Source organism: Sceloporus occidentalis, unplaced genomic scaffold, assembly GCF_023333645.1.
Source record: "Sceloporus occidentalis isolate IW3139 unplaced genomic scaffold, rSceOcc1.0.p SCAF_300, whole genome shotgun sequence".
In the NCBI taxonomy this organism is placed as follows: Eukaryota; Metazoa; Chordata; class Lepidosauria; order Squamata; family Phrynosomatidae; genus Sceloporus; species Sceloporus occidentalis.
This window is the reverse complement of record NW_028317280.1, coordinates 274093-395988: the sequence shown is the minus strand read 5'-3', so window position 1 is coordinate 395988 and position 121896 is coordinate 274093. Positions and strand designations below refer to the sequence as shown.

General features: G+C 38.6%; 1 protein-coding gene and 40 non-coding genes across 41 annotated transcripts; 1 reads left to right on the top strand and 40 right to left on the bottom strand.

Annotated features, from left to right (window-relative positions):
• Positions 1-1577: 1577 nt before the first annotated feature.
• Positions 1578-1650, bottom strand: TRNAA-AGC (transfer RNA alanine (anticodon AGC)). The gene has a single exon. It is a non-coding gene; the product is annotated as a tRNA-Ala (tRNA).
• Positions 1651-4299: 2649 nt separating this feature from the next.
• Positions 4300-4372, bottom strand: TRNAA-AGC (transfer RNA alanine (anticodon AGC)). The gene has a single exon. It is a non-coding gene; the product is annotated as a tRNA-Ala (tRNA).
• A 1157-nt stretch (positions 4373-5529) lies between these two features.
• On the bottom strand, positions 5530-5602 carry TRNAA-UGC (transfer RNA alanine (anticodon UGC)). The gene has a single exon. It is a non-coding gene; the product is annotated as a tRNA-Ala (tRNA).
• Positions 5603-7393: 1791 nt separating this feature from the next.
• TRNAA-AGC (transfer RNA alanine (anticodon AGC)) lies at positions 7394-7466 on the bottom strand. The gene has a single exon. It is a non-coding gene; the product is annotated as a tRNA-Ala (tRNA).
• A 236-nt stretch (positions 7467-7702) lies between these two features.
• Positions 7703-7775, bottom strand: TRNAA-GGC (transfer RNA alanine (anticodon GGC)). The gene has a single exon. It is a non-coding gene; the product is annotated as a tRNA-Ala (tRNA).
• Positions 7776-10498: 2723 nt separating this feature from the next.
• TRNAA-AGC (transfer RNA alanine (anticodon AGC)) lies at positions 10499-10571 on the bottom strand. Its single transcript has one exon. It is a non-coding gene; the product is annotated as a tRNA-Ala (tRNA).
• A 1155-nt stretch (positions 10572-11726) lies between these two features.
• TRNAA-UGC (transfer RNA alanine (anticodon UGC)) lies at positions 11727-11799 on the bottom strand. Its single transcript has one exon. It is a non-coding gene; the product is annotated as a tRNA-Ala (tRNA).
• Positions 11800-13590: 1791 nt separating this feature from the next.
• Positions 13591-13663, bottom strand: TRNAA-AGC (transfer RNA alanine (anticodon AGC)). The gene has a single exon. It is a non-coding gene; the product is annotated as a tRNA-Ala (tRNA).
• Positions 13664-14818: 1155 nt separating this feature from the next.
• On the bottom strand, positions 14819-14891 carry TRNAA-UGC (transfer RNA alanine (anticodon UGC)). The gene has a single exon. It is a non-coding gene; the product is annotated as a tRNA-Ala (tRNA).
• Positions 14892-16968: 2077 nt separating this feature from the next.
• TRNAA-UGC (transfer RNA alanine (anticodon UGC)) lies at positions 16969-17041 on the bottom strand. The gene has a single exon. It is a non-coding gene; the product is annotated as a tRNA-Ala (tRNA).
• A 1791-nt stretch (positions 17042-18832) lies between these two features.
• TRNAA-AGC (transfer RNA alanine (anticodon AGC)) lies at positions 18833-18905 on the bottom strand. Its single transcript has one exon. It is a non-coding gene; the product is annotated as a tRNA-Ala (tRNA).
• A 2708-nt stretch (positions 18906-21613) lies between these two features.
• TRNAA-AGC (transfer RNA alanine (anticodon AGC)) lies at positions 21614-21686 on the bottom strand. Its single transcript has one exon. It is a non-coding gene; the product is annotated as a tRNA-Ala (tRNA).
• Positions 21687-22209: 523 nt separating this feature from the next.
• On the bottom strand, positions 22210-22282 carry TRNAA-UGC (transfer RNA alanine (anticodon UGC)). The gene has a single exon. It is a non-coding gene; the product is annotated as a tRNA-Ala (tRNA).
• Positions 22283-25458: 3176 nt separating this feature from the next.
• On the bottom strand, positions 25459-25531 carry TRNAA-UGC (transfer RNA alanine (anticodon UGC)). The gene has a single exon. It is a non-coding gene; the product is annotated as a tRNA-Ala (tRNA).
• A 2078-nt stretch (positions 25532-27609) lies between these two features.
• Positions 27610-27682, bottom strand: TRNAA-UGC (transfer RNA alanine (anticodon UGC)). The gene has a single exon. It is a non-coding gene; the product is annotated as a tRNA-Ala (tRNA).
• A 1791-nt stretch (positions 27683-29473) lies between these two features.
• Positions 29474-29546, bottom strand: TRNAA-AGC (transfer RNA alanine (anticodon AGC)). The gene has a single exon. It is a non-coding gene; the product is annotated as a tRNA-Ala (tRNA).
• An 808-nt stretch (positions 29547-30354) lies between these two features.
• TRNAA-UGC (transfer RNA alanine (anticodon UGC)) lies at positions 30355-30427 on the bottom strand. Its single transcript has one exon. It is a non-coding gene; the product is annotated as a tRNA-Ala (tRNA).
• A 1827-nt stretch (positions 30428-32254) lies between these two features.
• Positions 32255-32327, bottom strand: TRNAA-AGC (transfer RNA alanine (anticodon AGC)). The gene has a single exon. It is a non-coding gene; the product is annotated as a tRNA-Ala (tRNA).
• Positions 32328-32850: 523 nt separating this feature from the next.
• TRNAA-UGC (transfer RNA alanine (anticodon UGC)) lies at positions 32851-32923 on the bottom strand. The gene has a single exon. It is a non-coding gene; the product is annotated as a tRNA-Ala (tRNA).
• A 3176-nt stretch (positions 32924-36099) lies between these two features.
• Positions 36100-36172, bottom strand: TRNAA-UGC (transfer RNA alanine (anticodon UGC)). Its single transcript has one exon. It is a non-coding gene; the product is annotated as a tRNA-Ala (tRNA).
• Positions 36173-38250: 2078 nt separating this feature from the next.
• TRNAA-UGC (transfer RNA alanine (anticodon UGC)) lies at positions 38251-38323 on the bottom strand. Its single transcript has one exon. It is a non-coding gene; the product is annotated as a tRNA-Ala (tRNA).
• Positions 38324-40114: 1791 nt separating this feature from the next.
• TRNAA-AGC (transfer RNA alanine (anticodon AGC)) lies at positions 40115-40187 on the bottom strand. Its single transcript has one exon. It is a non-coding gene; the product is annotated as a tRNA-Ala (tRNA).
• A 3304-nt stretch (positions 40188-43491) lies between these two features.
• Positions 43492-43564, bottom strand: TRNAA-UGC (transfer RNA alanine (anticodon UGC)). Its single transcript has one exon. It is a non-coding gene; the product is annotated as a tRNA-Ala (tRNA).
• Positions 43565-46751: 3187 nt separating this feature from the next.
• TRNAA-UGC (transfer RNA alanine (anticodon UGC)) lies at positions 46752-46824 on the bottom strand. The gene has a single exon. It is a non-coding gene; the product is annotated as a tRNA-Ala (tRNA).
• Positions 46825-49536: 2712 nt separating this feature from the next.
• TRNAA-UGC (transfer RNA alanine (anticodon UGC)) lies at positions 49537-49609 on the bottom strand. Its single transcript has one exon. It is a non-coding gene; the product is annotated as a tRNA-Ala (tRNA).
• Positions 49610-51566: 1957 nt separating this feature from the next.
• Positions 51567-51639, bottom strand: TRNAA-AGC (transfer RNA alanine (anticodon AGC)). The gene has a single exon. It is a non-coding gene; the product is annotated as a tRNA-Ala (tRNA).
• Positions 51640-52160: 521 nt separating this feature from the next.
• TRNAA-AGC (transfer RNA alanine (anticodon AGC)) lies at positions 52161-52233 on the bottom strand. Its single transcript has one exon. It is a non-coding gene; the product is annotated as a tRNA-Ala (tRNA).
• A 2712-nt stretch (positions 52234-54945) lies between these two features.
• Positions 54946-55018, bottom strand: TRNAA-UGC (transfer RNA alanine (anticodon UGC)). Its single transcript has one exon. It is a non-coding gene; the product is annotated as a tRNA-Ala (tRNA).
• Positions 55019-56975: 1957 nt separating this feature from the next.
• On the bottom strand, positions 56976-57048 carry TRNAA-AGC (transfer RNA alanine (anticodon AGC)). Its single transcript has one exon. It is a non-coding gene; the product is annotated as a tRNA-Ala (tRNA).
• A 1157-nt stretch (positions 57049-58205) lies between these two features.
• Positions 58206-58278, bottom strand: TRNAA-UGC (transfer RNA alanine (anticodon UGC)). Its single transcript has one exon. It is a non-coding gene; the product is annotated as a tRNA-Ala (tRNA).
• Positions 58279-60008: 1730 nt separating this feature from the next.
• On the bottom strand, positions 60009-60081 carry TRNAA-AGC (transfer RNA alanine (anticodon AGC)). Its single transcript has one exon. It is a non-coding gene; the product is annotated as a tRNA-Ala (tRNA).
• Positions 60082-61238: 1157 nt separating this feature from the next.
• On the bottom strand, positions 61239-61311 carry TRNAA-UGC (transfer RNA alanine (anticodon UGC)). The gene has a single exon. It is a non-coding gene; the product is annotated as a tRNA-Ala (tRNA).
• A 6190-nt stretch (positions 61312-67501) lies between these two features.
• TRNAA-AGC (transfer RNA alanine (anticodon AGC)) lies at positions 67502-67574 on the bottom strand. The gene has a single exon. It is a non-coding gene; the product is annotated as a tRNA-Ala (tRNA).
• A 2672-nt stretch (positions 67575-70246) lies between these two features.
• TRNAA-AGC (transfer RNA alanine (anticodon AGC)) lies at positions 70247-70319 on the bottom strand. The gene has a single exon. It is a non-coding gene; the product is annotated as a tRNA-Ala (tRNA).
• An 807-nt stretch (positions 70320-71126) lies between these two features.
• Positions 71127-71199, bottom strand: TRNAA-UGC (transfer RNA alanine (anticodon UGC)). The gene has a single exon. It is a non-coding gene; the product is annotated as a tRNA-Ala (tRNA).
• A 2480-nt stretch (positions 71200-73679) lies between these two features.
• On the bottom strand, positions 73680-73752 carry TRNAA-UGC (transfer RNA alanine (anticodon UGC)). Its single transcript has one exon. It is a non-coding gene; the product is annotated as a tRNA-Ala (tRNA).
• A 2517-nt stretch (positions 73753-76269) lies between these two features.
• TRNAA-UGC (transfer RNA alanine (anticodon UGC)) lies at positions 76270-76342 on the bottom strand. The gene has a single exon. It is a non-coding gene; the product is annotated as a tRNA-Ala (tRNA).
• Positions 76343-79291: 2949 nt separating this feature from the next.
• TRNAA-UGC (transfer RNA alanine (anticodon UGC)) lies at positions 79292-79364 on the bottom strand. Its single transcript has one exon. It is a non-coding gene; the product is annotated as a tRNA-Ala (tRNA).
• Positions 79365-82076: 2712 nt separating this feature from the next.
• On the bottom strand, positions 82077-82149 carry TRNAA-UGC (transfer RNA alanine (anticodon UGC)). The gene has a single exon. It is a non-coding gene; the product is annotated as a tRNA-Ala (tRNA).
• Positions 82150-99881: 17732 nt separating this feature from the next.
• On the bottom strand, positions 99882-99954 carry TRNAA-AGC (transfer RNA alanine (anticodon AGC)). Its single transcript has one exon. It is a non-coding gene; the product is annotated as a tRNA-Ala (tRNA).
• A 177-nt stretch (positions 99955-100131) lies between these two features.
• On the top strand, positions 100132-103678 carry LOC149275036 (ubiquitin-conjugating enzyme E2 variant 2). Its single transcript, XM_089504945.1, has 4 exons — positions 100132-100147; positions 102665-102813; positions 103078-103203; positions 103532-103678. Exons 1-4 carry the CDS (start codon positions 100132-100134, stop codon positions 103676-103678), a joined length of 438 nt encoding a protein of 145 aa, XP_089361071.1.
• The last annotated feature ends 18218 nt before the right edge of the window (positions 103679-121896 follow it).

The following is a 121896-nucleotide window of genomic DNA, read 5'->3' as shown; positions in this document are numbered from 1 at the left end:
TATGATGTTACCATGATGATGTCATCATGAACCCATTATGATGTCGTCATGATGATGTCATCATGAACCCATTATGATGTCGTCATGATGATGTCATCATGAACCCATTATGATGTCGTCATGATGTCATCATGAACCCATTATGATTATGTCATCATGAACCCTTTATGATGTCGTCATGATAATGTCATGATGAACCCATTATGATGTTGTCATGATGACGTCATCATGAACCCATTATGATGTTGTCATGATGATGTCATCATGAACCCATTATGATGTCATCATGATGTCATCATGAACCCATTATGATGATGTCATCATGAACCTATTATGATGGTTTCATGATGATGTCATCATGAACCCATTATGATGTTGTCGTGATGATGTCACCATGAACCCATTATGATGTCATCATGATGATGTCATCATGAACCCATTATGATGTCATCATGATGTCATCATGAACCCATTATGATGATGTCATCATGAACCTATTATGATGGTTTCATGATGATGTCATCATGAACCCATTATGATGTCGTCGTCATGATGTCACCATGTACCCATTATGATGATGTCATCATGAACACATTGTGATGTCATCATGATGATGTCATCATAAACCCATTATGATGTTGTCATGATGATGTCATCATGAACCCATTATGATGTTGCCATGATGATGTCATCATGAACCCATTATGATGTCATCATGATGATGTCATCATGAACCCATTATGATGTCGTCATGATGATGTCATCATGAACCCTTTATGATGTCGTCATGATAATGTCATCATGAACCCATTATGATGTTGTCATGATGATGTCATTATGAACCCATTATGATGATGTCATTATGAACCCATTGTGATGATGTCACCACGAACCCATTATGATGTCGTCATGATGATGTCATCATGAACTAATTATGATGTCGTCATGATGATGTCATCATGAACCCATTATTATGTCATCATGCACCCATTATGATGTCATCATGACGATGTCATCATGAACCCATTATGATGACGTCATGATGATGTCATCATGAACCCATTACGATGACATCATGATGATGTCTTCATTAACCCATTACGATGACATCATGATGATGTCATCATTAACCCATTATGATGATGTCATCATGAACCCATTATGATGTTGTCATGATGATATCATCATGAACCCATTATGATGTCGTCATGATGATGTCATCATGAACCCATTGTGATGATGTCATCATGAACCCATTGTGATGTCATCATGATGATGTCATCATGAACCCATTGTGATGTCATCATGATGCTAGCGCTCTACTATTTGAGCTAATTCCCCTACATAACTTTCTACCTTTTAGGTGAAACAGGGAAACAGTGTATTTGCTGCAAGTAATGTACTGATGGGCTTGCTGCATGTACTGCTCTAATTACACATGAAACCAAGAAAACACTTGAAAAGCACATGAAAAATCTGTGGAAAAGCATAAGGTCTATATAGTTTGTTTCCCTCCAATTTATTGCCAGCGTTAAGCACAAAATTATTGAAAATTTATAAAGTATAAATAAAGTAACTGGAGAATGCAGGCATCGATCCTGCTACCTCTCGCATGCTAAGCGAGCGCTCTACCATTTGAGCTAATTCCCCTTGATATTGTCCCTTGTTTTAGGAGAAACAGGGAAACAGTGTATTTGCTGCAAGTAATGTACTGATGTGCTTGCTGCATGTACTGCTCTAATTACACATGAAACCAAGAAAACACTTGAAAAGCACATGAAAAATCTGTGGAAAATCATGAGGTCTATATAGTTTGTTTCCCTCCAATTTATTGCCAGCGTTAAGCACAAAATTATTGAAAATGTATAAAGTATAAATAATGTAACTGGAGAATGCAGGCATCGATCCCGCTACCTCTCGCATGCCAAGCGAGCACTCTACCATTTGAGCTAATTCCCCTTGATAGTGTCCCTTGTTTTAGGTGAAACATGGAAACAGTGTATTTGCTGCATGTAATGTACTGATGGGCTTGCTGAAACCAAGAAAACACTTGAAAAGCACATGAAAAATCTGTGGAAAAGCATAAGGTCTATATAGTTTGTTTCCCTCCAATTTATTGCCAGCGTTAAGCACAAAATTATTGAAAATTTATAAAGTATAAATAAAGTAACTGGAGAATGCAGGCATCGATCCGGCTACCTCTCGCATGCTAAGCGAGCACTCTACCATTTGAGCTAATTCCCCTTGATGCTAAGTGGGCACTCTACCATTTGAGCTAATTCTCCTACATACCTTTCTTCTTTTTAGGTTAAACAGGGAAACAGTGTATTTGCTGCAAGTAATGGACTGATGGGCTTGCTGAAACCAAGAAAACACTTGAAAAGCACATGAAAAATCTGTGGGAAAGCATAAGGTCTATATAGTTTGTTTCCCTCCAATTTATTGCCAGCGTTAAGCACAACATTATTGAAAATGTATAAAGTATAAATAATTAACTGGAGAATGTGGGCATTGATCCCGCTGCCTCTCGCATGCAAAGCGAGCGCTCTACCATTTGAGCTAATTCCCCTACATAACTTTCTACCTTTTAGTTGAAACTGGGAAACAGTGTATTTGCTGCAAGAAATGTACTGATGGGCTTGCTGCATGTACTGCTCTAATTACACATGAAACCAAGAAAACACTTGAAAAGCACATGAAAAATCTGTGGGAAAGCATAAGGTCATCATGATGACCATTGTGATGATGTCATCATGATGATGTCATCATGAACCCATTATGATGTCGCCATGATGATGTCATCATAAACCCACTATGATGATGTCATCATGAACACATTGTGATGTCATCATGATGATGTCATCATAAACCCATTATGATGTCGTCATCATGAACCCATTATGATGTCGTCATCATGAACCCATTATGATGTCGTCATCATGAAACCATTATGATGTTACCATGATGATGTCATCATGAACCCATTATGATGTCGTCATGATGATGTCATCATGAACCCATTATGATGTTGTCATGATGATGTCATCATGAACCCATTATGATGTCGTCATGATGTCATCATGAACCCATTATGATTATGTCATCATGAACCCTTTATGATGTCGTCATGATAATGTCATCATGAACCCATTATGATGTTGTCATGATGATGTCATCATGAACCCATTATGATGTTGTCATGATGATGTCATCATGAACCCATTATGATGTCATCATGATGTCATCATGAACCCATTATGATGTCGTCGTCATGATGTCACCATGTACCCATTATGATGATGTCATCATGAACACATTGTGATGTCATCATGATGATGTCATCATAAACCCATTATGATGTTGTCATGATGATGTCATCATGAACCCATTATGATGTTGCCATGATGATGTCATCATGAACCCATTATGATGTCATCATGATGATGTCATCATGAACCCATTATGATGTCGTCATGATGATGTCATCATGAACCCTTTATGATGTCGTCATGATAATGTCATCATGAACCCATTATGATGTTGTCATGATGATGTCATTATGAACCCATTATGATGATGTCATTATGAACCCATTGTGATGATGTCACCACGAACCCATTATGATGTCGTCATGATGATGTCATCATGAACTAATTATGATGTCGTCATGATGATGTCATCATGAACCCATTATTATGTCATCATGCACCCATTATGATGTCATCATGACGATGTCATCATGAACCCATTATGATGACGTCATGATGATGTCATCATGAACCCATTACGATGACATCATGATGATGTCTTCATTAACCCATTACGATGACATCATGATGATGTCATCATTAACCCATTATGATGATGTCATCATGAACCCATTATGATGTTGTCATGATGATATCATCATGAACCCATTATGATGTCGTCATGATGATGTCATCATGAACCCATTGTGATGATGTCATCATGAACCCATTGTGATGTCATCATGATGATGTCATCATGAACCCATTGTGATGTCATCATGATGCTAGCGCTCTACTATTTGAGCTAATTCCCCTACATAACTTTCTACCTTTTAGGTGAAACAGGGAAACAGTGTATTTGCTGCAAGTAATGTACTGATGGGCTTGCTGCATGTACTGCTCTAATTACACATGAAACCAAGAAAACACTTGAAAAGCACATGAAAAATCTGTGGAAAAGCATAAGGTCTATATAGTTTGTTTCCCTCCAATTTATTGCCAGCGTTAAGCACAAAATTATTGAAAATTTATAAAGTATAAATAAAGTAACTGGAGAATGCAGGCATCGATCCTGCTGCCTCTCGCATGCTAAGCGAGCGCTCTACCATTTGAGCTAATTCCCCTTGATAGTGTCCCTTGTTTTAGGAGAAACAGGGAAACAGTGTATTTGCTGCAAGTAATGTACTGATGTGCTTGCTGCATGTACTGCTCTAATTACACATGAAACCAAGAAAACACTTGAAAAGCACATGAAAAATCTGTGGAAAATCATGAGGTCTATATAGTTTGTTTCCCTCCAATTTATTGCCAGCGTTAAGCACAAAATTATTGAAAATGTATAAAGTATAAATAATGTAACTGGAGAATGCAGGCATCGATCCTGCTACCTCTCGCATGCCAAGCGAGCACTCTACCATTTGAGCTAATTCCCCTTGATAGTGTCCCTTGTTTTAGGTGAAACATGGAAACAGTGTATTTGCTGCATGTAATGTACTGATGGGCTTGCTGAAACCAAGAAAACACTTGAAAAGCACATGAAAAATCTGTGGAAAAGCATAAGGTCTATATAGTTTGTTTCCCTCCAATTTATTGCCAGCGTTAAGCACAAAATTATTGAAAATTTATAAAGTATAAATAAAGTAACTGGAGAATGCAGGCATCGATCCGGCTACCTCTCGCATGCTAAGCGAGCACTCTACCATTTGAGCTAATTCCCCTTGATGCTAAGTGGGCACTCTACCATTTGAGCTAATTCTCCTACATACCTTTCTTCTTTTTAGGTTAAACAGGGAAACAGTGTATTTGCTGCAAGTAATGGACTGATGGCTTGCTGCATGTACTGCTCTAATTACACATGAAACCAAGAAAACACTTGAAAAGCACATGAAAAATCTGTGGAAAAGCATAAGGTCTATATAGTTGGTTTCCCTCCAATTTATTGCCAGCGTTAAGCACAAAATTATTGAAAATTTATAAAGTATAGATAAAGTAACTGCAGAATGCAGGCATCGATCCCGCTACCTCTCGCATGCTAGGCGAGCACTCTACCATCCGAGCTAATTCCCCTTGATAGTGGTGTCCCTTGTTTTAGGTGAAACAGGGAAACAGTGTATTTGCTGCATGTAATGTACTGATGGGCTTGCTGAAACCAAGAAAACACTTGAAAAGCACATGAAAAATCTGTGGGAAAGCATAAGGTCTATATAGTTTGTTTCCCTCCAATTTATTGCCAGCGTTAAGCACAACATTATTGAAAATGTATAAAGTATAAATAATTAACTGGAGAATGCGGGCATTGATCCCGCTGCCTCTCGCATGCAAAGCGAGCGCTCTACCATTTGAGCTAATTCCCCTACATAACTTTCTACCTTTTAGTTGAAACTGGGAAACAGTGTATTTGCTGCAAGAAATGTACTGATGGGCTTGCTGCATGTACTGCTCTAATTACACATGAAACCAAGAAAACACTTGAAAAGCACATGAAAAATCTGTGGGAAAGCATAAGGTCATCATGATGACCATTGTGATGATGTCATCATGATGATGTCATCATGAACCCATTATGATGTCGCCATGATGATGTCATCATAAACCCACTATGATGATGTCATCATGAACACATTGTGATGTCATCATGATGATGTCATCATAAACCCATTATGATGTCGTCATCATGAACCCATTATGATGTCGTCATCATGAACCCATTATGATGTCGTCATCATGAAACCATTATGATGTTACCATGATGATGTCATCATGAACCCATTATGATGTCGTCATGATGATGTCATCATGAACCCATTATGATGTCGTCATGATGATGTCATCATGAACCCATTATGATGTCGTCATGATGTCATCATGAACCCATTATGATTATGTCATCATGAACCCTTTATGATGTCGTCATGATAATGTCATGATGAACCCATTATGATGTTGTCATGATGACGTCATCATGAACCCATTATGATGTTGTCATGATGATGTCATCATGAACCCATTATGATGTCATCATGATGTCATCATGAACCCATTATGATGATGTCATCATGAACCTATTATGATGGTTTCATGATGATGTCATCATGAACCCATTATGATGTCGTCGTGATGATGTCACCATGAACCCATTATGATGATGTCATCATGAACACATTGTGATGTCATCATGATGATGTCATCATAAACCCATTATGATGTTGTCATGATGATGTCATCATGAACCCATTATGATGTTGCCATGATGATGTCATCATGAACCCATTATGATGTCATCATGATGATGTCATCATGAACCCATTATGATGTCGTCATGATGATGTCATCATGAACCCTTTATGATGTCGTCATGATAATGTCATCATGAACCCATTATGATGTTGTCATGATGATGTCATTATGAACCCATTATGATGATGTCATTATGAACCCATTGTGATGATGTCACCACGAACCCATTATGATGTCGTCATGATGATGTCATCATGAACTAATTATGATGTCGTCATGATGATGTCATCATGAACCCATTATTATGTCATCATGCACCCATTATGATGTCATCATGACGATGTCATCATGAACCCATTATGATGACGTCATGATGATGTCATCATGAACCCATTACGATGACATCATGATGATGTCTTCATTAACCCATTACGATGACATCATGATGATGTCATCATTAACCCATTATGATGATGTCATCATGAACCCATTATGATGTTGTCATGATGATATCATCATGAACCCATTGTGATGTCGTCATGATGATGTCATCATGAACCCATTGTGATGATGTCATCATGAACCCATTGTGATGTCATCATGATGATGTCATCATGAACCCATTGTGATGTCATCATGATGCTAGCGCTCTACTATTTGAGCTAATTCCCCTACATAACTTTCTACCTTTTAGGTGAAACAGGGAAACAGTGTATTTGCTGCAAGTAATGTACTGATGGGCTTGCTGCATGTACTGCTCTAATTACACATGAAACCAAGAAAACACTTGAAAAGCACATGAAAAATCTGTGGAAAAGCATAAGGTCTATATAGTTTGTTTCCCTCCAATTTATTGCCAGCGTTAAGCACAAAATTATTGAAAATTTATAAAGTATAAATAAAGTAACTGGAGAATGCAGGCATCGATCCTGCTACCTCTCGCATGCTAAGCGAGCGCTCTACCATTTGAGCTAATTCCCCTTGATAGTGTCCCTTGTTTTAGGAGAAACAGGGAAACAGTGTATTTGCTGCAAGTAATGTACTGATGTGCTTGCTGCATGTACTGCTCTAATTACACATGAAACCAAGAAAACACTTGAAAAGCACATGAAAAATCTGTGGAAAATCATGAGGTCTATATAGTTTGTTTCCCTCCAATTTATTGCCAGCGTTAAGCACAAAATTATTGAAAATGTATAAAGTATAAATAATGTAACTGGAGAATGCAGGTATCGATCCTGCTACCTCTCGCATGCCAAGCGAGCACTCTACCATTTGAGCTAATTCCCCTTGATAGTGTCCCTTGTTTTAGGTGAAACATGGAAACAGTGTATTTGCTGCATGTAATGTACTGATGGGCTTGCTGAAACCAAGAAAACACTTGAAAAGCACATGAAAAATCTGTGGAAAAGCATAAGGTCTATATAGTTTGTTTCCCTCCAATTTATTGCCAGCGTTAAGCACAAAATTATTGAAAATTTATAAAGTATAAATAAAGTAACTGGAGAATGCAGGCATCGATCCGGCTACCTCTCGCATGCTAAGCGAGCACTCTACCATTTGAGCTAATTCCCCTTGATGCTAAGTGGGCACTCTACCATTTGAGCTAATTCTCCTACATACCTTTCTTCTTTTTAGGTTAAACAGGGAAACAGTGTATTTGCTGCAAGTAATGGACTGATGGCTTGCTGCATGTACTGCTCTAATTACACATGAAACCAAGAAAACACTTGAAAAGCACATGAAAAATCTGTGGAAAAGCATAAGGTCTATATAGTTGGTTTCCCTCCAATTTATTGCCAGCGTTAAGCACAAAATTATTGAAAATTTATAAAGTATAGATAAAGTATAGATAAAGTAACTGCAGAATGCAGGCATCGATCCCGCTACCTCTCGCATGCTAGGCGAGCACTCTACCATCCGAGCTAATTCCCCTTGATAGTGGTGTCCCTTGTTTTAGGTGAAACAGGGAAACAGTGTATTTGCTGCATGTAATGTACTGATGGGCTTGCTGAAACCAAGAAAACACTTGAAAAGCACATGAAAAATCTGTGGGAAAGCATAAGGTCTATATAGTTTGTTTCCCTCCAATTTATTGCCAGCGTTAAGCACAACATTATTGAAAATGTATAAAGTATAAATAATTAACTGGAGAATGCGGGCATTGATCCTGCTGCCTCTCGCATGCAAAGCGAGCGCTCTACCATTTGAGCTAATTCCCCTACATAACTTTCTACCTTTTAGTTGAAACTGGGAAACAGTGTATTTGCTGCAAGAAATGTACTGATGGGCTTGCTGCATGTACTGCTCTAATTACACATGAAACCAAGAAAACACTTGAAAAGCACATGAAAAATCTGTGGGAAAGCATAAGGTCATCATGATGACCATTGTGATGATGTCATCATGATGATGTCATCATGAACCCATTATGATGTCGCCGTGATGATGTCATCATAAACCCACTATGATGATGTCATCATGAACACATTGTGATGTCATCATGATGATGTCATCATAAACCCATTATGATGTCGTCATCATGAACCCATTATGATGTCGTCATCATGAACCCATTATGATGTCGTCATCATGAAACCATTATGATGTTACCATGATGATGTCATCATGAACCCATTATGATGTCGTCATGATGATGTCATCATGAACCCATTATGATGTCGTCATGATGATGTCATCATGAACCCATTATGATGTCGTCATGATGTCATCATGAACCCATTATGATTATGTCATCATGAACCCTTTATGATGTCGTCATGATAATGTCATGATGAACCCATTATGATGTTGTCATGATGACGTCATCATGAACCCATTATGATGTTGTCATGATGATGTCATCATGAACCCATTATGATGTCATCATGATGTCATCATGAACCCATTATGATGATGTCATCATGAACCTATTATGATGGTTTCATGATGATGTCATCATGAACCCATTATGATGTCGTCGTGATGATGTCACCATGAACCCATTATGATGATGTCATCATGAACACATTGTGATGTCATCATGATGATGTCATCATAAACCCATTATGATGTTGTCATGATGATGTCATCATGAACCCATTATGATGTTGCCATGATGATGTCATCATGAACCCATTATGATGTCATCATGATGATGTCATCATGAACCCATTATGATGTCGTCATGATGATGTCATCATGAACCCTTTATGATGTCGTCATGATAATGTCATCATGAACCCATTATGATGTTGTCATGATGATGTCATTATGAACCCATTATGATGATGTCATTATGAACCCATTGTGATGATGTCACCACGAACCCATTATGATGTGGTCATGATGATGTCATCATGAACTAATTATGATGTCGTCATGATGATGTCATCATGAACCCATTATTATGTCATCATGCACCCATTATGATGTCATCATGACGATGTCATCATGAACCCATTATGATGACGTCATGATGATGTCATCATGAACCCATTACGATGACATCATGATGATGTCTTCATTAACCCATTACGATGACATCATGATGATGTCATCATTAACCCATTATGATGATGTCATCATGAACCCATTATGATGTTGTCATGATGATAGCATCATGAACCCATTATGATGTCGTCATGATGATGTCATCATGAACCCATTGTGATGATGTCATCATGAACCCATTGTGATGTCATCATGATGATGTCATCATGAACCCATTGTGATGTCATCATGATGCTAGCGCTCTACTATTTGAGCTAATTCCCCTACATAACTTTCTACCTTTTAGGTGAAACAGGGAAACAGTGTATTTGCTGCAAGTAATGTACTGATGGGCTTGCTGCATGTACTGCTCTAATTACACATGAAACCAAGAAAACACTTGAAAAGCACATGAAAAATCTGTGGAAAAGCATAAGGTCTATATAGTTTGATTCCCTCCAATTTATTGCCAGCGTTAAGCACAAAACTATTGAAAATTTATAAAGTATAAATAAAGTAACTGGAGAATGCAGGCATCGATCCTGCTACCTCTCGCATGCTAAGCGAGCGCTCTACCATTTGAGCTAATTCCCCTTGATAGTGTCACTTGTTTTAGGAGAAACAGGGAAACAGTGTATTTGCTGCAAGTAATGTACTGATGTGCTTGCTGCATGTACTGCTCTAATTACACATGAAACCAAGAAAACACTTGAAAAGCACATGAAAAATCTGTGGAAAATCATAAGGTCTATATAGTTTGATTCCCTCCAATTTATTGCCAGCGTTAAGCACAAAATTATTGAAAATGTATAAAGTATAAATAATGTAACTGGAGAACGCAGGCATCGATCCTGCTACCACTCGCATGCTAAGCGAGCACTCTACCATTTGAGCTAATTCCCCTTGACAGTGTTTCTTGTTTTAGGTGAAACATGGAAACAGTGTATTTGCTGCATGTAATGTACTGATGGGCTTGCTGAAACCAAGAAAACACTTGAAAAGCACATGAAAAATCTGTGGAAAAGCATAAGGTCTATATAGTTTGTTTCCCTCCAATTTATTGCCAGCGTTAAGCACAAAATTATTGAAAATTTATAAAGTATAAATAAAGTAACTGGAGAATGCAGGCATCGATCCGGCTACCTCTCGCATGCTGAGCGAGCACTCTACCATTTGAGCTAATTCCCCTTGATGCTAAGCGAGCACTCTACCATTTGAGCTAATTCTCCTACATACCTTTCTTCTTTTTAGGTTAAACAGGGAAACTGTATTTGCTGCAAGTAATGCACTGATGGCTTGCTGCATGTACTGCTCTAATTACACATGAAACCAAGAAAACACTTGAAAAGCACATGAAAAATCTGTGGAAAAGCATAAGGTCTATATAGTTGGTTTCCCTCCAATTTATTGCCAGCGTTAAGCACAAAATTATTGAAAATTTATAAAGTATAGATAAAGTAACTGGAGAATGCAGGCATCGATCCCGCTACCTATCGCATGCTAAGCGAGCACTCTACCATCCGAGCTAATTCCCCTTGATAGTGGTGTCCCTTGTTTTAGGTGAAACAGGGAAACAGTGTATTTGCTGCATGTAATGTACTGATGGGCTTGCTGAAACCAAGAAAACACTTGAAAAGCACATGAAAAATCTGTGGGAAAGCATAAGGTCTATATAGTTTGTTTCCCTCCAATTTATTGCCAGCGTTAAGCACAACATTATTGAAAATGTATAAAGTATAAATAATTAACTGGAGAATGCGGGCATTGATCCCGCTGCCTCTCGCATGCAAAGCGAGCGCTCTACCATTTGAGCTAATTCCCCTACATAACTTGCTACGTTTTAGTTGAAACTGGGAAACAGTGTATTTGCTGCAAGAAATGTACTGATGGGCTTGCTGCATGTACTGCTCTAATTACACATGAAACCAAGAAAACACTTGAAAAGCACATGAAAAATCTGTGGGAAAGCATAAGGTCATCATGATGACCATTGTGATGATGTCATCATGATGATGTCATCATGAACCCATTATGATGTCGCCGTGATGATGTCATCATAAACCCACTATGATGATGTCATCATGAACACATTGTGATGTCATCATGATGATGTCATCATAAACCCATTATGATGTCGTCATCATGAACCCATTATGATGTCGTCATCATGAACCCATTATGATGTCGTCATCATGAAACCATTATGATGTTACCATGATGATGTCATCATGAACCCATTATGATGTCGTCATGATGATGTCATCATGAACCCATTATGATGTCGTCATGATGATGTCATCATGAACCCATTATGATGTCGTCATGATGTCATCATGAACCCATTATGATTATGTCATCATGAACCCTTTATGATGTCGTCATGATAATGTCATGATGAACCCATTATGATGTTGTCATGATGACGTCATCATGAACCCATTATGATGTTGTCATGATGATGTCATCATGAACCCATTATGATGTCATCATGATGTCATCATGAACCCATTATGATGATGTCATCATGAACCTATTATGATGGTTTCATGATGATGTCATCATGAACCCATTATGATGTTGTCGTGATGATGTCACCATGAACCCATTATGATGATGTCATCATGAACACATTGTGATGTCATCATGATGATGTCATCATAAACCCATTATGATGTTGTCATGATGATGTCATCATGAACCCATTATGATGTTGCCATGATGATGTCATCATGAACCCATTATGATGTCATCATGATGATGTCATCATGAACCCATTATGATGTCGTCATGATGATGTCATCATGAACCCTTTATGATGTCGTCATGATAATGTCATCATGAACCCATTATGATGTTGTCATGATGATGTCATTATGAACCCATTATGATGATGTCATTATGAACCCATTGTGATGATGTCACCACGAACCCATTATGATGTGGTCATGATGATGTCATCATGAACTAATTATGATGTCGTCATGATGATGTCATCATGAACCCATTATTATGTCATCATGCACCCATTATGATGTCATCATGACGATGTCATCATGAACCCATTATGATGACGTCATGATGATGTCATCATGAACCCATTACGATGACATCATGATGATGTCTTCATTAACCCATTACGATGACATCATGATGATGTCATCATTAACCCATTATGATGATGTCATCATGAACCCATTATGATGTTGTCATGATGATATCATCATGAACCCATTATGATGTCGTCATGATGATGTCATCATGAACCCATTGTGATGATGTCATCATGAACCCATTGTGATGTCATCATGATGATGTCATCATGAACCCATTGTGATGTCATCATGATGCTAGCGCTCTACTATTTGAGCTAATTCCCCTACATAACTTTCTACCTTTTAGGTGAAACAGGGAAACAGTGTATTTGCTGCAAGTAATGTACTGATGGGCTTGCTGCATGTACTGCTCTAATTACACATGAAACCAAGAAAACACTTGAAAAGCACATGAAAAATCTGTGGAAAAGCATAAGGTCTATATAGTTTGTTTCCCTCCAATTTATTGCCAGCGTTAAGCACAAAACTATTGAAAATTTATAAAGTATAAATAAAGTAACTGGAGAATGCAGGCATCGATCCTGCTACCTCTCGCATGCTAAGCGAGCGCTCTACCATTTGAGCTAATTCCCCTTGATAGTGTCACTTGTTTTAGGAGAAACAGGGAAACAGTGTATTTGCTGCAAGTAATGTACTGATGTGCTTGCTGCATGTACTGCTCTAATTACACATGAAACCAAGAAAACACTTGAAAAGCACATGAAAAATCTGTGGAAAATCATAAGGTCTATATAGTTTGATTCCCTCCAATTTATTGCCAGCGTTAAGCACAAAATTATTGAAAATGTATAAAGTATAAATAATGTAACTGGAGAACGCAGGCATCGATCCTGCTACCACTCGCATGCTAAGCGAGCACTCTACCATTTGAGCTAATTCCCCTTGACAGTGTCCCTTGTTTTAGGTGAAACATGGAAACAGTGTATTTGCTGCATGTAATGTACTGATGGGCTTGCTGAAACCAAGAAAACACTTGAAAAGCACATGAAAAATCTGTGGAAAAGCATAAGGTCTATATAGTTTGTTTCCCTCCAATTTATTGCCAGCGTTAAGCACAAAATTATTGAAAATTTATAAAGTATAAATAAAGTAACTGGAGAATGCAGGCATCGATCCGGCTACCTCTCGCATGCTGAGCGAGCACTCTACCATTTGAGCTAATTCCCCTTGATGCTAAGCGAGCACTCTACCATTTGAGCTAATTCTCCTACATACCTTTCTTCTTTTTAGGTTAAACAGGGAAACTGTATTTGCTGCAAGTAATGCACTGATGGCTTGCTGCATGTACTGCTCTAATTACACATGAAACCAAGAAAACACTTGAAAAGCACATGAAAAATCTGTGGAAAAGCATAAGGTCTATATAGTTGGTTTCCCTCCAATTTATTGCCAGCGTTAAGCACAAAATTATTGAAAATTTATAAAGTATAGATAAAGTAACTGGAGAATGCAGGAATCGATCCCGCTACCTATCGCATGCTAAGCGAGCACTCTACCATCCGAGCTAATTCCCCTTGATAGTGGTGTCCCTTGTTTTAGGTGAAACAGGGAAACAGTGTATTTGCTGCATGTAATGTACTGATGGGCTTGCTGAAACCAAGAAAACACTTGAAAAGCACATGAAAAATCTGTGGGAAAGCATAAGGTCTATATAGTTTGTTTCCCTCCAATTTATTGCCAGCGTTAAGCACAACATTATTGAAAATGTATAAAGTATAAATAATTAACTGGAGAATGCGGGCATTGATCCCGCTGCCTCTCGCATGCAAAGCGAGCGCTCTACCATTTGAGCTAATTCCCCTACATGACTTGCTACCTTTTAGTTGAAACTGGGAAACAGTGTATTTGCTGCAAGAAATGTACTGATGGGCTTGCTGCATGTACTGCTCTAATTACACATGAAACCAAGAAAACACTTGAAAAGCACATGAAAAATCTGTGGGAAAGCATAAGGTCATCATGATGACCATTGTGATGATGTCATCATGATGATGTCATCATGAACCCATTATGATGTCCCGTGATGATGTCATCATAAACCCACTATGATGATGTCATCATGAACACATTGTGATGTCATCATGATGATGTCATCATAAACCCATTATGATGTCGTCATCATGAACCCATTATGATGTCGTCATCATGAACCCATTATGATGTCATCATCATGAAACCATTATGATGTTACCATGATGATGTCATCATGAACCCATTATGATGTCGTCATGATGATGTCATCATGAACCCATTATGATGTCGTCATGATGATGTCATCATGAACCCATTATGATGTCGTCATGATGTCATCATGAACCCATTATGATTATGTCATCATGAACCCTTTATGATGTCGTCATGATAATGTCATGATGAACCCATTATGATGTTGTCATGATGACGTCATCATGAACCCATTATGATGTTGTCATGATGATGTCATCATGAACCCATTATGATGTCATCATGATGTCATCATGAACCCATTATGATGATGTCATCATGAACCTATTATGATGGTTTCATGATGATGTCATCATGAACCCATTATGATGTCGTCGTGATGATGTCACCATGAACCCATTATGATGATGTCATCATGAACACATTGTGATGTCATCATGATGATGTCATCATAAACCCATTATGATGTTGTCATGATGATGTCATCATGAACCCATTATGATGTTGCCATGATGATGTCATCATGAACCCATTATGATGTCATCATGATGATGTCATCATGAACCCATTATGATGTCGTCATGATGATGTCATCATGAACCCTTTATGATGTCGTCATGATAATGTCATCATGAACCCATTATGATGTTGTCATGATGATGTCATTATGAACCCATTATGATGATGTCATTATGAACCCATTGTGATGATGTCACCACGAACCCATTATGATGTGGTCATGATGATGTCATCATGAACTAATTATGATGTCGTCATGATGATGTCATCATGAACCCATTATTATGTCATCATGCACCCATTATGATGTCATCATGACGATGTCATCATGAACCCATCATGATGACGTCATGATGATGTCATCATGAACCCATTACGATGACATCATGATGATGTCTTCATTAACCCATTACGATGACATCATGATGATGTCATCATTAACCCATTATGATGATGTCATCATGAACCCATTATGATGTTGTCATGATGATATCATCATGAACCCATTATGATGTCGTCATGATGATGTCATCATGAACCCATTGTGATGATGTCATCATGAACCCATTGTGATGTCATCATGATGATGTCATCATGAACCCATTGTGATGTCATCATGATGCTAGCGCTCTACTATTTGAGCTAATTCCCCTACATAACTTTCTACCTTTTAGGTGAAACAGGGAAACAGTGTATTTGCTGCAAGTAATGTACTGATGGGCTTGCTGCATGTACTGCTCTAATTACACATGAAACCAAGAAAACACTTGAAAAGCACATGAAAAATCTGTGGAAAAGCATAAGGTCTATATAGTTTGTTTCCCTCCAATTTATTGCCAGCGTTAAGCACAAAATTATTGAAAATTTATAAAGTATAAATAAGGTAACTGGAGAAGGCAGGCATCGATCCGGCTAGCTCTCGCATGCTGAGCGAGCACTCTACCATTTGAGCTAATTCCCCTTGATAGTGGTGTCCCTTGTTTTAGGTGAAACAGGGAAACAGTGTATTTGCTGCATGTAATGTACTGATGGGCTTGCTGAAACCAAGAAAACACTTGAAAAGCACATGAAAAATCTGTGGGAAAGCATAAGGTCTATATAGTTTGTTTCCCTCCAATTTATTGCCAGCGTTAAGCACAACATTATTGAAAATGTATAAAGTATAAATAATTAACTGGAGAATGCGGGCATTGATCCCGCTGCCTCTCGCATGCAAAGCGAGCGCTCTACCATTTGAGCTAATTCCCCTACATAACTTTCTACCTTTTAGTTGAAACTGGGAAACAGTGTATTTGCTGCAAGAAATGTACTGATGGGCTTGCTGCATGCACTGCTCTAATTACACATGAAACCAAGAAAACACTTGAAAAGCACATGAAAAATCTGTGGGAAAGCATAAGGTCATCATGATGACCATTGTGATGATGTCATCATGATGATGTCATCATGAACCCATTATGATGTCGCCATGATGATGTCATCATAAACCCACTATGATGATGTCATCATGAACACATTGTGATGTCATCATGATGATGTCATCATAAACCCATTATGATGTCGTCATCATGAACCCATTATGATGTCGTCATCATGAACCCATTATGATGTCGTCATCATGAAACCATTATGATGTTACCATGATGATGTCATCATGAACCCATTATGATGTCGTCATGATGATGTCATCATGAACCCATTATGATGTCGTCATGATGATGTCATCATGAACCCATTATGATGTCGTCATGATGTCATCATGAACCCATTATGATTATGTCATCACGAACCCTTTATGATGTCGTCATGATAATGTCATCATGAACCCATTATGATGTTGTCATGATGACGTCATCATGAACCCATTATGATGTTGTCATGATGATGTCATCATGAACCCATTATGATGTCATAATGATGTCATCATGAACCCATTATGATGATGTCATCATGAACCTATTATGATGGTTTCATGATGATGTCATCATGAACCCATTATGATGTCGTCGTGATGATGTCACCATGAACCCATTATGATGATGTCATCATGAACACATTGTGATGTCATCATGATGATGTCATCATAAACCCATTATGATGCTGTCATGATGATGTCATCATGAACCCATTATGATGTTGCCATGATGATGTCATCATGAACCCATTATGATGTCATCATGATGATGTCATCATGAACCCATTATGATGTCGTCATGATGATGTCATCATGAACCCTTTATGATGTCGTCATGATAATGTCATCATGAACCCATTATGATGTTGTCATGATGATGTCATTATGAACCCATTATGATGATGTCATTATGAACCCATTGTGATGATGTCACCACGAACCCATTATGATGTGGTCATGATGATGTCATCATGAACTAATTATGATGTCGTCATGATGATGTCATCATGAACCCATTATTATGTCATCATGCACCCATTATGATGTCATCATGACGATGTCATCATGAACCCATTATGATGACGTCATGATGATGTCATCATGAACCCATTACGATGACATCATGATGATGTCTTCATTAACCCATTACGATGACATCATGATGATGTCATCATTAACCCATTATGATGATGTCATCATGAACCCATTATGATGTTGTCATGATGATAGCATCATGAACCCATTGTGATGTCATCATGATGATGTCATCATGAACCCATTGTGATGATGTCATCATGAACCCATTGTGATGTCATCATGATGATGTCATCATGAACCCATTGTGATGTCATCATGATGCTAGCGCTCTACTATTTGAGCTAATTCCCCTACATAACTTTCTACCTTTTAGGTGAAACAGGGAAACAGTGTATTTGCTGCAAGTAATGTACTGATGGGCTTGCTGCATGTACTGCTCTAATTACACATGAAACCAAGAAAACACTTGAAAAGCACATGAAAAATCTGTGGAAAAGCATAAGGTCTATATAGTTTGTTTCCCTCCAATTTATTGCCAGCGTTAAGCACAAAATTATTGAAAATTTATAAAGTATAAATAAAGTAACTGGAGAATGCAGGCATCGATCCTGCTACCTCTCGCATGCTAAGCGAGTGCTCTACCATTTGAGCTAATTCCCCTTGATAGTGTCACTTGTTTTAGGAGAAACAGGGAAACAGTGTATTTGCTGCAAGTAATGTACTGATGTGCTTGCTGCATGTACTGCTCTAATTACACATGAAACCAAGAAAACACTTGAAAAGCACATGAAAAATCTGTGGAAAATCATAAGGTCTATATAGTTTGTTTCCCTCCAATTTATTGCCAGCGTTAAGCACAAAATTATTGAAAATGTATAAAGTATAAATAATGTAACTGGAGAATGCAGGCATCGATCCTGCTACCTCTCGCATGCTAAGCGAGCACTCTACCATTTGAGCTAATTCCCCTTGATAGTGTCCCTCGTTTTAGGTGAAACATGGAAACAGTGTATTTGCTGCATGTAATGTACTGATGGGCTTGCTGAAACCAAGAAAACACTTGAAAAGCACATGAAAAATCTGTGGAAAAGCATAAGGTCTATATAGTTTGTTTCCCTCCAATTTATTGCCAGCGTTAAGCACAAAATTATTGAAAATTTATAAAGTATAGATAAAGTAACTGGAGAATGCAGGCATCGATCCCGCTACCTATCGCATGCTAAGCGAGCACTCTACCATCCGAGCTAATTCCCCTTGATAGTGGTGTCCCTTGTTTTAGGTGAAACAGGGAAACAGTGTATTTGCTGCATGTAATGTACTGATGGGCTTGCTGAAACCAAGAAAACACTTGAAAAGCACATGAAAAATCTGTGGGAAAGCATAAGGTCTATATAGTTTGTTTCCCTCCAATTTATTGCCAGCGTTAAACACAACATTATTGAAAATGTATAAAGTATAAATAATTAACTGGAGAATGCGGGCATTGATCCCGCTGCCTCTCGCATGCAAAGCAAGCGCTCTATCATTTGAGCTAATTCCCCTACATAGCTTGCTACCTTTTAGTTGAAACTGGGAAACAGTGTATTTGCTGCAAGAAATGTACTGATGGGCTTGCTGCATGTACTGCTCTAATTACACATGAAACCAAGAAAACACTTGAAAAGCACATGAAAAATCTGTGGGAAAGCATAAGGTCATCATGATGACCATTGTGATGATGTCATCATGATGATGTCATCATGAACCCATTATGATGTCGCCATGATGATGTCATCATAAACCCACTATGATGATGTCATCATGAACACATTGTGATGTCATCATGATGATGTCATCATAAACCCATTATGATGTCGTCATCATGAACCCATTATGATGTCGTCATCATGAACCCATTATGATGTCGTCATCATGAAACCATTATGATGTTACCATGATGATGTCATCATGAACCCATTATGATGTCGTCATGATGATGTCATCATGAACCCATTATGATGTCGTCATGATGATGTCATCATGAACCCATTATGATGTCGTCATGATGTCATCATGAACCCATTATGATTATGTCATCATGAACCCTTTATGATGTCGTCATGATAATGTCATGATGAACCCATTATGATGTTGTCATGATGACGTCATCATGAACCCATTATGATGTTGTCATGATGATGTCATCATGAACCCATTATGATGTCATCATGATGTCATCATGAACCCATTATGATGATGTCATCATGAACCTATTATGATGGTTTCATGATGATGTCATCATGAACCCATTATGATGTCGTCGTGATGATGTCACCATGAACCCATTATGATGATGTCATCATGAACACATTGTGATGTCATCATGATGATGTCATCATAAACCCATTATGATGTTGTCATGATGATGTCATCATGAACCCATTATGATGTTGCCATGATGATGTCATCATGAACCCATTATGATGTCATCATGATGATGTCATCATGAACCCATTATGATGTCGTCATGATGATGTCATCATGAACCCATTATGATGTCGTCATGATGATGTCATCATGAACCCTTTATGATGTCGTCATGATAATGTCATCATGAACCCATTATGATGTTGTCATGATGATGTCATTATGAACCCATTATGATGATGTCATTATGAACCCATTGTGATGATGTCACCACGAACCCATTATGATGTGGTCATGATGATGTCATCATGAACTAATTATGATGTCGTCATGATGATGTCATCATGAACCCATTATTATGTCATCATGCACCCATTATGATGTCATCATGACGATGTCATCATGAACCCATCATGATGACGTCATGATGATGTCATCATGAACCCATTACGATGACATCATGATGATGTCTTCATTAACCCATTACGATGACATCATGATGATGTCATCATTAACCCATTATGATGATGTCATCATGAACCCATTATGATGTTGTCATGATGATATCATCATGAACCCATTATGATGTCGTCATGATGATGTCATCATGAACCCATTGTGATGATGTCATCATGAACCCATTGTGATGTCATCATGATGATGTCATCATGAACCCATTGTGATGTCATCATGATGCTAGCGCTCTACTATTTGAGCTAATTCCCCTACATAACTTTCTACCTTTTAGGTGAAACAGGGAAACAGTGTATTTGCTGCAAGTAATGTACTGATGGGCTTGCTGCATGTACTGCTCTAATTACACATGAAACCAAGAAAACACTTGAAAAGCACATGAAAAATCTGTGGAAAAGCATAAGGTCTATATAGTTTGTTTCCCTCCAATTTATTGCCAGCGTTAAGCACAAAATTATTGAAAATTTATAAAGTATAAATAAAGTAACTGGAGAATGCAGGCATCGATCCTGCTACCTCTCGCACGCTAAGCGAGCGCTCTACCATTTGAGCTAATTCCCCTTGATAGTGTCACTTGTTTTAGGAGAAACAGGGAAACAGTGTATTTGCTGCAAGTAATGTACTGATGTGCTTGCTGCATGTACTGCTCTAATTACACATGAAACCAAGAAAACACTTGAAAAGCACATGAAAAATCTGTGGAAAATCATAAGGTCTATATAGTTTGTTTCCCTCCAATTTATTGCCAGCGTTAAGCACAAAATTATTGAAAATGTATAAAGTATAAATAATGTAACTGGAGAATGCAGGCATCGATCCGGCTACCTCTCGCATGCTAAGCGAGCACTCTACCATTTGAGCTAATTCCCCTTGATAGTGGTGTCCCTTGTTTTAGGTTAAACAGGGAAACAGTGTATTTGCTGCATGTAATGTACTGATGGGCTTGCTGAAACCAAGAAAACACTTGAAAAGCACATGAAAAATCTGTGGGAAAGCATAAGGTCTATATAGTTTGTTACCCTCCAATTTATTGCCAGCGTTAAGCACAACATTATTGAAAATGTATAAAGTATAAATAATTAACTGGAGAATGCGGGCATTGATCCCGCTGCCTCTCGCATGCAAAGCGAGCGCTCTACCATTTGAGCTAATTCCCCTACATAACTGTCTACCTTTTAGTTGAAACTGGGAAACAGTGTATTTGCTGCAAGAAATGTACTGATGGGCTTGCTGCATGTACTGCTCTAATTACACATGAAACCAAGAAAACACTTGAAAAGCACATGAAAAATCTGTGGGAAAGCATAAGGTCATCATGATGACCATTGTGATGATGTCATCATGATGATGTCATCATGAACCCATTATGATGTCGCCATGATGATGTCATCATAAACCCACTATGATGATGTCATCATGAACACATTGTGATGTCATCATGATGATGTCATCATAAACCCATTATGATGTCGTCATCATGAACCCATTATGATGTCGTCATCATGAACCCATTATGATGTCGTCATCATGAAACCATTATGATGTTACCATGATGATGTCATCATGAACCCATTATGATGTCGTCATGATGATGTCATCATGAACCCATTATGATGTCGTCATGATGATGTCATCATGAACCCATTATGATGTCGTCATGATGTCATCATGAACCCATTATGATTATGTCATCATGAACCCTTTATGATGTCGTCATGATAATGTCATCATGAACCCATTATGATGTTGTCATGATGATGTCATCATGAACCCATTATGATGTTGTCATGATGATGTCATCATGAACCCATTATGATGTCATAATGATGTCATCATGAACCCATTATGATGATGTCATCATGAACCTATTATGATGGTTTCATGATGATGTCATCATGAACCCATTATGATGTCGTCGTGATGATGTCACCATGAACCCATTATGATGATGTCATCATGAACACATTGTGATGTCATCATGATGATGTCATCATAAACCCATTATGATGTTGTCATGATGATGTCATCATGAACCCATTATGATGTTGCCATGATGATGTCATCATGAACCCATTATGATGTCATCATGATGATGTCATCATGAACCCATTATGATGTCGTCATGATGATGTCATCATGAACCCTTTATGATGTCGTCATGATAATGTCATCATGAACCCATTATGATGTTGTCATGATGATGTCATTATGAACCCATTATGATGATGTCATTATGAACCCATTGTGATGATGTCACCACGAACCCATTATGATGTGGTCATGATGATGTCATCATGAACTAATTATGATGTCGTCATGATGATGTCATCATGAACCCATTATTATGTCATCATGCACCCATTATGATGTCATCATGACGATGTCATCATGAACCCATTATGATGACGTCATGATGATGTCATCATGAACCCATTACGATGACATCATGATGATGTCTTCATTAACCCATTACGATGACATCATGATGATGTCATCATTAACCCATTATGATGATGTCATCATGAACCCATTATGATGTTGTCATGATGATATCATCATGAACCCATTATTATGTCATCATGCACCCATTATGATGTCATCATGACGATGTCTTCATTAACCCATTACAATGACATCATGATGATGTCATCATTAACCCATTATGATGATGTCATCATGAACCCATTATGATGTTGTCATGATGATAGCATCATGAACCCATTATGATGTCGTCATGATGATGTCATCATGAACCCATTGTGATGATGTCATCATGAACCCATTGTGATGTCATCATGATGATGTCATCATGAACCCATTGTGATGTCATCATGATGCTAGCGCTCTACTATTTGAGCTAATTCCCCTACATAACTTTCTACCTTTTAGGTGAAACAGGGAAACAGTGTATTTGCTGCAAGTAATGTACTGATGGGCTTGCTGCATGTACTGCTCTAATTACACATGAAACCAAGAAAACACTTGAAAAGCACATGAAAAATCTGTGGAAAAGCATAAGGTCTATATAGTTTGTTTCCCTCCAATTTATTGCCAGCGTTAAGCACAAAATTATTGAAAATGTATAAAGTATAAATAAAGTAACTGGAGAATGCAGGCATCGATCCTGCTACTTCTTGCATGCTAAGCGAGCGCTCTACCATTTGAGCTAATTCCCCTTGATAGTGTCACTTGTTTTAGGAGAAACAGGGAAACAGTGTATTTGCTGCAAGTAATGTACTGATGTGCTTGCTGCATGTACTGCTCTAATTACACATGAAACCAAGAAAACACTTGAAAAGCACATGAAAAATCTGTGGAAAATCATAAGGTCTATATAGTTTGTTTCCCTCCAATTTATTGCCAGCGTTAAGCACAAAATTATTGAAAATGTATAAAGTATAAATAATGTAACTGGAGAATGCAGGCATCGATCCTGCTACCTCTCGCATGCTAAGCGAGCACTCTACCATTTGAGCTAATTCCCCTTGATAGTGTCCCTTGTTTTAGGTGAAACATGGAAACAGTGTATTTGCTGCATGTAATGTACTGATGGGCTTGCTGAAACCAAGAAAACACTTGAAAAGCACATGAAAAATCTGTGGAAAAGCATAAGGTCTATATAGTTTGTTTCCCTCCAATTTATTGCCAGCGTTAAGCACAAAATTATTGAAAATTTATAAAGTATAAATAAAGTAACTGGAGAATGCAGGCATCGATCCGGCTACCTCTCGCATGCTGAGCGAGTACTCTACCATTTGAGCTAATTCCCCTTGATGCTAAGCGAGCACTCTACCATTTGAGCTAATTCTCCTACATACCTTTCTTCTTTTTAGGTTAAACAGGGAAACAGTGTATTTGCTGCAAGTAATGCACTGATGGCTTGCTGCATGTACTGCTCTAATTACACATGAAACCAAGAAAACACTTGAAAAGCACATGAAAAATCTGTGGAAAAGCATAAGGTCTATATAGTTGGTTTCCCTCCAATTTATTGCCAGCGTTAAGCACAAAATTATTGAAAATTTATAAAGTATAGATAAAGTAACTGGAGAATGCAGGCATCGATCCCGCTACCTATCGCATGCTAAGCGAGCACTCTACCATCCGAGCTAATTCCCCTTGATAGTGGTGTCCCTTGTTTTAGGTGAAACAGGGAAACAGTGTATTTGCTGCATGTAATGTACTGATGGGCTTGCTGAAACCAAGAAAACACTTGAAAAGCACATGAAAAATCTGTGGGAAAGCATAAGGTCTATATAGTTTGTTTCCCTCCAATTTATTGCCAGCGTTAAGCACAACATTATTGAAAATGTATAAAGTATAAGTAATTAACTGGAGAATGCGGGCATTGATCCCGCTGCCTCTCGCATGCAAAGCGAGCGCTCTACCATTTGAGCTAATTCCCCTACATAACTTGCTACCTTTTAGTTGAAACTGGGAAACAGTGTATTTGCTGCAAGAAATGTACTGATGGGCTTGCTGCATGTACTGCTCTAATTACACATGAAACCAAGAAAACACTTGAAAAGCACATGAAAAATCTGTGGGAAAGCATAAGGTCATCATGATGACCATTGTGATGATGTCATCATGATGATGTCATCATGAACCCATTATGATGTCGCCGTGATGATGTCATCATAAACCCACTATGATGATGTCATCATGAACACATTGTGATGTCATCATGATGATGTCATCATAAACCCATTATGATGTCGTCATCATGAACCCATTATGATGTCGTCATCATGAACCCATTATGATGTCGTCATCATGAAACCATTATGATGTTACCATGATGATGTCATCATGAACCCATTATGATGTCGTCATGATGATGTCATCATGAACCCATTATGATGTCGTCATGATGATGTCATCATGAACCCATTATGATGTCGTCATGATGTCATCATGAACCCATTATGATTATGTCATCATGAACCCTTTATGATGTCGTCATGATAATGTCATGATGAACCCATTATGATGTTGTCATGATGACGTCATCATGAACCCATTATGATGTTGTCATGATGATGTCATCATGAACCCATTATGATGTCATCATGATGTCATCATGAACCCATTATGATGATGTCATCATGAACCTATTATGATGGTTTCATGATGATGTCATCATGAACCCATTATGATGTCGTCGTGATGATGTCACCATGAACCCATTATGATGATGTCATCATGAACACATTGTGATGTCATCATGATGATGTCATCATAAACCCATTATGATGTTGTCATGATGATGTCATCATGAACCCATTATGATGTTGCCATGATGATGTCATCATGAACCCATTATGATGTCATCATGATGATGTCATCATGAACCCATTATGATGTCGTCATGATGATGTCATCATGAACCCTTTATGATGTCGTCATGATAATGTCATCATGAACCCATTATGATGTTGTCATGATGATGTCATTATGAACCCATTATGATGATGTCATTATGAACCCATTGTGATGATGTCACCACGAACCCATTATGATGTGGTCATGATGATGTCATCATGAACTAATTATGATGTCGTCATGATGATGTCATCATGAACCCATTATTATGTCATCATGCACCCATTATGATGTCATCATGACGATGTCATCATGAACCCATCATGATGACGTCATGATGATGTCATCATGAACCCATTACGATGACATCATGATGATGTCTTCATTAACCCATTACGATGACATCATGATGATGTCATCATTAACCCATTATGATGATGTCATCATGAACCCATTATGATGTTGTCATGATGATATCATCATGAACCCATTATGATGTCGTCATGATGATGTCATCATGAACCCATTGTGATGATGTCATCATGAACCCATTGTGATGTCATCATGATGATGTCATCATGAACCCATTGTGATGTCATCATGATGCTAGCGCTCTACTATTTGAGCTAATTCCCCTACATAACTTTCTACCTTTTAGGTGAAACAGGGAAACAGTGTATTTGCTGCAAGTAATGTACTGATGGGCTTGCTGCATGTACTGCTCTAATTACACATGAAACCAAGAAAACACTTGAAAAGCACATGAAAAATCTGTGGAAAAGCATAAGGTCTATATAGTTTGTTTCCCTCCAATTTATTGCCAGCGTTAAGCACAAAATTATTGAAAATTTATAAAGTATAAATAAGGTAACTGGAGAAGGCAGGCATCGATCCGGCTAGCTCTCGCATGCTGAGCGAGCACTCTACCATTTGAGCTAATTCCCCTTGATAGTGGTGTCCCTTGTTTTAGGTGAAACAGGGAAACAGTGTATTTGCTGCATGTAATGTACTGATGGGCTTGCTGAAACCAAGAAAACACTTGAAAAGCACATGAAAAATCTGTGGGAAAGCATAAGGTCTATATAGTTTGTTTCCCTCCAATTTATTGCCAGCGTTAAGCACAACATTATTGAAAATGTATAAAGTATAAATAATTAACTGGAGAATGCGGGCATTGATCCCGCTGCCTCTCGCATGCAAAGCGAGCGCTCTACCATTTGAGCTAATTCCCCTACATAACTTTCTACCTTTTAGTTGAAACTGGGAAACAGTGTATTTGCTGCAAGAAATGTACTGATGGGCTTGCTGCATGCACTGCTCTAATTACACATGAAACCAAGAAAACACTTGAAAAGCACATGAAAAATCTGTGGGAAAGCATAAGGTCATCATGATGACCATTGTGATGATGTCATCATGATGATGTCATCATGAACCCATTATGATGTCGCCATGATGATGTCATCATAAACCCACTATGATGATGTCATCATGAACACATTGTGATGTCATCATGATGATGTCATCATAAACCCATTATGATGTCGTCATCATGAACCCATTATGATGTCGTCATCATGAACCCATTATGATGTCGTCATCATGAAACCATTATGATGTTACCATGATGATGTCATCATGAACCCATTATGATGTCGTCATGATGATGTCATCATGAACCCATTATGATGTCGTCATGATGATGTCATCATGAACCCATTATGATGTCGTCATGATGTCATCATGAACCCATTATGATTATGTCATCACGAACCCTTTATGATGTCGTCATGATAATGTCATCATGAACCCATTATGATGTTGTCATGATGACGTCATCATGAACCCATTATGATGTTGTCATGATGATGTCATCATGAACCCATTATGATGTCATAATGATGTCATCATGAACCCATTATGATGATGTCATCATGAACCTATTATGATGGTTTCATGATGATGTCATCATGAACCCATTATGATGTCGTCGTGATGATGTCACCATGAACCCATTATGATGATGTCATCATGAACACATTGTGATGTCATCATGATGATGTCATCATAAACCCATTATGATGCTGTCATGATGATGTCATCATGAACCCATTATGATGTTGCCATGATGATGTCATCATGAACCCATTATGATGTCATCATGATGATGTCATCATGAACCCATTATGATGTCGTCATGATGATGTCATCATGAACCCTTTATGATGTCGTCATGATAATGTCATCATGAACCCATTATGATGTTGTCATGATGATGTCATTATGAACCCATTATGATGATGTCATTATGAACCCATTGTGATGATGTCACCACGAACCCATTATGATGTGGTCATGATGATGTCATCATGAACTAATTATGATGTCGTCATGATGATGTCATCATGAACCCATTATTATGTCATCATGCACCCATTATGATGTCATCATGACGATGTCATCATGAACCCATTATGATGACGTCATGATGATGTCATCATGAACCCATTACGATGACATCATGATGATGTCTTCATTAACCCATTACGATGACATCATGATGATGTCATCATTAACCCATTATGATGATGTCATCATGAACCCATTATGATGTTGTCATGATGATAGCATCATGAACCCATTGTGATGTCATCATGATGATGTCATCATGAACCCATTGTGATGATGTCATCATGAACCCATTGTGATGTCATCATGATGATGTCATCATGAACCCATTGTGATGTCATCATGATGCTAGCGCTCTACTATTTGAGCTAATTCCCCTACATAACTTTCTACCTTTTAGGTGAAACAGGGAAACAGTGTATTTGCTGCAAGTAATGTACTGATGGGCTTGCTGCATGTACTGCTCTAATTACACATGAAACCAAGAAAACACTTGAAAAGCACATGAAAAATCTGTGGAAAAGCATAAGGTCTATATAGTTTGTTTCCCTCCAATTTATTGCCAGCGTTAAGCACAAAATTATTGAAAATTTATAAAGTATAAATAAAGTAACTGGAGAATGCAGGCATCGATCCTGCTACCTCTCGCATGCTAAGCGAGTGCTCTACCATTTGAGCTAATTCCCCTTGATAGTGTCACTTGTTTTAGGAGAAACAGGGAAACAGTGTATTTGCTGCAAGTAATGTACTGATGTGCTTGCTGCATGTACTGCTCTAATTACACATGAAACCAAGAAAACACTTGAAAAGCACATGAAAAATCTGTGGAAAATCATAAGGTCTATATAGTTTGTTTCCCTCCAATTTATTGCCAGCGTTAAGCACAAAATTATTGAAAATGTATAAAGTATAAATAATGTAACTGGAGAATGCAGGCATCGATCCTGCTACCTCTCGCATGCTAAGCGAGCACTCTACCATTTGAGCTAATTCCCCTTGATAGTGTCCCTCGTTTTAGGTGAAACATGGAAACAGTGTATTTGCTGCATGTAATGTACTGATGGGCTTGCTGAAACCAAGAAAACACTTGAAAAGCACATGAAAAATCTGTGGAAAAGCATAAGGTCTATATAGTTTGTTTCCCTCCAATTTATTGCCAGCGTTAAGCACAAAATTATTGAAAATTTATAAAGTATAGATAAAGTAACTGGAGAATGCAGGCATCGATCCCGCTACCTATCGCATGCTAAGCGAGCACTCTACCATCCGAGCTAATTCCCCTTGATAGTGGTGTCCCTTGTTTTAGGTGAAACAGGGAAACAGTGTATTTGCTGCATGTAATGTACTGATGGGCTTGCTGAAACCAAGAAAACACTTGAAAAGCACATGAAAAATCTGTGGGAAAGCATAAGGTCTATATAGTTTGTTTCCCTCCAATTTATTGCCAGCGTTAAGCACAACATTATTGAAAATGTATAAAGTATAAATAATTAACTGGAGAATGCGGGCATTGATCCCGCTGCCTCTCGCATGCAAAGCGAGCGCTCTACCATTTGAGCTAATTCCCCTACATAACTTTCTACCTTTTAGTTGAAACTGGGAAACAGTGTATTTGCTGCAAGAAATGTACTGATGGGCTTGCTGCATGCACTGCTCTAATTACACATGAAACCAAGAAAACACTTGAAAAGCACATGAAAAATCTGTGGGAAAGCATAAGGTCATCATGATGACCATTGTGATGATGTCATCATGATGATGTCATCATGAACCCATTATGATGTCGCCATGATGATGTCATCATAAACCCACTATGATGATGTCATCATGAACACATTGTGATGTCATCATGATGATGTCATCATAAACCCATTATGATGTCGTCATCATGAACCCATTATGATGTCGTCATCATGAACCCATTATGATGTCGTCATCATGAAACCATTATGATGTTACCATGATGATGTCATCATGAACCCATTATGATGTCGTCATGATGATGTCATCATGAACCCATTATGATGTCGTCATGATGATGTCATCATGAACCCATTATGATGTCGTCATGATGTCATCATGAACCCATTATGATTATGTCATCATGAACCCTTTATGATGTCGTCATGATAATGTCATGATGAACCCATTATGATGTTGTCATGATGACGTCATCATGAACCCATTATGATGTTGTCATGATGATGTCATCATGAACCCATTATGATGTCATCATGATGTCATCATGAACCCATTATGATGATGTCATCATGAACCTATTATGATGGTTTCATGATGATGTCATCATGAACCCATTATGATGTCGTCGTGATGATGTCACCATGAACCCATTATGATGATGTCATCATGAACACATTGTGATGTCATCATGATGATGTCATCATAAACCCATTATGATGTTGTCATGATGATGTCATCATGAACCCATTATGATGTTGCCATGATGATGTCATCATGAACCCATTATGATGTCATCATGATGATGTCATCATGAACCCATTATGATGTCGTCATGATGATGTCATCATGAACCCATTATGATGTCGTCATGATGATGTCATCATGAACCCTTTATGATGTCGTCATGATAATGTCATCATGAACCCATTATGATGTTGTCATGATGATGTCATTATGAACCCATTATGATGATGTCATTATGAACCCATTGTGATGATGTCACCACGAACCCATTATGATGTGGTCATGATGATGTCATCATGAACTAATTATGATGTCGTCATGATGATGTCATCATGAACCCATTATTATGTCATCATGCACCCATTATGATGTCATCATGACGATGTCATCATGAACCCATCATGATGACGTCATGATGATGTCATCATGAACCCATTACGATGACATCATGATGATGTCTTCATTAACCCATTACGATGACATCATGATGATGTCATCATTAACCCATTATGATGATGTCATCATGAACCCATTATGATGTTGTCATGATGATATCATCATGAACCCATTATGATGTCGTCATGATGATGTCATCATGAACCCATTGTGATGATGTCATCATGAACCCATTGTGATGTCATCATGATGATGTCATCATGAACCCATTGTGATGTCATCATGATGCTAGCGCTCTACTATTTGAGCTAATTCCCCTACATAACTTTCTACCTTTTAGGTGAAACAGGGAAACAGTGTATTTGCTGCAAGTAATGTACTGATGGGCTTGCTGCATGTACTGCTCTAATTACACATGAAACCAAGAAAACACTTGAAAAGCACATGAAAAATCTGTGGAAAAGCATAAGGTCTATATAGTTTGTTTCCCTCCAATTTATTGCCAGCGTTAAGCACAAAATTATTGAAAATTTATAAAGTATAAATAAAGTAACTGGAGAATGCAGGCATCGATCCTGCTACCTCTCGCACGCTAAGCGAGCGCTCTACCATTTGAGCTAATTCCCCTTGATAGTGTCACTTGTTTTAGGAGAAACAGGGAAACAGTGTATTTGCTGCAAGTAATGTACTGATGTGCTTGCTGCATGTACTGCTCTAATTACACATGAAACCAAGAAAACACTTGAAAAGCACATGAAAAATCTGTGGAAAATCATAAGGTCTATATAGTTTGTTTCCCTCCAATTTATTGCCAGCGTTAAGCACAAAATTATTGAAAATGTATAAAGTATAAATAATGTAACTGGAGAATGCAGGCATCGATCCGGCTACCTCTCGCATGCTAAGCGAGCACTCTACCATTTGAGCTAATTCCCCTTGATAGTGGTGTCCCTTGTTTTAGGTTAAACAGGGAAACAGTGTATTTGCTGCATGTAATGTACTGATGGGCTTGCTGAAACCAAGAAAACACTTGAAAAGCACATGAAAAATCTGTGGGAAAGCATAAGGTCTATATAGTTTGTTACCCTCCAATTTATTGCCAGCGTTAAGCACAACATTATTGAAAATGTATAAAGTATAAATAATTAACTGGAGAATGCGGGCATTGATCCCGCTGCCTCTCGCATGCAAAGCGAGCGCTCTACCATTTGAGCTAATTCCCCTACATAACTGTCTACCTTTTAGTTGAAACTGGGAAACAGTGTATTTGCTGCAAGAAATGTACTGATGGGCTTGCTGCATGTACTGCTCTAATTACACATGAAACCAAGAAAACACTTGAAAAGCACATGAAAAATCTGTGGGAAAGCATAAGGTCATCATGATGACCATTGTGATGATGTCATCATGATGATGTCATCATGAACCCATTATGATGTCGCCATGATGATGTCATCATAAACCCACTATGATGATGTCATCATGAACACATTGTGATGTCATCATGATGATGTCATCATAAACCCATTATGATGTCGTCATCATGAACCCATTATGATGTCGTCATCATGAACCCATTATGATGTCGTCATCATGAAACCATTATGATGTTACCATGATGATGTCATCATGAACCCATTATGATGTCGTCATGATGATGTCATCATGAACCCATTATGATGTCGTCATGATGATGTCATCATGAACCCATTATGATGTCGTCATGATGTCATCATGAACCCATTATGATTATGTCATCATGAACCCTTTATGATGTCGTCATGATAATGTCATCATGAACCCATTATGATGTTGTCATGATGATGTCATCATGAACCCATTATGATGTTGTCATGATGATGTCATCATGAACCCATTATGATGTCATAATGATGTCATCATGAACCCATTATGATGATGTCATCATGAACCTATTATGATGGTTTCATGATGATGTCATCATGAACCCATTATGATGTCGTCGTGATGATGTCACCATGAACCCATTATGATGATGTCATCATGAACACATTGTGATGTCATCATGATGATGTCATCATAAACCCATTATGATGTTGTCATGATGATGTCATCATGAACCCATTATGATGTTGCCATGATGATGTCATCATGAACCCATTATGATGTCATCATGATGATGTCATCATGAACCCATTATGATGTCGTCATGATGATGTCATCATGAACCCTTTATGATGTCGTCATGATAATGTCATCATGAACCCATTATGATGTTGTCATGATGATGTCATTATGAACCCATTATGATGATGTCATTATGAACCCATTGTGATGATGTCACCACGAACCCATTATGATGTGGTCATGATGATGTCATCATGAACTAATTATGATGTCGTCATGATGATGTCATCATGAACCCATTATTATGTCATCATGCACCCATTATGATGTCATCATGACGATGTCATCATGAACCCATTATGATGACGTCATGATGATGTCATCATGAACCCATTACGATGACATCATGATGATGTCTTCATTAACCCATTACGATGACATCATGATGATGTCATCATTAACCCATTATGATGATGTCATCATGAACCCATTATGATGTTGTCATGATGATATCATCATGAACCCATTATTATGTCATCATGCACCCATTATGATGTCATCATGACGATGTCTTCATTAACCCATTACAATGACATCATGATGATGTCATCATTAACCCATTATGATGATGTCATCATGAACCCATTATGATGTTGTCATGATGATAGCATCATGAACCCATTATGATGTCGTCATGATGATGTCATCATGAACCCATTGTGATGATGTCATCATGAACCCATTGTGATGTCATCATGATGATGTCATCATGAACCCATTGTGATGTCATCATGATGCTAGCGCTCTACTATTTGAGCTAATTCCCCTACATAACTTTCTACCTTTTAGGTGAAACAGGGAAACAGTGTATTTGCTGCAAGTAATGTACTGATGGGCTTGCTGCATGTACTGCTCTAATTACACATGAAACCAAGAAAACACTTGAAAAGCACATGAAAAATCTGTGGAAAAGCATAAGGTCTATATAGTTTGTTTCCCTCCAATTTATTGCCAGCGTTAAGCACAAAATTATTGAAAATGTATAAAGTATAAATAAAGTAACTGGAGAATGCAGGCATCGATCCTGCTACTTCTTGCATGCTAAGCGAGCGCTCTACCATTTGAGCTAATTCCCCTTGATAGTGTCACTTGTTTTAGGAGAAACAGGGAAACAGTGTATTTGCTGCAAGTAATGTACTGATGTGCTTGCTGCATGTACTGCTCTAATTACACATGAAACCAAGAAAACACTTGAAAAGCACATGAAAAATCTGTGGAAAATCATAAGGTCTATATAGTTTGTTTCCCTCCAATTTATTGCCAGCGTTAAGCACAAAATTATTGAAAATGTATAAAGTATAAATAATGTAACTGGAGAATGCAGGCATCGATCCTGCTACCTCTCGCATGCTAAGCGAGCACTCTACCATTTGAGCTAATTCCCCTTGATAGTGTCCCTTGTTTTAGGTGAAACATGGAAACAGTGTATTTGCTGCATGTAATGTACTGATGGGCTTGCTGAAACCAAGAAAACACTTGAAAAGCACATGAAAAATCTGTGGAAAAGCATAAGGTCTATATAGTTTGTTTCCCTCCAATTTATTGCCAGCGTTAAGCACAAAATTATTGAAAATTTATAAAGTATAAATAAAGTAACTGGAGAATGCAGGCATCGATCCGGCTACCTCTCGCATGCTGAGCGAGTACTCTACCATTTGAGCTAATTCCCCTTGATGCTAAGCGAGCACTCTACCATTTGAGCTAATTCTCCTACATACCTTTCTTCTTTTTAGGTTAAACAGGGAAACAGTGTATTTGCTGCAAGTAATGCACTGATGGCTTGCTGCATGTACTGCTCTAATTACACATGAAACCAAGAAAACACTTGAAAAGCACATGAAAAATCTGTGGAAAAGCATAAGGTCTATATAGTTGGTTTCCCTCCAATTTATTGCCAGCGTTAAGCACAAAATTATTGAAAATTTATAAAGTATAGATAAAGTAACTGGAGAATGCAGGCATCGATCCCGCTACCTATCGCATGCTAAGCGAGCACTCTACCATCCGAGCTAATTCCCCTTGATAGTGGTGTCCCTTGTTTTAGGTGAAACAGGGAAACAGTGTATTTGCTGCATGTAATGTACTGATGGGCTTGCTGAAACCAAGAAAACACTTGAAAAGCACATGAAAAATCTGTGGGAAAGCATAAGGTCTATATAGTTTGTTTCCCTCCAATTTATTGCCAGCGTTAAGCACAACATTATTGAAAATGTATAAAGTATAAGTAATTAACTGGAGAATGCGGGCATTGATCCCGCTGCCTCTCGCATGCAAAGCGAGCGCTCTACCATTTGAGCTAATTCCCCTACATAACTTGCTACCTTTTAGTTGAAACTGGGAAACAGTGTATTTGCTGCAAGAAATGTACTGATGGGCTTGCTGCATGTACTGCTCTAATTACACATGAAACCAAGAAAACACTTGAAAAGCACATGAAAAATCTGTGGGAAAGCATAAGGTCATCATGATGACCATTGTGATGATGTCATCATGATGATGTCATCATGAACCCATTATGATGTCGCCGTGATGATGTCATCATAAACCCACTATGATGATGTCATCATGAACACATTGTGATGTCATCATGATGATGTCATCATAAACCCATTATGATGTCGTCATCATGAACCCATTATGATGTCGTCATCATGAACCCATTATGATGTCGTCATCATGAAACCATTATGATGTTACCATGATGATGTCATCATGAACCCATTATGATGTCGTCATGATGATGTCATCATGAACCCATTATGATGTCGTCATGATGATGTCATCATGAACCCATTATGATGTCGTCATGATGTCATCATGAACCCATTATGATTATGTCATCATGAACCCTTTATGATGTCGTCATGATAATGTCATGATGAACCCATTATGATGTTGTCATGATGACGTCATCATGAACCCATTATGATGTTGTCATGATGATGTCATCATGAACCCATTATGATGTCATCATGATGTCATCATGAACCCATTATGATGATGTCATCATGAACCTATTATGATGGTTTCATGATGATGTCATCATGAACCCATTATGATGTCGTCGTGATGATGTCACCATGAACCCATTATGATGATGTCATCATGAACACATTGTGATGTCATCATGATGATGTCATCATAAACCCATTATGATGTTGTCATGATGATGTCATCATGAACCCATTATGATGTTGCCATGATGATGTCATCATGAACCCATTATGATGTCATCATGATGATGTCATCATGAACCCATTATGATGTCGTCATGATGATGTCATCATGAACCCTTTATGATGTCGTCATGATAATGTCATCATGAACCCATTATGATGTTGTCATGATGATGTCATTATGAACCCATTATGATGATGTCATTATGAACCCATTGTGATGATGTCACCACGAACCCATTATGATGTGGTCATGATGATGTCATCATGAACTAATTATGATGTCGTCATGATGATGTCATCATGAACCCATTATTATGTCATCATGCACCCATTATGATGTCATCATGACGATGTCATCATGAACCCATCATGATGACGTCATGATGATGTCATCATGAACCCATTACGATGACATCATGATGATGTCTTCATTAACCCATTACGATGACATCATGATGATGTCATCATTAACCCATTATGATGATGTCATCATGAACCCATTATGATGTTGTCATGATGATATCATCATGAACCCATTATGATGTCGTCATGATGATGTCATCATGAACCCATTGTGATGATGTCATCATGAACCCATTGTGATGTCATCATGATGATGTCATCATGAACCCATTGTGATGTCATCATGATGCTAGCGCTCTACTATTTGAGCTAATTCCCCTACATAACTTTCTACCTTTTAGGTGAAACAGGGAAACAGTGTATTTGCTGCAAGTAATGTACTGATGGGCTTGCTGCATGTACTGCTCTAATTACACATGAAACCAAGAAAACACTTGAAAAGCACATGAAAAATCTGTGGAAAAGCATAAGGTCTATATAGTTTGTTTCCCTCCAATTTATTGCCAGCGTTAAGCACAAAATTATTGAAAATTTATAAAGTATAAATAAGGTAACTGGAGAAGGCAGGCATCGATCCGGCTAGCTCTCGCATGCTGAGCGAGCACTCTACCATTTGAGCTAATTCCCCTTGATAGTGGTGTCCCTTGTTTTAGGTGAAACAGGGAAACAGTGTATTTGCTGCATGTAATGTACTGATGGGCTTGCTGAAACCAAGAAAACACTTGAAAAGCACATGAAAAATCTGTGGGAAAGCATAAGGTCTATATAGTTTGTTTCCCTCCAATTTATTGCCAGCGTTAAGCACAACATTATTGAAAATGTATAAAGTATAAATAATTAACTGGAGAATGCGGGCATTGATCCCGCTGCCTCTCGCATGCAAAGCGAGCGCTCTACCATTTGAGCTAATTCCCCTACATAACTTTCTACCTTTTAGTTGAAACTGGGAAACAGTGTATTTGCTGCAAGAAATGTACTGATGGGCTTGCTGCATGCACTGCTCTAATTACACATGAAACCAAGAAAACACTTGAAAAGCACATGAAAAATCTGTGGGAAAGCATAAGGTCATCATGATGACCATTGTGATGATGTCATCATGATGATGTCATCATGAACCCATTATGATGTCGCCATGATGATGTCATCATAAACCCACTATGATGATGTCATCATGAACACATTGTGATGTCATCATGATGATGTCATCATAAACCCATTATGATGTCGTCATCATGAACCCATTATGATGTCGTCATCATGAACCCATTATGATGTCGTCATCATGAAACCATTATGATGTTACCATGATGATGTCATCATGAACCCATTATGATGTCGTCATGATGATGTCATCATGAACCCATTATGATGTCGTCATGATGATGTCATCATGAACCCATTATGATGTCGTCATGATGTCATCATGAACCCATTATGATTATGTCATCACGAACCCTTTATGATGTCGTCATGATAATGTCATCATGAACCCATTATGATGTTGTCATGATGACGTCATCATGAACCCATTATGATGTTGTCATGATGATGTCATCATGAACCCATTATGATGTCATAATGATGTCATCATGAACCCATTATGATGATGTCATCATGAACCTATTATGATGGTTTCATGATGATGTCATCATGAACCCATTATGATGTCGTCGTGATGATGTCACCATGAACCCATTATGATGATGTCATCATGAACACATTGTGATGTCATCATGATGATGTCATCATAAACCCATTATGATGCTGTCATGATGATGTCATCATGAACCCATTATGATGTTGCCATGATGATGTCATCATGAACCCATTATGATGTCATCATGATGATGTCATCATGAACCCATTATGATGTCGTCATGATGATGTCATCATGAACCCTTTATGATGTCGTCATGATAATGTCATCATGAACCCATTATGATGTTGTCATGATGATGTCATTATGAACCCATTATGATGATGTCATTATGAACCCATTGTGATGATGTCACCACGAACCCATTATGATGTGGTCATGATGATGTCATCATGAACTAATTATGATGTCGTCATGATGATGTCATCATGAACCCATTATTATGTCATCATGCACCCATTATGATGTCATCATGACGATGTCATCATGAACCCATTATGATGATGTCATGATGATGTCATCATGAACCCATTACGATGACATCATGATGATGTCTTCATTAACCCATTACGATGACATCATGATGATGTCATCATTAACCCATTATGATGATGTCATCATGAACCCATTATGATGTTGTCATGATGATAGCATCATGAACCCATTGTGATGTCATCATGATGATGTCATCATGAACCCATTGTGATGATGTCATCATGAACCCATTGTGATGTCATCATGATGATGTCATCATGAACCCATTGTGATGTCATCATGATGCTAGCGCTCTACTATTTGAGCTAATTCCCCTACATAACTTTCTACCTTTTAGGTGAAACAGGGAAACAGTGTATTTGCTGCAAGTAATGTACTGATGGGCTTGCTGCATGTACTGCTCTAATTACACATGAAACCAAGAAAACACTTGAAAAGCACATGAAAAATCTGTGGAAAAGCATAAGGTCTATATAGTTTGTTTCCCTCCAATTTATTGCCAGCGTTAAGCACAAAATTATTGAAAATTTATAAAGTATAAATAAAGTAACTGGAGAATGCAGGCATCGATCCTGCTACCTCTCGCATGCTAAGCGAGCGCTCTACCATTTGAGCTAATTCCCCTTGATAGTGTCACTTGTTTTAGGAGAAACAGGGAAACAGTGTATTTGCTGCAAGTAATGTACTGATGTGCTTGCTGCATGTACTGCTCTAATTACACATGAAACCAAGAAAACACTTGAAAAGCACATGAAAAATCTGTGGAAAATCATAAGGTCTATATAGTTTGTTTCCCTCCAATTTATTGCCAGCGTTAAGCACAAAATTATTGAAAATGTATAAAGTATAAATAATGTAACTGGAGAATGCAGGCATCGATCCTGCTACCTCTCGCATGCTAAGTGAGCACTCTACCATTTGAGCTAATTCCCCTTGATAGTGTCCCTCGTTTTAGGTGAAACATGGAAACAGTGTATTTGCTGCATGTAATGTACTGATGGGCTTGCTGAAACCAAGAAAACACTTGAAAAGCACATGAAAAATCTGTGGAAAAGCATAAGGTCTATATAGTTTGTTTCCCTCCAATTTATTGCCAGCGTTAAGCACAAAATTATTGAAAATTTATAAAGTATAGATAAAGTAACTGGAGAATGCAGGCATCGATCCCGCGACCTATCGCATGCTAAGCGAGCACTCTACCATCCGAGCTAATTCCCCTTGATAGTGGTGTCCCTTGTTTTAGGTGAAACAGGGAAACAGTGTATTTGCTGCATGTAATGTACTGATGGGCTTGCTGAAACCAAGAAAACACTTGAAAAGCACATGAAAAATCTGTGGGAAAGCATAAGGTCTATATAGTTTGTTTCCCTCCAATTTATTGCCAGCGTTAAGCACAACATTATTGAAAATGTATAAAGTATAAATAATTAACTGGAGAATGCGGGCATTGATCCCGCTGCCTCTCGCATGCAAAGCAAGCGCTCTACCATTTGAGCTAATTCCCCTACATAGCTTGCTACCTTTTAGTTGAAACTGGGAAACAGTGTATTTGCTGCAAGAAATGTACTGATGGGCTTGCTGCATGTACTGCTCTAATTACACATGAAACCAAGAAAACACTTGAAAAGCACATGAAAAATCTGTGGGAAAGCATAAGGTCATCATGATGACCATTGTGATGATGTCATCATGATGATGTCATCATGAACCCATTATGATGTCGCCATGATGATGTCATCATAAACCCACTATGATGATGTCATCATGAACACATTGTGATGTCATCATGATGATGTCATCATAAACCCATTATGATGTCGTCATCATGAACCCATTATGATGTCGTCATCATGAACCCATTATGATGTCGTCATCATGAAACCATTATGATGTTACCATGATGATGTCATCATGAACCCATTATGATGTCGTCATGATGATGTCATCATGAACCCATTATGATGTCGTCATGATGATGTCATCATGAACCCATTATGATGTCGTCATGATGTCATCATGAACCCATTATGATTATGTCATCATGAACCCTTTATGATGTCGTCATGATAATGTCATGATGAACCCATTATGATGTTGTCATGATGACGTCATCATGAACCCATTATGATGTTGTCATGATGATGTCATCATGAACCCATTATGATGTCATCATGATGTCATCATGAACCCATTATGATGATGTCATCATGAACCTATTATGATGGTTTCATGATGATGTCATCATGAACCCATTATGATGTCGTCGTGATGATGTCACCATGAACCCATTATGATGATGTCATCATGAACACATTGTGATGTCATCATGATGATGTCATCATAAACCCATTATGATGTTGTCATGATGATGTCATCATGAACCCATTATGATGTTGCCATGATGATGTCATCATGAACCCATTATGATGTCATCATGATGATGTCATCATGAACCCATTATGATGTCGTCATGATGATGTCATCATGAACCCATTATGATGTCGTCATGATGATGTCATCATGAACCCTTTATGATGTCGTCATGATAATGTCATCATGAACCCATTATGATGTTGTCATGATGATGTCATTATGAACCCATTATGATGATGTCATTATGAACCCATTGTGATGATGTCACCACGAACCCATTATGATGTGGTCATGATGATGTCATCATGAACTAATTATGATGTCGTCATGATGATGTCATCATGAACCCATTATTATGTCATCATGCACCCATTATGATGTCATCATGACGATGTCATCATGAACCCATCATGATGACGTCATGATGATGTCATCATGAACCCATTACGATGACATCATGATGATGTCTTCATTAACCCATTACGATGACATCATGATGATGTCATCATTAACCCATTATGATGATGTCATCATGAACCCATTATGATGTTGTCATGATGATATCATCATGAACCCATTATGATGTCGTCATGATGATGTCATCATGAACCCATTGTGATGATGTCATCATGAACCCATTGTGATGTCATCATGATGATGTCATCATGAACCCATTGTGATGTCATCATGATGCTAGCGCTCTACTATTTGAGCTAATTCCCCTACATAACTTTCTACCTTTTAGGTGAAACAGGGAAACAGTGTATTTGCTGCAAGTAATGTACTGATGGGCTTGCTGCATGTACTGCTCTAATTACACATGAAACCAAGAAAACACTTGAAAAGCACATGAAAAATCTGTGGAAAAGCATAAGGTCTATATAGTTTGTTTCCCTCCAATTTATTGCCAGCGTTAAGCACAAAATGATTGAAAATTTATAAAGTATAAATAAAGTAACTGGAGAATGCAGGCATCGATCCTGCTACCTCGCGCACGCTAAGCGAGCGCTCTACCATTTGAGCTAATTCCCCTTGATAGTGTCACTTGTTTTAGGAGAAACAGGGAAACAGTGTATTTGCTGCAAGTAATGTACTGATGTGCTTGCTGCATGTACTGCTCTAATTACACATGAAACCAAGAAAACACTTGAAAAGCACATGAAAAATCTGTGGAAAATCATAAGGTCTATATAGTTTGTTTCCCTCCAATTTATTGCCAGCGTTAAGCACAAAATTATTGAAAATGTATAAAGTATAAATAATGTAACTGGAGAATGCAGGCATCGATCCGGCTACCTCTTGCATGCTAAGCGAGCACTCTACCATTTGAGCTAATTCCCCTTGATAGTGGTGTCCCTTGTTTTAGGTGAAACAGGGAAACAGTGTATTTGCTGCATGTAATGTACTGATGGGCTTGCTGAAACCAAGAAAACACTTGAAAAGCACATGAAAAATCTGTGGGAAAGCATAAGGTCTATATAGTTTGTTACCCTCCAATTTATTGCCAGCGTTAAGCACAACATTATTGAAAATGTATAAAGTATAAATAATTAACTGGAGAATGCGGGCATTGATCCCGCTGCCTCTCGCATGCAAAGCGAGCGCTCTACCATTTGAGCTAATTCCCCTACATAACTGTCTACCTTTTAGTTGAAACTGGGAAACAGTGTATTTGCTGCAAGAAATGTACTGATGGGCTTGCTGCATGTACTGCTCTAATTACACATGAAACCAAGAAAACACTTGAAAAGCACATGAAAAATCTGTGGGAAAGCATAAGGTCATCATGATGACCATTGTGATGATGTCATCATGATGATGTCATCATGAACCCATTATGATGTCGCCATGATGATGTCATCATAAACCCACTATGATGATGTCATCATGAACACATTGTGATGTCATCATGATGATGTCATCATAAACCCATTATGATGTCGTCATCATGAACCCATTATGATGTCGTCATCATGAACCCATTATGATGTCGTCATCATGAAACCATTATGATGTTACCATGATGATGTCATCATGAACCCATTATGATGTCGTCATGATGATGTCATCATGAACCCATTATGATGTCGTCATGATGATGTCATCATGAACCCATTATGATGTCGTCATGATGTCATCATGAACCCATTATGATTATGTCATCATGAACCCTTTATGATGTCGTCATGATAATGTCATCATGAACCCATTATGATGTTGTCATGATGATGTCATCATGAACCCATTATGATGTTGTCATGATGATGTCATCATGAACCCATTATGATGTCATAATGATGTCATCATGAACCCATTATGATGATGTCATCATGAACCTATTATGATGGTTTCATGATGATGTCATCATGAACCCATTATGATGTCGTCGTGATGATGTCACCATGAACCCATTATGATGATGTCATCATGAACACATTGTGATGTCATCATGATGATGTCATCATAAACCCATTATGATGTTGTCATGATGATGTCATCATGAACCCATTATGATGTTGCCATGATGATGTCATCATGAACCCATTATGATGTCATCATGATGATGTCATCATGAACCCATTATGATGTCGTCATGATGATGTCATCATGAACCCTTTATGATGTCGTCATGATAATGTCATCATGAACCCATTATGATGTTGTCATGATGATGTCATTATGAACCCATTATGATGATGTCATTATGAACCCATTGTGATGATGTCACCACGAACCCATTATGATGTGGTCATGATGATGTCATCATGAACTAATTATGATGTCGTCATGATGATGTCATCATGAACCCATTATTATGTCATCATGCACCCATTATGATGTCATCATGACGATGTCATCATGAACCCATTATGATGACGTCATGATGATGTCATCATGAACCCATTACGATGACATCATGATGATGTCTTCATTAACCCATTACGATGACATCATGATGATGTCATCATTAACCCATTATGATGATGTCATCATGAACCCATTATGATGTTGTCATGATGATATCATCATGAACCCATTATTATGTCATCATGCACCCATTATGATGTCATCATGACGATGTCTTCATTAACCCATTACAATGACATCATGATGATGTCATCATTAACCCATTATGATGATGTCATCATGAACCCATTATGATGTTGTCATGATGATAGCATCATGAACCCATTATGATGTCGTCATGATGATGTCATCATGAACCCATTGTGATGATGTCATCATGAACCCATTGTGATGTCATCATGATGATGTCATCATGAACCCATTGTGATGTCATCATGATGCTAGCGCTCTACTATTTGAGCTAATTCCCCTACATAACTTTCTACCTTTTAGGTGAAACAGGGAAACAGTGTATTTGCTGCAAGTAATGTACTGATGGGCTTGCTGCATGTACTGCTCTAATTACACATGAAACCAAGAAAACACTTGAAAAGCACATGAAAAATCTGTGGAAAAGCATAAGGTCTATATAGTTTGTTTCCCTCCAATTTATTGCCAGCGTTAAGCACAAAATTATTGAAAATGTATAAAGTATAAATAAAGTAACTGGAGAATGCAGGCATCGATCCTGCTACTTCTTGCATGCTAAGCGAGCGCTCTACCATTTGAGCTAATTCCCCTTGATAGTGTCACTTGTTTTAGGAGAAACAGGGAAACAGTGTATTTGCTGCAAGTAATGTACTGATGTGCTTGCTGCATGTACTGCTCTAATTACACATGAAACCAAGAAAACACTTGAAAAGCACATGAAAAATCTGTGGAAAATCATAAGGTCTATATAGTTTGTTTCCCTCCAATTTATTGCCAGCGTTAAGCACAAAATTATTGAAAATGTATAAAGTATAAATAATGTAACTGGAGAATGCAGGCATCGATCCTGCTACCTCTCGCATGCTAAGCGAGCACTCTACCATTTGAGCTAATTCCCCTTGATAGTGTCCCTTGTTTTAGGTGAAACATGGAAACAGTGTATTTGCTGCATGTAATGTACTGATGGGCTTGCTGAAACCAAGAAAACACTTGAAAAGCACATGAAAAATCTGTGGAAAAGCATAAGGTCTATATAGTTTGTTTCCCTCCAATTTATTGCCAGCGTTAAGCACAAAATTATTGAAAATTTATAAAGTATAAATAAAGTAACTGGAGAATGCAGGCATCGATCCGGCTACCTCTCGCATGCTGAGCGAGTACTCTACCATTTGAGCTAATTCCCCTTGATGCTAAGCGAGCACTCTACCATTTGAGCTAATTCTCCTACATACCTTTCTTCTTTTTAGGTTAAACAGGGAAACAGTGTATTTGCTGCAAGTAATGCACTGATGGCTTGCTGCATGTACTGCTCTAATTACACATGAAACCAAGAAAACACTTGAAAAGCACATGAAAAATCTGTGGAAAAGCATAAGGTCTATATAGTTGGTTTCCCTCCAATTTATTGCCAGCGTTAAGCACAAAATTATTGAAAATTTATAAAGTATAGATAAAGTATAGATAAAGTAACTGGAGAATGCAGGCATCGATCCCGCTACCTATCGCATGCTAAGCGAGCACTCTACCATCCGAGCTAATTCCCCTTGATAGTGGTGTCCCTTGTTTTAGGTGAAACAGGGAAACAGTGTATTTGCTGCATGTAATGTACTGATGGGCTTGCTGAAACCAAGAAAACACTTGAAAAGCACATGAAAAATCTGTGGGAAAGCATAAGGTCTATATAGTTTGTTTCCCTCCAATTTATTGCCAGCGTTAAGCACAACATTATTGAAAATGTATAAAGTATAAATAATTAACTGGAGAATGCGGGCATTGATCCCGCTGCCTCTCGCATGCAAAGCGAGCGCTCTACCATTTGAGCTAATTCCCCTACATAACTTTCTACCTTTTAGTTGAAACTGGGAAACAGTGTATTTGCTGCATGAAATGTACTGATGGGCTTGCTGCATGTACTGCTCTAATTACACATGAAACCAAGAAAACACTTGAAAAGCACATGAAAAATCTGTGGGAAAGCATAAGGTCATCATGATGACCATTGTGATGATGTCATCATGATGATGTCATCATGAACCCATTATGATGTCGCCATGATGATGTCATCATAAACCCACTATGATGATGTCATCATGAACACATTGTGATGTCATCATGATGATGTCATCATAAACCCATTATGATGTCGTCATCATGAACCCATTATGATGTCGTCATCATGAACCCATTATGATGTCGTCATCATGAAACCATTATGATGTTACCATGATGATGTCATCATGAACCCATTATGATGTCGTCATGATGATGTCATCATGAACCCATTATGATGTCGTCATGATGATGTCATCATGAACCCATTATGATGTCGTCATGATGTCATCATGAACCCATTATGATTATGTCATCATGAACCCTTTATGATGTCGTCATGATAATGTCATGATGAACCCATTATGATGTTGTCATGATGACGTCATCATGAACCCATTATGATGTTGTCATGATGATGTCATCATGAACCCATTATGATTTCATCATGATGTCATCATGAACCCATTATGATGATGTCATCATGAACCTATTATGATGGTTTCATGATGATGTCATCATGAACCCATTATGATGTCGTCGTGATGATGTCACCATGAACCCATTATGATGATGTCATCATGAACACATTGTGATGTCATCATGATGATGTCATCATAAACCCATTATGATGCTGTCATGATGATGTCATCATGAACCCATTATGATGTTGCCATGATGATGTCATCATGAACCCATTATGATGTCATCATGATGATGTCATCATGAACCCATTATGATGTCGTCATGATGATGTCATCATGAACCCTTTATGATGTCGTCATGATAATGTCATCATGAACCCATTATGATGTTGTCATGATGATGTCATTATGAACCCATTATGATGATGTCATTATGAACCCATTGTGATGATGTCACCACGAACCCATTATGATGTGGTCATGATGATGTCATCATGAACTAATTATGATGTCGTCATGATGATGTCATCATGAACCCATTATTATGTCATCATGCACCCATTATGATGTCATCATGACGATGTCATCATGAACCCATTATGATGACGTCATGATGATGTCATCATGAACCCATTACGATGACATCATGATGATGTCTTCATTAACCCATTACGATGACATCATGATGATGTCATCATTAACCCATTATGATGATGTCATCATGAACCCATTATGATGTTGTCATGATGATATCATCATGAACCCATTATGATGTCGTCATGATGATGTCATCATGAACCCATTGTGATGATGTCATCATGAACCCATTGTGATGTCATCATGATGATGTCATCATGAACCCATTGTGATGTCATCATGATGCTAGCGCTCTACTATTTGAGCTAATTCCCCTACATAACTTTCTACCTTTTAGGTGAAACAGGGAAACAGTGTATTTGCTGCAAGTAATGTACTGATGGGCTTGCTGCATGTACTGCTCTAATTACACATGAAACCAAGAAAACACTTGAAAAGCACATGAAAAATCTGTGGAAAAGCATAAGGTCTATATAGTTTGTTTCCCTCCAATTTATTGCCAGCGTTAAGCACAAAATTATTGAAAATTTATAAAGTATAAATAAAGTAACTGGAGAATGCAGGCATCGATCCTGCTACCTCTCGCATGCTAAGCGAGCACTCTACCATTTGAGCTAATTCCCCTTGATAGTGTCCCTTGTTTTAGGTGAAACATGGAAACAGTGTATTTGCTGCATGTAATGTACTGATGGGCTTGCTGAAACCAAGAAAACACTTGAAAAGCACATGAAAAATCTTTGGAAAAGCATAAGGTCTATATAGTTTGTTTCCCTCCAATTTATTGCCAGCGTTAAGCACAAAATTATTGAAAATTTATAAAGTATAAATAAAGTAACTGGAGAATGCAGGCATCGATCCGGCTACCTCTCGCATGCTAAGGGAGCACTCTACCATCTGAGCTAATTCCCCTTGATGCTAAGCGAGCACTCTACCATTTGAGCTAATTCTGCTACATACCTTTCTTCTTTTTAGGTTAAACAGGGAAACAGTGTATTTGCTGCAAGTAATGCACTGATGGCTTGCTGCATGTACTGCTCTAATTACACATGAAACCAAGAAAACACTTGAAAAGCACATGAAAAATCTGTGGAAAAGCATAAGGTCTATATAGTTGGTTTCCCTCCAATTTATTGCCAGCGTTAAGCACAAAATTATTGAAAATTTATAAAGTATAAATAAAGTAACTGGAGAATGCAGGCATCGATCCCGCTACCTCTCGCATGCTAAGCGAGCACTCTACCATCCGAGCTAATTCCCCTTGATAGTGGTGTCCCTTGTTTTAGGTGAAACAGGGAAACAGTGTATTTGCTGCATGTAATGTACTGATGGGCTTGCTGAAACCAAGAAAACACTTGAAAAGCACATGAAAAATCTGTGGGAAAGCATAAGGTCTATATAGTTTGTTTCCCTCCAATTTATTGCCAGCGTTAAGCACAACATTATTGAAAATGTATAAAGTATAAATAATTAACTGGAGAATGCGGGCATTGATCCCGCTGCCTCTCGCATGCAAAGCGAGCGCTCTACCATTTGAGCTAATTCCCCTACATAACTTTCTACCTTTTAGTTGAAACTGGGAAACAGTGTATTTGCTGCAAGAAATGTACTGATGGGCTTGCTGCATGTACTGCTCTAATTACACATGAAACCAAGAAAACACTTGAAAAGCACATGAAAAATCTGTGGGAAAGCATAAGGTCATCATGATGACCATTGTGATGATGTCATCATGATGATGTCATCATGAACCCATTATGATGTCGCCATGATGATGTCATCATAAACCCACTATGATGATGTCATCATGAACACATTGTGATGTCATCATGATGATGTCATCATAAACCCATTATGATGTCGTCATCATGAACCCATTATGATGTCGTCATCATGAACCCATTATGATGTCGTCATCATGAAACCATTATGATGTTACCATGATGATGTCATCATGAACCCATTATGATGTCGTCATGATGATGTCATCATGAACCCATTATGATGTCGTCATGATGATGTCATCATGAACCCATTATGATGTCGTCATGATGTCATCATGAACCCATTATGATTATGTCATCATGAACCCTTTATGATGTCGTCATGATAATGTCATGATGAACCCATTATGATGTTGTCATGATGACGTCATCATGAACCCATTATGATGTTGTCATGATGATGTCATCATGAACCCATTATGATGTCATCATGATGTCATCATGAACCCATTATGATGATGTCATCATGAACCTATTATGATGGTTTCATGATGATGTCATCATGAACCCATTATGATGTTGTCGTGATGATGTCACCATGAACCCATTATGATGTCATCATGATGATGTCATCATGAACCCATTATGATGTCATCATGATGTCATCATGAACCCATTATGATGATGTCATCATGAACCTATTATGATGGTTTCATGATGATGTCATCATGAACCCATTATGATGTCGTCATCATGATGTCACCATGTACCCATTATGATGATGTCATCATGAACACATTGTGATGTCATCATGATGATGTCATCATAAACCCATTATGATGTTGTCATGATGATGTCATCATGAACCCATTATGATGTTGCCATGATGATGTCATCATGAACCCATTATGATGTCATCATGATGATGTCATCATGAACCCATTATGATGTCGTCATGATGATGTCATCATGAACCCTTTATGATGTCGTCATGATAATGTCATCATGAACCCATTATGATGTTGTCATGATGATGTCATTATGAACCCATTATGATGATGTCATTATGAACCCATTGTGATGATGTCACCACGAACCCATTATGATGTCGTCATGATGATGTCATCATGAACTAATTATGATGTCGTCATGATGATGTCATCATGAACCCATTATTATGTCATCATGCACCCATTATGATGTCATCATGACGATGTCATCATGAACCCATTATGATGACGTCATGATGATGTCATCATGAACCCATTACGATGACATCATGATGATGTCTTCATTAACCCATTACGATGACATCATGATGATGTCATCATTAACCCATTATGATGATGTCATCATGAACCCATTATGATGTTGTCATGATGATATCATCATGAACCCATTATGATGTCGTCATGATGATGTCATCATGAACCCATTGTGATGATGTCATCATGAACCCATTGTGATGTCATCACGATGATGTCATCATGAACCCATTGTGATGTCATCATGATGCTAGCGCTCTACTATTTGAGCTAATTCCCCTACATAACTTTCTACCTTTTAGGTGAAACAGGGAAACAGTGTATTTGCTGCAAGTAATGTACTGATGGGCTTGCTGCATGTACTGCTCTAATTACACATGAAACCAAGAAAACACTTGAAAAGCACATGAAAAATCTGTGGAAAAGCATAAGGTCTATATAGTTTGTTTCCCTCCAATTTATTGCCAGCGTTAAGCACAAAATTATTGAAAATTTATAAAGTATAAATAAAGTAACTGGAGAATGCAGGCATCGATCCTGCTACCTCTCGCATGCTAAGCGAGCGCTCTACCATTTGAGCTAATTCCCCTTGATAGTGTCCCTTGTTTTAGGAGAAACAGGGAAACAGTGTATTTGCTGCAAGTAATGTACTGATGTGCTTGCTGCATGTACTGCTCTAATTACACATGAAACCAAGAAAACACTTGAAAAGCACATGAAAAATCTGTGGAAAATCATGAGGTCTATATAGTTTGTTTCCCTCCAATTTATTGCCAGCGTTAAGCACAAAATTATTGAAAATGTATAAAGTATAAATAATGTAACTGGAGAATGCAGGCATCGATCCTGCTACCTCTCGCATGCCAAGCGAGCACTCTACCATTTGAGCTAATTCCCCTTGATAGTGTCCCTTGTTTTAGGTGAAACATGGAAACAGTGTATTTGCTGCATGTAATGTACTGATGGGCTTGCTGAAACCAAGAAAACACTTGAAAAGCACATGAAAAATCTGTGGAAAAGCATAAGGTCTATATAGTTTGTTTCCCTCCAATTTATTGCCAGCGTTAAGCACAAAATTATTGAAAATTTATAAAGTATAAATAAAGTAACTGGAGAATGCGGGCATTGATCCCGCTGCCTCTCGCATGCTAAGCGAGCGCTCTACCATTTGAGCTAATTCCCCTACATAACTGTCTACCTTTTAGTTGAAACTGGGAAACAGTGTATTTGCTGCAAGAAATGTACTGATGGGCTTGCTGCATGTACTGCTCTAATTACACATGAAACCAAGAAAACACTTGAAAAGCACATGAAAAATCTGTGGGAAAGCATAAGGTCATCATGATGACCATTGTGATGATGTCATCATGATGATGTCATCATGAACCCATTATGATGTCGCCATGATGATGTCATCATAAACCCACTATGATGATGTCATCATGAACACATTATGATGTCATCATGATGATGTCATCATAAACCCATTATGATGTCGTCATCATGAACCCATTATGATGTCGTCATCATGAACCCATTATGATGTCGTCATCATGAAACCATTATGATGTTACCATGATGATGTCATCATGAACCCATTATGATGTCGTCATGATGATGTCATCATGAACCCATTATGATGTCGTCATGATGATGTCATCATGAACCCATTATGATGTCGTCATGATGTCATCATGAACCCATTATGATTATGTCATCATGAACCCTTTATGATGTCGTCATGATAATGTCATGATGAACCCATTATGATGTTGTCATGATGACGTCATCATGAACCCATTATGATGTTGTCATGATGATGTCATCATGAACCCATTATGATTTCATCATGATGTCATCATGAACCCATTATGATGATGTCATCATGAACCTATTATGATGGTTTCATGATGATGTCATCATGAACCCATTATGATGTCGTCGTGATGATGTCACCATGAACCCATTATGATGATGTCATCATGAACACATTGTGATGTCATCATGATGATGTCATCATAAACCCATTATGATGCTGTCATGATGATGTCATCATGAACCCATTATGATGTTGCCATGATGATGTCATCATGAACCCATTATGATGTCATCATGATGATGTCATCATGAACCCATTATGATGTCGTCATGATGATGTCATCATGAACCCTTTATGATGTCGTCATGATAATGTCATCATGAACCCATTATGATGTTGTCATGATGATGTCATTATGAACCCATTATGATGATGTCATTATGAACCCATTGTGATGATGTCACCACGAACCCATTATGATGTGGTCATGATGATGTCATCATGAACTAATTATGATGTCGTCATGATGATGTCATCATGAACCCATTATTATGTCATCATGCACCCATTATGATGTCATCATGACGATGTCATCATGAACCCATTATGATGACGTCATGATGATGTCATCATGAACCCATTACGATGACATCATGATGATGTCTTCATTAACCCATTACGATGACATCATGATGATGTCATCATTAACCCATTATGATGATGTCATCATGAACCCATTATGATGTTGTCATGATGATATCATCATGAACCCATTATGATGTCGTCATGATGATGTCATCATGAACCCATTGTGATGATGTCATCATGAACCCATTGTGATGTCATCATGATGATGTCATCATGAACCCATTGTGATGTCATCATGATGCTAGCGCTCTACTATTTGAGCTAATTCCCCTACATAACTTTCTACCTTTTAGGTGAAACAGGGAAACAGTGTATTTGCTGCAAGTAATGTACTGATGGGCTTGCTGCATGTACTGCTCTAATTACACATGAAACCAAGAAAACACTTGAAAAGCACATGAAAAATCTGTGGAAAAGCATAAGGTCTATATAGTTTGTTTCCCTCCAATTTATTGCCAGCGTTAAGCACAAAATTATTGAAAATTTATAAAGTATAAATAAAGTAACTGGAGAACGCAGGCATCGATCCTGCTACCTCTCGCATGCTAAGCGTGCACTCTACCATTTGAGCTAATTCCTCTTGATAGTGTCCCTTGTTTTAGGTGAAACATGGAAACAGTGTATTTGCTGCATGTAATGTACTGATGGGCTTGCTGAAACCAAGAAAACACTTGAAAAGCACATGAAAAATCTTTGGAAAAGCATAAGGTCTATATAGTTTGTTTCCCTCCAATTTATTGCCAGCGTTAAGCACAAAATTATTGAAAATTTATAAAGTATAAATAAAGTAACTGGAGAATGCAGGCATCGATCCGGCTACCTCTCGCATGCTAAGGGAGCACTCTACCATCTGAGCTAATTCCCCTTGATGCTAAGCGAGCACTCTACCATTTGAGCTAATTCTGCTACATACCTTTCTTCTTTTTAGGTTAAACAGGGAAACAGTGTATTTGCTGCAAGTAATGCACTGATGGCTTGCTGCATGTACTGCTCTAATTACACATGAAACCAAGAAAACACTTGAAAAGCACATGAAAAATCTGTGGAAAAGCATAAGGTCTATATAGTTGGTTTCCCTCCAATTTATTGCCAGCGTTAAGCACAAAATTATTGAAAATTTATAAAGTATAAATAAAGTAACTGGAGAATGCAGGCATCGATCCCGCTACCTCTCGCATGCTAAGCGAGCACTCTACCATCCGAGCTAATTCCCCTTGATAGTGGTGTCCCTTGTTTTAGGTGAAACAGGGAAACAGTGTATTTGCTGCATGTAATGTACTGATGGGCTTGCTGAAACCAAGAAAACACTTGAAAAGCACATGAAAAATCTGTGGGAAAGCATAAGGTCTATATAGTTTGTTTCCCTCCAATTTATTGCCAGCGTTAAGCACAACATTATTGAAAATGTATAAAGTATAAATAATTAACTGGAGAATGCGGGCATTGATCCCGCTGCCTCTCGCATGCAAAGCGAGCGCTCTACCATTTGAGCTAATTCCCCTACATAACTTTCTACCTTTTAGTTGAAACTGGGAAACAGTGTATTTGCTGCAAGAAATGTACTGATGGGCTTGCTGCATGTACTGCTCTAATTACACATGAAACCAAGAAAACACTTGAAAAGCACATGAAAAATCTGTGGGAAAGCATAAGGTCATCATGATGACCATTGTGATGATGTCATCATGATGATGTCATCATGAACCCATTATGATGTCGCCATGATGATGTCATCATAAACCCACTATGATGATGTCATCATGAACACATTGTGATGTCATCATGATGATGTCATCATAAACCCATTATGATGTCGTCATCATGAACCCATTATGATGTCGTCATCATGAACCCATTATGATGTCGTCATCATGAAACCATTATGATGTTACCATGATGATGTCATCATGAACCCATTATGATGTCGTCATGATGATGTCATCATGAACCCATTATGATGTCGTCATGATGATGTCATCATGAACCCATTATGATGTCGTCATGATGTCATCATGAACCCATTATGATTATGTCATCATGAACCCTTTATGATGTCGTCATGATAATGTCATGATGAACCCATTATGATGTTGTCATGATGACGTCATCATGAACCCATTATGATGTTGTCATGATGATGTCATCATGAACCCATTATGATGTCATCATGATGTCATCATGAACCCATTATGATGATGTCATCATGAACCTATTATGATGGTTTCATGATGATGTCATCATGAACCCATTATGATGTTGTCGTGATGATGTCACCATGAACCCATTATGATGTCATCATGATGATGTCATCATGAACCCATTATGATGTCATCATGATGTCATCATGAACCCATTATGATGATGTCATCATGAACCTATTATGATGGTTTCATGATGATGTCATCATGAACCCATTATGATGTCGTCGTCATGATGTCACCATGTACCCATTATGATGATGTCATCATGAACACATTGTGATGTCATCATGATGATGTCATCATAAACCCATTATGATGTTGTCATGATGATGTCATCATGAACCCATTATGATGTTGCCATGATGATGTCATCATGAACCCATTATGATGTCATCATGATGATGTCATCATGAACCCATTATGATGTCGTCATGATGATGTCATCATGAACCCTTTATGATGTCGTCATGATAATGTCATCATGAACCCATTATGATGTTGTCATGATGATGTCATTATGAACCCATTATGATGATGTCATTATGAACCCATTGTGATGATGTCACCACGAACCCATTATGATGTCGTCATGATGATGTCATCATGAACTAATTATGATGTCGTCATGATGATGTCATCATGAACCCATTATTATGTCATCATGCACCCATTATGATGTCATCATGACGATGTCATCATGAACCCATTATGATGACGTCATGATGATGTCATCATGAACCCATTACGATGACATCATGATGATGTCTTCATTAACCCATTACGATGACATCATGATGATGTCATCATTAACCCATTATGATGATGTCATCATGAACCCATTATGATGTTGTCATGATGATATCATCATGAACCCATTATGATGTCGTCATGATGATGTCATCATGAACCCATTGTGATGATGTCATCATGAACCCATTGTGATGTCATCATGATGATGTCATCATGAACCCATTGTGATGTCATCATGATGCTAGCGCTCTACTATTTGAGCTAATTCCCCTACATAACTTTCTACCTTTTAGGTGAAACAGGGAAACAGTGTATTTGCTGCAAGTAATGTACTGATGGGCTTGCTGCATGTACTGCTCTAATTACACATGAAACCAAGAAAACACTTGAAAAGCACATGAAAAATCTGTGGAAAAGCATAAGGTCTATATAGTTTGTTTCCCTCCAATTTATTGCCAGCGTTAAGCACAAAATTATTGAAAATTTATAAAGTATAAATAAAGTAACTGGAGAATGCAGGCATCGATCCTGCTACCTCTCGCATGCTAAGCGAGCGCTCTACCATTTGAGCTAATTCCCCTTGATAGTGTCCCTTGTTTTAGGAGAAACAGGGAAACAGTGTATTTGCTGCAAGTAATGTACTGATGTGCTTGCTGCATGTACTGCTCTAATTACACATGAAACCAAGAAAACACTTGAAAAGCACATGAAAAATCTGTGGAAAATCATGAGGTCTATATAGTTTGTTTCCCTCCAATTTATTGCCAGCGTTAAGCACAAAATTATTGAAAATGTATAAAGTATAAATAATGTAACTGGAGAATGCAGGCATCGATCCTGCTACCTCTCGCATGCCAAGCGAGCACTCTACCATTTGAGCTAATTCCCCTTGATAGTGTCCCTTGTTTTAGGTGAAACATGGAAACAGTGTATTTGCTGCATGTAATGTACTGATGGGCTTGCTGAAACCAAGAAAACACTTGAAAAGCACATGAAAAATCTGTGGAAAAGCATAAGGTCTATATAGTTTGTTTCCCTCCAATTTATTGCCAGCGTTAAGCACAAAATTATTGAAAATTTATAAAGTATAAATAAAGTAACTGGAGAATGCAGGCATCGATCCGGCTACCTCTCGCATGCTAAGCGAGCACTCTACCATTTGAGCTAATTCCCCTTGATGCTAAGTGGGCACTCTACCATTTGAGCTAATTCTCCTACATACCTTTCTTCTTTTTAGGTTAAACAGGGAAACAGTGTATTTGCTGCAAGTAATGGACTGATGGCTTGCTGCATGTACTGCTCTAATTACACATGAAACCAAGAAAACACTTGAAAAGCACATGAAAAATCTGTGGAAAAGCATAAGGTCTATATAGTTGGTTTCCCTCCAATTTATTGCCAGCGTTAAGCACAAAATTATTGAAAATTTATAAAGTATAGATAAAGTAACTGCAGAATGCAGGCATCGATCCCGCTACCTCTCGCATGCTAGGCGAGCACTCTACCATCCGAGCTAATTCCCCTTGATAGTGGTGTCCCTTGTTTTAGGTGAAACAGGGAAACAGTGTATTTGCTGCATGTAATGTACTGATGGGCTTGCTGAAACCAAGAAAACACTTGAAAAGCACATGAAAAATCTGTGGGAAAGCATAAGGTCTATATAGTTTGTTTCCCTCCAATTTATTGCCAGCGTTAAGCACAACATTATTGAAAATGTATAAAGTATAAATAATTAACTGGAGAATGCGGGCATTGATCCCGCTGCCTCTCGCATGCAAAGCGAGCGCTCTACCATTTGAGCTAATTCCCCTACATAACTTTCTACCTTTTAGTTGAAACTGGGAAACAGTGTATTTGCTGCAAGAAATGTACTGATGGGCTTGCTGCATGTACTGCTCTAATTACACATGAAACCAAGAAAACACTTGAAAAGCACATGAAAAATCTGTGGGAAAGCATAAGGTCATCATGATGACCATTGTGATGATGTCATCATGATGATGTCATCATGAACCCATTATGATGTCGCCATGATGATGTCATCATAAACCCACTATGATGATGTCATCATGAACACATTGTGATGTCATCATGATGATGTCATCATAAACCCATTATGATGTCGTCATCATGAACCCATTATGATGTCGTCATCATGAACCCATTATGATGTCGTCATCATGAAACCATTATGATGTTACCATGATGATGTCATCATGAACCCATTATGATGTCGTCATGATGATGTCATCATGAACCCATTATGATGTTGTCATGATGATGTCATCATGAACCCATTATGATGTCGTCATGATGTCATCATGAACCCATTATGATTATGTCATCATGAACCCTTTATGATGTCGTCATGATAATGTCATCATGAACCCATTATGATGTTGTCATGATGATGTCATCATGAACCCATTATGATGTTGTCATGATGATGTCATCATGAACCCATTATGATGTCATCATGATGTCATCATGAACCCATTATGATGTCGTCGTCATGATGTCACCATGTACCCATTATGATGATGTCATCATGAACACATTGTGATGTCATCATGATGATGTCATCATAAACCCATTATGATGTTGTCATGATGATGTCATCATGAACCCATTATGATGTTGCCATGATGATGTCATCATGAACCCATTATGATGTCATCATGATGATGTCATCATGAACCCATTATGATGTCGTCATGATGATGTCATCATGAACCCTTTATGATGTCGTCATGATAATGTCATCATGAACCCATTATGATGTTGTCATGATGATGTCATTATGAACCCATTATGATGATGTCATTATGAACCCATTGTGATGATGTCACCACGAACCCATTATGATGTCGTCATGATGATGTCATCATGAACTAATTATGATGTCGTCATGATGATGTCATCATGAACCCATTATTATGTCATCATGCACCCATTATGATGTCATCATGACGATGTCATCATGAACCCATTATGATGACGTCATGATGATGTCATCATGAACCCATTACGATGACATCATGATGATGTCTTCATTAACCCATTACGATGACATCATGATGATGTCATCATTAACCCATTATGATGATGTCATCATGAACCCATTATGATGTTGTCATGATGATATCATCATGAACCCATTATGATGTCGTCATGATGATGTCATCATGAACCCATTGTGATGATGTCATCATGAACCCATTGTGATGTCATCATGATGATGTCATCATGAACCCATTGTGATGTCATCATGATGCTAGCGCTCTACTATTTGAGCTAATTCCCCTACATAACTTTCTACCTTTTAGGTGAAACAGGGAAACAGTGTATTTGCTGCAAGTAATGTACTGATGGGCTTGCTGCATGTACTGCTCTAATTACACATGAAACCAAGAAAACACTTGAAAAGCACATGAAAAATCTGTGGAAAAGCATAAGGTCTATATAGTTTGTTTCCCTCCAATTTATTGCCAGCGTTAAGCACAAAATTATTGAAAATTTATAAAGTATAAATAAAGTAACTGGAGAATGCAGGCATCGATCCTGCTACCTCTCGCATGCTAAGCGAGCGCTCTACCATTTGAGCTAATTCCCCTTGATAGTGTCCCTTGTTTTAGGAGAAACAGGGAAACAGTGTATTTGCTGCAAGTAATGTACTGATGTGCTTGCTGCATGTACTGCTCTAATTACACATGAAACCAAGAAAACACTTGAAAAGCACATGAAAAATCTGTGGAAAATCATGAGGTCTATATAGTTTGTTTCCCTCCAATTTATTGCCAGCGTTAAGCACAAAATTATTGAAAATGTATAAAGTATAAATAATGTAACTGGAGAATGCAGGCATCGATCCTGCTACCTCTCGCATGCCAAGCGAGCACTCTACCATTTGAGCTAATTCCCCTTGATAGTGTCCCTTGTTTTAGGTGAAACATGGAAACAGTGTATTTGCTGCATGTAATGTACTGATGGGCTTGCTGAAACCAAGAAAACACTTGAAAAGCACATGAAAAATCTGTGGAAAAGCATAAGGTCTATATAGTTTGTTTCCCTCCAATTTATTGCCAGCGTTAAGCACAAAATTATTGAAAATTTATAAAGTATAAATAAAGTAACTGGAGAATGCAGGCATCGATCCGGCTACCTCTCGCATGCTAAGCGAGCACTCTACCATTTGAGCTAATTCCCCTTGATGCTAAGTGGGCACTCTACCATTTGAGCTAATTCTCCTACATACCTTTCTTCTTTTTAGGTTAAACAGGGAAACAGTGTATTTGCTGCAAGTAATGGACTGATGGCTTGCTGCATGTACTGCTCTAATTACACATGAAACCAAGAAAACACTTGAAAAGCACATGAAAAATCTGTGGAAAAGCATAAGGTCTATATAGTTGGTTTCCCTCCAATTTATTGCCAGCGTTAAGCACAAAATTATTGAAAATTTATAAAGTATAGATAAAGTAACTGCAGAATGCAGGCATCGATCCCGCTACCTCTCGCATGCTAGGCGAGCACTCTACCATCCGAGCTAATTCCCCTTGATAGTGGTGTCCCTTGTTTTAGGTGAAACAGGGAAACAGTGTATTTGCTGCATGTAATGTACTGATGGGCTTGCTGAAACCAAGAAAACACTTGAAAAGCACATGAAAAATCTGTGGGAAAGCATAAGGTCTATATAGTTTGTTTCCCTCCAATTTATTGCCAGCGTTAAGCACAACATTATTGAAAATGTATAAAGTATAAATAATTAACTGGAGAATGCGGGCATTGATCCCGCTGCCTCTCGCATGCAAAGCGAGCGCTCTACCATTTGAGCTAATTCCCCTACATAACTTTCTACCTTTTAGTTGAAACTGGGAAACAGTGTATTTGCTGCAAGAAATGTACTGATGGGCTTGCTGCATGTACTGCTCTAATTACACATGAAACCAAGAAAACACTTGAAAAGCACATGAAAAATCTGTGGGAAAGCATAAGGTCATCATGATGACCATTGTGATGATGTCATCATGATGATGTCATCATGAACCCATTATGATGTCGCCATGATGATGTCATCATAAACCCACTATGATGATGTCATCATGAACACATTGTGATGTCATCATGATGATGTCATCATAAACCCATTATGATGTCGTCATCATGAACCCATTATGATGTCGTCATCATGAACCCATTATGATGTCGTCATCATGAAACCATTATGATGTTACCATGATGATGTCATCATGAACCCATTATGATGTCGTCATGATGATGTCATCATGAACCCATTATGATGTTGTCATGATGATGTCATCATGAACCCATTATGATGTCGTCATGATGTCATCATGAACCCATTATGATTATCATGAGGTCTATATAGTTTGTTTCCCTCCAATTTATTGCCAGCGTTAAGCACAAAATTATTGAAAATGTATAAAGTATAAATAATGTAACTGGAGAATGCAGGCATCGATCCTGCTACCTCTCGCATGCCAAGCGAGCACTCTACCATTTGAGCTAATTCCCCTTGATAGTGTCCCTTGTTTTAGGTGAAACATGGAAACAGTGTATTTGCTGCATGTAATGTACTGATGGGCTTGCTGAAACCAAGAAAACACTTGAAAAGCACATGAAAAATCTGTGGAAAAGCATAAGGTCTATATAGTTTGTTTCCCTCCAATTTATTGCCAGCGTTAAGCACAAAATTATTGAAAATTTATAAAGTATAAATAAAGTAACTGGAGAATGCAGGCATCGATCCGGCTACCTCTCGCATGCTAAGCGAGCACTCTACCATTTGAGCTAATTCCCCTTGATGCTAAGTGGGCACTCTACCATTTGAGCTAATTCTCCTACATACCTTTCTTCTTTTTATGTTAAACAGGGAAACAGTGTATTTGCTGCAAGTAATGGACTGATGGCTTGCTGCATGTACTGCTCTAATTACACATGAAACCAAGAAAACACTTGAAAAGCACATGAAAAATCTGTGGAAAAGCATAAGGTCTATATAGTTGGTTTCCCTCCAATTTATTGCCAGCGTTAAGCACAAAATTATTGAAAATTTATAAAGTATAGATAAAGTAACTGCAGAATGCAGGCATCGATCCCGCTACCTCTCGCATGCTAGGCGAGCACTCTACCATCCGAGCTAATTCCCCTTGATAGTGGTGTCCCTTGTTTTAGGTGAAACAGGGAAACAGTGTATTTGCTGCATGTAATGTACTGATGGGCTTGCTGAAACCAAGAAAACACTTGAAAAGCACATGAAAAATCTGTGGGAAAGCATAAGGTCTATATAGTTTGTTTCCCTCCAATTTATTGCCAGCGTTAAGCACAACATTATTGAAAATGTATAAAGTATAAATAATTAACTGGAGAATGCGGGCATTGATCCTGCTGCCTCTCGCATGCAAAGCGAGCGCTCTACCATTTGAGCTAATTCCCCTACATAACTTGCTACCTTTTAGTTGAAACTGGGAAACAGTGTATTTGCTGCAAGAAATGTACTGATGGGCTTGCTGCATGTACTGCTCTAATTACACATGAAACCAAGAAAACACTTGAAAAGCACATGAAAAATCTGTGGGAAAGCATAAGGTCATCATGATGACCATTGTGATGATGTCATCATGATGATGTCATCATGAACCCATTATGATGTCGCCATGATGATGTCATCATAAACCCACTATGATGATGTCATCATGAACACATTGTGATGTCATCATGATGATGTCATCATAAACCCATTATGATGTCGTCATCATGAACCCATTATGATGTCGTCATCATGAACCCATTATGATGTCGTCATCATGAAACCATTATGATGTTACCATGATGATGTCATCATGAACCCATTATGATGTCGTCATGATGATGTCATCATGAACCCATTATGATGTCGTCATGATGATGTCATCATGAACCCATTATGATGTCGTCATGATGTCATCATGAACCCATTATGATTATGTCATCATGAACCCTTTATGATGTCGTCATGATAATGTCATGATGAACCCATTATGATGTTGTCATGATGACGTCATCATGAACCCATTATGATGTTGTCATGATGATGTCATCATGAACCCATTATGATGTCATCATGATGTCATCATGAACCCATTATGATGATGTCATCATGAACCTATTATGATGGTTTCATGATGATGTCATCATGAACCCATTATGATGTCGTCGTGATGATGTCACCATGAACCCATTATGATGATGTCATCATGAACACATTGTGATGTCATCATGATGATGTCATCATAAACCCATTATGATGTTGTCATGATGATGTCATCATGAACCCATTATGATGTTGCCATGATGATGTCATCATGAACCCATTATGATGTCATCATGATGATGTCATCATGAACCCATTATGATGTCGTCATGATGATGTCATCATGAACCCTTTATGATGTCGTCATGATAATGTCATCATGAACCCATTATGATGTTGTCATGATGATGTCATTATGAACCCATTATGATGATGTCATTATGAACCCATTGTGATGATGTCACCACGAACCCATTATGATGTGGTCATGATGATGTCATCATGAACTAATTATGATGTCGTCATGATGATGTCATCATGAACCCATTATTATGTCATCATGCACCCATTATGATGTCATCATGACGATGTCATCATGAACCCATTATGATGACGTCATGATGATGTCATCATGAACCCATTACGATGACATCATGATGATGTCTTCATTAACCCATTACGATGACATCATGATGATGTCATCATTAACCCATTATGATGATGTCATCATGAACCCATTATGATGTTGTCATGATGATATCATCATGAACCCATTATGATGTCGTCATGATGATGTCATCATGAACCCATTGTGATGATGTCATCATGAACCCATTGTGATGTCATCATGATGATGTCATCATGAACCCATTGTGATGTCATCATGATGCTAGCGCTCTACTATTTGAGCTAATTCCCCTACATAACTTTCTACCTTTTAGGTGAAACAGGGAAACAGTGTATTTGCTGCAAGTAATGTACTGATGGGCTTGCTGCATGTACTGCTCTAATTACACATGAAACCAAGAAAACACTTGAAAAGCACATGAAAAATCTGTGGAAAAGCATAAGGTCTATATAGTTTGTTTCCCTCCAATTTATTGCCAGCGTTAAGCACAAAACTATTGAAAATTTATAAAGTATAAATAAAGTAACTGGAGAATGCAGGCATCGATCCTGCTACCTCTCGCATGCCAAGCGAGCACTCTACCATTTGAGCTAATTCCCCTTGATAGTGTCCCTTGTTTTAGGTGAAACATGGAAACAGTGTATTTGCTGCATGTAATGTACTGATGGGCTTGCTGAAACCAAGAAAACACTTGAAAAGCACATGAAAAATCTGTGGAAAAGCATAAGGTCTATATAGTTTGTTTCCCTCCAATTTATTGCCAGCGTTAAGCACAAAATTATTGAAAATTTATAAAGTATAAATAAAGTAACTGGAGAATGCAGGCATCGATCCGGCTACCTCTCGCATGCTAAGCGAGCACTCTACCATTTGAGCTAATTCCCCTTGATGCTAAGTGGGCACTCTACCATTTGAGCTAATTCTCCTACATACCTTTCTTCTTTTTATGTTAAACAGGGAAACAGTGTATTTGCTGCAAGTAATGGACTGATGGCTTGCTGCATGTACTGCTCTAATTACACATGAAACCAAGAAAACACTTGAAAAGCACATGAAAAATCTGTGGAAAAGCATAAGGTCTATATAGTTGGTTTCCCTCCAATTTATTGCCAGCGTTAAGCACAAAATTATTGAAAATTTATAAAGTATAGATAAAGTAACTGCAGAATGCAGGCATCGATCCCGCTACCTCTCGCATGCTAGGCGAGCACTCTACCATCCGAGCTAATTCCCCTTGATAGTGGTGTCCCTTGTTTTAGGTGAAACAGGGAAACAGTGTATTTGCTGCATGTAATGTACTGATGGGCTTGCTGAAACCAAGAAAACACTTGAAAAGCACATGAAAAATCTGTGGGAAAGCATAAGGTCTATATAGTTTGTTTCCCTCCAATTTATTGCCAGCGTTAAGCACAACATTATTGAAAATGTATAAAGTATAAATAATTAACTGGAGAATGCGGGCATTGATCCTGCTGCCTCTCGCATGCAAAGCGAGCGCTCTACCATTTGAGCTAATTCCCCTACATAACTTTCTACCTTTTAGTTGAAACTGGGAAACAGTGTATTTGCTGCAAGAAATGTACTGATGGGCTTGCTGCATGTACTGCTCTAATTACACATGAAACCAAGAAAACACTTGAAAAGCACATGAAAAATCTGTGGGAAAGCATAAGGTCATCATGATGACCATTGTGATGATGTCATCATGATGATGTCATCATGAACCCATTATGATGTCGCCATGATGATGTCATCATAAACCCACTATGATGATGTCATCATGAACACATTGTGATGTCATCATGATGATGTCATCATAAACCCATTATGATGTCGTCATCATGAACCCATTATGATGTCGTCATCATGAACCCATTATGATGTCGTCATCATGAAACCATTATGATGTTACCATGATGATGTCATCATGAACCCATTATGATGTCGTCATGATGATGTCATCATGAACCCATTATGATGTCGTCATGATGATGTCATCATGAACCCATTATGATGTCGTCATGATGTCATCATGAACCCATTATGATTATGTCATCATGAACCCTTTATGATGTCGTCATGATAATGTCATGATGAACCCATTATGATGTTGTCATGATGACGTCATCATGAACCCATTATGATGTTGTCATGATGATGTCATCATGAACCCATTATGATGTCATCATGATGTCATCATGAACCCATTATGATGATGTCATCATGAACCTATTATGATGGTTTCATGATGATGTCATCATGAACCCATTATGATGTCGTCGTGATGATGTCACCATGAACCCATTATGATGATGTCATCATGAACACATTGTGATGTCATCATGATGATGTCATCATAAACCCATTATGATGTTGTCATGATGATGTCATCATGAACCCATTATGATGTTGCCATGATGATGTCATCATGAACCCATTATGATGTCATCATGATGATGTCATCATGAACCCATTATGATGTCGTCATGATGATGTCATCATGAACCCTTTATGATGTCGTCATGATAATGTCATCATGAACCCATTATGATGTTGTCATGATGATGTCATTATGAACCCATTATGATGATGTCATTATGAACCCATTGTGATGATGTCACCACGAACCCATTATGATGTGGTCATGATGATGTCATCATGAACTAATTATGATGTCGTCATGATGATGTCATCATGAACCCATTATTATGTCATCATGCACCCATTATGATGTCATCATGACGATGTCATCATGAACCCATTATGATGACGTCATGATGATGTCATCATGAACCCATTACGATGACATCATGATGATGTCTTCATTAACCCATTACGATGACATCATGATGATGTCATCATTAACCCATTATGATGATGTCATCATGAACCCATTATGATGTTGTCATAATGATAGCATCATGAACCCATTATGATGTCGTCATGATGATGTCATCATGAACCCATTGTGATGATGTCATCATGAACCCATTGTGATGTCATCATGATGATGTCATCATGAACCCATTGTGATGTCATCATGATGCTAGCGCTCTACTATTTGAGCTAATTCCCCTACATAACTTTCTACCTTTTAGGTGAAACAGGGAAACAGTGTATTTGCTGCAAGTAATGTACTGATGGGCTTGCTGCATGTACTGCTCTAATTACACATGAAACCAAGAAAACACTTGAAAAGCACATGAAAAATCTGTGGAAAAGCATAAGGTCTATATAGTTTGTTTCCCTCCAATTTATTGCCAGCGTTAAGCACAAAATTATTGAAAATTTATAAAGTATAAATAAAGTAACTGGAGAATGCAGGCATCGATCCTGCTACCTCTCGCATGCTAAGCGAGCGCTCTACCATTTGAGCTAATTCCCCTTGATAGTGTCACTTGTTTTAGGAGAAACAGGGAAACAGTGTATTTGCTGCAAGTAATGTACTGATGTGCTTGCTGCATGTACTGCTCTAATTACACATGAAACCAAGAAAACACTTGAAAAGCACATGAAAAATCTGTGGAAAATCATAAGGTCTATATAGTTTGTTTCCCTCCAATTTATTGCCAGCGTTAAGCACAAAATTATTGAAAATGTATAAAGTATAAATAATGTAACTGGAGAATGCAGGCATCGATCCTGCTACCTCTCGCATGCTAAGCGAGCACTCTACCATTTGAGCTAATTCCCCTTGATAGTGTCCCTCGTTTTAGGTGAAACATGGAAACAGTGTATTTGCTGCATGTAATGTACTGATGGGCTTGCTGAAACCAAGAAAACACTTGAAAAGCACATGAAAAATCTGTGGAAAAGCATAAGGTCTATATAGTTTGTTTCCCTCCAATTTATTGCCAGCGTTAAGCACAAAATTATTGAAAATTTATAAAGTATAGATAAAGTAACTGGAGAATGCAGGCATCGATCCCGCTACCTATCGCATGCTAAGCGAGCACTCTACCATCCGAGCTAATTCCCCTTGATAGTGGTGTCCCTTGTTTTAGGTGAAACAGGGAAACAGTGTATTTGCTGCATGTAATGTACTGATGGGCTTGCTGAAACCAAGAAAACACTTGAAAAGCACATGAAAAATCTGTGGGAAAGCATAAGGTCTATATAGTTTGTTTCCCTCCAATTTATTGCCAGCGTTAAGCACAACATTATTGAAAATGTATAAAGTATAAATAATTAACTGGAGAATGCGGGCATTGATCCCGCTGCCTCTCGCATGCAAAGCAAGCGCTCTACCATTTGAGCTAATTCCCCTACATAACTTGCTACCTTTTAGTTGAAACTGGGAAACAGTGTATTTGCTGCAAGAAATGTACTGATGGGCTTGCTGCATGTACTGCTCTAATTACACATGAAACCAAGAAAACACTTGAAAAGCACATGAAAAATCTGTGGGAAAGCATAAGGTCATCATGATGACCATTGTGATGATGTCATCATGATGATGTCATCATGAACCCATTATGATGTCGCCATGATGATGTCATCATAAACCCACTATGATGATGTCATCATGAACACATTGTGATGTCATCATGATGATGTCATCATAAACCCATTATGATGTCATCATCATGAACCCATTATGATGTCGTCATCATGAACCCATTATGATGTCGTCATCATGAAACCATTATGATGTTACCATGATGATGTCATCATGAACCCATTATGATGTCGTCATGATGATGTCATCATGAACCCATTATGATGTCGTCATGATGATGTCATCATGAACCCATTATGATGTCGTCATGATGTCATCATGAACCCATTATGATTATGTCATCATGAACCCTTTATGATGTCGTCATGATAATGTCATGATGAACCCATTATGATGTTGTCATGATGACGTCATCATGAACCCATTATGATGTTGTCATGATGATGTCATCATGAACCCATTATGATGTCATCATGATGTCATCATGAACCCATTATGATGATGTCATCATGAACCTATTATGATGGTTTCATGATGATGTCATCATGAACCCATTATGATGTCGTCGTGATGATGTCACCATGAACCCATTATGATGATGTCATCATGAACACATTGTGATGTCATCATGATGATGTCATCATAAACCCATTATGATGTTGTCATGATGATGTCATCATGAACCCATTATGATGTTGCCATGATGATGTCATCATGAACCCATTATGATGTCATCATGATGATGTCATCATGAACCCATTATGATGTCGTCATGATGATGTCATCATGAACCCTTTATGATGTCGTCATGATAATGTCATCATGAACCCATTATGATGTTGTCATGATGATGTCATTATGAACCCATTATGATGATGTCATTATGAACCCATTGTGATGATGTCACCACGAACCCATTATGATGTGGTCATGATGATGTCATCATGAACTAATTATGATGTCGTCATGATGATGTCATCATGAACCCATTATTATGTCATCATGCACCCATTATGATGTCATCATGACGATGTCATCATGAACCCATTATGATGACGTCATGATGATGTCATCATGAACCCATTACGATGACATCATGATGATGTCTTCATTAACCCATTACGATGACATCATGATGATGTCATCATTAACCCATTATGATGATGTCATCATGAACCCATTATGATGTTGTCATGATGATATCATCATGAACCCATTATGATGTCGTCATGATGATGTCATCATGAACCCATTGTGATGATGTCATCATGAACCCATTGTGATGTCATCATGATGATGTCATCATGAACCCATTGTGATGTCATCATGATGCTAGCGCTCTACTATTTGAGCTAATTCCCCTACATAACTTTCTACCTTTTAGGTGAAACAGGGAAACAGTGTATTTGCTGCAAGTAATGTACTGATGGGCTTGCTGCATGTACTGCTCTAATTACACATGAAACCAAGAAAACACTTGAAAAGCACATGAAAAATCTGTGGAAAAGCATAAGGTCTATATAGTTTGTTTCCCTCCAATTTATTGCCAGCGTTAAGCACAAAATTATTGAAAATTTATAAAGTATAAATAAAGTAACTGGAGAATGCAGGCATCGATCCTGCTACCTCTCGCATGCTAAGCGAGCGCTCTACCATTTGAGCTAATTCCCCTTGATAGTGTCACTTGTTTTAGGAGAAACAGGGAAACAGTGTATTTGCTGCAAGTAATGTACTGATGTGCTTGCTGCATGTACTGCTCTAATTACACATGAAACCAAGAAAACACTTGAAAAGCACATGAAAAATCTGTGGAAAATCATAAGGTCTATATAGTTTGTTTCCCTCCAATTTATTGCCAGCGTTAAGCACAAAATTATTGAAAATGTATAAAGTATAAATAATGTAACTGGAGAATGCAGGCATCTATCCTGCAACCTCTCGCATTCTAAGCGAGCACTCTACCATTTGAGCTAATTCCCCTTGATAGTGTCCCCTGTTTTAGGTGAAACATGGAAACAGTGTATTTGCTGCATGTAATGTACTGATGGGCTTGCTGAAACCAAGAAAACACTTGAAAAGCACATGAAAAATCTGTGGAAAAGCATAAGGTCTATATAGTTTGTTTCCCTCCAATTTATTGCCAGCGTTAAGCACAAAATTATTGAAAATTTATAAAGTATAAATAAAGTAACTGGAGAAGGCAGGCATCGATCCGGCTAGCTCTCGCATGCTGAGCGAGCCATTACCATTTGAGCTAATTCCCCTTGATAGTGGTGTCCCTTGTTTTAGGTGAAACAGGGAAACATTGTATTTGCTGCATGTAATGTACTGATGGGCTTGCTGAAACCAAGAAAACACTTGAAAAGCACATGAAAAATCTGTGGGAAAGCATAAGGTCTATATAGTTTGTTTCCCTCCAATTTATTGCCAGCGTTAAGCACAACATTATTGAAAATGTATAAAGTATAAATAATTAACTGGAGAATGCGGGCATTGATCCCGCTGCCTCTCGCATGCAAAGCGAGCGCTCTACCATTTGAGCTAATTCCCCTACATAACTTTCTACCTTTTAGTTGAAACTGGGAAACAGTGTATTTGCTGCAAGAAATGTACTGATGGGCTTGCTGCATGTACTGCTCTAATTACACATGAAACCAAGAAAACACTTGAAAAGCACATGAAAAATCTGTGGGAAAGCATAAGGTCATCATGATGACCATTGTGATGATGTCATCATGATGATGTCATCATGAACCCATTATGATGTCGCCATGATGATGTCATCATAAACCCACTATGATGATGTCATCATGAACACATTGTGATGTCATCATGATGATGTCATCATAAACCCATTATGATGTCGTCATCATGAACCCATTATGATGTCGTCATCATGAACCCATTATGATGTCGTCATCATGAAACCATTATGATGTTACCATGATGATGTCATCATGAACCCATTATGATGTCGTCATGATGATGTCATCATGAACCCATTATGATGTCGTCATGATGATGTCATCATGAACCCATTATGATGTCGTCATGATGTCATCATGAACCCATTATGATTATGTCATCACGAACCCTTTATGATGTCGTCATGATAATGTCATCATGAACCCATTATGATGTTGTCATGATGACGTCATCATGAACCCATTATGATGTTGTCATGATGATGTCATCATGAACCCATTATGATGTCATAATGATGTCATCATGAACCCATTATGATGATGTCATCATGAACCTATTATGATGGTTTCATGATGATGTCATCATGAACCCATTATGATGTCGTCGTGATGATGTCACCATGAACCCATTATGATGATGTCATCATGAACACATTGTGATGTCATCATGATGATGTCATCATAAACCCATTATGATGTTGTCATGATGATGTCATCATGAACCCATTATGATGTTGCCATGATGATGTCATCATGAACCCATTATGATGTCATCATGATGATGTCATCATGAACCCATTATGATGTCGTCATGATGATGTCATCATGAACCCTTTATGATGTCGTCATGATAATGTCATCATGAACCCATTATGATGTTGTCATGATGATATCATTATGAACCCATTATGATGATGTCATTATGAACCCATTGTGATGATGTCACCACGAACCCATTATGATGTGGTCATGATGATGTCATCATGAACTAATTATGATGTCGTCATGATGATGTCATCATGAACCCATTATTATGTCATCATGCACCCATTATGATGTCATCATGACGATGTCATCATGAACCCATTATGATGACGTCATGATGATGTCATCATGAACCCATTACGATGACATCATGATGATGTCTTCATTAACCCATTACGATGACATCATGATGATGTCATCATTAACCCATTATGATGATGTCATCATGAACCCATTATGATGTTGTCATGATGATATCATCATGAACCCATTATGATGTCGTCATGATGATGTCATCATGAACCCATTGTGATGATGTCATCATGAACCCATTGTGATGTCATCATGATGATGTCATCATGAACCCATTGTGATGTCATCATGATGCTAGCGCTCTACTATTTGAGCTAATTCCCCTACATAACTTTCTACCTTTTAGGTGAAACAGGGAAACAGTGTATTTGCTGCAAGTAATGTACTGATGGGCTTGCTGCATGTACTGCTCTAATTACACATGAAACCAAGAAAACACTTGAAAAGCACATGAAAAATCTGTGGAAAAGCATAAGGTCTATATAGTTTGTTTCCCTCCAATTTATTGCCAGCGTTAAGCACAAAACTATTGAAAATTTATAAAGTATAAATAAAGTAACTGGAGAATGCAGGCATCGATCTTGCTACCTCTCGCATGCTAAGCGAGCGCTCTACCATTTGAGCTAATTCCCCTTGATAGTGTCACTTGTTTTAGGAGAAACAGGGAAACAGTGTATTTGCTGCAAGTAATGTACTGATGTGCTTGCTGCATGTACTGCTCTAATTACACATGAAACCAAGAAAACACTTGAAATGCACATGAAAAATCTGTGGAAAATCATAAGGTCTATATAGTTTGATTCCCTCCAATTTATTGCCAGCGTTAAGCACAAAATTATTGAAAATGTATAAAGTATAAATAATGTAACTGGAGAATGCAGGCATCGATCCTGCTACCTCTCGCATGCTAAGCGAGCACTCTACCATTTGAGCTAATTCCCCTTGATAGTGTCCCTTGTTTTAGGTGAATTGCCAGCGTTAAGCACAAAATTATTGAAAATTTATAAAGTATAAATAAAGTAACTGGAGAAGGCAGGCATCGATCCGGCTAGCTCTCGCATGCTGAGCGAGCACTCTACCATTTGAGCTAATTCCCCTTGATAGTGGTGTCCCTTGTTTTAGGTGAAACAGGGAAACAGTGTATTTGCTGCATGTAATGTACTGATGGGCTTGCTGAAACCAAGAAAACACTTGAAAAGCACATGAAAAATCTGTGGGAAAGCATAAGGTCTATATAGTTTGGACTAACTGGAGAATGCGGGCATTGATCCCGCTGCCTCTCGCATGCAAAGCGAGCGCTCTACCATTTGAGCTAATTCCCCTACATAACTGTCTACCTTTTAGTTGAAACTGGGAAACAGTGTATTTGCTGCAAGAAATGTACTGATGGGCTTGCTGCATGTACTGCTCTAATTACACATGAAACCAAGAAAACACTTGAAAAGCACATGAAAAATCTGTGGGAAAGCATAAAGTCATCATGATGACCATTGTGATGATGTCATCATGATGATGTCATCATGAACCCATTATGATGTCGCCATGATGATGTCATCATAAACCCACTATGATGATGTCATCATGAACACATTGTGATGTCATCATGATGATGTCATCATAAACCCATTATGATGTCGTCATCATGAACCCATTATGATGTCGTCATCATGAACCCATTATGATGTCGTCATCATGAAACCATTATGATGTTACCATGATGTCGTCATCATGAAACCATTATGATGTTACCATGATGATGTCATCATGAACCCATGATGATGTCGTCATGATGATGTCATCATGAACCCATTATGATGTCATCATGATGATGTCATCATGAACCCATTATGATGTCGTCATGATGTCATCATGAACCCATTATGATGTTGTCATGATGATGTCATCATGAACCCATTATGATGTTGTCATGATGATGTCATCATGAACCCATTATGATGTCATAATGATGTCATCATGAACCCATTATGATGATGTCATCATGAACCTATTATGATGGTTTCATGATGATGTCATCATGAACCCATTATGATGTCGTCGTGATGATGTCACCATGAACCCATTATGATGATGTCATCATGAACACATTGTGATGTCATCATGATGATGTCATCATAAACCCATTATGATGTTGTCATGATGATGTCATCATGAACCCATTATGATGTTGCCATGATGATGTCATCATGAACCCATTATGATGTCATCATGATGATGTCATCATGAACCCATTATGATGTCGTCATGATGATGTCATCATGAACCCTTTATGATGTCGTCATGATAATGTCATCATGAACCCATTATGATGTTGTCATGATGATGTCATTATGAACCCATTATGATGATGTCATTATGAACCCATTGTGATGATGTCACCACGAACCCATTATGATGTGGTCATGATGATGTCATCATGAACTAATTATGATGTCGTCATGATGATGTCATCATGAACCCATTATTATGTCATCATGCACCCATTATGATGTCATCATGACGATGTCATCATGAACCCATTATGATGACGTCATGATGATGTCATCATGAACCCATTACGATGACATCATGATGATGTCTTCATTAACCCATTACGATGACATCATGATGATGTCATCATTAACCCATTATGATGATGTCATCATGAACCCATTATGATGTTGTCATGATGATATCATCATGAACCCATTATGATGTCGTCATGATGATGTCATCATGAACCCATTGTGATGATGTCATCATGAACCCATTGTGATGTCATCATGATGATGTCATCATGAACCCATTGTGATGTCATCATGATGCTAGCGCTCTACTATTTGAGCTAATTCCCCTACATAACTTTCTACCTTTTAGGTGAAACAGGGAAACAGTGTATTTGCTGCAAGTAATGTACTGATGGGCTTGCTGCATGTACTGCTCTAATTACACATGAAACCAAGAAAACACTTGAAAAGCACATGAAAAATCTGTGGAAAAGCATAAGGTCTATATAGTTTGTTTCCCTCCAATTTATTGCCAGCGTTAAGCACAAAACTATTGAAAATTTATAAAGTATAAATAAAGTAACTGGAGAATGCAGGCATCGATCTTGCTACCTCTCGCATGCTAAGCGAGCGCTCTACCATTTGAGCTAATTCCCCTTGATAGTGTCACTTGTTTTAGGAGAAACAGGGAAACAGTGTATTTGCTGCAAGTAATGTACTGATGTGCTTGCTGCATGTACTGCTCTAATTACACATGAAACCAAGAAAACACTTGAAATGCACATGAAAAATCTGTGGAAAATCATAAGGTCTATATAGTTTGATTCCCTCCAATTTATTGCCAGCGTTAAGCACAAAATTATTGAAAATGTATAAAGTATAAATAATGTAACTGGAGAATGCAGGCATCGATCCTGCTACCTCTCGCATGCTAAGCGAGCACTCTACCATTTGAGCTAATTCCCCTTGATAGTGTCCCTTGTTTTAGGTGAATTGCCAGCGTTAAGCACAAAATTATTGAAAATTTATAAAGTATAAATAAAGTAACTGGAGAAGGCAGGCATCGATCCGGCTAGCTCTCGCATGCTGAGCGAGCACTCTACCATTTGAGCTAATTCCCCTTGATAGTGGTGTCACTTGTTTTAGGTGAAACAGGGAAACAGTGTATTTGCTGCATGTAATGTACTGATGGGCTTGCTGAAACCAAGAAAACACTTGAAAAGCACATGAAAAATCTGTGGGAAAGCATAAGGTCTATATAGTTTGTTTCCCTCCAATTTATTGCCAGCGTTAAGCACAACATTATTGAAAATGTATAAAGTATAAATAATTAACTGGAGAATGCGGGCATTGATCCCGCCGCCTCTCGCATGCAAAGCGAGCGCTCTACCATTTGAGCTAATTCCCCTACATAACTTTCTACCTTTTAGTTGAAACTGGGAAACAGTGTATTTGCTGCAAGAAATGTACTGATGGGCTTGCTGCATGTACTGCTCTAATTACACATGAAACCAAGAAAACACTTGAAAAGCACATGAAAAATCTGTGGGAAAGCATAAGGTCATCATGATGACCATTGTGATGATGTCATCATGATGATGTCATCATGAACCCATTATGATGTCGCCATGATGATGTCATCGTAAACCCACTATGATGATGTCATCATGAACACATTGTGATGTCATCATGATGATGTCATCATAAACCCATTATGATGTCGTCATCATGAACCCATTATGATGTCGTCATCATGAACCCATTATGATGTCGTCATCATGAAACCATTATGATGTTACCATGATGATGTCATCATGAACCCATTATGATGTCGTCATGATGATGTCATCATGAACCCATTATGATGTCGTCATGATGATGTCATCATGAACCCATTATGATGTCGTCATGATGTCATCATGAACCCATTATGATTATGTCATCATGAACCCTTTATGATGTCGTCATGATAATGTCATCATGAACCCATTATGATGTTGTCATGATGATGTCATCATGAACCCATTATGATGTTGTCATGATGATGTCATCATGAACCCATTATGATGTCATAATGATGTCATCATGAACCCATTATGATGATGTCATCATGAACCTATTATGATGGTTTCATGATGATGTCATCATGAACCCATTATGATGTCGTCGTGATGATGTCACCATGAACCCATTATGATGATGTCATCATGAACACATTGTGATGTCATCATGATGATGTCATCATAAACCCATTATGATGTTGTCATGATGATGTCATCATGAACCCATTATGATGTTGCCATGATGATGTCATCATGAACCCATTATGATGTCATCATGATGATGTCATCATGAACCCATTATGATGTCGTCATGATGATGTCATCATGAACCCTTTATGATGTCGTCATGATAATGTCATCATGAACCCATTATAATGTTGTCATGATGATGTCATTATGAACCCATTATGATGATGTCATTATGAACCCATTGTGATGATGTCACCACGAACCCATTATGATGTGGTCATGATGATGTCATCATGAACTAATTATGATGTCGTCATGATGATGTCATCATGAACCCATTATTATGTCATCATGCACCCATTATGATGTCATCATGACGATGTCTTCATTAACCCATTACAATGACATCATGATGATGTCATCATTAACCCATTATGATGATGTCATCATGAACCCATTATGATGTTGTCATGATGATAGCATCATGAACCCATTATGATGTCGTCATGATGATGTCATCATGAACCCATTGTGATGATGTCATCATGAACCCATTGTGATGTCATCATGATGATGTCATCATGAACCCATTGTGATGTCATCATGATGCTAGCGCTCTACTATTTGAGCTAATTCCCCTACATAACTTTCTACCTTTTAGGTGAAACAGGGAAACAGTGTATTTGCTGCAAGTAATGTACTGATGGGCTTGCTGCATGTACTGCTCTAATTACACATGAAACCAAGAAAACACTTGAAAAGCACATGAAAAATCTGTGGAAAAGCATAAGGTCTATATAGTTTGTTTCCCTCCAATTTATTGCCAGCGTTAAGCACAAAATTATTGAAAATTTATAAAGTATAAATAAAGTAACTGGAGAATGCAGGCATTGATCCTGCTACTTCTCGCATGCTAAGCGAGCGCTCTACCATTTGAGCTAATTCCCCTTGATAGTGTCACTTGTTTTAGGAGAAACAGGGAAACAGTGTATTTGCTGCAAGTAATGTACTGATGTGCTTGCTGCATGTACTGCTCTAATTACACATGAAACCAAGAAAACACTTGAAAAGCACATGAAAAATCTGTGGAAAATCATAAGGTCTATATAGTTTGTTTCCCTCCAATTTATTGCCAGCGTTAAGCACAAAATTATTGAAAATGTATAAAGTATAAATAATGTAACTGGAGAATGCAGGCATCGATCCTGCTACCTCTCGCATGCTAAGCGAGTACTCTACCATTTGAGCTAATTCCCCTTGATAGTGTCCCTTGTTTTAGGTGAAACATGGAAACAGTGTATTTGCTGCATGTAATGTACTGATGGGCTTGCTGAAACCAAGAAAACACTTGAAAAGCACATGAAAAATCTGTGGAAAAGCATAAGGTCTATATAGTTTGTTTCCCTCCAATTTATTGCCAGCGTTAAGCACAAAATTATTGAAAATTTATAAAGTATAAATAAAGTAACTGGAGAATGCAGGCATCGATCCGGCTACCTCTCGCATGCTGAGCGAGTACTCTACCATTTGAGCTAATTCCCCTTGATGCTAAGCGAGCACTCTACCATTTGAGCTAATTCTCCTACATACCTTTCTTCTTTTTAGGTTAAACAGGGAAACAGTGTATTTGCTGCAAGTAATGCACTGATGGCTTGCTGCATGTACTGCTCTAATTACACATGAAACCAAGAAAACACTTGAAAAGCACATGAAAAATCTGTGGAAAAGCATAAGGTCTATATAGTTGGTTTCCCTCCAATTTATTGCCAGCGTTAAGCACAAAATTATTGAAAATTTATAAAGTATAGATAAAGTAACTGGAGAATGCAGGCATCGATCCCGCTACCTATCGCATGCTAAGCGAGCACTCTACCATCCGAGCTAATTCCCCTTGATAGTGGTGTCCCTTGTTTTAGGTGAAACAGGGAAACAGTGTATTTGCTGCATGTAATGTACTGATGGGCTTGCTGAAACCAAGAAAACACTTGAAAAGCACATGAAAAATCTGTGGGAAAGCATAAGGTCTATATAGTTTGTTTCCCTCCAATTTATTGCCAGCGTTAAGCACAACATTATTGAAAATGTATAAAGTATAAATAATTAACTGGAGAATGCGGGCATTGATCCCGCTGCCTCTCGCATGCAAAGCGAGCGCTCTACCATTTGAGCTAATTCCCCTACATAACTTTCTACCTTTTAGTTGAAACTGGGAAACAGTGTATTTGCTGCAAGAAATGTACTGATGGGCTTGCTGCATGTACTGCTCTAATTACACATGAAACCAAGAAAACACTTGAAAAGCACATGAAAAATCTGTGGGAAAGCATAAGGTCATCATGATGACCATTGTGATGATGTCATCATGATGATGTCATCATGAACCCATTATGATGTCGCCATGATGATGTCATCATAAACCCACTATGATGATGTCATCATGAACACATTGTGATGTCATCATGATGATGTCATCATAAACCCATTATGATGTCGTCATCATGAACCCATTATGATGTCGTCATCATGAACCCATTATGATGTCGTCATCATGAAACCATTATGATGTTACCATGATGATGTCATCATGAACCCATTATGATGTCGTCATGATGATGTCATCATGAACCCATTATGATGTCGTCATGATGATGTCATCATGAACCCATTATGATGTCGTCATGATGTCATCATGAACCCATTATGATTATGTCATCATGAACCCTTTATGATGTCGTCATGATAATGTCATGATGAACCCATTATGATGTTGTCATGATGACGTCATCATGAACCCATTATGATGTTGTCATGATGATGTCATCATGAACCCATTATGATTTCATCATGATGTCATCATGAACCCATTATGATGATGTCATCATGAACCTATTATGATGGTTTCATGATGATGTCATCATGAACCCATTATGATGTCGTCGTGATGATGTCACCATGAACCCATTATGATGATGTCATCATGAACACATTGTGATGTCATCATGATGATGTCATCATAAACCCATTATGATGTTGTCATGATGATGTCATCATGAACCCATTATGATGTTGCCATGATGATGTCATCATGAACCCATTATGATGTCATCATGATGATGTCATCATGAACCCATTATGATGTCGTCATGATGATGTCATCATGAACCCTTTATGATGTCGTCATGATAATGTCATCATGAACCCATTATGATGTTGTCATGATGATGTCATTATGAACCCATTATGATGATGTCATTATGAACCCATTGTGATGATGTCACCACGAACCCATTATGATGTGGTCATGATGATGTCATCATGAACTAATTATGATGTCGTCATGATGATGTCATCATGAACCCATTATTATGTCATCATGCACCCATTATGATGTCATCATGACGATGTCATCATGAACCCATTATGATGACGTCATGATGATGTCATCATGAACCCATTACGATGACATCATGATGATGTCTTCATTAACCCATTACGATGACATCATGATGATGTCATCATTAACCCATTATGATGATGTCATCATGAACCCATTATGATGTTGTCATGATGATATCATCATGAACCCATTATGATGTCGTCATGATGATGTCATCATGAACCCATTGTGATGATGTCATCATGAACCCATTGTGATGTCATCATGATGATGTCATCATGAACCCATTGTGATGTCATCATGATGCTAGCGCTCTACTATTTGAGCTAATTCCCCTACATAACTTTCTACCTTTTAGGTGAAACAGGGAAACAGTGTATTTGCTGCAAGTAATGTACTGATGGGCTTGCTGCATGTACTGCTCTAATTACACATGAAACCAAGAAAACACTTGAAAAGCACATGAAAAATCTGTGGAAAAGCATAAGGTCTATATAGTTTGTTTCCCTCCAATTTATTGCCAGCGTTAAGCACAAAATTATTGAAAATTTATAAAGTATAAATAAAGTAACTGGAGAATGCAGGCATCGATCCTGCTACCTCTTGCATGCTAAGCGAGCACTCTACCATTTGAGCTAATTCCCCTTGATAGTGTCCCTTGTTTTAGGTGAAACATGGAAACAGTGTATTTGCTGCATGTAATGTACTGATGGGCTTGCTGAAACCAAGAAAACACTTGAAAAGCACATGAAAAATCTTTGGAAAAGCATAAGGTCTATATAGTTTGTTTCCCTCCAATTTATTGCCAGCATTAAGCACAAAATTATTGAAAATTTATAAAGTATAAACAAAGTAACTGGAGAATGCAGGCATCGATCCGGCTACCTCTCGCATGCTAAGGGAGCACTCTACCATCTGAGCTAATTCCCCTTGATGCTAAGCGAGCACTCTACCATTTGAGCTAATTCTGCTACATACCTTTCTTCTTTTTAGGTTAAACAGGGAAACAGTGTATTTGCTGCAAGTAATGCACTGATGGCTTGCTGCATGTACTGCTCTAATTACACATGAAACCAAGAAAACACTTGAAAAGCACATGAAAAATCTGTGGAAAAGCATAAGGTCTATATAGTTGGTTTCCCTCCAATTTATTGCCAGCGTTAAGCACAAAATTATTGAAAATTTATAAAGTATAAATAAAGTAACTGGAGAATGCAGGCATCGATCCCGCTACCTCTCGCATGCTAAGCGAGCACTCTACCATCCGAGCTAATTCCCCTTGATAGTGGTGTCCCTTGTTTTAGGTGAAACAGGGAAACAGTGTATTTGCTGCATGTAATGTACTGATGGGCTTGCTGAAACCAAGAAAACACTTGAAAAGCACATGAAAAATCTGTGGGAAAGCATAAGGTCTATATAGTTTGTTTCCCTCCAATTTATTGCCAGCGTTAAGCACAACATTATTGAAAATGTATAAAGTATAAATAATTAACTGGAGAATGCGGGCATTGATCCCGCTGCCTCTCGCATGCAAAGCGAGCGCTCTACCATTTGAGCTAATTCCCCTACATAACTTTCTACCTTTTAGTTGAAACTGGGAAACAGTGTATTTGCTGCAAGAAATGTACTGATGGGCTTGCTGCATGTACTGCTCTAATTACACATGAAACCAAGAAAACACTTGAAAAGCACATGAAAAATCTGTGGGAAAGCATAAGGTCATCATGATGACCATTGTGATGATGTCATCATGATGATGTCATCATGAACCCATTATGATGTCGCCATGATGATGTCATCATAAACCCACTATGATGATGTCATCATGAACACATTGTGATGTCATCATGATGATGTCATCATAAACCCATTATGATGTCGTCATCATGAACCCATTATGATGTCGTCATCATGAACCCATTATGATATCGTCATCATGAAACCATTATGATGTTACCATGATGATGTCATCATGAACCCATTATGATGTCGTCATGATGATGTCATCATGAACCCATTATGATGTCGTCATGATGATGTCATCATGAACCCATTATGATGTCGTCATGATGTCATCATGAACCCATTATGATTATGTCATCATGAACCCTTTATGATGTCGTCATGATAATGTCATCATGAACCCATTATGATGTTGTCATGATGATGTCATCATGAACCCATTATGATGTCATCATGATGTCATCATGAACCCATTATGATGATGTCATCATGAACCTATTATGATGGTTTCATGATGATTTCATCATGAACCCATTATGATGTCGTCATGATGATGTCATCATGAACCCATTATGATGATGTCATTATGAACCCATTGTGATGGTGTCACCACGAACCCATTATGATGTCGTCATGATGATGTCATCATGAACTAATTATGATGTCGTCATGATGATGTCATCATGAACCCATTATTATGTCATCATGCACCCATTATGATGTCATCATGATGATGTCTTCATTAACCCATTACGATGACATCATGATGATGTCATCATGAACCCATTATTATGTCATCATGCACCCATTATGATGTCATCATGATGATGTCTTCATTAACCCATTACGATGACATCATGATGATGTCATCATGAACCCATTATGATGGCGTCATGATGATGTCATCATGAACCCATTACGATGACATCATGATGATGTCTTCATTAACCCATTACGATGACATCATGATGATGTCATCATGAACCCATTATAATGATGTCATCATGAACCCATTATGATGTTGTCATGATGATATCATCATGAACCCATTATGATGTCGTCATGATGATGTCATCATGAACCCATTGTGATGATGTCATCATGAACCCATTCTGATGTCATCATGATGATGTCATCATGAACCCATTGTGATGTCATCATGATGCTAGCGCTCTACTATTTGAGCTAATTCCCCTACATAACTTTCTACCTTTTAGGTGAAACAGGGAAACAGTGTATTTGCTGCAAGTAATGCACTGATGGGCTTGCTGCATGTACTGCTCTAATTACACATGAAACCAAGAAAACACTTGAAAAGCACATGAAAAATCTGTGGAAAAGCATAAGGTCTATATAGTTTGTTTCCCTATAATTTATTGCCAGCGTTAAGCACAAAATTAATGAAAATTTATAAAGTATAAATAAAGTAACTGGAGAATGCAGGCAATGGGTTCACCATGAACCCATTATGATGATGTCATCATGAACACATTGTGATGTCATCATGATGATGTCATCATAAACCCATTATGATGTTGTCATGATGATGTCATCATGAACCCATTATGATGTTGCCATGATGATGTCATCATGAACCCATTATGAGGTCATCATGATGATGTCATCATGAACCCATTATGATGTCGTCATGATGATGTCATCATGAACCCTTTATGATGTCGTCATGATAATGTCATCATGAACCCATTATGATGTTGTCATGATGATGTCATTATGAACCCATTATGATGATGTCATTATGAACCCATTTGATGATGTCACCATGAACCCATTATGATGTCGTCATGATGATGTCATCATGAACTAATTATGATGTTGTCATGATGATGTCATCATGAACCCATTATTATGTCATCATGCACCCATTATGATGTCATCATGACGATGTCATCATGAACCCATTATGATGACGTCATGATGATGTCATCATGAACCCATTACGATGACATCATGATGATGTCTTCATTAACCCATTACGATGACATCATGATGATGTCATCATTAACCCATTATGATGATGTCATCATGAACCCATTATGATGTCGTCACGATGATGTCATCATGAACCCATTGTGATGATGTCATCATGAACCCATTGTGATGTCATCATGATGATGTCATCATGAACCCATTGTGATGTCATCATGATGCTAGCGCTCTACTATTTGAGCTAATTCCCCTACATAACTTTCTACCTTTTAGGTGAAACAGGGAAACAGTGTATTTGCTGCAAGTAATGTACTGATGGGCTTGCTGCATGTACTGCTCTAATTACACATGAAACCAAGAAAACACTTGAAAAGCACATGAAAAATCTGTGGAAAAGCATAAGGTCTATATAGTTTGTTTCCCTCCAATTTATTGCCAGCGTTAAGCACAAAATTATTGAAAATTTATAAAGTATAAATAAAGTAATTGGAGAATGCAGGCATCGATCCTGCTACCTCTCGCATGCTAAGCGAGCACTCTACCATTTGAGCTAATTCCCCTTGATAGTGTCCCTTGTTTTAGGAGAAACAGGGAAACAGTGTATTTGCTGCAAGTAATGTACTGAAGGGCTTGCTGCATGTACTGCTCTAATTACACATGAAAGCAAGAAAACACGTGAAAAGCACATGAAAAATCTGTGGGAAAGCATAAGGTCATCATGAACCCATTGTGATGTCATCATGATGATGCCATCATGAACCCATTGTGATGTCATCATGATGCTAGCGCTCTACTATTTGAGCTAATTCCCCTACATAGCTTTCTTTGTTTTAGGTGAAACAGGGAAACAGTGTATTTGCTGCAAGTAATGTACTGATGGGCTTGCTGCATGTACTGCTCTAATTACACATGAAAACAAGAAAACACTTGAAAAGCACATGAAAAATCTGTGGGAAAGCATAAGGTCTATATAGTTTGTTTCACTCCAATTTATTGCCAGCGTTAAGCACAAAATTATTGAAAATTTATAAAGTATAAATAAAGTAATTGGAGAATGCAGGCATCGATCCTGCTACCTCTCGCATGCTAAGCGAGCACTCTACCATTCGAGCTAATTCCCCTTGATAGTGTCCCTTGTTTTAGGAGAAACAGGGAAACAGTGTATTTGCTGCAAGTAATGTACTGAAGGGCTTGCTGCATGTACTGCTCTAATTACACATGAAAGCAAGAAAACACTTGAAAAGCACTTGAAAAATCTGTGTCATCATGAACCCATTATGATGTCGTCATGATGATGTCATCATAAAACCATTATGATGATGTCATCATGAACACATTGTGATGTCATCATGATGATGTCATCATAAACCAATTATGATGTCGTCATCATGAGCCCATTATGATGTCGTCATCATGAACGCATTATGATGTCATTATGAACCCATTATGATGATGTCATCATGAACCTATTATGATGGTTTCATGATGATGTCATCATGAACCCAATATGATGTCGTCCTGATGATGTCATCATGAACCCATTATGATTATGTCATCATGAATCCTTTATGATGTCGTCATGATAATGTCATCATGAACCCATTATGATGTTGTCATGATGATGTCATCATGAACCCATTATGATGATGTCATTATGAACCCATTGTGATGATGTCACCACGAACCCATTATGATGTCGTCATAATGATGTCATCATAAACCCATTATGATGTTGTCATCATGATGTCATCATGAACCCATTATGATGATGTCATCATGAACCCATTAGGATGTTGTCATGATGATGTCATCATGAACCCATTATGATGTCGTCGTGCTTATGTCATCATGAACCCATTCTGATGTCGTCATGATGATGTCATCATGAACTAATTATGATGTCATCATGACGATGTCATCATGAACCCATTATGATGTCATTATGAACCCATTATGATGATGTCATGATGATGTCATCATGAACCCATTACGATGACATCATGATGATGTCATCATGAACCCATTATGATGATGTCATCAGGAACCCATTATGATGTTGTCATGATGATGTCATCATGAACCCATTATGATGTTGTCATCATGATGTCATCATGAACCCATTATGATGATGTCATCATGAACCCATTATGATGTCGTCATGATAATGTCATCATGAACCCATTATGATGTTGTCATGATGATGTCATCATGAACCCATTATGATGATGTCATTTTGAACCCATTGTGATGATGTCACCACGAACCCATTATGATGTCGTCATGATGATGTCATCATAAACCCATTATGATGTTGTCATCATAATGTCATCATGAACCCATTATGATGATGTCATCATGAACCCATTATGATGTTGTCATGATGATGCCTTCATGAACCCATTATAATGTCATGATGATGTCATCATGAACCCATTATGAGGTCGTCATGATGTCATCATGAACCCATTATGATTATGTCATCATGAACCCTTTATGATGTCGTCATGATTATGTCATCATGAACCCATTATGATGTTATCATGATGATGTCATCATGAACCCATTATGATGATGTCATTATGAACCCATTGTGATGATGTCACCACGAACCCATTATGATGTTGTCATGATGATGTCATCATGAACCCATTATGATGTTGTCATGATGTCATCATGAACCCATTATGATGATGTCATCATGAACCTATTATGATGGTTTCATGATGATGTCATCATGAACCCATTATGATGTTGTCGTGATGATGTCATCATGAACCCATTATGATGTTGTCATGATGATGTCATCATGAACCCATCATGATGTCATCATGATGTCATCATGAACCCATCATGATTATGTCATCATGAACCCTTTATGATGTCGTCATGATAATGTCATCATGAACCCATTATGATGTTGTCATGATGATGTCATCATGAACCCATATGATGATGTCATTATGAACCCATTGTGATGATGTCACAACGAACCCATTATGATGTCGTCATGATGATGTCATCATAAACCCATTATGATGTTGTCATCATGATGTCATCATGAACCCATTATGTTGATGTCATCATGAACCCATTATGATGTTGTCATGAAGATGTCATCATGAACCCATTATGACATCATCATGATGTCATCATGAACCCATTATGATGATGTCATCATGAACCTATTATGATGGTTTCATGATGATGTCATCATGAACCCGTTATGTCGTCGTGATGATGTCATCATGAACCCATTATGATGCCGTCATGATGATGTCATCATGAACCCATTATGATGTAATCATGCACCCATTATGATGTCATCATGATGTCAGCATGAACCCATTGTGATTATGTCATGATGACGTCATCATGAACCCATTATGATGACATTATGATGATGTCATCACGAACCCATTACGATGTCATTATGATGTTATGATGAACCCATTGTGATGTTGTCATGATGATGTAATCACTAACCCATTATGATGATGAAGTCATCATGAACCCATTATGATGTTGTCATGATGATGTCATCATGAACCCATTATGATGATGTCATCATGAACCCATTATGATTATATCATCATGAACCCATTATGACGTCATGATGATGTCATCACGATCCCATTATGATGTCGTCAGGATGATATCATCATGAACCCATTATGATGATGAAGTCATCATGAACCCATTATGATGTCATCATGATGATGTCATCATGAACCTATTATGATGTCTTCATGATGATGTCATCATGAACCCATTGTGATTATGTCATCATGAACCCATTATGATGTTGTCATGATGATGTCATCATAAACCCATTGTGATAATGTCATCATGAACCCATTATGATGTCGTCATGATGATGTCATCATGAACCCATTATGATGTTGTCATGATGATGTCATCATGAACCCATTGTGATGATGTCATCATGATATCATCATGAACACATTATGATGATGTCATCATTAACCCATTGTGATGATGTCATCATGAACCCATTGTGATGTCATCATGATGATGTCATCATGAACCCATTGTGATGGTGTCATCATGATATCATCATGAACCCATTATGATGATGTCATCATCAACCCATTATGATGATGTCATCATGAACCCATTAGAATGTCGTCATGATGATGTCATCATGAACCCATTGTGATGATGTCATCATGAACCCATTGTGATGATGTCATCATGAACCCATTGTGATGATGTCATCATGAACCCATTGTGATGATGTCATCATGAACCCATTGTGATGATGACATCATGAACCCATTGTGATGCCGTCATGATGTCATCATGAACCCATTATGATGTCATCATGGTGATGTCATCATGAACCCATTATGATGTCATCATCACGAACTCAGTATGCTGTCGTTATGATGATGTCATCATGAACCCATTATGATGTCATCATGATGATGTCATCATGAACCCATTATGTTTATGATCCCACTACCTGTAGCATGCTAAGCGAGCGCCCAACCATTTGAGCTAATTCCCCTACATAACATGGCCTGTTTTAGGGGAATCAGGGAAACAGTATATTTGCTGCATATAATGTATTGCTTAGCTTTTATCATTATGTACTGTTAAGTGATGCACATTGTGCCCAAAAATGGGTACCTATGAACTGTTTTTGTATTACAAAGACTGGACAAATTGCAAATCAATTAACCTACAACATGTAAAAGGGTGCAGGATGGAGCTTTCCTTGGATCATTATTTCTTATTAAACTGGGAACTGTTTTGTCTTTCAGCTAACATAAGTTATGGTGGGTAAATGTGATGGAAAACCCTTCCACGTAACCCCTTAAGGACCAGGCTGTGTTTTACCATTGGGACCGAGGCTGTTTTAACACTTTTGCAGTGTTCGTGTTTAGATGTAATTTTCTCCTCACTGATTTAGTGAACCCACACAAATTATATGTTGTTTTTTTCAGGACAAGAAGGGCTTTCTTCAGATACCATTGTTTTGATCATATTATCTAATTTCCCATAACAAAAAATAATAAAATATGATGAAAAATTTAAAAAAAATTTTTTTTTACCCCAAAAATCTTTTACTCATCCAAAAAAGCTAATGAAAAAACCTACTAAATATATTCTACTATTTGTCCTGAGTTCAGAAATACCCAATGTTTTTATGTTTTTTTTTCTGCACGTTACAGAGCATTAAGTACAAGTAGCGTTTTGCTATTTCAAAACCATTTTTCCAAATCTGGTAATTCCTCTCCCCATGTGCCATTTCGGGTATCTTTGAAGCCGACCAACGCAATTTACCACATCAAATCATATATTTTTGAAAACTAGACACCCTAAGGTATTTCAAATGCTAGAATTTTAACTCTTTCCATGCACTCATTCTACCACCAGTCTTTGTCAAACTTTGTGGTAGTAATTTACTTTGTGTTTTTTATCGCTAAAATTGATCTTCAGATATGGATTTACAGCTCCTGGTATACAACACTTTCAAACAACACACCAATATGTGTTCAGCAACATCTCCCGAGTACAGTCATACTCCCCATGCATGGGTTTGTCGGGTTGTTTGTGAGGTAAAACGCCACATTTAGGAAGTGCACATTTTTTTACTTGGAATTTTTACATTGCCCCCATGTTCTAATAGGACCATCTTTGAAGCCGGCTAATTCAATTTACCCCATCATACCATATATTTTTGAAAACTAGACACCCGAAGGTATTTCAAATGCTAGTATTTTAACCATTTCCATGCAAGAGATTCTACCACCAGCCTTTGCCACACTTTGTGGTAGTATTTTTTTGGTATTTTTTTTACACAAATTGTACTTTGGGTATAAATTTATAGCTCCAGGTATATGTCACTATCAAACAACACCCTAATATGTGTTCAACAACATCTCTCGAGTACAGTGATACCACCCATGCATGGGTTTGACTGCTGTTTGGGGTTAAAAGGCCACATTTGGGAAGTGCGCTTTTTTTCCCCCCTATTTTGGTCAGTCTGTGCCTATGCCTTATCTTTGAGCCCGGCCACTACAATTTACCCCATCAAACCATATATTTTTGAAAACTAGACACCCCAAGGTACTTAAAATGGTAGTATTTAACCCTTTCCATGCATCAGATTCTGCCACCAGCCTTTGCCACACTTTGTGGTAGTATTTTTTTTTTGGTATTTTTTTCACACAAATTGTACTTTAGGTATAAATTTATAGCTCCAGGTATACGTCACTATCAAACAACACCCAATGTGTGTTCAGGAACATCTCCCGAGTACAGTCATACCCCACATGTATGGGTTTGTCTGGTGTTTGGGGTTAAAAGGCCACATTTGGGAAGTGCGCTCCCCCCCCCATTTCGGTCAGTCTGTGCCTATGCCCTATCTTTGAGCCCGGCCACTCCAATTTACCCCATAAAACCATTCATTTTTTTAAATTAGACACCCCTTGGGTATTTCAAATGCTTTTATTTCAATTTTTCCATGTCAGGATTTTTGGGAAGATACAGCGCTAATTTTAGCACTTGCTCATAATAATAAACTTTATTTTTTATTTTTTTTTATTCTTTTTGGACTTTTTTTTTTACATTTTGCTGGAACTGGATAGTTCCTCTGATGCATAATAATTTTTAAATGTTACCATGTTTTTTTTAAGCTTTTTTTATTTTTTCCTTTTTTCTTTATATTTTACTAATCACATAGTGATTAGAAAGCTGGGCTCCATTGACTTGTATGGTTGAATGCAGTACCTCTATTCAACCTGCAAGTGGAGCCAGAGTTCTCTAGAGGGTCTGGAGACCCTCTAGCGAACTTTTTCAACTTTATTATTTTTTTTACAGGGCGGCCGCCATCTTGCGGATGGTGAAGATCACCGGCAGCGGCGGCTGTGACCGCTCTCCTAGGTCCTGGGGTAAGTGTTTGGTGTCGCTGAATGCCTCCTGATCGAGGCATTCCAGCGACGCCATTGAAGTTTAGGAGGTGATCGTTGATCGCCTCCTAAACGCTTTTAAAACGGGCGTCCGCTGCCATACAACGTATGGCGGATGTTGACGCCCCGGGGAGGGGCCAGACATGGCTCATGATGCCGATCTTGGTGTTGCTGAATGCCTCGACATCGAGGCATTACAGCAACACCGTTTAAGCTTAGAAAGTGATCGTTGATCACTTTCTAAGCTTGTTTAAGTCTCATGACTTGTCAGGACCCGGCAATGGACGTTAAGGGGTTAAATCCCGCTACCTCTCGCATGCTAAGCGATCACTCGACCATTTGAGCTAATTCCCCTACATAGTATCATGGGGAATCAGGGAAACAGTGTATTTGCTGCATGTAATGTACTGTTTGGTTTTTATCATTATGTTTTCTCTTTCCACTAACACTTTCTATAAAAAAATTAAGCACTGACCACTTGGTTTTTACATGGAAAGCAATTATTAGCACTGTGGCACTTAACAATGCCTTGACATTTATACAACTGTCCAAAATTATTTTATTAGTCTTTTGCATGTAAAACACACAAAACAGTAAGAGGTGCAGTAGTCAGATCATCACTCATTGCACATTGTGCCCAAAAGTGAACATCTATCAACATCCTCTAATTACACGTGAAACCAAAAAAAGTTCTCAGCCATAAAGTGTACATGTAGTAAGGATATCTCCAGGATACCTTATGTTTCTCTAGTGTCAGTTGTACAGTTGAGATAGAGAAATCAATGAAATACACAAATACAATGAATCGGATGCGGTTCGGCGGTGTAAGAACTATTTTTTATTTTTGCAAAGTAGTTATTCAGACCCAAAATAATTGGAGAATTTGGGCATCGACCCCACTAACTCTCGCACGCAAAGCGAGCGCGCTACCATTTGAGCTAATTCCCCTTCGCGTGTCCTGCTGTGACTCCTGGAGTTGAAAAATCTGTGGGAAAGCATAAGGTCTATATAGTGTATTTACCTCCAATTTATTGCCAGTGTTCAGCACAACATTATTGAACATTTATAAAGTATAAATAAAGTATGCAGGCGTCAATTCCGCTACCTCTCGCATGCTAAGCAAGCGCTCTACCGTTTGAGCTAATTCCCCTTTGTGTATGCTGCTGTAACTCCCGAAGTTGAGAAATCTGTGGGAAAGCATAAGGTCTATAGTTTTTTACCCTCCAATTTATTGCCAGCGTTAAATACAACATTATTGAACATTTATAAACAGTGGCGACTCTAGAAACAATATATAGGGGGGGCACACAAGATACCACAGTCAAACTGGGGGGGCATTAATAATTTCCAACATTTAATCATACTACTGAAAAAGCATATATATATATATTAGCCCCTGCTGTCCATATATATTAATATTAGCCCCAGTTGCCGATATATATATTAATATTAGTCCCTGCTGACTATATATATAAATATATACATAAATATTAGACCCTGCTGCCGATAGCAGGTATAGACAAACCCAGCTTTGCATGTATAGATCAATTGAAATTCACTTGTGATCTCAGCACTGAAGGTATATATCAAATCAACAGAATCAGACATACAAATGCCTGATTTGCAGGTATACAATAATAATATATGAAACGTAGCATCGCAGGTATAGATCAAATAAATACATGGAAGCAGCATTGCAGGTATTAATCAACCAAACAAGACATACAAGCCCTGTATTTGCAGGTATACATAAATAATGTATGGAAACATAGCATACCAGATATGGATCTACAGAATAACACAGAAACCCAGCTTTGCAGGTGTAGATCAATTGGAATTCACATAAAAACACAGCATTAAAAGTATATTTAAAACCCCCTAAATTACAGGCATAGATAACAGGTTGCACACCCCAAAGCAAGCCCTGGCGTCCACACTGCCCACATAGAACCTGGCCAGCACCCAGATAACACACATAAGATTTGCCATCTTTGTCCCATATACACCCTGCCTGTGCCATCTTGGTCCCCAAGGCTCAAACATCCTGCTAGTGCCATCTTTGCCCTTCCACAATTATGCATCTATGATACACACAAACACATTAACTCATGCTCTCCCTCATTCAGACAATTCATCCACATATTAACTCATGCTCTCCCTCATTCAGACAGTTCATCCACATGTTAACTCATGCTCTCCCTCATTCAGACAACTCATCCACATATTAACTCATGCTCTCCCTCATTCAGACAATTCATCCACATATTAACGCATGCTCTCCCTCATTCAGATAGTTCATCCACATATTAACTCATGCTCTCCCTCATTCAGACAATTCATCCATTTTAAGAAACTACGCCCCTTGGAGCTTCAAATGAGGGGGCTACATGTATTTCTAGGACAAAAGTTGAGTGCACAAATAATGATGGAATATGTCGCTTTGGCTAGAAAATATGTTTTTTCTAACCATAGCGACATGTTCATTTGTGTCTTGCGCACTCCAGGTTTATACTAGAAACACATACAGCCCCTCATTTGATGCGCTAAGGGGTGTAGTTCTTGCAAATGTGTACTTTTTGTGCCATAATTTAACTTCCTACGTGAGCAGTAATGCCACGTCAAGGCTTCAACCCTAAATACTGATCATTCACACGCCTTTCATATCTCCATTCACTTGCAGAAGCACACACCATACTTTCCATACATTCACTCACAGAAGCACCTTACAATACCAAAGAAATGATGGTAAAATCACTTTTACAGCAAAAATAAGTCTTGCAGTAAAAATGCAAGGAGCTCCAGGGATGAGATGGTTACTCACGTACCACACAGGCTAAATGGCTGATTTTAATAATATTTGCAGTTCATCAGGATTTCAAAAATTTGCTTCCCTCAACCGTTGGCTAAATTTAACCCCATGATCAAAGGGATCGTGGGATTAAAAATTAGGATCGGCCATTTTTAAAAAGGGAATGTGACTTTTTATAGCTGTATGATCGCTGTGGTAACATTGGCTACCACAGTGATCATTTAGCTAGAATACTTAAACTTTTTTTTTTTTAAAGTTAAACTACTTTATGTTTAAATAATTTAATTTGGGGGTCTCTAGGCAATTTTGATCTTTTTTTATCTGCCTTTAGAGACCCCCAAATCATTTTTTTTAACTTTTTTTTACATTTTTATTTTTTTAACTTAGTATTTTTTATTCTTATTTATTATTGTTTTACAAGCTATATACCGGACAGGTATATATTGGACAGGTGAGCTAATTACCTTTCCAACGGTATATGTTGGGGGTCTGTAGCTGCTTAGATACCTGAGATACAGGCATCTAAGCAGCATGCCCTCATACCTCTTTAACTGACAATTGTCAGTTGTTAATAAAGCTGCCCGGTGACGTCATCTTGTCATTGCGCGAGACGTCACCGGCCGGATCGGGTGGCCCCGGTGATGCCCTTCGGTGTGAGGGGCAGATCGCCGGGGTAGGTGGTGATGGGGGTTCACAGACCTCCATCAAGGTAGGGTAGTGCTAGTGACGGCATGGTGCCGTCGTTAGCACCTGACTGGGACTGCTAGCAATGGCACCATGCTGTCGTTAGCAGTCAAGGGTTTAAAGTCCCATTGAGGGACTGTCCTGGGTGGCTCCAAATTCGGTGGGGGGGCAAGAAATATCCTGGGGGGGGCAATTGCCCCCCTGTAGCGACGCCACTGTTTATAAAGTTTAAAAAAAGTAAGCGGAGAATGTGGGCATCGATCCCGCTCTTCCATTAGAGCTAATTCCCCTAGTAGCCTGTGGTTTAGGGGAAACAGGAAAATAGTACTGATCGGCTTGCTGCTTGTGCTACTCTAATTACACATGAAACCAAGAAAACACTTGGAGAATACGGGCATCGATTAAGCTACCTCTCGCATGCTAAGCAAGCGCTCTACCATTTGAGCTAATTCCCCTTTGTGTTCTACTGTTACTCCTGAAGCTGAAAAATCTGTGGGAAAGCATAAAGTCTATATAGTTTGTCTCCCTCCAATTTATTGCCAGCGTTAAGCACAACATTATTGAAAATTTATAAAGTATAAATAAAGTACTGTAAAGTAAATGGAGTAAACCTCTCGCATGCTAATCAAGCGCTCTACCATTTGAGCTAAATCCCCTTTGTGTTCTACTGTTATTCCTAATCAATCAATCCCGCTACCTCTCGCATGCTAAGTGATCACTCGACTGTTTGAGCTAATTCTCCTACTCAGTAGCATCTGCTTAAGTGGAATCAGGGAAACAGTGTATTTGCTGCATGTAATGTACTGCTTGGTTTTTATCATTATGTTTTCTCTTTCCACTAAATAACACTTTCTATAAAAAAATTAAGCACTGACCTCTTGGTTTTTACAAGGTAGTAATGTAGATATAAGTAACAAAAAGTTACGGTGCCCTAACATACCTTTAATTGCACGTGAAACCAAGAAAAAGCTTGGAGAATGCGGGCATCGAAACCAAGAAAAAGCGCGGAGAATGCAGGCATCAATCCAGCTACCTATCGCATGCTAAGCGAGCGCTCTTCCATTTGAATTAATTCCCCACCGATGGATCCATCTCCGTTGGTTGCGCTGATGTGTTGCTCAGAATATGTTACTTGGTACAGTTTATTCTATATAATTCTCACCCATAAAATGTACATGTTGTATGAATATCTCCAGGATAATACCTTATGTAGCCAGATCACCACTCATGGACAGCTGTTTTGTCCTTAATGGGACTTGTCAGCATGAGGTTCTGATACTGGCTTAATTCTTGAGGCAGCATGAGTAATATGATTACATTGTACATTGTACATTGTGCCCAAAAGCGGACATCTATGAACATACCTCTAATTACATGTGAAACCAAGCCAATTCTGGGAGAATGCGGGCATCGATCCTGCTAACTCTCACATGCCAAGCAAACGCACTACCATTTGAGCTAGTTCCTCTTTGCGTTGTCATTACTCCTGAAGTGGAAAAATCTGTGGGAAAGCATAACGTCTATATGGTTTGTTTCTCTCCAATTTATTGCCAGTGTTCAGCACAACATTATTGAACATTTATATAGTATAAATAAAGTAAAGTATAAATAAAGGAACTGGAGAATGTTGCATGTTAAGTGAGCATGCTATCATTTGAGCTAATTCCCCTACATAGCATCCTGTGTTTTAGGGGAACAGTGTATTTGCTGCATGTAATATACTGACAGGCTTGCTGCTGGTACTACTTTAATTACACATGAAACCAAGAACACGGTTTGAACATTTATAAAGTATAAATAGAGTAACTGGAGAATGCAGGCATCAATCCTGCTACCTCTTGCATGCTAAGTGATCACTCGACCGTTTGAGCTAATTCTCCCACACAGTATTGTGCATTTGCATTTGCCCGGTGAGCCGGGCCGCGGCAGGGCCGGATTGATTTAGGGGCTGATGGAGCTGCAGCTCCAGGTCCCTACCTTAAAATAGGCCCAGTCAGGACCTTAAGCCCGCCGCAACTGCGACTGGGTCCGCCACTCTAAGGGGCCGGGAAGCCCCCAACAAGCTCCGGGTTTAAATTAAAACATCTGAGTATTTTTGTTTACTTTAACATCCTCCTTGTTAAATAAAGTTTTTTGAACTTTATTTAACATGGAAGATGTTAAATAAAGTTAAAAAAAAAACCCCTGATGTCTTAATGTAAGCTCTATGCGGCTGCAGACCCCTAAGGCCGGCCTTGGTGGGGGCTTCTCCCCCTTAGAGTGGCGGACCCGGTAGCAGTTGCGGCGGGCCTAAGGGGCAGGTGCCCCTTATGCCCTGCGTTAGCCCAGTCAGTCCGGTCCTGACTGGGCCTATGTTAAGGTGGGGGCCTGAAGCTGCAGCTCCATCAGCCCCTAAGTCAATCCGGCCCTGCCGTGGGCCCGGTCGCAGTTGCTGCTTGCTCCGGCAACAAGGTAAGTAGGGTGAGGGAGGGGGGTGCAGTGAGAAGGGCAGAGGGGGGTTAGATAGTGAGAAAGGAAAAAATCCTGATTTCTCCTAAATTGCACTATATGACTGCATTCATTGGAATATTATTCTTTAGGTATTCATATCATAAAGCCTCTCTATATTGCTGGAACCTTAGCAGATCCGACATTAATTTATTTGAAGGTTTAATCGCATCAAAACAACAGAAGCTTTTAAGAAGCCTATGACAAAAGCCTATCAGCTCCTACTTTTTTGTCACACGATTATAAGTGTTCCCAATAAAAATGAGGTTAACTTTTACACGGTTAAATAACGATTTGCGGGAACGGTTGGAGCAAACGTGTTCATTCTGCAGCGGAGTTGGAAACAGCAAGTTTAAAAGGCAGACATATTAAGAAAAATTCTACAGTACAAATACAGACGGAGGGATTTGTTTAATTATTCACTGATGTACATTCTTGATAATGTGATAATTCTTTTTAGAAAAAGAAAAAAAAAAGATAGTGAGAAAGGGGGAGAGGGGATAGATAGATAGTTAAAATAGTACATATTAAGAAGTGGGGAAGGGGGTACATAGTGAGAAGGGGCAGATAAGAAGGGAAGGGGTAGATGGGGAGAGGGGGTAGTGTGAATGCGTATGAGAATGAATAAATGTGTGGATGAATTGTGTGAATGTGTATGACAATTAATGAATTCATGTGTGGATGGATTACTTGAATGATTTGTGAGACTGCATTAATTAATGTGTTAATGATTTGTGTGAATGAGTGAGTAAATGCAAAGATGGTACATGAAGGGTGGGCTTTAACAATAAACAAATAAATAAAAATGGGCTGCTCAGGCTTAAATGCCCGGGCCTATTTTTTGTCCAAGTCCGGGCCTGGTATTGTGTATTTTATGGGAATCAGGATGCAAAAAAATAGAATGTTGCAGAATCTTGTAATACCTTTTTTATTGGACTAACAGTATTTAAAATAATAGACGAGCTTTCGGGAGTCCTCCCTTTATCAAGTCAAAAGCATTTCTGACCAAGCAAGTGAAAAACACAGTTTAAAACTGACCAGTACATGTTCTGATACAGGGTTAAAACAGGGGTTAAAACAACACGGTAGAGAATTTGCAGACAAAAAACTAAGAGGGTCGTAAATAGTAAATAGTGGCATATACTGCACAGATAAGGCTAGAGGGGGAGCAGGGGTGAGCGTGTAGGAGAAAAAGAAGAAGAGAAAAAAAAATAAAAAATTCATCCTTTTATTGAGTTGCTGGCAGGTTTCACCGATGTAACACCCTATAGTACATTTGGTGCATTGAATCATGTATACAACATTTTGTGAAGTGCATGAGTATGATCCTTTAATATTGTATGTCTTGTACAATATTAAAGGATCATACTCATGCACTTCACAAAATGTTGTATACATGATTCAATGCACCAAATGTACTATAGGGTGTTACATCGGTGAAACCTGCCAGCAACTCAATAAAAGGATGAATCTGCACAGATACTCCATCAATCATCATGATGAAGAAAACCTTTGCACTCCAGTTGGGCACCACTTCACCCAAACCGGTCACTCCATACATGACCTTAAAATCAAAACACTGAGAGGTAATTTCAAAAACACCCAAGAAAGAATGACATTTGAAGCCAAAATGATACATTTTTATGATTGTAAAAACAGAGGACTTAATGTGGATTTGAGCTTCTTAGCACACTATCAAAACTACCTATAACCTGTGCTTTTTTTTTTTTCTCTTCTTCTCTCTCTCCTACACTCTCACCCCTGCTCCCCCTCTAGCCTTATCTGTGCAGTATATGCCACTATTTACTATTTACGACCCTCTTAGTTTTTTGTCTGCAAATTTTCTACCGTGTTGTTTTAACCCCTGTTTTAACCCTGTATCAGAACATGTACTGGTCAGTTTTAAATTGTGTTTTTCACTTGCTTGGTCAGAAATGCTTTTGACTTGATAAAGGGAGGACTCCCGAAAGCTCGTCTATTATTTTAAATACTGTTAGTCCAATAAAAAAGGTATTACAAGATTCTGCAACATTCTGTTTTTTTGCATTCTTATACACTGGACTAATACGGCTACCCCAAACTACAGTACAATGGGAATCAGGGAAACTGTTTTTGCTGCATGTAATGTACTGCTTGGTTTTTATCATTATGTACTGTTAAGTGATGCACATTGTACCCAAAAATGGGTACTTATGAACTGGACAAATTGCAAATCAATTTACCTACAACATGTAAAAGTGTGCAGGATGGAGCTTTTCTTGGATCATGATTTCTTATTAAACTGGGAACTGTTTTCTGTTTGCACTAAGTTACACTTTCTATAAAAAATTAACCAGTGACCTCTTGGTTCTTACGTGGAAAGCAATTATTTATACAACTGTCAAAAACATTTTTTTTTTATTATTTTGCACATAAATGGAGAATGCGGGCATCGATCCCAATGGTCAGCGCTCCTATGGTTACGTGGATGTGGATAAATTGGTCGGTACAGTTTATTCTATATAGTTCTCAGCCATAAAGTGTACATGTAGTAAGGATATCTCCAGGATACCTTATGTTTCTCTAGTGTCAGTTGTACAGTTGAGATAGAGAAATCAACGAAATACACAAATACAATGAATCGGATGCGGTTCGGCGGTGTAAGAACTATTTTTTATTTTTGCAAAGTAGTTATTCAGACCCAAAATAAATGGAGAATGCGGGCATCGATCCCGCTACCTCTCGCATGCTAAGCGAGCGCTCTACCATTTGAGCTAATTCCCCGAGGCACGCAACTAACCTCGTTTTGACGTGGTGAAGCAACACATATTTATAACTGGTACTGGTTGATAACCATCTCCGGAAATGACGACGCATATGGGCGTGAGTCTGATGTCGAATTGCTTGTCTGCGTGTTGACGTCACGAGGTGTGTGGGCTCCGGTCCTGGGCGGCGGAGAAGATGGCGGTGTGCGCAGGTCTGTGTGTGGAGGGCCTGGCGGGTGTTAAGCCAACGGGGCAGTATTTCAGGGAGTGACTGCGGAGATTCCCGAGTCTCCTGCTGTGCAGCATGCGTCCCTGACAAAAAGCCACCTTAATTTCCTAGCCGTATCTCCCGGCCTCGTGACCGTTATTTTGTCCGTCACTGTCATTACTCGCCCCTTTTCTCTGTTACAAGTTACCTCGCATGCCTGAAAACTTGTCTTACTCTTTTTCCCTTTCGTCCCCCCGTCCTGGGGGCGCCATATATAGATGCCTGTCATTCATTCTTTTCCATTAACCGTTCCCTCCATTTCCTGCCCTCTGAGGTAATATTATCGCACCCCCACACCCCCGCTACCAATACATCGGGGATTTAGGCTGCCAGTGTTTGCTGCTGTCTCCCTCTTCTCATGAGTTTCTTTTCTGTCACCACCCCCCACATCCGCCATTTGTCACTCAGCTTGTCTCCTCAGTACTGGTAACTTCTGTAACTGCTTCACATATCCCCATTTCCTGCCGCGTGTGGGGTATGCACACACGAAACTTTGATTCTTTTAATTTAAAAATCAATGTGTGTGGTACCTCTGGGAATCAGCCGCTGTAAACACATAAGAATGTTTATGCTGAGGTTTCAGTGAAGGATTAATATTGGCATGTTTAGTGTTTACATAAGAAAGGAAGATAGAGTCTGTTATTGACACATTGATTAGTAAAGAGAAATGGCGTATTACTGCTTGTCCAATGACGGTGGATGCGATTGGCAAGTGGACTGATTTAGGTTTCAGTACATAGGGCGCCATGCCAACCGTATGGTCCTGTAGCTCTTATTTAAGACTGATAGCACTTTTGAAACTTTGCAGTAGAATTGCTGTGTGTTTATACTTAACCCACGGTAGGTCATGGAAATGAAACGCATGAAGAGATTGAACGTATATATATATAAAGGAAATGTAGCTGGATTGTCATTAACTGTATCACAAATAGTGAAAATTAATAAAGATACCTACTTGCCTCTTCCTTCTACAACAATAGAAATGAGGTAGATGTACACCAAAACTTTTCTGTAAATTGTGGAAATGCATCGGGTTAGGAGGTTGTATCGAGTTTAGTTACTAGGAGGAAAAATAAGGAAGGTAGCCACACACAAAGTGATAACGTATCGCCACATTTCAAGGTATTCCCCTTACTTGCATCCATAGCATAATATAAATATTTATTCTTTTTATGGATTTATACTGTTCTGTCTTCCTGTTCACTTCTCCACGTCATTGTCCTTGCTGGTTGCACGTGTGATTTGGCCGTACTTTTTTGAGACACCTTGCACAAATGCATTTGAGTTCCCCCATAAAGAATTCTGTAGAATCCCCCAAAACACATATCCGTGCACGTGATATACATGTCGGCTCCAAAGCTGGGTTGGCTAGACCCTCCTGCGCATGTGTGGATAAAGCTCCCATTAATTTTAGTAGGAGCACTTTGCTGCCACTGATTCAATGGGCCACAGAGGAGGAGGTCAGCTGCAGAGCTGCAGCTTCCACCCCAGTTAGAGTTTATCTTTCTTTTTTCCCCTTTTGAAGAATGCATATTTAATGTATTTTAATGCATTCTTCTTTAGTGGGGCCATCAGGGACAGTAACTTTAAAGAGTACCATATGTAGCTACAGGCCTTTTTACGGCTGCCTCCATAGGCCAGCTTCACGATATTTTAATGGCCGTGAAACATCATTTTATTTATTTCGAAAGGACTGGTTAGAAAAGGGGGTAGGCCTTCATTTGCCACTCCTGCCATATTTTGTCTTTTTTTTAACGAACTATAAAGAAGGTGGTATTATAAATGAAAATAACTATTATTTGAACACCAAACAAGTTGTATAATATTTAGAATCATATTTATGTAACTGTAGTGTTACAGTAATGGAGGATGATGACATTTTCTAGACAGCATGTGTTTTGAAAGGTGATAAAGTTTAAAGTAATTTCAGTAAAAGTTAATGTCTGACCTACACATGGAGAAGACTTGTTTAAAAAGTGTTTTATCTCCCCATTGTATGCTAATAAGTCATGGTTGTTACATGTCTTTTTACCTCCTGTAAAGACTTCATGAGTTCTGTTATAATCATGGTCAGTACATACTTTCACTTCTGATTTTACTACCAGCTCAAAAAACTTGGTTTGCATGCAGTAAATTCATGTCATAAATACTTAAACCCACACTTTGTCCAATCAACACTTCACGACATCCCTGCATATAAACAACCACTTGAAAACTGCAACGTGCGGCATAGAATAACATTAGGCTTTAAAACGCTTTATCCCCATTTGTAGTAAATCTGTTCATTAAGCACATTTTTGATTTTCACTTTTGTTTTCACTGAACGTGTATAAAGTGTGACCTTAACTATAAAACAGGTCACATGCTTTGCCTCTGTTATCAAAGATCAATAGTTTTAAATGAATTACTGTAGTAGTGCTTAATATCTAGCACCGCCTCATCAATCTTCCCCTTTTGTTAGGTGTTAAGGTTCCTCGTAATTTCCGATTATTGGAAGAACTTGAAGAAGGCCAGAAAGGAGTAGGAGATGGCACAGTGAGTTGGGGCCTGGAAGATGATGAAGATATGACGCTTACTAGATGGACAGGAATGATAATCGGCCCTCCCAGAGTGAGTTTTACTATGTTTATTTTAAACAAGCTAATAATGTGCTTTAAGCCATTAAATGTTTGCATCTATAAATATTTACTAAAAAAAAATATTAAAGCATTACTAGCTCAGTTTAAATTGTTTTTTTTATATGTTAGTGACACTGAAATGTGTTTACTTAATGAGAATTGTATGAACGGAATTACCAGGCTTTTTACATACTTCTGTTGAGAACAGAACAAACTATTCTTTAGAACAATAATTCTTTTGTGCTTAATTTTCTAGACAAATTATGAAAATAGAATATACAGTCTGAAAATAGAATGTGGTCCTAAATACCCAGAAGCCCCCCCAACTCTTAGATTTGTAACAAAAATGAATATGAATGGAATCAATCATTCCAATGGCATGGTAAGTAAAACTGTAACACAACATCAGTCGGTCTATGAGTAACCATATGGAAACTGTAAAGCCGTTTTTCTTGATTTAGTTGCATTACAAGAAAAGTTGGTGCTTGAGCTGCATCAGGCACAAACATTTAGATTTCAAATGATAGCAAGAAATTACTCCGATAAAAATCAACAGATGATGCGCAGGTTCCCATCATGATGTTTCATTGACTCTTTCACTCTTTAATGCTGTCATTAACTATCCTGTTGATATTGTTTGAATCTGTTTCATCCATATTGATAACTGTCATATATTCTTTTGATCTGTTTGATCCTTCTTTTTTGTCTAGGTGGATACACGAAGCATACCAGTTTTAGCAAAGTGGCAAAATTCATATAGCATTAAAGTAGTTCTTCAGGAGCTTAGACGCCTGATGATGTCCAAAGAAAATATGAAGCTTCCACAGCCTCCAGAAGGACAAACCTACAACAATTAATGTGGGATAATTTACGTATTTCTTCCTTGTCCCCTGCCATATATTTTGGAAGGGCCTGCAATGTCTAATGTTGCATGCCTCTCTGGCTCTAGGAGGGTTAACCCTTTCAGCCCTGACCACCTCTACTGGGCACAATTTGCACATGACTCATTGTTAAAAGCCTGGATGCCTCTCCCAGTTTTGAAGACTTCCACTGATCCGAGTGTATTGTCTGCAACATGAGTTGCTGACTCCCACACCTCACCAAACACAGATGCATCCGAGGGCACAGACACATGCATTTAGACTAGTCAGGGGTGAATGGGTGGCAAAACAGCAATTTCTGTTCATAATTTTTGGAAGCCCAGATTTTAAAAATATTCAGATCCTGGGAATTCTTAAGGAGCAGCAGTTCATGTTGTGGGATTAATTGACCACATCTACCTTTTGTAGTGTTATTAGTAAAGTTAAATAATGGTAACATTGACATACTTGTGGAGTCCCGCAAAGAATATTTGAATGTACTAGTTATTTACCAGGCCTGTGTCATTTGCTGACTTCTAGCCTTGCCCTTTACATGGATCTGAGCAGTTGTGCTGCATATTTTAGCGTATTAAGATCTTTTGGACATCACTGAGATCCTTGTCCTTAGCATGTTTCACTCATGACTCGGAAATTTCATTTTACGTTTTAATATAAAGTATGTTTTTTTTAATTTATTCTTTTTGTAACTGGTACTTTTTGATTTTACAACGTTCAACATTTATTCTAACTTGAAACATGCTTTTAGCACATCAATTTGTGATTCACCAAATATAAGAATGATAAACCTATTGTATTCGAGGGCATTGAGTAACGTTTCGTCCTTGTTATACCTTAAGGGATATTTGTGTATCGTCTGCAGCGAGTTGAAGCTCAGCACAATGTTTGTTTGTTTTTTAACGTTATCTATTATTGAGCTTTGCTTTTCGCAAGGACTCTCAGATAAACATAGCATGGACTGCTACTCTCTGTTTTGCACCAGTGAAAGAATTGTTCATCTCACACTCCTTTTTCCAGGCCCAGTATTTAAAGGGTTGCACTGTTGTTGTCCCTGTCTCAAACAATCATGATGAGTTTTCATGATACAAAGCATGATGTTAAGCTATCAGTTTGCTGGGGGGGTGGGGGGATGGTGGTTAATATATGTTTAACCACATTTTAAGATCAGAAATGTAAACAGAAATGCTATATTCATCTTGCCTTGGCAAATGGAATTCTGTTTAAATTGTTTAAAGTAACAAATACAATGGATATTGACTTTTTTTTTTTTAAGAAGCCTACAAGCCAACTTGAGTAGTGTCAAAAAGTGTGGTGAGGTCTTGCTTAATTGTATTTATGAAAAGGGGGAGGGTGGTTGAATTCTGTAAAGCAGCTCCTGTTTGTTTCAGTTCAACAGACAGCAAACATTTGTTTACAGTCTTTGCTCCTAAAAACTGCATTCAAGTTTTAGTGCCGCAGACTTGTATGACGAGGATATGGATAATGTGACAATGAGATTACAGCTAGTCTTACAATGTAAATAAAATATGGGAAGCGTTTGGCAAGACTCTTGTGAATTTTTAAAAAAATATATATTTTCATGAAGCAAAACATTATAGTAATGTAATGATATTCACCTATTCATTCAGTAGAATATACTCACCACATGCAGATAACAGGTTTTGATTATGGGATTTAACCTCTTCAATCCCAGGGGTTTTTGGTACCTCAAGTCCCAGACCAATTTTGCAATTTTTGCTCTGTCGGTTCAGCGATTATTCTCTTTTCCTGTGAATAGTGTACCCATGTAAACTATATATTGTTTTTTCAAGGAGAGATAGGTCTTTCTTTTCATACCATAGTTGGATGGTTAGCTGAAAATTTAGAATGAGAAATTTAGTAAAAATTAGAAAAAAAACACCTAATTTTATTTTTTTTATTTTCCTTCTGAATCCTCACAAAATTAGGTAAAGTGATGGAAAATCCCCTCCAAGTTTATCAATTCAGGTGTCCTGATTTCAGAAATACCTAATTTATATAGATTTTCCATACTTTTCCAGCACTTCTAGGGAACATACTATAAGGTGTACATTTTGTTGAAGAATTTTTATGCTTATGGCCTAACGGGTTTGGGGGTTGTGAATGGGGGCAGGAGGGTTATACTGGGTAGATGTTGTGTTAGGGCAGTGGGATGTAAGGTTTTTAATTTTTTTTTAATCTATTATATTTTTTTAAATGGTTAGAGGTCCTCTTAGGGACCTTTTGAACATGTTATTAATGCCAGTCACAATGACATCACTTAGCTCACTTTGTTTTGTTTTTTTTTTTAAAAATTATTATTGTATTTTAATGATTAAAATTTTTTTATTTTTTTTTTAAATAAAATTTTTTTCCCCTTCTGTTTCAGCACGGGAGAAGAGTAAGAAACATGGTTTCTCACTCTCCTCCCCGCGATCCCCCTGCACCGATCACACTTTGATCTCTATGCAAGTCCCCACAGACTCATCGGAGGACAGGATATCCCCTGCAGGATCAGCATTTAAAAATGTAACAGCTTTCCGGCTTTCATGCCGGAAGCTGTTACAGGAGATCGGACAGCAGAAAGCCGTCCATGCTGGCTTCTGCCTAAAGGGGCAGCTTGATCTCCCGTGCAGCAGCAGGGATGTGTCCCTGCCGCTGCAAGAAGGACTGGACGTACCGCTATGTCCATAGGGGATTCTTGGGATGCGTTTTTTGGACGTATCGGTACATCCGTAGGGAACTGAAGGGGTTAAAGTTGAGAAGTTATGATTGCTGTTTAACCCTTTCAGTCACCCTAGGTCTTACCTGTATGTCCTTAAAACCTGTGGCAAGAATCCCATTAGGACATACAGGTAAATCCTGAGCTGGTTTTAGTGGAGGGGACATCTATTGACAGCCGGAATTCTCCCGTCGGCAAAAGCCAGCATTGTTAGTTTCCCACCACCCGATCATGTGCTCGCTGCGAGCGCCGGTACACCTTCTGTTAGGTGTCACTGCTGATACCCACCGGAACTTCACTTGAGGACAATAGAGCCTCAGCAGCAGGGGCGTAACTAGAAACTGCCGGGCCCGGTCCCCCAACTTCAGCAGCTGGTCTGTGCCTTCTATGCCCCTTGCCCCCCCAATTACAACATACAACATATGTTAACACACACTCCATCTCACCCCACTTACACAATTACACATCAATGCTCATACAAACACACAAGTATGCATCTGTGATCACACAGCCGTACACATCATTGATCGCACACATGCATGCTCACACACACACACGTACACATCCATGCTTACCTCTCGCCACTCCTCCAGTTGGCCCTTCCGGCTGCTCGCGCACACTGTGCAGACAGCCTCTGTTTAACCGAGGGGTCATATGACCCCGATACGCTTCTGTCGCCCCATGCCGGTTCAAAATAGTTCAGAAAGGGCCCTTCTGACCTGGAACCGTGCGTTCCAGATCGGAAGGGCCCTTTCTGAACAAAAGGGTTTTTATAGAATGAAAAGGTGTATAAGAGATCCTCAAAAGGGATCTTGAGCCATACTGCACTGGGAACATTACAAATAAAATAAAATTGAAAATAACATTTTTCTAAAAATAGTGCTGCTTAATCCCCTATAAATAATAATAAAAACACACTACTCCCAATCCCTTTAATTCAATTGTATAAAAAAAATATGTAAAGCATGCATGTGTCCCTCTGGGACATTAAGAAAATATATATGTAAGGTATCACTAATCATGTTGCCAAACTTATATTAGATCATTGTTTGGCCTGACACTGTATAGAAGAAAATTTAAGCAAGATTGAAAAGAGTCATGGTTTAACAAACATATAGTAAATGTGCCAAAAAATATATTTTGCTCCTTTGGTTATAAAAAAACAGAACAAAAAAAAAATATAAAAAACTATAAAATATAGTATTTAGTTGCAATTAACAATACACCTTGTCTCATATCTACAATTATGGTGAGCTGATATGTACCATAACATTTTTAGGAATAAACTAACATATACAAACTCACTCCGTGCATCTCTCTCACACGCACGCGCACACACACCTACATTTAGGTCACCTTTCCATTGTCACATGCCTTTTAGGTTGAGGAGGCAGCTCTACCTTTCTGGTCCAGCAGGTGGTGACATACATGGTGAGCATGGCTGCCAGCAAAGCCCTCTCCATCAGAGTTCCCTTAGTCCCAGCAGGCTGACTGATATGAAGTTGTTTCATACTTATCAGGCTCAATCAGTGAGTGAGGGCGTAGGAGACCAGGTGCAGTATTAAGCACTTGGTTGTAATACACCCTCCATTTCAGGAGTATTACTTTTGAATAGTGTAAATTATGTGTATTGTACCTCACATTTTACAGTATTTATCATAACCGGCCAGAAAGATGAAACTACTCAGAGACTTTCTACAAAGTCTATATGAAAACTAGACTTGTCTAGGGTAAGCAAAAATCCATTTAGACAAAATTTTTTGGTCAACGAACTTAGTTTGGTTCATATGAAATTTTTGCCTTTTTTTTTTTTTTTTTTTTTTTTTTTTTTTTTTGGATTCGGTACATTTGGAGGTGTTTCCAAAACGGGATGTTCCTGCCTCCTTCTGGACTTACCTTTCACCTACAGTAGCACCATCTCAAGGTTTAGGAAGAGATCCAAACTCAATTTTGCTCTGCGGGACCACCACCAGCAACATCACTGCACCAATAGATACATATTCCCCTAAAATTAGAAAAATATTTAAAGAACTGATCCCTCGGAGTAAAAAGATTGAGATGCAGAGGCAGGGCACAGGGCAGACACTGAATCTCCCCAACATATTTGAAAAAAAGCACAATAATGAATCCCCTGCATAAGAAAGGACATTGAGGTGCAATGGCAGGGCAGGCAGACACATCCAGCTTATTGGTGCGGGACTGAATTTTCAAAATAATCGAATTAAAAGATTTGACCAATGACCACCCCAGAGTATGGATGGAGATTGAGGAGCAGCAGCAGCAGTGGGGCACTGGATCTGGACCAGCACTGGCTCATGCGGCATAGGACTGAATTGCCCCAATAATACTGAAACTAAAATATTTCATCCCCCAGAGTAAGGACGGTGAGACCGGAGCAGCAGCAGCAAGGCACTGGGCCTGGGCGGGAAGGCACTGCAGATGATGTGCTGCATCTCACTCAACCTACGGACAAGCACGTCCCTCCAAGTTTTGACATTTTTAAGGGCCAACTTGCTCTTGAACCTTGGGTCACAGAGGGTGGCATGTACTCTGCACCTGTGAGCTCTTCTATTAGCCTACAAATCAGCTTCTTAACTTCCTCATGTAATCTGTCACCCAGAAGGACCTCATTTTGTTCCAGGAATTCATTCAAGTTTTAAGTTAGACCTGCACTCAGGGGCATTACTTTAAACCACAGGGCCCTGGTGCAAAAATTGCCCTGGGGCCTCCCAACTTAAATAGCTGGTCTGTGCCATAATTGCCCCCAAACAACTTGTCTGTGCTTTCTTTGCCCCCTCCCTTCCAACATAGAACATGTAAACACACTTACACACTCACACTCCATTTCACCCCACCCACGCATACATGCTCACACACACAAATTACACATCCATGCTCACACACACAATTACACACCCATGCACACACAATTACACACCCATGCACACACACAATTACACATTCATTCTCACATACATACATCCCACCTCCTGCCCGCTCCCGCTTATCTGTCACTTGCCACGGCTCCTGCAGATTTCTCTCCGGCTGCTCGCACTGTGCGAGCACCCTTGGCTTTACCACAAGGTCAGGTGACATATCGTGACCCCGATACGTTCCTGTCTCTTCCCGTGCTGGTTCAAAATAGTTTAAAATGGGCCCTTCCGACCTGGATCAGTGCAGCCCAGGTCAGAAGGGCCCTTTTGAGTTGCTATGAGAAGACGTAGTTACACCAGTGCCTGCATTCTGCTGTAAAAGTGCCCAGCAATCTGAAAGCATTTTGACAGCCCACAGTTGTAACAGCTGCTCTTACCACCAGGTGTGGTGTATGTGCTGCACAATGCAAACAAGTTTGCTGCCCCATCAGTTACCACATTCCCATTTCTATTGCTGTATCTGCCTGTGGCCCAGTGCACTGCACCAGGATCTCCCTAAGAGCTGTCAACATGTAAGCTGATGTGTGCTGCTCATCCATAACCTGAGCATGGAGTAGAAAAGATCTATTACCCTGCTGCCTTTCTGCCTTAGTTCTACCCCTCCTCAACAACATAGTCGTCGTTGATGACCATATCTTTTCTACCTGGACAGAGAGTAAGGTCTACTCTTGCTGCAAGAGTAGAATTTCCATCTTCCTCACTATCTCCTAGACCCAAAATATATCACCTGTTGCCATATGACAGCGCCTGGCCATCTCATTCTGTGTGAAGTGCTGGTAGTAGTGGTAGCACCAGGGGGTTAGTAGTGGCATTGGTAGTGTTGGTTTTACTGCGTGCTTCACCATAAAATAGCTAATAGCTAACTTAATAAGTTATGTTTGCCCTGGATTGTAATGCCTTATTCTGGTACTAGATCGATGAGGAACTGCTGTTGCTGCATGCGGCTCGTGATTTCTGACTCCAAGCAAGAAGACTTTTGCCTACTAGCGGCTAGTATACCAGGGGTCACCTGACTGCTACTTTTTTGCACACGTCTGCCACCAGCTCTGCCCAACCCACGAAAACTAGAATTAGTCCTCACAGACATTTCCAAATTGAAGAAAATAATGTATACACCCTAGTCAGTAATTTCACAAAGATTGCCACATTTTGTCACCAATATATATCAATTAATTAAATATGGTAAGATATAAAGATCCAGTCCAACAGGGCACACTAAGCCCACCAGATCCGCTACAGCCGAACAGGGCACACTAAGTCCACCAGATCCGCTACAGTCCAACAGGGCACACTAAGCCCACCAGATCCGCCACAGTCCAACAGGGCGCACTAAGCCCACCAGATATGCCACAGTCCAACACGGCACACTAACAGGACTTGCCTGCCATCTAAATTATATTTTATGTGTGTAATGTTTATATACAAAGTAGTCTTGACACATATGTCGATATAAACTAGGAAGTTATGAAGGATACATGTAGTCATAGTCACAGAATGGAAGTTTATTTCAAGAGGGTTAGCGGCTTAAGTGTAATGTAAGGACGTTTTATTTTGCTGAGAGGGTGGTAAAAGGGTGGAACAGCCTCCCAGCAGAAGTGGTAGAGCCTAATATAGTGAATCTTAACACCAAGGAATGATTGGAGTTTAAGTGTTTACGTCAGAAAAAAACTGGCAGACGAGATGGTCCAAACGGTTCTTATGGGCCTTCATATTCTATGTTTTTATCACAATACATTTTGATACACCTTTTCAAACATTACATACTTATTGGTGGAAAATAAGACCACAATGTGTTTTATTTAATGTAGGTTGTGGAACTAAAAGACTAGATGATGCATGTGCTTACAGTTATGCCGCTATTAAAAACATACATTATATGTTTGCGAAAATTCTATCATATAAACAAGGACTAACTTGAAATATTTATCTATAATTTTAACTGGCTTGTTAACAACATTATATTCAGTGTATAGCTGCTTCGTTGTCCTCAGGGTACTGAAAGAATTGTCTTCCTTAAAACCACATTATTTCTATAAAGTCCAACAATAATCCTTTCTGCCCTCTTTAATACTCAACTCCAAATACTTTCTTCATCATCAGCTCCTATATTTCTCAGCAAGTCTATTGTTTGCCAAAAGTTGACTATGAATAATGGGAGTTGTTTTTCAACAACAGCCACATAAATGCCTGTTGGTTATCCCTGTATATTGGTTGCGTTCACTTAGAAAATAGAAAGCACAATAAAATTAATACTGAGCCACACGCTTACCACTAACAAAGTATAATAGAACAGATATTTTTATGCAGACTTGGTTGAACAGATGCTTTTAGAAGTATCATATGTCTGTATTTTCCCTTAATAATCAAGGCTGCAAATGATGTTTCCAGTGCTTACTGGACTCTTTGCAGCACCATATTGTGTATCACCTGAACAGGACTCACATGGCTTGCAGAGCCTCCAGGCCCATTGGGACTCAGGCCATTGTTGCAGCCGTAAGCAATGCATCTTCTGTAGCATACCCTGTTCCATAGCATGTTAATTTGCCTTGCTATCCATCCATTCCTATTATATCTGTTCATCTGTCTGTCCCATTGGTTCATACATGTCAGTTTAACCCATCTGCCGATCTTTCACAACTGCTTGCTTTGTTTATACTTTATGTGGGTTTATAAGATTGTAACCAAAACATGTAACAGGCTTATTTGTACTGTCAACATTTGTCATCAGAGAAGCAGCACACTTCTCATGCAATTTTACGTTTACTGTAAACATGTAAAGCCTTCCTGCCTTGCAGTGGTTTGAGTATTACTACTTAACTATTTCTCCACGTGACGTGACGTAACCTATAAAACACAGGCCAATTTTGAGTATTTTGGCCAATTTTGGCATTCTGTTTGTCATATTTTATTTTATCCCTAAAGAATAAAAAGTAAATAAAACTTTACATATGTGTAAAGTTCATGCACAAATGTGGTTTACATACCATAACTATCACACAAGAATACTATATATACAGAGAATTCACATGTCCACTAGACTTGTGCATGGCAAGCCAACACCATTTAGACATTTTTGTTTCATGTTTTGCATTGCAGGACCACCACCACCAGCAGCACTACACCAATGGATACACAAACACATCCAGACCCTCGGTACAGGACACTGAATTTCCCCTAAGATTAGAAAAATTATTTAAAGAATTGATCCCTGGTGCTGGTAAGGAAGAAGATTGAACCAGATTAAACCCCCCATATTCTAATAACAAAAACTGACCCCCCCCAAGAGCACGGAAAGGCATTGAGGCACAAGGGCAGGGTATAGGCCAGGCAGTGACAGACAGACACATACAGCCACAAGACTGAATTACCTATTCCATATTAAAAAAAAGAATTGCTCCACCAGAGAAAGGAAGGACATTGGGGCGTAGATGAAGGGTCAGGACATGGTATAGGCCAGGCACTGGTAGACAGACACATTCAGCCACAAGACTAAACCCCCTAATATTAAAAAAATAAGAACTGATTTTCCAGGGTAAGGAAAGAGACTGAGCTGCCGCAGCAGCAAACGGAGTACAGGACAGTACAGGACTGAACAAGACTGACTTCCATCCCATATTAGAAAAAAATAACAAGAACTGATTCCCCAGAGTAAGGAAGGGCAGGGCACATGACAGGCCAGGCGTTGACAGACAGACACATCCAGCCACAAGACTGACCCCCCCCATTAAAAAAAAGAAGAATTTTTCCTTAGAGCAATGTAGGTTATTGAGAGGATGGGCAGGGTATAGGCCAGGCACTGGCACACAGACACATCCAGTCACACAACTGAATACCCTACCACATAGTTAGAAAAAAGAAGAGTCAATCCAGAGTAAGTAGCTCTAGAACTTCACTCACTTGGAATATTGAGTGCTGGGTAACCTAATTTCTAAAGACTGAAGAATGTGGGGAGAGCTGTGTTCTCTGCGGTTTGAGAAATGTTACCAGTTACAGAGGAAACCTTCTCCCTTTGGACACTGGTGGTTGGGCACAAAAGCAACACCTTTCTGGTCAATTACTTGGAAGTAAGGGGCAGTTCCTTAACATAGGCTTTGACCATTTCAGAGTCACTAGTCTGAGTCTGAGCTTGAGTGATGCTACCTGTGACAGAATGACCTGTCATCAGAGATGGCTCCAGCCTGGCTGTCAAACAAAGATAGAAATATAAACTGAAAAACTAAAAACTAAAAACACCCAAAAAACACGTGTAAGGTGATGGTAAAAGAATAGGAACCAAAAATTACTTCTCTAATGTATCACTGCCGCAGCCCAACCAAAACGCTCCTCTCGGCGTTCAAACACGTAACCAGCAAAATTTGGGGCACATGTGTACATAGAAAAAAAGAAATAATAAACAGTGCCAACACAACAGGCTCGTCTGAGGTATGAAGACTGTTCTTTATTCTTTAAAATCTCTAAGAGCATAAAATAAAGAAAACAACCATATGGTGCAGTATCTTCCTTAATAGTATATGCGCAAGTTAAAAAAAGCACTTACAGGATGGTTGAATTCAAGTCGCTATTCAAACTAAATGTCCACTGAAGTGGATCAGGAACATGCAGATTAAAAAACTTCTCAACGCGTTTCGCCGCTCACTGGGCTTCCTCAGGAGAAATAAATATCAATTGATGTCATCCGCTATGATAATCCGCAATCGTGGTGAGTAAAAATAGAATGTCAAACAAAGATAGCACAGGTAGGAACTCCATTGTTTAATTAATCCCATCAATAGGATTGCTGTCAGGGGATAAAAAGTTGGGTTGTCTACATGTACCTGTTTATCAATGTTAATTTATGTTACTGAAGTTCTGTGGATATATGAGTCTACGTTTTACAACAATAAAATGTTCATTCCTGCTGTACTCAATTCAAGGTAGTTGCGTCTACTTATTGGGTACACATAGCAGGGTTCCAAGGTGTGCATGCTGACTGGTGCTGAAAGTGATTTCGGGGACAACAGGAGGATACATGTGGGTGACCTCTGGGAGTTACTACAGCTCTCTTGGTGAACCCGTTCGCTACCCACTAAAGTATCAATGGCCACTGCCCAAATGGCTGATCATCCGGTGGATCTAGTGGTGCTGCTCTGCCTGAGTGCAAGGGATTGAGAATGGGACATGTGGCTGGCACTACTACCACTGCTGCTGGGAATTTCCAATTACAAATCCTGCATCTCTCCTTTGCTTAGCATGCCCCTTTGTGCTGCATCTCACACACCCTACGGACAAGTATGTCCCTCCAAGTTCTGACATTTTTAAGGGCCAACTTACCCTTAACCCTTGGGTCACAGAGGGTGGCCAGCATGTACTCTGGAGTGTCAATGATGGCTTGCATGCAGCCTATCAGCTCATCTATCAGTCTACTGATCAGCTTTTCAACCTCTACATGCAATCTACCGTATTTGCTCGATTATAAGACAAGTTTTTTTCCAGAGCAAATGCTCTTATAATCGGGGTCGTCTTATAATCAGACCTCAACTAGGTCTGACTATGAGACTAAGATCCAGATCACCCGCAGCGATGCAGGGAACCTGGATCCTCCTGTGTTATGCCCCCCCCAACTTACCGGTGCTTCTGAGTCCCCGGTGCGTAGTCCGGGCAGCGTGTAGAGCTCTATGCGATTCGCGTAGACAACTTCTGCTGCAGCCGGAAGGAGGTGCGGTTAGCAGCGGGGGTTGTCTGTGTCCATCGCGCAGACCTTCCCCGGCTGTCAGAGATAGTTGTCTGCGCGAATCGCGTAGAGCTCTACATGCTGCCCGGACTACGCACCGGGGACTCAGAAGCACTAGTAAGTTTGGAGGAGGGAGGGGGAGGGAGTGTTAAATGGGGGGCATAAGGCATTTCTGTAGACAGAGTGCTCTATGAAACCCCCTTAATGCCACTCTGCCTCCAGAAATGCCTTTTAACCCTCTATACACCACTCTGCCTCCTGAAATGCCTTATACCTCCCTATATGCCACTCTGCCCCATAATATGCCTTTTAACCCCCTAAATGCCAGAGTGGCATATAGGGGTATAAGGCAATTCTGGAGGCAGAGTGGCACATAGGGGGTCAAAAGGCATATCATGGGGCACAGTGGCATTTAGAGGGTTAAAATGCATATCATGGGGCACAGTGGCATATAGGGGGTATAAGGCATTTCTGGGGCAGAGTGGCAAAGGAAATCATAGCTTTTATTAAAAAAAAATAGTTCATATAGTTTACATGAATTAACATTTAATGGTAAAACTTTTTTCCTATACGGTCGTCTTATATTCAGGCTTTTTCTTTTTTTCATAAATTAATATTCAGATTTTGGGGGGTCATCTTATAATCAGGGTCGTCTTATAATCAAGCAAATACGGTATTTCCCAGAAAGACCTCATTTTGTTCCAGGCATCAATTCTTGTGTTGTTTAAGGTAGTTAAGTAAGGAGATGACCTAAATTGTTAGTGCTGTGGCTTAAGTCCATATATCCCTATTTGGTTTCAGGACAACCACCACCTGCCCCATTAATGCCCATTCCCCTCTGCTCAATGGGCTGGACACCCCAAAGTTCTGATCAGGAGTGAAGAGCTCACTGCTGCTCTAAGAGCTGCTTCATCATCTCCAGAGTTGAGTTTCAGCATGTCCTGATGTTGACACTCCTCCCTCAGCTGCTGGCTTGCCCTCTCACTGCGGTGAAAGTGCCCAGCAATTTTATGGCACTCAATTTCGACAGGCTACACTGCCCATCAGTTAATAGCTGCTCTTATCACTAGATGTAGTATTTGTGCTGCTCAATGCATATCCACAAAGTCCCCATCTCTTACCACTTTCACTATTTTTGCTGCCTTGTCAGTCACCACTTTTCCCATATATACTGCTGTACCAGCCTGTGGTCCAATCTAATACACTAACATCTATAATCATGCTATCCTTCTGCCCCAGTTCCGCCCCTCCTGTCACCTGTGTGCCTACACCAGCAACAGTCGTACATTCCTACAAATAGTTGGGCAGCATGATTACAGCCATGTTAGAGGTGAAATGTATGGTTTGTCCAGCTGCCTTGGACAGCTCACCCTTGAACAATAACACACAAGACCAGTAAAGGTTACTACAGTTCCACTGAAGGTGGTGTGACAGGGATGGTTGCAGTGGGGAGCGAGGGCCTCTAGCAGCTGCCTGATGGCTCCCACTTAATCATGGAGAAGCAAGCACCTCCAACAGCGATAAGCTACCAAGCAGTAGTGCAACCTTATTTGACTGCTGCTTTAAATTTCCATTTGAATCAAAAGTCCCAAAGAGTAGGCTGGTGCAGTGGATGTCTGTTCCCTTACTTGTCTCTGAGAATCAGCCACACTCTTCAAGAAGGCTATGGCCTCACCACACTCTTTGCTGTGGCAGCTGCTGCTGCTGGTGGCGGCTGTTCTGGGTTTGCTGTTGTCGACAATGCCGCCAATTTTCCCCTGTAGCAAAGCTGCACTATGAGGTGTACGTAGGTGTTAATTCATACCAGAATTGGAGAGATGTCTTTTCACCTTACCCCTGGTCACTACCTTACAACACAACTTGGACCTTGCCTTATGGCCATCTCACATACTCTCAAAATGCTCCCACATTGTACTAGAACGCTGCCCACCAGACAAGGTGGTAGTGGTACCAGTGTTTTTTTTGTTTTTTTTTTCCATAATAGTATTGTGATGGTGGTGGTACTAGTGCTGTCTGTAGGGGAACCAATGGCAAAGCTACATTGCTGCTTCTGGTTCTGTGGAAGGAGCAAACACTGTAACAGATAAATTATTACTGGTAGATGTGTTGCTTGACTTCTCCATGTCTGAATAAATCCAGATCATCGTCATCATCAACAACATCGATGACCATATCCTTTTTCATCTTGACAGAAGGTGGAATAATGTCATCAACAACATTGTTGTTGTCAACTACCATATCCTTTTCCTCCTTGACAGAAGGCAGAAGAAGTTACACTCCTGCTTCAAGAGTAGAACTGCCCTCTTCTTCCTCACTAATATTTTCTGAACCAAAAGTAGATCTACTCCTATCTAACAGTGCCTGTCCATCTTTGCTATGGGGAGTGGTGGCACTGCTTGTGCTAGTGGTAGCACCAGGGGTGGTATTAGTAGCACCAGGCTATCTTCAAGCTATCTTCGCCATTGATCCCTCAACTGACCAGCACATGACCTCTCAATGAGTACTTGGTTGTAAGTTAAACAGTGCTTTACTTTGGTAGGTAGAGGTAGACAAGATTTTTACATTAATAGTAGATCAAGGATGTTCGGTACTGGTGCTGCATGTGGCTTTTGGTAGTTCAACTTCTGACTCCGAGCAAGAAGACATCTGCCTACTTTTTTATTCACTCCTGCTGCCAGCTCTGCCCAACCTTGAAAAACAGGAATCACTCCTTCTCACAGACATTTTGTACTTGCCATTTAAAAAAAAATGTGAAATGCAATTTTTCAAATACTGTATTTGCTTGATTATAAGACGACCCCCCCAAAATCTGAATATTAATTTATGAAAAAAAGAAAAAGCCTGAATATAAGACGACCCTATAGGAAACATTTTTTACCAGTAAATGTTAATTCATGTAAACTATGTGAACAATTTTTTTAAAATAAAAGCTATGATTGAGAAAAATATTTTGTTTTTATTTCCTTTTTTTTTCAACCTGCCCCCCCCCCAGTTATGCACATCTGCCCCCTGGCTTGCCACTCTGCCCCAGAAATGCCTTATACCCCCTATATGCCACTGTGCCCCATGATATGCCTTTTGACCCCATATGTGCCACTCTGCCTCCAGAATTGCCTTATACCCCTATATGCCACTCTGGCATTTAGGTGGTTAAAAGGCATATTATGGGGCAGAGTGGCATATAGGGAGGTATAAGGCATTTCAGGAGGCAGAGTGGCTTATAGAGGGTTAAAAGGCATCTCTGGAGGCAGAGTGGCATTAACGGGGTTAAAAGGCATTTCACAGAGCACTCTGCCTCCAGAAATGCCTTATGTCCCCCATTTAATACTCCCTCCCCCAAACTTACCGGAGCCTCTGAGTCCCCGGTACGTAGTCCGGGCAGCGTGTAGAGCTCTACGCAATTCGCTGCTAACCGCACCTCCTCCCGGCTGCAGCGGAAGTTGTGTACACAAATCGCGTAGAGCTCTACACGCTGCCTGGACTAAGCCCCGGGACTCAGAAGTACCGGTAAGTGTGGGGGGAGACAGGAGGATCCAGGTCCCCTGCATCGCTGCGGGGGATCTGGATCTTAGTCTCATAGTCAGACCTAGTTGAGGTCTGATTATAAGACGACCCCGATTATAAGACCACAAATTAGAGGTTTAGCTGGTAGCTTAAATGGGCAACTGTCATACTACTCAGGAACAGGTTTTACATTTTGCACAACTAAAACACAGTCAAGATGCCCGTTTTTGTCACCAATAATGAACAATTAAGAAATAAATGATAAGATATAAAGATAATAACAAAAAATTGTGGTTGTCCAGTCCACAAATTACAAGGTTGACTGCTAGTGTAAATGGGCAACTGTTTTATAACACACTTTGTGAAAGTACAATCAAATGCCCAATTTTGTCACAAATATATATTTTTTGTGGTTTTGGCTCAGTTAATTTTTTTTTTTAAAAAGGCCATAAAATAAATGGTAGTTAAATGTCTGCTGTAGTATATAACTGACATGCATACATACACTCCACCCCAGTAATTTGTCTGCACTATAATAAACTATAATTAATTAGCTTGAAGTATGTTAGATGAGCAATGAGCATCAATCGCAGCCTCTGTTAAGCTTACTGTCACTATCTCACACTCTAACTCTGATCAGTCGGTTACTTCTACTGACAAGTTAGAATGGCACAGTACACATATATCTAGTGCTTGTCCCTTCCCCTTGTAAATGCTGATTGGCCAGAGTAAAAAAAGTACGGAAAACCCCACAGGCTGTTGGATCGACCAATCAATCCATCAGCATCCATCAATATTGGATCTCAGCCACAACCATCAATAAGATCACTCCCTTTTCTTTTTTAAGTTGTGGCACACATTTTTTTTCTGTTGTGTTTGCAATTGTTTTATATCCATGAAGGCAGAGTTTTTTGGGGGTATTTTTTTAAAGAAAAGATCAAAAGGTTAAATAATAAAGATAATTTTTCATAGCCTTATTTGCTCATATTTACCAAGGGTGCTAATATGAGTGGAGGGCACTTTAGGTTACATTTTCTAATAATGGTCGAACTTTAGTTCTAGGGAGATCTGTTTCACAAGACTTTAACATCCTCCATTTTTCACAGCTCACTCTGTTTCTTTCTTGTAAACTGTTCACTTACTGATAATTTTTTGTTCCCCCAAAATCATCTGCATTATATTTTGTTCTATTCACTGCCTTCAGGTCCATATGACTTATGACTTTTTATTCTTGTTGTTTCTAAATTGCTGTGTACATCTATCTATATATCCTCCCCGAGAGGGTGGTAGATAAGAGGAGCAATCTCCCAGCAGAAGTGGTAGAGGCTAACACAAGGAGGAAATTAAAACATGCTTTGGATAGGCATCTGGCTCTCCTGAATATAAGATAAGACCAGGGGCCAAATATGGTTTAAGGTTTTCACAGCAAAAAAAAGTGGGCAGACTAGTACAGTTCTTTTTTGCTATCGAATTATATGTTTCACTGTTTATTATTTTATGTGAAAGATACATTCTAGTTCACTACTCTCCATAAAAATGGCTTAAAATAAGCCAGTAATATCTTGAGAAAAAATACAGTAAATTTATGGTGACCTTACCATATAGGCTGCCTATATGATGCATATGATGTAAGTATAAGCTGCATTTCAAAATATGCAACAATGTATTCTAGGTTCAATAAAGAAAAAAAAGGAACGTTAGTACAATGAATGCTGCAAAGCAGGGGAATATGAGAGTGTGCGAATTGGTGGGAATCTAACAAGCGTTCATTGTTACTTTACCCCATTGTTATTACTTCAAACAGGAATAAATACTCAAGTTTTTTTAATTTATTTATTTTTACACCACTGAGGTTGTTGATACAACAAGCAAGTATTTACAAGAAAAAAAAGGCAGGAAAATCTTATCTAAAAGCACTAGTAGGGAGTGCGTCTGATAGGAGTTACTGCACAAGAAAGCACACTCAGGGAGATAACAAAGAAAGTCATGATCTCAGGTAGGTTAATAAAATATGGGTCTATTATTTAACACAATTAATAATCATAAATGTTCTCACTAAAACAGTATAAGGCACGGGCCTGGCGACTGATGCAAGTGCTGATCAAAGTAACCTTTTATCCTGATTACTCTATGGGTTTACCAAACAGGGTAATGTAAAGCATTTAGAAACGATTTTAGTCTTACTTAGTTGTGATACTTATATTTAAGTTTGTTAGACTCCAGAACTAGTAATAAGCGGATACATATATAATCAAATTATTTAAGTTGACTTTGTATTACTATAGTTAGTGTTAACAAATAATAATATTAGTATTAAATATGGTAATATTGAACAATGCAGCAGAATATGTTGGTGCAATAATAATAATAATTAATATTATGATAGCTCAGGGGACAATGAGAATAATGAGATCACAATGCCCACTATTTAAAGAAATATACAAAGAGAGTGAGTCCAGATACATTTATAACTTTTTAAACATTGTTTTGATTTATTATTTATTATATATATTGAGCTATTGTTTACCATATGACGTATACATTGTTGGCCAGTATATAGGGAAAGTTATAAAGACTTACATAACAAAACCAGAATGAAGTTGATAATCTAGACAGCGATAATTAAAAAATAGTAATATCATTTACTGAATCTTATGTGTTTGAGGCAGTGATTAAAGTAGCTGGACAAAGCCCTAAGATATGCAAGCAAGATTCTATGAACAAGTCTTGCTAAACCTTAATGTAGTCAAAATTAGATTATGTAAAAAAAAAAAGGATTCTGGAGTAAAGCTGAAAAACTAGTCTTATTCTATAACTGCCAATGGTTCGACAATTCCTTTAGTTGAAATTGCAATAAGACAAATGTTTTGAAATTTGCACCATAATCACTTTTTATTCATAACTCCTAATAGGACACAGAAAGGCTAAAAGAATAGTAGAATCCATATTTAACAGAGATTTAGATTGGAACTACATATGATATTTACAAAGGGTTAATATTTATTTTGCATATTGCATCATTGGGTTTCAGCAACATCTTGTTTTTTGCCCCATCACAATTCCTCAATGTGTATTTTCTGTAAAGAATGGCACTGTTCCCTGGCGGTAAATCCTTGCAGGATTGTTCATGACACTCCTCTACATACTTGTTTTTGCAATGTGTGCTATTCGAGCAGTCTTCAGTCAATTAAGCATTCGCATTTGTCATGCTTCACCCGTTTGCTTACCATTTTCTGCCCGGATCTAACTTGCAAATACCATGTCTTCTCATTTAGAGGCATAAGACAGAGTGCCTACCAGCTTTGTATAGCTCCCTTCTCCTAAAAGTATA

Coding starts and splice junctions, on each gene's coding strand:
- LOC149275036 (XM_089504945.1), top strand. Junction 102,814..103,077: donor TGATAATCGGCCCTCCCAGA/GTGAGTTTTACT, acceptor TTAATTTTCTAG/ACAAATTATGAAAATAGAAT. Junction 103,204..103,531: donor TCAATCATTCCAATGGCATG/GTAAGTAAAACT, acceptor TTTTTTGTCTAG/GTGGATACACGAAGCATACC.